Here is a 144,179-nt window from a genome sequence, read left to right on the forward strand (position 1 = left end):
AAAGGTGAATCCTATTGTGAATCTCCATTGATTTAGAGTAAAGCACAGGGAAGCTTACCATATAATTCTGTTGTAAAATGCTATTGATTTACTGTACGGTATATAGAAGCTCATGGTGTGGCTTTATTGAGAGACTCTTATTCACTGTGCAGTAGCATGAAACCAACTGAGTCACTTGGTAGTGAAACCCTCTGGTTTGATATGGATCTCAGAGGATTTTATTGTGTCACTCTCTGGTAACAGAACTTGAAATTTCATTAATTCATTGTGAATTTCTCAGTAGAAGCCCTTCGTAGGCTGCAATGTGGCTCTAACCAACCATGAAGAGTAGCAAGCACAGTGTTCTGTGTGGAAGTCATGAAAAAACAACCTCAGGAGAACAGTCTCTGGCATAAGATGAGTGTCGCTAATCTTCCTTTTAGTAAGAAGGATGAAAGATTTTATCCTCACCAAAAAATTGTTAATACCAAAGTTCATAGTATAAATTTGAAAGGAGAAAGAACAATGTGATAATTCATCATAAGATTAGTTATATTTTATAAATACTATATGAAATAGCCTGTGATTATCTTCACTTGCTCATATTTTATTTCCTATTTAGAAAAGTGTATTAACTATTTGAACTATGTAGAACTAGATGAGGTAGCACAAAATAAAGTAGATTATTATCTGGGGATAATTTTTTAAAGTCTTCAGGAAAAAAATCTTACAAGATTTTCAAGTTTGAAAATAATGTAAAAAAATTAAAGTGTGCAAAATTGTGTGTTTCTTGGTCTAAATACTGTTACCAATTCGTAATATTTAATTTCTAAGTTTAATGTCCTCATTGAGGACAATTCTTTGTTTAAAAGGTTATAAATCTGTTACTCTTTAGAATAAGTTTACTTTCCTTGAAATTTAATAAAGCGAGCTCTTTTCAGAAGAAATCCCAGTGTCAAACATTATTTTTTGTATATGTGAGGTTTTTGTCCTTTACATAAATTACTCAAATTTGTCTTTCTCTTAACCCTGCATATTTCTTTTTTGACTTAACATGAAAATTGTACTTGGTAGTAAGCAAATGAATGAACAGGCTTGCATTTCAGTCCTTTGTATTGTTCAAGAAACACACTGTGATTTAGTATGTTAGAAAGATTCCTTTCAACTTCACAGGCAGTTGAAAATCTATGCTACATGGGATTTCTTCTAGAAAGTTCCATCTGCAAAAGTCATCTTCTTCTTACATGTGTATAAAATATAACTGTGAAGAATAATGTTCGAAGGACTGCTTGAATTTGATATACTATTATATTTTCTGTCAGTCAAAGACTACCTCTGAAGTGTATTACAAGTAAAAAAGTAATTTTTTTAAATTATACATATTGAAATAAAGAGAAAGAGAAAGAGAGAAAGAAAGAAGGAAGGGAGGAAGGGAGGGAGAGAGATGAAAGAAAGAAAGAAAAAGAAAGAAAGAGAAAGAAGAAAGAAAGAAAGGGGAGGAAAGAAGAGAAAAGCAGGGCAGTTGGGTTGCTCAGTTGGTTAAGCATCTGACTAGATTTCAGCTCAGGTCATGATCTCAGTTTGTGAGTTTGAGCCCCATGTCAAGCTCTGCACTGACATGATAAAGTAGTGCTTATCTTGCCCAGGAATTACTTGGATTGGGAAGGAGGAAAACAAACATTGAGGCCTGAAGACATCAAGGTTAAGTCTAAAACTGGTCCCTATCCTTGCTTCCTTTATACAACTCCACCATAAATATCTCCAAGAGAACTCCTTTTTCAAACTACAACCCCCAGCTGGGAAGGTCTCAAACCATATGGACAGGGTAAAAGGAAATTCATGTTTTCTCTTGTCACAAAAAATAAACAATACTATAATTTGTTTGCAAATATTTACTGCGTGTTTAACAGATGTCATGCACTAATTCAGGGGCTCTCCATGCATTAACTAATTTAATACTCACATTGACTTTTGAAGTTTTATTTTGAGCCTCCTTTTCCAGATCAGAAACTGAGCATGGAAAGTTCACAAAACCTTCACAAGGATACAGAGATAGTGAGAGATAGAGCTGGGACTCAAACCCAGAGTCTAATTCCAGAACCTTCACCATTGAAAACTCTACACTAGACCTCCCCAATAGGCATAATGGCTGTCCTTCAAATCACACATTTGTGTGTGTCTTTATGTAGGGGTTTAAATCTATTGTGGATAAATACACTTCTTTCTCTTTCATTCCTGTGTATGCATGTGTTTGTGTATGTATGTGTATGTGTGTGTGTGTGTGTGTGTGAATCTGATGTGCATAATGCATTTTAGAAATATCAGAATCTTTTACAGGAATGTGGACAAATGCAGTGTGTACACTGTGTTTCCTATTGTGAGTGTATATCCTAAAAATTGCTTCTGCCTTATGAAAAAAAATGGGCTTATTATTAGAATTAAGAGGCATTAAGAGAATTAAGAGGCATTGCATAACCCCAACTAGTACCAAATAAATACCATGTGACTTCTTGATCATGCAGGAATTTTGCCTCCACAGAGTACAGATAGCTCAATAAGGTTAAATGTCCTGCCAAAATCGCATTCTTAAAAATATCCCAAACCCAATAAGTTGGAAGTCATTCAATGAAAGACTATTCTTTATAGAGCCTCTCTCCTTCCTTAAAGGAGTAAGTGATGAACTGAAGTGAGATCATTCACATGTCAAGAAGCTTTTAACTGCCTTAGCTGCAAACTTGATGAATAGTCATCACATTGGCCCTAATAGCACAGCAGATAACATACTTTTTTTGAAGCACGCAAAAGCCTTTCTTGAGTACTAGGCAGATATCCTAGGTGTGAGAACAGCTGTTTGGCTCTGTGGCAGTTTAGAATAGCAAATGTTAGCCCCAGGGGCACGAGAAACTAGAAGCATGGAAGTAGCTTCTCGAAGGCAGTGGAGGCTTTGTGTGTTTTCCCCTTAGATTCAGGGCTTATGGAAATCTCTGTGAACTACTGGACAGGTCTTGATCTTGAAGGTCAGTGCTTCTCAACCCTAAGCATGCAGAGGAATCGCCTAGAGCACTTGTGAAAACACATATTCCTGGGCTTGAGAGTTTGCATTTCTAAAAATCTCAGAGGTGATGCTTCTGCTGTTGCAAGGTTCCCTTTGAGCAGCGCTGAGCAGCACTGTTTTAGGGCATCCTTGTAACCACTGTGATTCTCAAAGCTGCCTCAGTTTCTCACTATTTTTTTTTTCTCTTCCTTCATATCAGTGAGACGGAGAAACAGCTCTGGGAAACCAGGACATGCGAAAACAATTACTGTGCCCTGACCAAAATACCAAAACAACCTGCAAGGCCGCCATACAGCATGAGGCTTCTTTGACTGGGTACATGCGTATGAAAAATGAGTGTCCCTGAAGAGAATCATTCTATTGTACCATGAGCTCCAAGGATGGCAAGTGACCTTAGGGTGCTGTTTCATACTATAAAGAGAAGCCAAGAAGATTTGAAGGTGAGTGCATGTGGGGTCCAATTCAGATGCTTTCTGCAGATCTCAGTCAAGACATTTCTTTATTTTCCACTCAGTTTTAGGTTTCTGTTCATCTAACTCATAACAAAGTTTTCAGTAACTGTTGGATGGTTAAGTCAAATGATCCCTCATTTCATGTCACATTTTTAAAGGAATATCCAAAGAAGCTTAGCACAATACATTTTGAGCTAAAAAGGGGGAGTTATTGCAACAGGCCTGCTGCTGTGGATAAGGAGGATATCTTTATTTATCAATGATACAAACGTGGCTTAAAGAAATTAGCTTACTTGCCCAAAATCACATGCCAAAAGCATAGAGGGAAATAGTTGACCTGAGGCAAACTGGTGTGCAGGATGAGGTAAAGCCATAGCTGAAGCTGCCCAGTGGACTGTGTAGATCCTTCAGTGGGTAGAGGATATGACTGAGACTCAGTGAGCCCTTCAAACAGGAAAAAGCTGAAGACAGACTAACGTGGGTAGGTGAGAGGGATCAGGGGGGAAGTCCCGACCATGTGAAGAGAAGAGAACACATGTCTCACCAGACCTCCAGTGCTTAAACAATGAATGGCAGCAGATTTTCAGTAACCTGGTGAAGGGACTTCTCCTAGTAGGACACCAGTCAAGACTGAAAGAATAGCAGAGGACAGATATGGAGATTTTTAGGCCAAAGGTCAAACACTGGACACTTAATTTGAGATGCCTGGGGGATATGCAAGTGGAAGTGTATTTTGAGCCATTAATTTGGAAGTCATCTACTTGTAGATGGAAACTGAAGGGATGGAATTTGCCATGAACACTCACTGGGTTTTCATGTCATCCCACACAGGTTCCCCCTTCTCTGTCCTACCCACATTGTGATAGAGGAAACAGCCACGGTTGTACACTATGTCTTGCCCTTGCAGGCCACAGTTAACTGTATGAAGAGTGGGTACATTGCCCAAACCGAACCAGGCAATTTAGAATTGGAAGTAGAAAGTCCAGCTCCAGGCAGGTGCTTGTTGAACATAAAAGATATAAATCTGGTCCGCTGTATCAGCAGCCATTTTCCATTGTATAGGGAAAGATATAGAGAAATCCAGGCGATGGCAAGAGAGAAGGCATAATGCTAGCATAAAGAGAGACCCAGAGATAAGAACAGAGATGTTCTGGTTCATCTACAGTGCCTTGGTCCCTGATTAGATCCATTTCTGGGACCTACCCACATGCAGGTTCTTATGGCCCATGAGGCACACCTTCTACCTCTACCAGAGAAAAACTCCAAGACTTCCCTTTTGTTTAATCAAGTTCAATTTGATTTCCATTACTTCAAACCAAGAGTTTTAATCAATAAAAAGTAATACTAATAATAGATAAGAGGTTATGGGGACACTTTTTAGAATGAGGAGAGGACTCTTTAGAGAGATGACAAGGATCGTAAATAATAACAAACAAAAAGTATCAGACAGAAGAGAGAAGTTCACAGGAGATTGAGAAGTGGCCATAAAGAAGAAAACCTAGAACCTGTGTTGTCTTACAAGTCAAGAGGAGACCATTTCAACAAAAAGGCAGAGTCCAGCTGTGTCAAATTCTACCTGTCTAGCAGTCCTGAAACATAAAGAAGGAGACATGGCCAGTGGATTTAACAAGAGGGGAGGACATGGCTGTCAACCTTGATGAGAGAAGTATGGAGTAGATTGCTATGGAGCTGTCAGGAGTAAATAGTAACAGGAGGTAGAAAGAGCAAGGATGTGTAACATAATCAATAAATTTGATTTAAAAGAGAGTATGAAGGGTATTTGAGATGGATACAGTTTTTTTCCCCTTCCTGGGATGTATGTACATGTATTATACACATTGGAAACATGTCAACATGTTTAAATTCTGATGGAAAGAAACATCAGGAATGGTCCGCACAGGAGATAAGTAGAAGTAGCATAATGGTAGCATTAGGGCTGAGAAGGCCAGAAGATTGGGGTCCTGAGAACACCTGAGAGACGCCTCTTGCATTAGATGAGAAGCTCAAGTAAGATGCCCGTTCACTGTCGGGGAATGAAGGCAGGGGTACAGCCTGACCCAGCCTCTGTTTCTTCTCTCCTTCCTAGCCACACCTCTTTTCCTTCTTCAAGTCCTGGAGACAGGGATCCTGATAACCCCTGCCCCTGCGGGGAATGAGTTCGGAGTCAAGGACATATAGACAAGATACAGACTTTAGTATTACTCGATCAATGACATTCTCCACTCTGCTGTTTTGTTGTCTTCTCCAACATGTATCTGTCCTCAATCCGTAGACATTACGTCTTACTCTCTCAATTAAGTTAAAAATTCTTTGTGAGAGACAAACATGTATTGTCCAGTTTTGCAGCTTCCTCTTCAGAATTTACATGCAAAATTCTCTCAAAAACAATTATTTAATAAGTTGATTAGAAATGTTGCTTAGTATCTAAGTCAATAACCACCTAAAATCTCACCATATTTTTTCACTCCTGACGCTAAAGTATCCTAATTTCTGATTACCTTGTGAAAGGTGATTTAGCCTATGTGTTTTCTAGTGATGTGAGAAAGAAAACTATCATTTGGAGGAATTTTTTTAATTTGTAGAGGTTTGAGAGGCTTTTATAATCTGATTTATTTAAATGGACCTCCGAATAAGTAACAAATTATAGCCAGGTTTTTTATCATTCTTTTTATAGCTTATTAAATATTAAACATTTCTTCTTTAGTCCTTTTCAGAACTATTTATTCCAAATCCATTGCAGAGTCATCCAGAATTTTAAACACCTGGATTAATTTCAGGCATCACATAATGAAGCTAATGTTTCCATGGTTTCATATTTCTAATGGCTCCTGAATGTACCCTTCAGTGTCAGTAATACTATAACCTTCCTCTCTCCTTTCCCCCTACCCTGATATTGAGCCTCTACTTAATATCTGTTAACCTAAAGATACTCAAATGCGAGTCATGTGATTGGAGATGCATTTATGCTGTTAGTATTTCTAATACGTTTTTTTTCCAATTTCTATTCATTTAAGATCTGGTTACTTTCATGTTTAATATCAGGTTCTGTGATGAATTCCAAGCCACAAGTTCTGTGTTTGATGGTCCGCTGCTGCCCTCTAGCTTACATTTGCAAACTTCCCCACAATGTAACAATTTATTCAGCAAATCCCTTGTATGAGTCCAGTAAACAGATACCCATTCGTTTTCAATGAATCATACATTGGAGGCCCTTTATTTGTACAGCTGTTAATTAAAGTTATACATTTCTTTCCTTTCCAGATAAGATTTACGCGGATTTATAAGTTGATTAACTGATCATATTACAATAGAAGAAAAATCTTAAAAAGGAAAAAATTTAAACCTCCCTCGTTGTGTGCCAGATTCCCAGCTGATTCTCTTTTCACCTTAATTTACACCTTCTCCTTTCAGGTAAGCTGACTGTTTTAAAAATCAATGTGCTTTCTTATCTTTTATTCCTTAAGCAGCCAGAGAGAAGTATCAAATCTTTTATGCTCTCAGTGAATGCTGAACACTTGTCAAAGGATATTTCTGAAGACAGAACAAAATAATTTCAGTTCACATTCCGAGGACTGTCAGTAACTTCAAAAACAGCTGTTTTTGTATTCAAAAAAATTATAAAACTCTTTAAGGCTTGGGTTGCTATTCTTCTCTGAGAAAAGTTCTGAAATAGATGCTGTTCTGACATGAAACTCCTTTGTGATGAGATTTTCTGGCCTTGGACAGAGTTATCAGCTATTTGTTACCTGAACAATTCCGTATCTGCTTGGCTGAGGTTTATTTGTAGTCAAACATATTGGCTAAAACCCAGTGAAACGACATTAAATTGAACATGTCGACACATTAACAGAAAAGGAAGATATGTTTATTTAAGTATCTACTTGCATTTTGGTACCCAAAAGCCTTAAAAGTGAAATATAATGTGCAGCTTAAGTTTCAGTGTTGTTCCCAGCTGGAACTGTGTAGGGAATGACATTTGCATATAGCACAGACACCATGATGCCCCAAGGGTGGATACCTGGATTTGATTCTCAGTTCTGTCAGCACTTAAGTACTGAGTCTTACCTCTCTTACATTTAAAATAATGAGTATACCATGCTCATGCAATTGTAGAAACCATCAAACGAGGCAATGAATGAGAAAGCACGAGCATGATGTATGCTCCAAACAAGGAATTTAATAAGCCTTTGTTTACTCTAATATAAACATTAAATTGTTCCTATTCTTCTGATAAAGGGCACTCTCTATCTTGTATCTTCTTTTCCCCTTATCAAAGTTTCGTGCTCTTTGTGTATCCTTACGTACTGTTTTTCGATCTTTGCAAATTCGAGCTTGTTTAAGCAGAAGTGAATTTATTAAGAGATATTAAGTAATTCACAGAATCAGGGATGGTCAGAAAACCAGGTTTGGAAGCTACACTGACTGTTCCACACAGACCATAAGCCACTCCCACTGAGCAACTAGTACTACCAATGCCAACCCAGGATGCTACCCTTGGGACTCTTGTCACTGCTGCCTCCTCAGGTTTACCCAGAGTGAAGTCCACAAGGGTTGAATTATTGCATCTGATCGGCAGAGCCTGCACCAAGGCTGCAAGAAAAACTGGAAAGGTGAGATTCTAACTTCTACTTTGGACAACAGGAGACAAAAAGTGAGGAATTCTACAAACATAAGTTACTTAAGGGTTCAATGTGGCCAAAAAGCATGATCACTCCACCTTGCTCTCTGTTTTTTGTTTTTTGTTTGTTTGTTGTTTTTTTTCTAAGATCCCCATCAAGCTGATCAAATTGTTTACCCAAGAGTTCCTAGAAACAGAGAAGCTGAAGAAGTACATCTAATGGCAGAACGTTTAGGGCTAATAACAAAGCACAAATCATGGATTCTCTCAGCTGTCCCCATTTCTACTTTTCACTCTCTCTGGGTATATGAATATGTGTAAGAGTATGATACTGGACAAGCATAGAACTCCATTATGCTTACACTATATACATTGATTGATTGATTGATTGATTGATGGATGGATGGATTGATTAAACATTTATTGAATTCCTTGTAGAACATCTACAAGGAATAGGAAATATAAACACAAATATGAATAAGATCTGTGTCCTTCATTCTTGAAACTCACATCCATAGGAAATCCACCATATGAACTGATAACTAAAGGTAACATGTGGAGCATGTTAACAGAGAAGATGTAGGGCACTCTACATATATGTAGTGTTTAGAGACACTAGTTCTAACTCTTGTAGTGGGAAACCCAAGATGAAAGGTATTGCCCCGTAAGACTTATATCACAAACATATTGGTAAGTCTATTTTGTTAAACAGAAACCGGAGATATGTCAATAGACTGTTGCACGTTGCTGATAAGTTCAGGTCTTACTGTGTGTGCACTTTCAATTTTTATTCATATTAAAGTTTTTGGATCTTTTATTGCCTTCAAATCATCATTTCAAGCTTCGTTATGATTCAGACACTGTAAAATGAAATTTTAGATCATAAAATGTCCTTGAAAATAGAAACTTCTTACTATGATACTAATGTTTTAGTTTCTGGTCTTAAAACATTATAGTTTTTAATTTACATTTCTTATGTATACTCATTTAATAACCAACTTTAAATTCAGGAATCACATTTTCCCCTAAGCTTTGATTAGAACAATTATAGTTAATGAAAATAAGAAAGTAATTTCTGTAAAGAGATTCATAAAGCATCCTTTTCAAGCCATAAAGCAGCTTTCCAAATAGTTTCTTCAGCATTAGGTCTATCAAAAAAAAATTATTCTGTTCTGCTCAAGATACACGGATCCAAAACACTTTCACTGTCTTCTCATCTTTTTTTCTGGATCTACTCTGGTACTGCGGCTCCCAGCAGAAGAGTTAGCACACAAAATGTGCCCAATAAATGCTACTGAGTGAGTATCTGGCCCTTTTGCCTAGACCTGAAAGCTAGAAGCATTAGCAGAAAGTCCCCTCAAAAATAGAAAGCATGTAAACAGGTGAAGAAATAGAAAAGAAACAGATCATTCCATTTTTACATCTATCACAATTTTTCTTTAACCCTCAACTTTACTCTTGGCCAATGTTACTTTGGTTTTACCTTTAAAAACAAGAATATACATCAGCCCACACCTAAAGGAAATCTCTGTGAAGATTACCACACCAAATTATGTTGTAAGATCAGCCGAACATTTTTTGTCAACTCACTATGGTACAATTAACATCAAAGGTATTATTCCTGGTTACATAATTTCCTCACATTGCCATCCTGAATTTTGTAGTTTTTTTTTTTAGGTTATGCTGATATAACATATATATATGTGTGTGTGTGTGTGTGTGTGTATACACTGATATAACAACTCGATTAGCAGAATTTTTATAGCACCTTCTATATGTTGTGGAAAAAACTAGCCAAAACACTAGCCATGTTTCATGAAGGCCCATGGATGACAGAAGTGTCTATACAGTTCTGTTAGGGTGGGAGATAGTACAGTTTTTTTTACACGTGTGGATCCTTCTGATTCAGATTCTCAAGAAGTGGAAAGATTGAGGAAGTAGTCTTTCACTGTTTCTTATATCTTTATTCTTTCATTCTCAAATTCCCCAAATGTCCCCCACACACGTATATATACACATACAACTCAGGCACATGCACTCGTGCACACACACACACACACACACACACAAGTAGGAAGATAAGTTTTGTCACAGAAACAAAGACCCAAAATCACTGCACCTTAGAGGAGAGTTTCCTTCTCTCCCAAGTAAAAATCTCAGTGTAGGCCATTGAGCAGTTTCCACCTTGTAATTCCATCTCGTGTGGGTTCCATTCTGGAGGGCATTACTCTAGCTGCAAGACCTGCAGGTTAACCAACAGGAATGGCAAAGGCAGAAGGATAGAGAAAGGGCGGGAAACAGAGAGTGTGCCCTTTAAAGAAGTTTCCCAGAGTTTCCATGCAGCACTTGTACTTACATCTCTTTGGCCTGAATCTAATCACATGACCACACTCAGCCACAGTGGAACTCAGAAATGTCATTTTTATTTTCCATCATGCGTTCCAACTGACACATTTAGGTGTTACTATGGGGAACAGAGACAGAATGAATATTGGCAAATAACTAGCGAGCTTCCATGGGGTTCCTCCCTGCCATCCTTCCCATGATGTAATGTGTGGGATTCCATTCTCAGAAGTTTCTGGGCTGATTCCTTTCCTTCTCCACTCACCCAGCACCACCTTGCCCTCTACCTCTTAATCCACCAAGAACGTTATTCTCCTGCTCAACAGAGAAAAGAGGGAAGCAATTAGTGATGGACAGGCGACTTTGTTTAAGCTACTGGGTGCTATGAATTTGAATAGGAGGATCTGAGCCAAGTCTAATCCTCTGCTCTTGTGTTTGCTATCTAAACTGAGGCCACTGTCAGTTTTAATTGAACATAAAATCTCTTGTTTGATCCTAAGCAGTAGAATAGGGTTTTCACTTGCTAGTCAGTGGATTTTGGATTTCCTCCCAATGAAGCTAAACTTTAGGGATAGTTAGCAAAATTATCTCATTCAAATGAAGATCTGGAACATTTAATATACTCTGGGACATACCAACCTCTGTGGACAGTAGAATCAGTCATTTAAAGATAAACTTAAGCTGCAAGCATAGCCTTCTTATATAGGCAGTTGCTCTGACACTTCACAAAGCACTACAGACATCTTCAAAGAACAGAGCGAAGCATGAAGAGCCCAGCCATCCCCCCCCCACCCCGCCACACATACCCATTCCACCTGTGTTTTATGCATGGGATTCTATACGAGATATTGCTTAAAGAAAAATTTTCATGACTTTCAAATATTTGACCTCATTGTTCTCAGCCAAATTTTATTTCTTATGGATTTGTTTCTCATGGACATTATAGTCCTGAACTTCCCAGGCCTTTCAGAAACTAGTAAAAAAACAGTGAAAAGAAGGGATATAGGTGAAAACTTCTGCTAACTTGTCATCATGACATATTTTTGAAAACTCATTTAACTTATTTAGAAAGATCACAATGATGCTTGCAAAATTTGCTTCGCAACACAGCTTCCACGTTGTTACTCCATCTTGTGCGGGCTCCATTCCCAGGAGTGTCACCCTCGCCACATCACCTGCAGGTTGGCCAACAGGAAGGGTAATGGCAGAAGGGTGGGGAAAGGGCAGGAAACAGAGCACCTGTCCTCCAGAGGTCTTGATTAGTGAGATTGTATTAGTAAGCATTTTTGTCTTTCTGGCAGTCACAACCTATGTGTATAATTGAAATTAATTGAAATCCTTTGGGTTTTTTAGTCATTTAAATTCTGTTTTGTAATTCTTAAGACTTCTTTTATTGTGTGAATGTATCTGTTGCCCAAAATGACTGCATATTTCTATGTAGGTCAACATACACAGAGGAAATGATGACTGACTGACAAGACCTGGTAAATTTGCATAATACAGCCGCACCACAACTTTATTGTTTGTTTCTACTGTCAGAATCTCTCAGCAGTCCCACTTCATATCTGTCAAATACTCCATGGGGACAAAAAAGAGCGAAAGCATTTGTAGTCTTTTTGTTGTTAATTATGAAAATCCAATCTTTTCTTTCTGGGAGATCAACTACTTAAGTAAAAATCACATCTCTGAAAGAAGAGTTAAGGGTGCTATTCTAAATAAAATATTCTAAGAATTTATTTCTCTCTGCATCTGTTTCTTCATTTTCCAACTCATATTTTTTCATGGCAACAAAATAGCGAATAAAAGTTTCCCCGAGAGCCTGTCTCAGGCATTGATCTTCCTCCAGTGCCACAAGAGCATCTTCCAGTTTCAAAGGAATCTCGGAAGGTTTTGACTGATAGAGGTCCGTGCTGTCATCTGGACCAACCAGGACACCATCGCTGCTTTGAAGTCCATCCAAGCCTGCAGCAACAGTAGCAGCCAACACCAGGTAAGGATTCGCAGTGGCTGAGCCCAGTTTGTTCTCTATCCGGGTGCCTTTCTCACCATGACACTTGATATTAAAAGCACAGCTGTTATCATTGTATCCCCACGTTGTAGGCACACTGTCCTTGAGGTCTTTACTCTCCTTAGAATAACGCTTTCGGCAGCTAACAGCGGGAGCCATCAAGCAGCTGAGAGCAGCGGAATGCTTCAAGAGTCCTGCCAGCCATTTTTTCCCAGTGATCGTGAGCTCCTCAATCCCAGAACTGCTGCAGAACATGTTTTCCTTCCCATCGACATCCCAGAGACTGTGAGACAAAATTCCTGAATTGCAGAATCCAGTCTCAATGAAAAAGCTGGCGATGTAGTTATATTTCCTTGCCACTTCTTTGACCCCTGTTCTGAGGGTAAATGCATTATCAGCTGCACTGATGCCAAATTCGGGCAAAAAACAGATTTCCATCTGACCAGGCCTGGTAGAGGAGGAAAAGCTCTCAACATTGGCTCCTGTGTGATACAAACCATCAACGAGTTCCTGTATGAAAGGCTGGTCATGATTATTTAGCAACGTTGAAGCAGGAAAAGATATGGTCTTTGAATTGATAATTTCAGGCACGGCAAAAATGCAAAAATCATAGATGAAGGCAGAGAGCAAGGAAAAGCCAGAATCTTGTAGCTGGCTCAGTTGCCTCTTGGCAATGTACCTTGGGGAAGTCAGAAGAGGTTCACCGGTCACAGTGAATGTGTCACATATCACTCTTGCCGTTCTCTCAGCCCATGGCAACACTCGAAAGGTTGAGAGCTCTGGCATCAGAACTATGTCACTATTAAAACATGTTGCTCTTATGTGATCCACTTCATCGTCCTTAGGATTCGGTATCAATTCAAGATAACCTCGAGGCATGCAAACGCCATGGATCACTTTTTCCTAAAGAAAGTAGACACAGCAATCAGGTTTTGAAACTTGAAAACAAACAAAAGGGTGGAGGTGGGGGTGAGACACTGCTGATGAGGAAAAAAAAAATGTGTCTAATGTCTGCTAGGTAACATTAGCTTAGTATCAAGTAAATTTCAAATATTTTAAAAATAACCCCCCAAAGTTACTTTTATAAGCAACTGTTAACCTTTTTAGCCTTCAAGGCTTTATATGTTCTTGGATCTGAAAGTAGCAGTCCTAAATAAAAGGTACAATGATAAAATGTCTATCACAAACAACAAAGGTAAAGCCTTATGAAATTATTTGAAATGATTATAACCTAGCCCTTTTCAAAGCACTTTTTATTTTATGGCATAGTTGCTAATACTTCAGATAAGATTTTATTTTGGCTTATTCTATTGTAATCCACACAGTTAACTGAGAATCCTCAGTTCTTCCCAGAGAGACTAGTATGGGTCAATCCTAGGACACACATGACAATTATCCTATTCTAGGACACACATGACAGACATCCTAACACCAGAGGAACCGGGTCTACTGAAAGCTGCACTTCTGTCTTCAGTCATTTTTATAGCCCACTAAGAATGACTGCCTCGCAGCCTCACAGTCCCAGAAACTTTGCCTGTGAGCTAGAGTTCCAAAATGTTATAGCCTTCAAGTCAGCCATGAACTGGATGCTACCAAATCTGACTTCTAGCCCGAGGTCTTTCACCAATTACCTATGCGAAGTTAGGCAAATCACTGGACTATGTGCCATCAGCTTCCATGTCTGTGAAACAAAAGTGTTAGACTAGATGATTGCTAAGACACTTTCTAGCTATATACCTCTTGGGGTCAATAGATTTGGTCATTTATTTAACTTTTGCTATGTGCCAGACAACAGGGACATGATGAGGTTATAAAGTTGAGCAGACACATAAAACAATTTCTAGAAATAGTGTCATAGCAGTACAACAAGGCTTCGTGTGTTGAAGGTTACACTGATGGTAGAGAAAGCTAAATATAAAGTCTGGTTCCCATAATGTCAGTGTGCATCATGAGGTTAATAAAACATACTAACATTCTGTGAGCCAAATTGTTTCTTATATTACCTCCAATCCCAAAGAGCATGGGTAGCAAAAAGGGGCCAAAGCTAGTAGAGGCAATCTACTGGTCCCTCTTCTGCCTTTGACCTTAAGCCACTGTCTTCTTCACTTTCCACCATCTATACACATGTTTTCAAATGCCATTTGGCTTAGCTGATCCAAATCTGCTTTTGCCAGTAATAAAGTAGAGAAAGTCAAGCACTATTCAGTTATTCAGTGCCTGCTTAATTTTTCAACTCCCTCAAGGACCTGTATACACACATACATATTGTGGAATTTTAGAGTACTTTAATATAAAATCCTTTCATTTGAATTTTTACTGTAAGAAATAATATTATTTCCCTAGTTTTCAATTTCTTCGTTTGAAAATCTGTCATTTTGTATGTATCTAACATGAGGGGTAATATTATTTTACTCATGAGACTTCCGAGAGTTCCTGCAATTTAAATCTGTTTGTACTCACTTGATTGTGAACAATAAAGAACGGCTTGTTACCATTTCATTCCACTAGGCCTTCACAAATTTAAAGAATAGTAAAAAGTCACACTGTATTCTTCAAACGATTTAATCTGTATTTTTCCGAGCAATCTTTGTTAACACTATCATTTTCTTTTTTCGTTTTTGGACATTCTGATTCAAACTACTCTATTAGTAGGGGGAAATATATAAATATATACAAACATGTCATGTTCATGACCACAAATTAAGTTACCTTGTATATATATAAGGCACTAGAACAACTTCACACCCCAATATAGATCACCAGGAATTCAATACTAATTCTTGCAAAATAGCTTAAATCTCTATAATAACTGAAATTTGGATCACAACAAAGTCCACCAAAGTCCACCATCTGTCACCGTACAACGTTATCACAATATTATTGACTATATTCCCTTTGCTGCACTTTTCATCCGCATGGCGTATTTATAACTGGAAGTTTTGTACTTTGTCATTGCCTTCACCTATTTCACCCATCCCCTACCCCATACTCCCTGGCAACTATCAGTTTGTTCTCAATGAATCCGTTTCAGCTTGTTTGTTTGTTTGCTCCTTTGTTTTCTTTTTTTGAGATTCCACATGTAGATGGAATCATATGGTATTTCTTTCTTTATCTGACTTATTTCACTTAGCATAATACCCTCTAGATCCATCTATGTTGTCACAAGTGGCAAGATCTCATCCTTTTGGTGGCTGAGAAATATTCCACTGTATATGTGTTCCACATCTTTATTCATTTATCAATGGACACTTAGATTGTTTCTGTATCTTAGCTATTGTAAATAATGCTACAATAAACGTAGCGGTAATATGTCTTTCCAAATTTGTATTTTCATTTTTGGAGGGTAAATAGCCAGTAGTGGAATTACTGAATGCTATGGCATTTCTACTTTTAATATTTTAAGGAATCTCTATACTGTGGTTTTCCACAGTGGTTGCACCAATTTACATTCACGTCAACTGTGCACAAGGGCTCCCTTTTCTCCACATTCTTGCCAACACTTGTTATTTCTTTTTTTTTTTTTAACACTTGTTATTTACTGTCTTTTGGGTACCAGCCATTCTGACAGGTGTGAGATTATATCTCATTGTGGTTTTGACTTGCATTGCCCTGATGATGAGTGATGTTGAAAATTTTTAAGAAACAAATTTGAACCTGTTGGAATTCTTGTAAAAAAAAAAAGTGTTTTTGGGATGCTCAGTTTTTCCCAAAATAAAACAAATGATAAAATTACAATTTAATATTAAAGTGATGAAAGTAAGATATCTCTTAAAAATAAACTTCAAGGATGCTTAACTTTTACACTTTCATATGTAATACTGACTAACATCCCTTCCTTCTAAGAAATGTTTCAGTGATGCAATAAATCAGTCATTAAAAAAATACATGACATAAACTGGAAAAAAAACCTCAAAAAGTCTCAAAACATATCCAAAACTACAATATTTCTTAATATCACTATTTTCAAGAATTTAATCATATTCATTAAGTCATCCAACAACAATTAGGTATTTTCTTATCAGAATTAGAAGCTGAAAGGGATGTTCTTTTTATCTAGCAAATTCTTACTTTTTAATCTTTTTTTTTCATTTGATATTTGCTCTTGGGTCTTCTGTTGCAATTTTCTCATGTCAAACAAAATATAATCTTCATAATTGCAGCAAGAGAGAAAAGATAATTCTATAGAGGGAAACTATTCAAAGCAGAAAAACTAAAATTACCAGTCTTAATTAGTTTTGTATTTCTATCGGGTAAAGGAATTGCTGCTTGGGCCTTGAAAGTATATGTTCAGCTCCTTAGGGAGCAATAATGTGTTTGGGGAGGGACAAGCAAGAAAGAAAATAAATTATTGGTTTTCAGCTTTAATTACTGTATAGATTACAAGAAAATAAGAAAGATTAGTTAGGACCATTTGCTTGCTCATGGTCATGAAATTACATTTAATCTTAACTCCACCTGTAAAACTCACTTGGAAAAAGTGTGCAGGAATACTCTTAGATCTGGACACACCATGGAGGTCTGTTGCTTCAAATCGCACAAACTGTAGGTGATTTTTGACCATTTCTTGCTTAATGTGCTTCATTCTAGAGGAGATATGGGGTGTGGTCGGAAGCTGAGTGCCATCTCTGGTGTTATCTGTAAAATAGAGAATGGCCCTAAGTAGTTAGATCACGATGAACTGAAAAGCAAAAGGGAGCTACACAGTAGTGGCTTCGTCACCATGATTGTTAACAAAAGCATCATATACTCATATACTCATATACTGTTATTGGCTTAGAATTGGGGATCTTACCTTTCTTTCCCTGCCTTTACCATATTCCCAAGAACATGGTCTCTAAACAGCCTTAGAGACTGTTTAGCACTTGGGGGTAGGTGAAAGATAACCTTATGTGAATAAGGCACCACACAAGTCTTCATATAGATGACTATCACTGAAAAGACTGAACTTCTTGAACTAACTAGTAATGCCTTCATTAGAAGTTCCTGTATGATTAAAGGCAAAAGTGTTTGGTTTTTGTGTATTTTCTGCGGGTTTCCATTTTGTGTTTCTTGTTTTGTTTGCCAAAAGGATTTTATAATGGCATCTAAATCTAAGACATCTACATGTCACTGTCAGATTTAAATTTTAAAATCAGTGTGAGTGAGCAAACAAAAGGGTTCTTCAAGGATGAGTGTGTGAGAGAGGAAAAATCTAGAGTATTCAATTTTAAAACCAGAAACCTAACCCCAAATGTGCGTGTGTGTGTGTCTATGTGTGTGTGCGTGTGAAGGTAGGTATGTATATATTTTCAAGGCATTTAAGGTAGACTGCAAATTCTAAAACTTCAGAGCTAGAAGAGAGTTTGGAGATAAATCACCTAATTCAACTAACTGTCTAGCTTGAGTCCCAGAGAGGTACAGTAAGGTAGTCCAAATCATGCTCTCAGTCCAGTGCTGAAATTGAAACTAGAAACCAGACCTCTTAACTCCCAGTTGGTGACTTGTTACCATAAACTGAATGAATATATATAAAGCACATAGATTTAAAGGATCTGGCACATAATACACATCATACATGTCAGCTACTGTCCAAACTTTGAGGAGAGGTAGCGGACCGTGATGATTCAACACACACACTGAAGCCTATCTGCCTCCCTCGGAATCCTGCCTGTGCCCTAGACACTTTTTTTATCCTCTCTGTTCCTGGGCTCTCTCACTGATGCAATATTACCCTCTTCATAGGCTTGCTGTGACGATTAAACAAGTTATTTAACAATCCCTGGCAGACATTAAGCATCATATAAGTGCTTCTGAAACGCATAAAGTGAACACAATTACTCTAACCCTAGTAATGGTACCATGATCATGTCTGAATCTGAATACTCATCAATCTGTCACATCACTGATGTTGAGCAGCTATAATTTTAACGTGATACCTGAATATCGTTTTTTGATATATAATTGGCTTTAAAAATAGGCATAAAGATTGACAGTTTAAAAACACAGATTAAGCAGATTTTAAGTATGTGAAGCATGAAAACAAATTACTGGTTCCACCTCTACAAATATATTAGAGATAATGTCCTGTCACTGATACATTTGGCTACTCTGAGACTCCTGAGGCTTTATAACTACCTTCCATTTAACACAAACAATTAAGCTGTAGCAATTACAATGTTTCATGCTAAATTAGCAGTTGCTGTCTTCCCAACCTATCCTGAAGTATTGGGTGTTCTGCCCAGGTTGAACAATTCTCTTTACAGAAAATAAAACTGATAAGCATTTTAAAATATGGAAAACTTCTGGGGCCAGTTAAGGGCTGACCTCAGCTTAGGTCATGATGTCACAGTTTGTGAGTTGGAGGCCTGCATTGGGCTCTGTGCTGACACCTGGAGCCTGCTTCAGATTCTGTCTCCCTCTCCCTCTGCCCCTCCCCTGCTCTCTCTCTCTCTCTCTCTCTCTCTGAAAAATGAATAAACATTAAAAAATTATAAAATATGGAAAATTTCAGACAAGCAGTATTCTAAAAATAATAAGCAATTAATATATAAGCTATAAATATTTTAACAACATAAAAAAATCAGTATTCATCTCCTATCAAAGGAGGAAGGTCATTTTATTGGTTCATCCGTAATATAATCACAGGCAATCTTATTAGTTCCTTGTCTTACCTGTAGCTTCTAACATTTCTACAATAAATATGCATTCTTTTAAAATAAGAAAAGTATGTATCCACTCAAAATATGTTGTTTAGTTACCATGTATTATTTATTTATTATTATTATTCATTGGACATATATCTAGGAAGAAGCCAGAAAAAGCCCTGCCCTCATACAGCTTTATATTATTGAATGGGGGAACGATAGACAATACATATGCCATTGAGTGCAAAGGTGGTATACTTTACCATGGTTAAAAGTGCTGAAAATAAACAAAATATAATCACCTGGAGTAATAATTCTATGAGATCTGATCACAGTGCGGACAGGTCTAACCCCTGATTCATTCAAAGATTGCCAAGTTGACCTGTGGCTGGACAATAAGTAGATGTATTCATTTGCTAGGGGTGCCAAGACAAATTCCACAGACCAGGCGACTTACGTACAAATTTATTTTCTTACACTTCCAGAGGGTAGAAGTCTAAGTTCGAAGTGTCACCAGAGTTGGTCTCTTCTGAGAGCCCTCCCTCGTTGGCTCGTAAATGGCTGTCTTCACATGATCTTCCCTCTGTGGGTGTCCTAATCTTCTCTTCTCATAAGAAGAGTAACATTCATTACTCCTTTTAAAAACCTATCTCCAAATACAGTTACAATGTGAGGTATGAGGGGATAGGATTCCAACCACCCACGAATTTGGGGCAGACACAATTCAACCCCTAACAATATATCATCTCATTTCCATTTTCTTGAGTCCCTATCACTACCCACCATATTGTATAATCACATGTTTACTTTCTGTCTTTCCCCACTTGCATGTCAGTTCCAGGAGAACACTTTACTTGCTGCTGTATCCCCGGTACCTGCAGCAGTACGAGCATATCAGAGATGCTCAATGACCACTCCTTTAATCCTTTCATAAAGGGGTGTGTGAATAAATTAATTAATTAATAAACCCTGCATAATTTGACCTCATCTAATTAAGAAGTAGAAATTGGCATCACATGTTTTGGTAATTTGATATCTTTTTTTTTTAATTTAAAAGTTTAATTCTTCCATCAAATATGAGAATTCTATGCAATCTAATTTCATTTTCAAGGAATCAACTAATCTTACTGTATCGTTGTCTGAATTTCTCTTCTTCAAATAGATCATACTTGTTAGTTACAATTAAACCTTTTGGTCAGGACTTCCCAGATGTACATGATGAATAGCAGGCAGATAATTGCTAGTTCGGGGACTCATTTGTTTTTCTTGCAGTATGGTTCCTGGGAGATGTTCTCCTTTCCTATCCCCTCAGAGGACTAATAAATTAAATCAATCTGCTTTTACAGAGGAAGTTTTCCTGCTGTGAGTGTTTGGCGGGGGGGGGGGGGGGGGGGTGCGGGGGGAGAGATAAGACAACACTACAAAAAAAATTAAAATTAAAATAAAACCTCAAAGCTCTATGGCAACTAAAATGCCTTGGAGAAATGTTGTCTGTGTTCAGTGACGATGAGGACATATTTCAGCTATAGAGAACAAGCTGTGGTCACTTATAAAAGGCAGATTGAATAGGTGTTTGAGCTTTCAGAAATGTCAATTTAAAAAGGGAAAAGTGCACCAAAGAGTACTGTGCAACACATTTAGCTTATGGAATATGCCTTGGATGATGTGCCACACTCCGTTCCCAGGGCCTGCCCTCCTTCCTCCACATGGCTTCTCTGACAGACACCCTCTTAGAGCAAATGTGACCCCACTCTCCAGAAGTGTCATGTCAGCCCAGGTGGCAGAATAACCAAGTACAAAGCAGCAACAAAAACAAAAACAATAAAAAAAAAAAAGTCCGGAGGGGGGGCCTTCTTTGAAAAAAATATATTTTTTTAAGTCAGAGTGGTGGGGCACATGGGTGACTCAGTCGGTTAAGCAGTTAAGTGTTGGCCTCTTGATCTCAGCTCAGGTTATGATCTCATAGGCTCATGAGTTCGAGCCCCAGGCATCAGGCTATATGCACTGTCAGTACAGTCTGCTTGGGATTTCTCTCTCTCCCTCTCTCTCTCTCTCTCTCTGCCCCTCCCACTGCTTGTGTGTGCCCTCTCTCTCTCTCAGAATAAATAAATAAACTTAAAAAAAAAAAACTTTTTTTAGAGTCAGGGTGGTATCACAGAGAAGAAAACACCATGTTAAAATTTCTAGCATTTATTGGGGGATGGATTTTTCATACATATCTTTAAATTCTGTAATGGTGGTTTGTTGCAAGCTATAAACTTTTTGGTGCTCTGGGCCTATAAAAAAATTAATCTAGCCTGGGGCCAAAGAGGGAACTTCTGAATGAACCAAACTGAGTTAATAATGATACCCATAATCCTAGTCATAGTCGGTTGGTGCAAAGAGAGCTCATGACACAAATTCCTTCCACAGATTTTTTTGATGTAAGACTAAGAAATGGTAAATTTCATCTCAATTTTATGGCTGAGACTATATGAAACAAGGGTCACAAACTGTTCATGGAAGAGCCAATGTGGCTAGCAGATGTTTTCTCACTGGTTGTCTCACAGTGTTTGGAAACATTTAAAATAGTTGACACTTGAAAATCTGAAAATTGCATAGAAAAATCTTCAGTTCAAGCTTCTTTTGAAGAAATTAAATTTGGTACCACTGGGTAATTATTTCTCCATAGCAACCACTGGCTGGAGCTCTGAGGTGGCCTGAAATGGGGCACAGATCCTCTAATCCATGGGTTGGCAAATGCTTTCTGTAAAGGGCCAAAGAGTAAATATTTGCAGCTTGGCAGACCGTATGGTATCTGCTCTCGTAACCACTCAACTATGCCGCTGTAACACAAAAGCAGCCATAGACAATACATAAACCTTACTTACAAAACATGGCCAGCAGGCTGAATTTGTCCTGTGGGCCACAGTGTGTCAACCTCTGCTCTAGTTCCTCACAGCCATCATCACTGTTTCTTTATACAAGCCCACCTTACTCATTTGTATTATTTACCTGGCCCCTATGGCATTAGCATCAATAGTTCCTGAGGCTAGACTGTCAGCGCTCACCTGCATTTCATGGAGAAACTCACAAAGCCAACGCACAAAGAAATGCAGAGATGAGAAATGCCACGGTGGGCAGAGCTGCCTCACAAATATGTTCACATCCTAAGTCCTGAAACCTAAAGAATATGTTAAACTGCAGGCAATTAAGGCTATAAACCTTAAAATTGGGATATTGTCTTGGATTATCCAAGTGAGTTCTTAAAAGCAGAGAACTTTCTCCATCTGTAAGGAGAAAAGAGATGTAGAAGAAGGAGAATTTGGAGAGGTTCCAAACGTGAGAAGGATTTGACTGATTGTCTTAGTCCTGAGACACAGGACCACACAGAGGCTTCCAGAAGGCAAGGGCCACTCCAGGTGACAGCCAGCAAGGAAACATAAACCTCAATCCTACAACCCCAAGGAAATGGATTCTCCCAACCATCTGAATGAACTCCCTAGAATCGCTGGATAAGAATCCAGATGGACAACACCTTGACTTCAACCTTGCAAAATCTGAATCAGAGAAACCAGCTGAGACAACCCTGACTTCTGGCATACAGAACTATAAGGTAATGAATTGTATTCTTTTAAGTTACTAAATGTGTGGTAATCCGTTATGGTGGCAATGGAAAACTAATACATATGGAGTCCTGATAGCATTCACTTCTCAGGCTCTAGTTCCTCCTTAGGACCTGTGTGTAGTAAAGAATTTAACCTTACCAAAGGAGACCTCCTTACCCTTGGCTCCTGGAAGATAATCTCTAAGACTTTGGAACACCCTGCCTAACGAGAGTGTCTTTGTTTGTGATCTCTGGGCCACACTAGAAAATCTAATAATGTCATTTTTCATGGGAGCTTTGAGTCATGTTGTATCAGCTTGACCCCCCCAGAGAAGCTGGAGACTGAGGTCTGCCACATGGAACCCCGCTATGGAGCTCCAGTAAAGACTCTGGAGACCAAGACTCAGGTAAGCTTCCCTGGTTGGCAATACTCCATGCATATTGTCACACATCATTGTCAGAAGAGTGGTTCTGTCCATGACTCCACTGGGAGAAGACAAGTGGAGGCACCATGCTTCGAACTTTCCTGGACTCCCCCTGCTGGGTCTCTTCCCTTGGCTGATTTTAATCTGTATTCTTTCACTGTATTCTTGAGTATAATAGTTTTCAATGAGTTCTGTGAGTCCTTATAGCAAATTATCAAAACTAGGATTAGTCTTGGGGAATTCTCAAACTTGCAATTGGTGTCAGTAACGACGGTGGAAATCTAACTTCACACCCTGTCATATTTCTGTCTTTTCAAACCTTGTTTGTTCAACCCTCTTATCAGGGATTCCCTTATGGAATAAATATTTCACTTTTTTAAATTTGTTTAAGGATTATTCATTTTTCAGAGACAGAGAGAGACGAAGCATGAGGTAGGGGGAAGGACAGAGAGAGAAGGAGACACAGAATCTGAAGCAGGCTCCAGGCTCTAAGCTGTCAGCACAGAGTCCAACGCGGGCTCGAACTCACAGACCGTGAGATCATGACCTGAGCCAAAGTCGGACACTCAACCGACTGAGCCACCCAGGCGCCCCAATATTTCATTTTAACTAGTTTCTGTCACTTGGATCCCAGAGATTTTTAACCTACACACAGATAGACCAAAATACTTCTATAGCTATTAATAAGCCAGAAACTTAAAATAAAAGAATTTCACTTTAAAAAAAAGACTAGAAAGATCATCCATTGCAACCCCGCCATTTTCCTGATGAGCAGCCTAGTGGTTAAAGAAAACTATAAGGTCTTTTATAAATGATAGGCATATAAATTCTTCGATGACTCCGAGACTAGCGTTCCTCAATCAAGGCCACATTATCTCTATTTCAAATACAAATTTGGGGGCAGTGGCTAGAATGACACGTGAGTTTGTTTCCCAGTCCTTACCAGAATGGCTGGAGTTTGTGTTAAATTCGCTACAAGGAGCACTGGCTGATGTTTTGAGGCGGGAGGGTTTTATCACTGTTGTCTGATTCTCAGAGTCCTTGTCATCTTGTGGCAGATGAGAGTCTGCAGAGCCAGGTCCCACAACTGGTTTGCTCATATCCCCCAACTTGTGGCACACCATTTGGTATCTGATCCTTTCTTTAATAATAAAGAAAAAATGTTAAGACACACACTGCCTTGGTTTTCAACCGTCTTTTAACATGATATGGAGAGGAATCTTTGAGAAAATAATTTATTCCTGGGCAGTGACATACCAAATGAGGGGCAAGGGGAAAGGTCTGCACCGGTTGCAGGCCATAAGGGGGCACATGGTCTGCAGAAAATTTTAAAGCAATAATAAAATCGATGAGCACCCTGCTTGCTTTTTATTGTTACCATGTTCCAGCCATCCCTGTGCCCCTGCCTTGGAACACTCTTCCTGGATTGCATCTCTTGCCCAGATTAACTCCTAGTTTCAGCACTGTTTCCGATCTATTGAGTTTGGTTGAAATTCCAGCATGTGGTATGAAAACTTGTTCCACATCTTTATCGTGGCCTCCCAAATCCTTGGCAATGATCTTTGCAATCAATCTCAGAGCAGAAATGTGCTTCCCTGCTTATGCATATGTTCTCTCTGTTGTCTTCTTTTTGCCCCACTATCAACCTAGTTCTGCTCCCTTTACATTCTAAATATTTTGATTGGTTATTTTTATATAGTTTCGTTATACCCTTATATTTGCTATCTTTTGTGTTGCCTATGTAGAACTAAATTTCATTTCTTTGTTTTTGTTTCTCCCTTCGATGAAAAGAAAAGGTTTTGTAAAAAGGAGAACTAAATAGAGATTGCAATTGACATCATATTCCTGAGGGATAAGAGTAACTAAGTTACCTTTTGAGTTGGATATATCCATTTCTCCTACTTCAGTTGAAAATAGATGTTGTTTAGTAACTTTCTTTCTTGTTCTTCTTAATTTACTCATCCTGTTGGCTTCAGTCTCATTACCTTCATCTCTCGTGTCCTGTAATAATTAATAAACAAAAACCAGATAACAGATTGTGCACACAACTAAATCTGGATGTCAGGAAAGCATGGTGACTGGATACTTAAGTTTTAAAGTGAATGTAAGAGACTTTTCTAATGAGGTAAATTTTGTCACTTCTGTCACTTGAATAATTCAAAATTAACAAGCCCAATATTCTGTTTACAGGCTGGATATTCTGTACTCCTTTTATACCTGGTACAGAAATATAATTAAATAAATTGGGATCTTGTCCAACTAGTCAAGATTTTAATCTTTATTTTTTACTCTGGGATATTTTATATTATCCATGCCTAAACCCATTTAAGCTTAAAATCCTCTTTTTATGATTTCTATCTTTTTTTGGATCTCTAACCTTTTGACCAAAAGCACAAGTACCCGAGGAATTAGATTCTATTCTTTCTTTTCTCTTACCCTCAGCCTTACTGCATCAATATTTACTTTACTTCAAAAGTAAATTAAAATATAAAAAATAAAATAAAAAATGCAGTTGCATTTGTACATATTAGTTTCTATGGGTAGAACAAATGTTATACTCAAAACAGTTTTATAGCTTGGGAAAATGTAAAGAAAAATATTTTAAAACAAAATAACTTCACTTTTACAATCAAGTTCTAATCCTTGACAGAATTCTTCAATAGACCTGTCAAGGGCTATTCCCAGCAAGGAGCTGGGCAGTGAAGCAGGGGCTGAAGGGGGAAGAGCTCGGGCATCTCTGCGCCAACAGTGGGCAGAATCACCCCTGCAGTCCCAGGACATGAAAGCTAACATTAAAAAAAAAATAAGAAAAAAAAGCAGACATTAGTATTTTTTATTTATTTATTTTTTTTACAAACTCCTCATTGTAGTGTGAAGGGAGAAATAAGTGGCAGGGTCAGGGTCAAAAACTATAGTCTAAAATCTTTTGAGCTATTGTCTTTTTGAAGAGCAGATTCTGAAAGATTCTGTATCTGGGAGCAAGTTATCTGGGGAACAGCTGTACACATTTGTCAATAAGACCAGTTCAGCCTCCAAAAGCTAAAAGAAGAAAACAGAATTCAACCTGTTGGTGTTTATATGTAACCAGGACACATTGTTATTATTGTTACTACGTTTTAAAAGGTATATTTCATAGGATACAATCTTTTTTGCCATTTTAAAATTTCACATCTTAGGGGCGCCTGGGTGGATCAGTTGGTTGAGCATCATCCGACTTCAGCTCATGTCCTGATCTCGGTTCATGAGTTCCCCCACATGGGGCTCCCTGCTGTCGGCGGGGAGCCTGCTTCGGATCCTCTGTCCCTCCTCCACTTGCGCTCTCTCAAAAATAAATAAACATTTTTAAAAAAATAAATAAAATAAAATAAAATAAAGTAAAATTTCACATCTTAGAAAATTGTGGTCCCCTCTACTCCAGACAATTTTATATTTGAATGATGTGATACTTATTGTGAGATATACAAGTTTAATTTTTCCTAGCAGTTTATCATTTTATTTACATATTTTCCAATACACTTGTGAAAGAATTTTTTTTTTTTTAATTTTTTTTTTCAACGTTTATTTATTTTTGGGACAGCGAGAGACAGAGCATGAACGGGGGAGGGGCAGAGAGAGAGGGAGACACAGAATCGGAAACAGGCTCCAGGCTCTGAGCCATCAGCCCAGAGCCCGACGCGGGGCTCGAACTCACGGACCGCGAGATCGTGACCTGGCTGAAGTCGGACGCTTAACCGACTGCGCCACCCAGGCGCCCCATACACTTGTGAAAGAATTCTGACAGTGATATCCTGACTTTATTGTACGTATTCAACATTTCTAAAATTGCATTGCCAGAAATATACATCATATAATTGTACTTTTGGTAAATGTTTCTATAAATACATGACTAGCTTTACTAAGAAGTCTTGTTTAGACAAGGAAATACTTGGTCAGGTATGTAAATATGAAAGAAAATTGAGCAGACTAACATTTGTGTTAGTTGACCCATTAGGTATCCCTTATATACAGATAGAAGAAATCAAATGAGATAGACTTTAAGATTTCCTTCAGCTTTAAACTGTAACCTGCAATTGAATAGCAGTGTGCTAAAATCGAGCCCTTTGTCAGGCACATTTCTCAGCATAACCCTCACAGTAATAGAATCTCCATTTTACAAATGAGAAAAGTGAGACCCAGAATAATTTGCCAAGGCCTCAAGAGGGAGTGAGAGATGTAGTTTACAAACACATCTTCCGATTGCCAAAATGCCATTCTGCTTCCCAAATGCCAGAGACGCCCATTTAGAGAAAGTTCATTTTAATAAGAGTCACCTGTGAAATTTTATGCTTTTTAAATGTTGGCAATTAATTCAAAGTATAAGGTAGGAAGTAAAGAAGAAAAGAAAGTTTCTCAACTACTACACAGCCAGGTCTCAAAAAGACTGGAATGCTGCTCAGAATATGCCGTTCTGGAGGCCCCCAGCACAATGAGAGCAGCGGTGACCGCGTATCTCTTCCTTAACGTTGGTATTTAATGTGGTCCTGAGACATGACGGTCAAAACATCTAACTGTTATTACAGCTAATAAAAAATAAAAAATACTTCTATTGTACCTACTATATGTCACATCTCTTCTAAATGCTTTGCATGTATTAATTCATTTAGTCTCAAAACAACCCCTTGCAATAAATATATTATCAACTGAGTCAAAGGAATACTAATTAACTAGCTCAAAATCACATTTCTCATAATTGGTAAAGCTAAGGTTTGAACCCAGACATTGACTCCAGATTACAAATACTTAATGCATCCTTAATGAACACCTCCAGAATACCCCTGCATCATTGCTGGGATGCTGGGAAGCGTCATTGCTGGTTCTAGAGGGCCCCTGCAGGGTAAGATGTTAACTCTTTAGCTGATGGATCATGAAAGTTCCAAAAGCCCAAGAGGAATAGTAGGCTAGCTACAGAAGTTAGGAGGGTTGAGGGTGCCTTAAGTGACTCTTATCAGCACCTGTTTACCAACTTGTTTAGAAAATTTTCTTGATCTGTCAGACATTCAGCAATATAGTTCCAATTTACAGATCTCCTGGTTGCACCATTATGTTGGACAAGCAGTGCCTGATGTATGTAGTAAGCACTGAAACAGACATTAATCCTTATTATTATTCCCTAGGCACTCTGCATTACTGGGGTTGTCAGTGGGAAAGATACCTCCTGGGTATCCTGGGCCCCTGGCTCTTGGGAGATGGCTCTCACTGAGTCAGGCCCTAATCCTTTATCTGAACAGCTCTAGATTCTGAACAATAAACTGGGGGAACTTCTCAGAGAGGTGAGGGTATGCCAAGCAGTCGGAGAATTCTCGGGGAGGGTTCCGAGAATATACTCATGCCTGGACTCTATAGTACTACTACTATTAAATAGGCAGAATATTTTATAAACAGTCTCCACACAGCCAGGGAAACTAGGCCAAGCTGAAAAAGAAGAAGGGATACATACGCTGAAGATAGAGAGAGGTGAGGTAAGGCAGGTTGGAAGAACCGGGAGCACAAGCACAGATACACAATTTAATTTTGGTCACATGACATAAATATGCAAATCCAATTCATGCTTAGCTTAGACAGTCTCAAAATTCCACTACAGTAGGTTGATCCTGACTTGATTTGACATTCCCAACAGAGAGGCTTTTCCCACTTCAGAAATGTTTCTGCTGTCATTCCATTAGAGGACTCCTTTGTCTCATACATGGGACTGGCCTCAAAGTTTTCATATTACAAGAATTTTCATAATTCATGTTTCTCTCATCACAATTGTTGCTTTTGAAAGTTGTTTTATGGCTTAATAAAAGTTTGTCATTTTGCATTTCAACCCAGTGGCTTGATCAAATTAACTAAAAGAGGCTTAACCTAAAGGGATTGTGCCAAGCATTAAATTTAGACCCTAATTTGACCTAATAAGTTTCCCTTCAATGTATTAACCAGTGTTATTTAGATTCTAAATATCACTGATTTTATTCATTTACTTTCAATTTTCTCTAACAGCTACTTTTTTAATATCAATACTTTAAAAATCATTGTTTTGTCTCCTGTATACTGGCTAGAGTCTGAGGTATAATCACGAATGCATTTACCAAACACTCTGACTTCATTAATGATGCGGTGCAAGAAAAAGAAAGCAAACCAAAAACAAATCTCATCAAGTTTTAACCTCTGTGAGAAATAATGGGAGAGGCACCTGAGTGGCTCAGTCAGTTAAGCGTCTGATTCTTGGTTTCCGCTCAGGTTGTGATCTTACAGTTGGTGGGTTCAAGCCCCAGGGCCAACTCTGCACTGACAATGCAGAGCCTGTTTGGGATTCTGTCTCCCTCTTTCTCTCTGCCCCTCCCCTCCTTGCTCTCTCTCTCTCTCAAAAATAAATAAACATTTTTTTTTTAATAAATAATGAGGGGTGCCGGGTGGCTCAGTCAGTTAAGCATCTGACTTCAGCTCAGGTCATGATCTCGCAGTTTGTGAGTTCGAGCCCCACATAGGTCTCTGGACTGACAGCTTTGAAGACTGGAGCCTGCTTCAGATTCTGTGTGTGTGTCTCTCTCTGCCCCTCCCCCACTCACACTCTTTCTCTCTCTCTCTCTTTCAAAAATAATTAAACGTTAAAATAATTTAGAAGAAAAGAAAAAAGGAGAAAAAAGTATCAATGATCATCAAATTTAAAAGAATATGTCAGGGAGAAAAGAGTATGTCTTCAGTTTCCTTAAAGTGTGCTCTTCAAAGAAAAAGGGAGGAAAATGTATTCAAAATATTTACAGAAGAGATACTTCAAAGACACATCACAAACTTACATCAATGAATCTAAAACCATCCATACCCATTAACTACTAGTTTTACTTCTAACAATTTGTTCTAAGAAAATAATACAAAATATAAAGTCATGCATGTCCAGGTTCACTTTTTTTATAATAGCAAACACTTGAAAGCAGAGCACAGTGAAGTAGGAAGAGTGGAACAGATTGTGGTCATTCTGTTCAGTGAGTTCACCATTTAAAATGAGTGCTTCCATTTCCTATCTTTGTCACCTGGATTACTACAAGAGTTACCAAAATGTCCTCCCTGCATTCTCCATTTTTACCCATCCTCCACACTATGGCCCATGGTCCTTCTTTAAATCACAATGTTGGTATTACTATTTCTCTGCTTAGGTTGCAGCCAGTTTCCCCCCACCTTTAAGAAAAATTCAGATTAGTATTCTCTGAGGCCCTGCAGAGGCCAGTCTCACCAATGCCTCCAGACTCCATAGCTGGCCATTTGTACACACAAACCTTATCTCCACCCATTCAAAACTAATTTTATCATTCCTCTGTCCCACACTGATTTCTTTTTTCCTACGCTCATTGGTTTTCTAGCCTGTCCTAAGGAAATGTAATCTACTCTTCTGGTCACAGCTCAAAATTAACCCCCTGGACAATTTGCTGTAGCCACTCCATTCAAAGATGGCTGATTTTTTTTTAAATCCTCAGTGAAAGCAGATCCCTTATCAAATTTTGTAATCAATTATTGTCTTCTTCATCACAATTGGTAAAATATTCAGCCTTCTCTTAAAAATCTCTGCTTTGTAAAATAATTCTCAGTATCATTAGAGTAGCTTCCTTCCATTTGTATACTTTTCTCTCCAAGCCACAAGGCAACAATTAGTTTTTGGGGTTCCTTAAGTGCCAAGGATATATTTAGGCATCCCTTCTAGAATTAAGAACCACTGCCACTATAAACCAAGGAAGTACTTACAGCCTCAATATCCACTTGGGCAAACTAGGGTAGAGATTATGTTGATCTGATTATGGCAATGGCTGTAGGGATGGGGAAAATGAACATACTACAGATATATTTGGGAGGTAGACTTAACAATTTGGTGATTGACTTGATATAGGAGGTGCAAGAGACAGAGGGTCAAAGGTGATAGGTTTCTGACTAGAGATCCCAGGATGAGGAGGAGACCTGAGACAGGAGTTGCTGGGTTGTTTTGTGAACATATGGATCCTATGATGACTGTGTCTTCTGAAGGCCTACAGCAAGCAGGGGTCAGAATCCAAGAGATAAAATGGAAGTAAAGAGCATAGCCTTGAAAGTGGCTAAACCATTAAGAGAAAGAGCAGAGACTGAGAAAATAAGAGGACTAACCTAGAGCTGAAAAAGGACAACACTTAATAAGTAAACAAAGAAATGGAATCCCAAAAAGTAATCAGAGAAAAAAAAATGACAAGAAGGTGAAAGAAAAAGTTGGGACAGAGTGGTTTCATTGATAGCAAGAAATAAAAGCTGTATTAAAAGAAGGGAGTACCAGTAGGCCTACTACTGAAATGATAAATAAGGTTGATATTAAGACTAGTCCATTGTTGAGAAAGAATAAAATCATGCCATTTGAAACAATGTGGATGGAACTGGAAGGTATTATGCTGAGTGAAATAAGTCAGTCAGAGGACAGATATCATATATTTTTACTCATATGTGGATCTTGAGAAACTTAACAGAAGTCCATGGGGGAAGGGTAGGTTGGAAAAAAAGTTTCAAACAGAGAGGGAGGCAAACCACAAGAGACTTAAATACAGAGAACAAACTGAGGGTGGATGGGGAGGTAGGGGAGAGGGGAAAAGTGTGATGGGCATTGAGGAGGGCACTTGTTGGGATGAGCGCTGGGTGTTGTATGTAAGACGATTTGACAATAAATTATATTAAAAAAAACATACGTTGTATAAATGTACATCTTCCATATTATCAAAAACAAGAAAAAAAGAAAAAAGGCTAGTCCATTGTGTTTTACAACTCGAGTCACTGGTATTGGTAAAGGCAGGTTCAGTGGAAGAAGGTGGACACCAAAGAGTTGAGGAGGGAATGAGAGATGCTTAGTCCAAGGTCCACATACTACAAACACAACAGAAATATTCTCTACTGTCAAGCAGAGACAGTCAGAAAATACACCTCAAAAATAACAAGAGAAAGAGACAGAGACTTTGACCACTGGAGAAGTGCTGAAGGGTCTAAGAAAAGCGTATGTTGCTTTTAGGAAGAATGGCTTACACATATTTAAATGCTTAATGAAAGGAGTTAATAAAGAAGATGTTGAAGGGAGAAGAAGAAGGATAAAGCAAGGTCCCTGAAGGGGCAGAAAAGATGGAAACTAGAGTTGAAATGAAAGGTTTAACTTTAATATATCTTCCTCTATAAGAGGAAGAAAGGAAGATAGAATGTTAGAAGGAAGAGAGAAGAAAAAAAAATTAAGGAGGAAAGGGAAATTAAGAGGAGGAGGGGAAGAAGGGAATTGTCAACATCTAATGAGGGCTATTCAGGTGACATAATTGTGCCTCATGACAATTAAGTTCACCCAGGAAGTGGCAGAATCTGGATGCAAAACTAATTTTAAACAATTGTTCTTTCTTGTCTATTTTGGATAAGAAAGGTAGCCAGTTATGAAGCTTCCAATTTTCTTCTCTGGGTGGGAGATGCACAGTATTAGATGCACAGATGACAGTATTAGAATGCAAGACTAGAGGTTTAAGAAAAATGGAAATGGTTGACATTGCCATAGCAGAGAATTCAAAAAAGCCAACTCAGGAAACAAAAGTGCCGAGTGCCCCACAGAAATGGGAGATTTTTTAAGTTATAGTGGCATCAATCTGTACAGGTAAATTATTTTTCCTCCAGCAAATTCTTCCAGGATTGAGGTTTTGTGAAGATACAAACTTAGGAAGACAATAACAAAAATAAGTTAAGGATACTGGCAAGAAAGATGAGATATGGAATCCAAGAGAGATGAAATGGGAAATGAAACCAGGAAAGACCGACAAGGGGAACCTAGTCCAAGGACTGGAGAGTCTTAGAAGGTGGCATTTTATATGTATCCTTGTGCCGAATATATTGACTAGAATAAAATAGGAATTGAGTAAATATTTTCTAATCAGTGAATGGCAACCAAGGCCTACTTTGTTGGAATATAAGGCAGAAGGGAACTTCAACTCAGATCTCTCCTTCATAAGTGATTTAAAATGAAATCTTTGGATATCCAATAGAATGAATGGGTTGATGTAATCAAAACACTTTTCCTAGATAAAATGTTACTGGATTCCCTCAGTTTTCTCAAGGTGAGCTAAGAGAAAGGAATCCCTGCTGGGGAGCTGCTCTGCAGTGACTCTGTCCCTTCACCCCATTAATTCCACCTTTCCTTTAGGGTTTTCCTCACTGTATTTATCCTCAAAGCCACACCTTATCTTCAAGGTTATGATTATGTCCTTTAAGACATACACAAAATCATGGGGCGCCTGGGTGGCGCAGTCGGTTAGGCGTCCGACTTCAGCCAGGTCACGATCTCGCGGTCCACGAGTTCGAGCCCCGCGTCAGGCTGATGGCTCAGAGCCTGGAACCTGTTTCTGATTCTGTGTCTCCCTCTCTCTCTGCCCCTCCCCCATTCATGCTCTGTCTCTCCCTGTCCCAAAAATAAATAAACGTTGAAAAAAAATAAAAAATAAAAAAAAAAGACATACACAAAATCTTATTTCCTATTTTTCCTCATAGCATAACTAAAACATGCTGATATTTCAAAAGAATTTTCTAAACATTAAGGAACAATAAAAAAGAAAATAAAAAAAGAAAGAAAATTATAAAACACATGCTTTCTATTGTCTTGGTCATTAGATATATTTTCTTCAGTTCTGATCTGTTCCCTGTCTTACTCAAGACCTGTCCAAAGTATTTGCCTTTTTAGTTCTCTGACTCACCAACCAGATAAATAACCATCCTTTGGAAACTTATTTGGAAACCTAGAACACTTCTTTATGGTCTACTAAGTGATTCACTCCTTCAACCAAGCTGTTTCTGCAAAGTCACTGTATTCTTACCCTAAATTAGAGTCCCTGATATCATTAAGGACAAAGACCCAAATGACCATCATTTCCCAACTTAAAGAAAATAAGACATTCTTAAGGAGACATTACCCACAGATCTATTTATTTCCAACTCTAATTCTTCATCTATATATTTTTTAAATAATTTTAATCCTTAAGCTATATTGCATTTTAGGAGGTTCCATCTGAATACATGGATCTCTGGAGACTTTTGTTACAATGTTCTTTATTACAAATGCAATAATCCTCATTGCAAAAACTCAAAGGTCAGAAGCTCATGAAATAAAATGGAAAATTTTAAAAACAGTAAGAGTCCTCTGTTCTCCTCTAAACTTTAGATTTTTTGACAAGCAAATATTTTCGGAAAGTCATTTCTTACCACTCCAAATAACTCTTATAACGGCTCATCTTCTAATATAAGTTCTTTAATAATTGTTTCTAGTAATGATTTAATGTGTCAGTACTGATTGGGACTATACACATTTTGAAATATATCAAAAATAGAAACTGAAAAGAATAGATATAGTACATTTATACACCTTGTTGACAGGAGACTTACTGGAGCCACCCTCTTTGTATGAAATTCATTCATTTACTCAGCAAGTACTTAGTGAATATCTAGAAGAGGCCAGTCACTGGTTTGGATGCCATAGGAGAAATAAAGATGAGCTACTTGTTCCATGGAACATAAATATAATACGTGATAGAAAGTGGTGTAAGTATATTATATGAATGAGGAAGGTGCCCCTAGAACCATCTTGCTGATGCAACAGCTGAGTCTTTGAAAGTTATAGTAACTACCCCCCCTGACTTCACACCTAGAAAATAGCAGAATCCAAGTGTGTGGTTTGAAATTCTTCTTTCATTTTTTCCTCTTATTTACAAACTTTACAGACAACAAAATAATGAGTTGTTGTTGTTGTTGTTTTGAGAGAGTGAGATAGAGAGTAAGCAAGGGGGTGAGAAGTGGGGGTGGTGGGCAAAGATAGAGGGAGACAGAATCCCAAGCAGGCTCTGTGCTATCAACACAGAGTCAATTGTGGGGCTCAAACCCACGAACCAGGAGATCATGACCTGAGCTAAATCAAGAGTCAGGGGCTGGATGGGGCACCTGGGTGGCTCAGTTGGTTAAGCATCTGACTTCAGCTCAGGTCATGATCTTAGCATTCCTGAGTCTGAGCCCTGCACTGGGCTCTGGGCTGACAGCTTGGAGCCTGGAGCATGCTTCAGATTCTGTATCTCCTGCTCTCTGCCCCTCCCCCCACTCGTTCACTCTCTCTCTCTCTCTCTCTCTCTCTCAAAAATAAATAAACATTAAAAAAATTTTTTTTAAAGAGATGCTCAACCAAATGAGCAACCCAGGTGCCCTCAAGCAACAAAATATTGAAAACTAAAAATGTTGCCTTTAAGAATGCGAAACACTGAGCAGTTTTATATAAAAGGCAGCAGGAAATTCAAGTTGATTTTTTTTAACTTCACATTTTAACACAGAGTTCAGTAGCATCCCTGTCTTTTGAGGTAAACAGGTAAAGGTAACTACAGATACATTCCTTGGAAGTTACAGAGAATCAGAATTTTACTTAACTATAATGGGCTAAAAATAGGATGCGTTATTTGGAAACATGTCAGGTTTGTCATCCTCAAGCACATTTGTGGTGGGGTTGGATAGTCAATTGTCAGGGATGACCCAGATAGTTTCCAGTTCTCACCACTTTTGCAGTAAAATAACCTAGATCCAAGTTGGTAGGTTAGATGGAACCCTGTTCCACCTATATATCCATCTCCGCCCAAAAATTTAGAGAAACTATCATTGTAAAGAGCCTCTATGTGAAAGAAGGGCCACAATGTTAATTATTGGCTGCCCCTACGCTGTAAATGATGTGAAGTTCTCGGCATCTCACTTCCATTCCCAACAAGATGGCAAAATATGCAACAGCAGAACCAAGCCTACAGCCAATCTCTCCTCTGCAGGTAAGATCTTGAACACAACATTCTATATGAGAAAAGTGTGGAGAGTCAATAGTTTCAGAGAGGGGAAAAATGATTTTATAAACATCTAACACCATGTTATTTTCACAATATGAAGCTAAAAAACAAATGAAGCTAAAATAATAAAGGACAAAAAGTTTGGTCAATTTCCTGAGCTTGATGCTAGTACTGGCCTTCTTTTTTTACTGAAAAATAAATTTCCATATTTACCTGAGAAATGAAGATTTTGTCTCTAAAAATATCCGTGTAAATAGGATCAAAGTAATTTTTGCAGTCTCTGTGATGGGCATAAAAACAAATATGTTTCAAAGGTGAGAGAAGATTTGTAGAAAAATTTAAATATACATGTAGTATATAATATATATTTATGGTAATGAGTTCTATAATATAGAGTGAAATAAGATCCAAGAACATTATAGAACTGTCAGCAAAGATATCAGCTAATTGGCCGCTGCAGATAAAAATATTGGGCCTCATCAAAAAAGAATATTTTCAATGTGACAGGAGGAGTTCCATCTTTTAAAAACAATGTGATGTGTTTATGGCTAGAATACTAAATATAGTTCTGGTCACTGCCCCTGGAAAAACATTAATGGGCTAGAAGTGGATCAATATGTGTTTATTTATATAAATGTATGCCACATGTAATTGTTATCATTATCACATAGAAAGGCAAATAGGGGCACCTGGGTGGCTCACCCGGTTAAGTGTCCAACTCTTGATTTCAGTTCAGGTCATGGTCTCACGGTTCATGAGATGGAGCCCCAGGTTGGGCTCTGTGCTGATAGTGTGGAGCCTGCTTGGGATTCTCTTTCTCCCTCTCTCTGCCCCTCCCCCACTCTCTCTCATAAATAAACAAACAAACAAACGTTTACCAAAAAGGGTAAATAAAGTTCTACCATGTAAAAGAAAAAGTGCAAAACTCCTCAAGGCTATAAAAATGAAAACTTAAGGGAAACACTGCCGGTCATCTACAACATAGTAAAGTGCATATGATGAATAACTCCTGTTATTCAGTAGTTCTGAGCACTATTCTAAGCCCTGGACTTGTATTAACTCATTTAATCTCTCACAAAATCTCTTCCAGTCAGTACTATTAATGTCCAAATGAAGCACAGAAAAATCCAATACTTTGTCCCAGCTCACCCAGCTAGTAGGTAGTACAGCCAAGATGAAAACACAGGCATTCCGGTTTCGGGGAGTGTATTAGGTATGTGAAACACAAGCCTAATTTTTAACATCAAGAGAGGTACTTAAAGGGAGGTAGACTCAAGGTAAATAAAAATAAACATAAAATGAACTAAAAACTTTGAAATCTAAAAACAAAACTGAATGTTTAAGAGACAAAACATATTTAAAATATAAAAATAGAATCAGAAAGTCTATACAGAGTTGCCCAAACAAGCATAAAGCAGGGAAAAGAGGGTAAGTTGGAGTAGGGAAATCTCTAGTCTTGAGTCCTACTTCTAGAAAGTCAGTCATAGCTTCCCACAGAGCTGCACTTAATGCCCCAACACACACACACACACACACACACACACACACACACACGATACAGGCTGCAGAGTAGGATGAACCTCTGGTCTCACCCAGATGGGGTCCATTCGTCCTGCAATCTGGAAGCATCACCCCTTTGTGTCTACCTGTGCAGGTGTTTTCCTCTGTGTCTACCTCACAGATGCATAATTTACAGGGCAGAGAACAGATCTTACCCAACTCGCTTGGCATATCACCCAGCTCAGGACCACACGAAAGGTTGTGATAAATAGCTTTTAATTATTATGATGTCCTGCCATTTCCATCAATTTGCAACTTCACACACCCATAGGGTCTACTTTCAGGAATAAGAATGTGTTTTTGATCTATTGTCTGTTCACTGCTGCTGAGAATTTGGCTGAACACACGACTTTATGACATTGTTTTGAATAGAGAATCTCAGTAAAATATTCTTTAGGGAAATACCAGATCTAAGATTAATAACTGTTCATTTTCACTGAAGATTCTACCAAAAAATTTGTTCAGGCTGGGGAAGTAACCACCTGGGAGAGTTTCTTCACATGCACAATCTGCCCTTTTGATTCATCGAGTCTTTGTTCAGCTGCTGTGTTTTTTGCAGTTAACCTCATGCTGCTGCAGCTCACGCTACCAAAACATCTGGTATGGAACAAAATCATTGTCCTTTTCTAGATATTAGTTAAGTAGAAACGGAATGTCACACACCATCTCCCTCCCATCTTCCATAGTCTTTCTCTTCCTGAGAATATGACCCTACACAGGGTAACCACAGGGGTTATTCAGAGGAGAGTTGGGTCAAGTGGACACCAACACTCACTTTTATTACATCTAGTAAATATAATGTTCTATCCCAGTTATCAAAGAACGTTTTCCCAAGACACAGGGTTTGTCTCTTGCCATGAAAATTGTGTACTTCAAAATCATATTGCTAGTTTTTCTATTCTCCTAAGAGTGAATGAATACTCAACATTTGGTCTAGACTGGTCTTGGGAGACTATGACACTTAAAGATTTTCACAAAAGCTGGGCCACCTGGGAATACAGCTGGGGGTGGGAAATACAGTTTTGTCATAGGCTCAGGTGTAATAAAACCTAGACCAAGAAGAAGTTGAATAGTTAGATGCCAATATTTGAAAAGGTGAGTGAGTTACCTGTGTGGCTCAGTTGGTTAAGCATCTGACTCCTGATTTCTGCTCAGGTCATGATCTCACGGTTCTTGGGTTTGAGCCCTGAATTGGGCTCCACACTGACAGTGCAGAACCTGTTTGGGATTCTCTCCCTCCTTGTCTCTCTCCCCCTTCCCCTGCTCATGCTCTCTTTCTCTCTCAAAATAAATAAAACTTAAAAGAAATTTTTTAAAAAGGTAATGATGTGCATTCTAATTACTTTCCCGAAGTCATCATTTATTTTCAGCTCCAAATTTACTTTCAGATAAAATCATTCTATTAAATGTGTCCATCATTTGACACCTCTGACAATGACAGGACACTGTGTGATGAGCCACAGCTACTCTTCAGTGAATCCCCTCTTCACATACTGTTACCCACTTTCCTTGTGGAAAGTGCATTTGTTGTCTCCATCCCAAAGCACACAGCTCACACTCATTCTACGTAGCAGTGACCCCACTCTTCCTTAGCCTTCAAGCTGTCTTCTCCACTAGATGGAGGAGGGGGGATCAGGTCTATTTTCTCTATGCCTCTATTTCAAACACAGTGCACTGTCCTACCACTATGCTTTGCACTTAGTAGATGTGCTTCTTGTATTTTATTTTCTTAAATCCATCTAAAGAAAACCCACATTCTCCAAGATTCGACCACAATGCACCTCCCAGTCTACCTTTCAGTCTTCCAGAATGGCCTGTCAGAAATACAAGAGTAAAAGTTGGGTACCTACCCATTAAAAACTAGTGAGAAGAGCTACATGTTGACAACTGAGTATTTTAATATATTGTAGAGCAGATGAGAGGCTATCACTATTTAAATGCCATGCATTTCAATTATAATTTGAAAATGGGTTCTCACCTTTAGCCACTTAACCTCAAAGCATTTTTATTATGAGACAAAAGCTTTGAGAAAAACAAAGATTGTGCTCTTAAAAACAACCAAAATATGCATAAAAGAATTCTACACCATCCTTATGCTTCCTAAATGCAGTGCCTAGTGAAGTTATTTTCAATGATTATTCAAACTAAGTGAGCTTTTCTAATGCAAATTCTGAATTTAGTTTTGATTATATTTATAAACTCAACGTGTAGTAGAGGAGAGAGTGTCTTCACCAACTTCTCTGAAGCAGACATAAAACAAGTATAATCATGCTGCCCTTATTCATACTGGCACTCAAATAGTTCACATAGAATAATAAAAAGCTTTGCTGTCAGTATTTTGGTAAATAACATTTTAACCATTAACTTCATACCTCCTGTAGAAGGTCCCCTTCATCATCCATCTCACACTTTTTTATTTAAGTCCACTTTGGAAACCACAATCCCCAACAAATGCGTTCAACACGTATTTATATGTATACCTGAAACAAACACGGCAGATGATGAATTCCATTGAGGCTCTTTTCCAGAGGGGTCTGGCAGGTAATAAAAGATAAACACCAGACTCTGATGTGTCATGCCCAAGGCACAGTATGCTGGAAATGCACTAGAAGAGTCGAATGACAAATGCTCATTTATGCCTGACTCCCTACAAACAAAGGACATTGCAGAGCTTAAAACTGTGTTGATTGACTTTTTCTCCAACATACTGAATTTTGTTATATAACAATTGTATTCTAGAATGAACTCTATTGTTAGACTCAGATGATGAAACATTTATTAGACAACTATGCAATCACAGTCCACAGACAAAACACAAATGGAAAAATACAGTTGTAAGTGACCCAGATTTATACCAATGGCAAAGATCCACTCATTTGTAATTCCCATTTTTTTCTTCTCTTCTCTTCTCTTCTCTTCTCTTCTCTTCTCTTCTCTTCTCTTCTTCCCTTCCCTTCCCTTCCCTTCCCTTCCCTTCCCTTTCTTTTCCTTTCCTCTCCTTTTGTTTTCTAGGGTCCTTTCTAGCTTCTAAATTAATTCTGGTCCTTTGCTATATAGCCACAACCATTTTTCTTTATTTACCCTTTCTAATTTTACAAATGTCACTCTCTGACAAACCCCCGCCCTTCCAAGCTGGCCACAAGGAACATAGAATGATCTACAGGTTGCCCCCACATGGTCCAGAAACAATCCTAACTCACTCAGAGGAATAGGGAATGCTTTCTCAAAGAGAGTTTGAAATTATGCTTCTGTTGCCTTCAATTGTGACTTCGTGTTGGTGGGGGAGAGGAGGGAAGTGTTATGAATCAAATCAAATCCTCTCTAAGCATTTTCCATGTATGAGTGTACAGTCTCCATAGCTGATCACTTCTGTTCTGGACTCTGGACTGAGGAAGCCCAAGCCAACACTCCAGCCCATCAGCCAGGCCTGACTCTTTTGTTCTATTTCCATAACTGCATATTGTTTTATGTTTGTTGTAATCAACTCTATTTTTTCCTTTGCTTCTTTCCACCTGTCTCCCTTGTGTCCCTTGTCTACCGTATAAACTTCAAGGTCTTCTCGGTTTACCCTCTGTGTCTACTTCTAATCAAACCATAATATAAAATTCAAACACATTCTTTATAATAGTTTCTATATTGCTGACAAATTTTGTTCTCTGTTCTTAAGTACAAAACTTAATATCTAAAAAGTTTTTCATTTCTCTCTTAAAACTTAAAAAAATCAAACTGGACCTATTTGCCTAATTACTTTTGGTTGATTTTTCATAATTTAATCCAAAGCCAAATGCTGATTTTCTTTGGAAACTTTAATAAATCATGGGGTGCCTGAGTGGCTCAGTTGGTTGAGCATCTAACTCTTGTTTAAGCTCAGGTCATGATCTCACAGTTCTCGAGATCAAGCCCCATGTCAGTCTCCACATTCACAGCACAGAGCCTGCTTGCGATTCTCCCTCTCCTTCTTTCTCTGCCCGATCCCTGCTTGCTCTTTCTCAAAATTAATCAATAAACTTTAAAAAATTTTAAAAATAAAGGCAGAGTAAAAAAATTATAGCTGAAGTTTTCATCCTCTTTCTTTAACCCTCCAAATTAACAATTAATTCTAATTCTAATAAGCAAAATAAAATGAAAATATTGTTGTATTATGAAACAGGGAGTTGATACATTTCTGAAGAGTAAATAAGATAAACAATGAAATCTTACCAGGCTGTTAAAACATCTTCATTATTCATATATAAGAGTTTTTCTGTCACATGCAGAGAAGTATTACCTGCAATAGTGACACAAGCCATACATTGTAAGTCAGAGAGATCTTAATTCAGAGATTCCAATTTCCAGTAACAACCTATCCACTGAGCATCTTTCCAATTCTGTTGTACTCACTAGCCTGTACCCCATCATCTCTCACCTCCCAATCAAATTATCTTTGACCCTCCTCACTCTAACCCTCGAGATCAGCTACTTTAACAAGTCCCGTCCACCACTTCTTCCACCATTCTAGTTGTATACTTACTAAAAATTAATTGTAGTTCTTTCCAAAATTGCTTATCCTAACTGCACTGGTTCTTGCAAATATGCAGTTTAATTAAATATTGTGTAAACTAATAAAAAGAAAGATATTTAACATTGCTTCAAAGCTAAGGTGAATGTTTTAGAAAGATTTAAAAATGATACAAGTCTTAGTCTGCTATGCTTAACAAAATACCATTGACTAGGTAGTATAAAAATATTAAAAATGTATTTCTTACAATTCTGGAGGCTAGGAAGTTCAAGACCAAGACACCAGCAGATTCGATGCCTTGTGAGGACCCCCTTCCTGGTTCATAAATGGCAGTCTCCTCACTGTGTCCTCACATAGACCTTTCTGGAGTCCCTTTTATAAGGGTACTAATCTCATTCACAAGGGACTCAGTAAATAGCAGTATATGTCTAATAATACTTGTTGCTAAATACTGTTCAGGTAATATGCCTGTAGAAAATAAAGATAATTTGGGGCGGCTGGGTGGCGCAGTCGGTTAAGCGTCCGACTTCAGCCAGGTCACGATCTCGCGGTCCACGAGTTCGAGCCCCGCGTCAGGCTCTGGGCTGATGGCTCAGAGCCTGGAGCCTGTTTCTGATTCTGTGTCTCCCTCTCTCTCTGCCCCTCCCCCGTTCATGCTCTGTCTCTCTCTGTCCCAAAAATAAATAAATGTTGAAAAAAAAAATTTAAAAAAAAAAAAAAAAAAAAAGAAAATAAAGATAATTTATTAGAGTATAGAATTTTCTTTTGGATTGCCTTGTGATCATCTTTAAGATCTTACAACACTAACTAAAATAATTTTATATTATTCTTACATGAAGCACTATGATAATGGTTTATGCAAGAGAGCCAATATAAGATTCAAATCAATGGATGTATACTCAAAACAAGGCATTGATCCAAAATCAATATATTGGCTAATAAGTGTATAATTAGATGACTTAAGTTAATATATATATATATATATATATAGAGAGAGAGAGAGAGAGAGAGAGAGATAAGTATGCCTTATGGTACTTTATTTTAGCTGATTTCCTTGATTAACCAAATATTTTTTTACTTGATCGTTTAAGATGAAAGACCTCCTTTATTTTTATAAACTTGTCTTTAAAAAAAGTGGATGAGGCTTTTTGGAGAGAGATGTCAGATATAATACACACATTTACTTTTGCTGGTTTCAAAAAAAATGAACTAAAAGGCATAAGTGAAAAAGGAAAAAGAAAATGGAAATGAGGACAACAGAAAAAAGATTTGGATGGTAGAAAGCATGTTGAAAAATTGTAGCAAACTTTTAACAAACCACAGTAAGCTAATCCTAAGTAATCAGTGAGAAAAGTCAAGAAACAATGCAGCGTGCACAGTAGAACTTTCCAGAAATAAGAGAAAAAAGCAAAAAGTAAAAAAAATAAGGTCAAAGAGACTAAAAAAGAAAAAGATGACCAATCTAGGAGGTTTGATATATGAATAATCAGAGCCTCAGAAAAATATAATAGAGAAAAATAAAGGGGAAGGTATCTTCAAAAATAGTCATTTCCCAGAATTGAAGGCCGTGAGTTTTCAGAATGAAAGGTTACACTGAATAACTAGCTAAATGGAATAAAATTTATACATATCTAGTCTCACTATTATAAAATTTCAGAACACTAACATATACAATGTATGAAGAATCCAAAAGAACCCAAACTTCTTAATAGAAAACAATGGAGAAAAGGTTTCAAAGTTCTGTGGAAAAATACCTAACCCATTATTCTATACTGAGTCAAAACTAACAATCAAATGAACAAACTAATGACATGTTTCACATACCACTCATGTACCCTTTCTCAGAAAGCTAATGAAGGATATTGTTTTCCAGTGTAGGAAACCAAAATAGAAGAAAACCACAGGCCCAAGTAACAGGAGATCCACATGGGGGAGAGTAAAGAGAATCACCAGGAAACTGATAAGGTGAAATCTCAGAATGACGGCTGAATATCAAAAGTAAAGTATTGCCAGATATTTTCAGAGCAAAGTCTCAAGAAATAACTTTCAAAAAGAATAAATTAATAAAACATCTCTTGTGTCTAAATTTTGGGGGAATAACTGAGACTGAATTTCTAATTTTACATAGGATACTTATACATAAGCAACTGGGAAAAAAAGACAATTGCTAACATCATGGAAAAGAAAAAAATGATGTGGGTCAGGAAAAAGAATCATGTAATAATACTACACAGCTCAACTGTGAATAGCTTTACATAATAATGTAAATACTAAGTTTTGATCCTAATAACATTATAATGCTTTATTAGAACAACTGTGGGAATTGAAAGTGTACATGTATATTCAGCAAGGAAAGACAGCTAAATCCTCATTTATCCAATGTGAGAAGTCAATAGTTAATGCCAAAAACTTAAAGATGAATAAATAGTAATGTAAGTACAACTTTTAGAGATAACTGAGTCAAAACAAAAAGATCCAGCTAAAGAAATTGAGACTAGATGTCTTGGGAGAGGAAACAGAAGTGGAGTGAGGAACTGTTTGCCTCTTTAAACCATGGGCATATATATCTTTAATAAACACAAAAGTTAGTGGGGGTGGGGATGGTTGAAATGTTGATTTCTCTCTTCAAAAAGCAGTTCATTCAATTGTGTTTACTTGATCTCTGTTTCTTTCTTTCTTTTTTTGGTAAGTGGTCTTATGTAATTTCTTTATGTACAGTTAGCCACTTAATCCTTTTACATAACTTAATATAGTGTTTACCATATCATAGAGTATTTTATCTGTCTCTATATCTCCCACCAAAGCTGTGAATTCCTAGAGATTTTGGACTCTATTTTGTAACTCAAGTACCTGGAATACTGCCTATCTCATAAGAGATCAATATACTTTTGTTAAATGAATGAATGATGTATGAGAAAAACTGAGTTTATTATCTAGGAAAAATATGGCACACTTCTATTATGAGAATTAAGTATATATTGCCAAAAAACAAATAGTCTCTTATGCCATTCTAAATCAAATTTTTATGATGACTTAGTTTCAAGTGATATAGCCTCTATGCTGCAGTCACTCACCATAGCCACTGAAGTTATCATGAGTGCTTTCTTTCTATTAGACAAAGGACTGAAAACATCTACTGTCAGACATCTTCACCCAGAAGTGACAATTTGTATTCATGATTACTTTTTAGGTAAAGTCAGAGCCCTTCATATAATTTATATACCAAACATTTGAGTGTTCTCTGACCAGGTTGCTGCTTTAGAAAATACTGTATATTATTTACTTCTATTTCAGGTTTCTTGAAAATCGTTCTAAGATTGTTCAATTAAGAATGATTCTTGGGGCACTTGGTTCACTCAGTCAGTTAAGCCTCCAACTCTGGCTCAGGTAATGATCTCGCAGTTCGTGAGTTCGAGCCCTGCATTGGACTCTGTGCTGACAGCTCAGAGGCTGGAGCCTGCTTTGGATTCTGTGTCTCCCTCTCTCTCTCTGCCCCTCCCCCACTTGCACTCTGTCTGTCTCTCTCAAAAATAAATAAACATTTAAAAAAAATAAAAATAAAAATAAAATTTTTAAAAAAGAATGATTCAGGGGTGCTTGAGTGGCTCAGTCAGTTAAGCATCCGACTTTGGCTCAGGTCATGATGTCACGGTTGGTAAGTTCGAGCTCCCCATTTGGCTCTGTGCTGACGGCTCAGAGCCTGGAGCCTGCTTCAGATTCTGTGTCTCCCTCTCTCTCTGCCCCTCTCCAGCTCATGCTCGCTCACGCATTCTCTTTCTCTCTCTCGCTCTCTCTCAAAAATAAATAAATATTTTCAAAAAATTTTTAAAAAGAATGATTCACAAACTGAACACAATATTCTTACCACCTAGAAAGATAAGCTGTATCTTCTGCTTGAATTTAAATGATTAATGAACAATGTTTTCTAAAAAATAGAATTGTCATCTGTACACAAAATATTTTAAAAACAAAGATATTAGACTCAAACAATAGGGCCCACGCTCATTTGAAAAATTTGATTTCCATTGTATGCTGGCCGCTATAAAAGATGGTAGGTAATAAACTAATGGTATATGTTTCATGTCTGTTTGGTATACTTTACATCAGACTACAAATAAATACGTTTCTGATAGCATCATAAGTTTTAAAGTAATGGGTCTTTTTTTTTTTTTTCAACGTTTATTCATTTTTGGGACAGAGAGAGACAGAGCATGAACGGGGGAGGGGCAGAGAGAGGGAGACACAGAATCAGAAACAGGCTCCAGGCTCTGAGCCATCAGCCCAGAGCCCGACGCGGGGCTCAAACTCCCGGACCGCGAGATCGTGACCCAGCTGAAGTCGGACGCTTAACCGACTGCGCCACCCAGGCGCCCCATGTAGTTTTGTACCCAATGGGTGTGACAGCCATGGAACCTCTGGTCGGGCTGGGAGCTGAAGGTTAGAAATTTGGTTCCTCCTGGGTTGGATGAGGAATTTTGCTTCTTCCTACAGATTATTCTTTATTCAACTCCTTCTCCCAAGAACCCTTCCTAGGGTACTGAGAACTGAGCTCTCTGTTAGAGCCTTGGTAACATCTAGCTGCTGGTACATGACTTTAGGAAGATAACTCTGCCTCTGTGATCCCTATCTCATTATTAAAAAAAAAAGTAAGTTATCGGAATCTGATCCAAACTTTCAGGGGCATGTCTCCACTCCTTCCTGTGCCAATGGCAGACTCAGCTAATCAATCTTGCTATTTTTGGTTGCTGAACACAAATCTTATTTGAAAGTTTTTTCAACGTTTATTTATTTTTGGGACAGAGAGAGACAGAGTATGAACGGGGGAGGGGCAGAGAGAGAGGGAGACACAGAATCAGAAACAGGCTCCAGGCTCTGAGCCATCAGCCCAGAGCCCGACGCGGGGCTCGAACTCGTGGACCGCGAGATCGTGACCTGGCTGAAGTCAGACGCTTAACCGACTGCGCCACCCAGGCGCCCCATAAAGTAATGGGTCTTTAATTAAGCAAACATGCTTTAGAAAAGGAAGCAAATGAGAAAAAAAAAGTCCAAGAGGATCTCTTTCTTTGGCTCACTGATTGAGCTTCTTCACTGAACGCCCTTGTGCCTATATCGTGTGCTGCAATCTCTACTTTGGAACTGTGACCGAGATGAAGCTGGAGTGTTGACACTGCTTCCTCCACTCCATTTGAGAAGTTTGTAATTATGACAAAAGCTTTAGCAATTTTGCAAATATTTAACACTGCTACATTATTGTAATAGATAAAATAAGATACACGTACCTAGTTCTTAGTGTGTACAGATGAATGTCTAAGTGCTTTACAGATACGAACTCATTTAACCTCCCCCAAAATTAATGAGGTACTGCTATTATTACCACCATTTTACAGATGGAGTAACTGAGGCACAGAAACTTTATGTATCTTTTGGAAGCCCCACAGCTTAAGTGGCACAACCAGGATCTGAACTCTAATAGCCTCGCCCAGACTCCACAATCTCAGCCATGAAGGCAACACAGGAGAGGACTCAGGCTTAAAAGAACACAGCACCTAAGAAAGCATAAACATATGCATAAATCTAAAGTCAGGAAACTCAATAACCCTTGCCCCTTCACATTTATAAGAGCCTATCAGGACCCATACAGGTTAAAGGAAACTCTGCTGGTGTCATTTTTTAAATTTTTTTCTAATGTTTTATTTTATATTTGAGAGAGAGAGTGAGAGAGACAGAGCATGAGCAGAGAGATGGAGACAGAATCTGAAGCAGGCTCCAGTCTCTGAACTGTCAGCACAGAGCCCAATGTGGGGCTCAAAACCATGAGCAGTGAGATCATGACCTGAGCTGAAGTCAGACGCTCAAGCGACCGTGCCACACAGGCACCTCTGGCGTCATTTTTTGATCTCTAAAACTGATGTGAGTAGGAACTCATTGGACTACTTGCAGCAAAAATTAAATTGTCAATCTATTTTAGGAGGGCACAGGTACTTTTTACTTTGTGGGAGTGAGGTTTAATATCATATATTTAACATTCCTAAATACTGAAGACTTCAGATGGAAATCTGCATAGGTAGAAGTAGGCCATTCCATCTGTAGAAAGTATGATAGTTGAAGGCTGAGGAAAGAGGCAAAATTTTAGAATAGCATTTGCACAGAATTTGAGACCAACATTTGGTCTTTCACATTATTTTTGTCTCTCCTTTCTGCTAATTTGATTTTTTTTTCCCTCAATTTTTCAGAGAAAGGAAAATCCTTGTAGGGAAAGGAATGTTTAAAAGAAACTGTTGAAAGATAATTAACATGCACAGATGACTTTAAAGGATAAATCAGGGCGGGGGCACCTGGGTGGCTCAATGAGTTAAATGTTGGACTCTTGCTTTCTGCTCAGGTCATGATCTCACAGTTCGTGAGTTCCAGCCCCGCATCCATGTGGAGCCTACTTGGGATTCTTTGTCTCTCCCTCTCTCTCTGCCCCTCCCACATCTCTCTCTCTCAAACTAAATAAACTTTAAGGAATAAATCTGGGTATTTAACCATGAATGGGGATCAACAAACTTTTTTTCCATAATCCAAATAATAAATATTTTAAGCTTTGTAGGTCATTGTTGTGCCTCTGTAGGATGACAACAGCCATAGACAATATATGGCCAGTTTGCCAACCCCTGACAGAGAATTTGATCAACAAATGTACACATTTATACTTTGTGATCTCTCAAGAGACTTTCTGTTTTCATTCTTTTAAATAAAAATATGTAATAATATATTCTATATATCACATATCATTTTGAAAGTAAACTTAAAACATTCAATAAGACACAGGAACAAACATATTTTTGCTTTTAAAAACTCCTTTCATCAATGTCCGATTTTCTGGAAGAATTCTTATTTAGCGCATTGCCTCATATTCTGTTTAGGGTCAGCAAAAGTAAATATAAGCACTATTTGCTTACTATAATTTCCTTTCTTCTTATATGCTTTGCATCTTTTTATGAGGTATACACGTTTTTTTCCTCAGTGTGATTTTTTTGTGTGTGTGCTTATTTTTTATTTTTGAGAGAGAGAGAGTGAACAGGGAAAGGGCAGAGAAAGAGGGGGACAGAAGATCCAAAGTGGGCTCTACACTGACAGCAGTGAGCCCAATGCAGGGCTCAAACTTATGAACCACAAGATCATGACCTGAGCCAAAGTTGGATGCTCAACTGACTAAGCCACCTAGGCACCCCTCCTTAGTATGATTTATGATTTGTTCCTTAAAATGTTGATTGAAAAATATGTTATTTAAAGTCCAAGACATCAAGTCAATTTTCAAGACCAATTGTAATTTTACCCAGGGAATTTTATTATATGAAGAATTTATAGGCGTGCCTGGGTGGCTCAGTCAGTTAAGTGACCAACTTTTAATTCAGCTCAGGTCACGATCACAGGGTTTATGAGACTGAGCCCTGCATTGGGCTCAATCAGCACAGTGCCTGCTTGGGATTCTCTCCCCTGCTCTCTCTCTCTCTGCCCCTACCCTCTTGTGCATTCACACTCTTTCTCAAAATAAATAAACATTAAAAAAAAAAACAAAAAGAATTTATAGGGGCATCTGGGTGGTTTAGTTGGTTAAGCATCTGACTCTTGATTTTGACTCAGGTCACAATCCCAGAGTCCTGAGATCAAGCCCCACCTCAGACTCCTTGATGAGCGTGGAGCCTAAGATTCTCTCTCCCTCTGCTCCTCTCCCCTGCTTATGCTCACTCTCTCTCTCTCTAAAATAAAAATAAAATAAAATAAAATAAAATAAAATAAAATAAAATCTATGAAGAAAAGAATTTATAAAATGTTAAACTTCACTCTTGAACTAAAAACTATTAAAGGAAAAACAAATTGGATGCATGATAAAGTCAATTATTTCACTTATACATATTTATGTGTATATATTTAACGTCCTTTTGGAAAATTCTCGGTTATTTGCCATTCCACTTATTCATCTTTTCATTGATACTGCTGCAGTCCAGCAATGGATGGCAAATAGGCTAACCATGCATGCAGCTACCATAATCATTTGTGTGCGTGGATACATGGAAATAACCAAATCTGTGATAGTAGCACAAGGTACATTAAAAGTCTTACTGTTATAAAATCAGTTTTCAGGAAACCGAATGTTAGTAAAATGTTTAAGAGATAGATGGGAAAAAACAGTGAATTGTCATAAGTCCATAGTCAATATTGCTCATTCACAAGCATTTGTTCAATACCTACTATATTCAGGGACTCTATCAGCCAAATGATTAGAGTCATTGAGCCATGAACATAAGATTCAAGTCTTTCCCCTACCACTCTTCTGAGACAACATATGGGAAAACTGTTCAACTCGAGTACTTCTCTTGCCAAAAAGATGTACTCTAATTGAGTGGATCCAGAGAGGAATGACTAAAATGATTAACGGAATGATGGGATTCATTCTCTGAGAACAGATTGCAGGAGCTAAAGTTTACTAAGTACCAACCAGGGGAAACAGTGTGTTGTTTACCACTAAGTTACTGCCTTCTGTTGAATTATTTAACAGGACTAGAAGAGCAAAGGATGCAAATTAAGTACAAGATTAAACCTATTCTTTCATTGTACAAGAAACAGTGGAAGAAAATGAAACCACAATAATTCTGGTTTTACTTCACACTTATGTATGCATGTTACAAAACAATGTATAAGACACAAAGCTCTTGCCTTCCCAACACTAACTGCTGAAGAAATAGGATAGAACATGCCCAATGGAGCTAAGGGCCTAACTGATTTGTGAAAATAATAGATAAGTGCAAAGGAGAGAATAGTCTTTCTTACCACTTCCATCAATCACAAAACCATAGTTTAGGGTCAGTGCAAGGCCATGACAACAGTGACAGGATACTTGTACTTTATCTTTCTCCAGATTTGTGTTCTAGAAGCTGCATGGGTTTGCTCCTCTTTCATATGTGTCTAGCTGTGACAGACAACCAGAAAACTGCCATCGACACCCTTAACTGAAGAGAATATGGCCAAGCATTGTGAAGAGTAATATTTGGGCTCTCTCAGGAGTTCTGGAACTCCTGATTATAACAGCTTCCAGTAGTCCCCTCCACCTACCCAGCCCCCGCCTCTCCCCAGTTCTGCCTAGAAACATTTCATTTCCTAAGGAAACAGTAGATCTGTTTACAGGATTGAGATTTTAAACCCATCACTAAAAAAAGTAGTTTGGGTGGGGCTGTGTAGAGGCTTAGTGATTTCATGAATGAGAAGAAACACACATTGGCAGGGAATGTGAGGATTTTGCTGTTGTTGTTGCCCTCTTCACTTGCTCTGGAAAGGGAATTTCTCTTGTCATCTTCCCCTTCTGTAAATTCAATGAGGCAAGAAGTACAAAATAATGCAACTCCCTGAAAAAAGTAGGTGACAATTATGCAGATTTGATAAAATGAAAAACTAGTTCAAAACCATTTTAATACAATATTTTCAATCATTATTCATATATTTAGCCAAACTCCATAAAGTTAAATAAAGTCAATCATGAATGTTGGAGCATGAAATCTTAGTTCCAAGGAGCTTGCTATCACATATAATGAGTAAAAAAATTACTCCCAAACAGCCAGAGCCCTATTTAGAGAAAGAAGGGGAGTGTCACAGAAAACATTTTTATAGCACCATTAATTTAACAAATTTGATAGTGAATGTTGTCCAGTCCATGTTTTCTTCTCTTACTAAGGACATCCTTCCAAACACTGGGACAGTGCTTAAAAATTATTGAGAATTCCAAAACCTTTCATTTATGTAGATTATGTCAATCAATATTGACCGTATTTCAAAACAAAATAGTAATGAACAGAGTACACGTTAACACAAATAATATATTTCAAAGAAAAATAACCACATTCTCCAAAACGCAAAAAAGTAATAGAGGCTTGACGCCATTTCATATTTTTGCAACTCTTGTTAGTGTCTAGAAATTGAAAATCACTAGAACCTCACATCTGCTTCTGCATTCTACTGCATCACCACATGCCAGGCAGCCCCTGGACAATTCCACTGTATACTCGTGAGAGAATAAGAGTGAAAAAGGCAAATAGCATCTTATTATGGAAATAATTTTGATGTCATAATCTCCTCACAGGGTGTGGGGATCCCTGGGTCCCTGGACCACACCTAGAACTGCTACTGCAGTGGGGAAGAGCCAGCAGATTAAAGACCCGAGTTCCAGATGAAGCCTTGAAGGCACATCACTTAATTTTCTAGATCTTGGTTCCTTTGCAAAATGAGGATTGGGGTAAGATGATCTCTCAGGTTCTTCCCAACTCTAATATTCTGTAATTCTGTAAAATATTAAAGAACAGGAGACACACTCATGGTCCCCTACACTTATTTATGCTCCTTGTGGCGTATTCCAAGTTTAATGTAACCTCTTCACGTCCATGCTGTAATTGTCATAATAGGAAACTGATCTTAGAAATTAACTCCAACTGGAGTTGAAGCCTGCGTGGCTCAGTCAGTTAAGCATCCCAGTTTGGCTCAGGTCATGATCTCGCGGATCATAGGTTCGAGCCCAGTGTCAGCCTCTGTACTGACGGCTCAGGGCCTGAAGCCTGCTTCAGATTCTGTGTCCCCCTCTCTCTGTCCCTTCCCCACTCACACTCTGTCTCTCTCAAAATTAAATAAACGTTAAAAAAATTAAAATAAAACAAGGAAATTAATTCCAACTAAGCACCTAGCATGACTAGGCCAGGGAAGAACTGTAAAATTTCTATGTGTAGAGTTATCTGACATAATAAATTAAATAAAATAAAAATAAAGCTATGGCGTTTCTAAGGGCAAAATGGGATTTGAAATAAATAAAGGACATTTTTGGAAAAACTGGTGAAATACAAATACATTCTCTAATTAGTAGTACTGTGCCAAGATTAATTTCTTAGTTTTCTTAGTTTTGGTAAATGTTCTGTGGTTATGTAAGATGCAAACATAAGAGGAAGCTTGAAAAAGAGCATACTAGGACTCTGTACTATTTTTGGAACTCTTCTGTAAGTTTAAATCATCTCAAAACATAAGGTGGCATCGAGGGCACTGTTATATCACTGTGACAGAGCTGATGGGGAGAGGGGCAGAGCCGCCCTTCAGATCCCTCCATAGCAACTCTGCTCCTCAGGCCCTCGCTGTCTCCTAATCATTTTTTAAGAACCCAAAAGATTTTGAAGGGAAATAGCCCAGATATCTCAGAACATGATTCAAGATCCCATATAGGAATTTAATTTTTAGAAAACTGATTAAAACTGGGAAATTTATTTTTATAATGTTTATTTATTTTGAGAGGGGGGAGGGGTAGAGGGAGAGGGAGAAAGAGAATCCACACTCAGTGTGGAGCCTGCCGAGGGGCTGATTTCGGGACCCTGAGGTCATGACCTGAGCTGAAATCAAGAGTCAGATACTTAACACACTGAGCCACAGAGGCACCTGAAAACTGGGACATTTAAATGTTATTATCAGTGAATGTTGAAAGTACAGCTATTCAATTTGCTACTTGCTTTATCAGTTCAATTAGATGAATAGTGAACATTGTTTACTCATAGCCCTTATGGATACTGGTGCTATTTTGTGTTGTTTACTGCCTAAAATCTAAAACCCTTCCTGCGTTTGGGGGAGAAAAGTACCTATGTTGAGAGTCTTGGTGGAAGCAATAGTCAGCTCTCACTACAGAGGGTGAAAATATCAGATTCTCACATTTCTACCCCTACAATTAACATGTATGCACCTCATCTAAGAAAAGATATTTGTCCTCTGCCCAGCCAGTCAGGCAGAGCTACCAGGATTCTCAATCCAAAGCTCAGAGTCCAAGGCTCTAAGGGAAACTCTTCCAGATGGAATCACATCTGAAGAGCCATAAGAATACCTGGTGGGTCTGAATGTATTAAGAAGAGGTTTAGACCATTGATTGAGAGTTTAGGGTCAAACTGATAGTTCATAGAGACATAAGCAAATGAAGAAAATAAACTGTAATTAATCCCTAGGAAAACAAAGAGTTGAAGTAAAGGAAGAATGATCATAGTATAATATTTGGCTGAGCCATCCACAACATTTATATTCATGATAATATAAACACACAAAATACTGTAAACTTAACAATGTGATTAGATTAGAAAGACAGAAGACTGGAAATACGTACTACTATCAATATTGATTCAAGTCCTTGTGTCTTTATCAGAACCCGCTATTGTCCTCTGTGGCACTGGTTCGTAGGGAACCCAACCATCATCCATAACTTGACTTCTATGAGAAAATATATTCCAAATCCTAATCAAGAAACTTACAAATGAACTTTTGGAACAGACACCATTATCCCACAAAAATAAAGACACCCCTTTAAAGAATCATTACATTAGCAGTAGAGAGATAAAACCTAGGCTCAGAAATATATGTCTTGGGCTTGAGGATTCTTTCTTTTCTCTTTAACATGTTTTAGTAAGGTGGTTTCTTTTTTATTTCTTCTTTTTTTCACTTTTTTGTAAACTTTAAATTTATTTCTTAAATGTGTAATCAATAGTCTTCTATCTGTGACAGATAGAATAGGGTTCATCTAGAGATAACAGGAAACCCAAAATAAGAGAGGCACAAACAAAATAGAATTGTATATTCCTCCAAAAATAAGATTTAAAGATAGGCAAGCCGGCACTTGTAGTGTCATGGATCCCTGTCCCCTGTATCTTATTTCTCTGCCAACTACAGGCATGGCTTTTTCCACATGGGCCAAGACTGTTTTTTTTTTTTTAATTTTTTTTCAACGTTTTTTTTTTTTTTAATTTATTTTTGGGACAGAGAGAGACAGAGCATGAACAGGGGAGGGGCAGAGAGAGAGGGAGGCACAGAATCGGAAACAGGCTCCAGGCTCCGAGCCATCAGCCCAGAGCCTGTCGCGGGGCTCGAACTCACAGACCGCGAGATCGTGACCTGGCTGAAGTCAGACGCTTAACCGACTGCGCCACCCAGGCGCCCCAAGACTGTTTTAAGATAGCAGATAGGTGAGCCTGGGTGGCTCAGTCCATCAAGGGTCTGACTTCAGCTCAGGTCATGATTTCAGGGTTGGCTAGTTCGAGCCCGGTGCCGGGCTCTGTACTGACAGCTCAGAGCCTGGAGCCTGCTTCGGATTCCGTCTCCCTCTCTCTCTGCCCCTCCCCTGCTCTCTCTCTCTCTCTCTCTCTCTTAAAAATAAATAACCATAAAAAAAAAAAGATATCAGATATTGTGCTTGTTTCAACCAGCAGGAAGGGTGAAAGGCAAAGGTGCCTATGCCTTTTACTTTGAGATCACAGTACAACCTTCATGCTTCCAGCCCATTGCCCATCAATCTGGAATTAATCACATAGCCACCCTACTGGAAGGGACACCGGAAAGTATGGTCTTTACTGTGGGCAGCCATATTCTGAGCTGGAAATCATGGGTTCTATAACGAAAGTAGCAGAGAAGAATGGACCAACTTGCAATCTCTGGCCCCACTTCAATTTCCAGAACTAAATGGTATGTTTCTGAATTCCATATTACAGTATGTGACCTATTTGTTGATTCTTACACTAATTCTGCACTGTTTTACTTACAACAAATTTAAAGTATACTTTAGATATGCAGTGGGGCTACAGAGAGGGAGGGAGGCAAACCATAAGAGACTCTTAAATACAGAGAACAAACTAAGGGTGGATGGGGGCATGGGGGAAAGGGAAAATGGGTGATGGGCTTTGAGGAGGGCACTTATTGGGATGAGAACTGGGTGTTGCATGGAAGCCAATGTGACAATAAATTATATTAAATAAAACATATGCAGCAGGGAAAATCTTCCTTCATTGTTCCCTTTTCAAAATTTTAATAGTTGTGTGCATTTTCCATTACAGATGAATTACAAGACCAAAACAAACAAGAAAAAAAATCCATTTGATACTTTGGATTCACATCAATTGTAGAATATTTGGGGAAAATTGACATATTTATTCACAGTGTTGTTATTACAATGACATGATTATTTATTTAGGTCTTTTTTGTGTTCTTTAGTTAAGTTGTAAGGTTTTGATTATTTTCTCAAATGTGCAACTTAAAGTCCATTTTTCTCTGCTTCCATTTATTTTGTAATCTGTCATTTTTCCATAAGTTCATTCACTTCATCCATTCATAAGTTAATTCATTTTTTTTTCCAAATCACTTATTTCAGTATGTTCTAAAAGGGATCTCTAAGGTAAGGTACTATTTTTCACAGCTGATGATGACATACATGCTTTATGAAATAAAATTAAATAATTAATGCCAAAGTCCTTTGAAAATTCAGAAAAGTTGCCAAGTAAATATCTGTTCTGTTCTTATTTTTAATTAATCATAACTGGAACTGTGCAAGCTGAATCGCAGAATGACTAATCATGTTTGTGAAGCCTGCTTAAATAAATGGTAACTCATTTAAAATCCAAAATAGGGGCGCCTGGGTGGCGCCGTCGGTTAAGCGTCGGACTTCAGCCAGGTCACGATCTCGCGGTCCGTGAGTTCCAGCCCCGCGTCGGGCTCTGGGCTGATGGCTCAGAGCCTGGAGCCTGTTTCCGATTCTGTGTCTCCCTCTCTCTCTTCCCCTCCCCCGTTCATGCTCTGTCTCTCTCTGTCCCAAAAATAAAAATAAACGTTGAAAAAAAAAATTTTTTTTAAATAAATAAATACAATCCAAAATAATCGCTGAGTCATGCATGACTCATATAACAGAGTCCACTAGTCAAGGAATGACTTGTAAAGAAATATTACTAATATTAAAAAACAGTAAATTCTGTGAATGAGATAATAAGGTAGAAGACTAAGTCTCTCTCTAGCTCTTGTAAGTTTTCTTAAATTTCAACAGAAAAACATTTTTATCCAGTATATCAAAAACATTTATTTATAATAATTGAAAACACAAATGAGTTGAACATTCAATATTAGGTAGGCATTTGAAGAATATAGTCTAACTGAGAAACCACAGCTCTGGAGTCAATGACATTGAAAAATAGTTGCCACAAAAGAACAGACTATCACCCTGAACTGCCAAACATGTGGAAATGTAATTAAGCACTCACAATGAAGATCTATGAATTCTCTTTTTTTTTTTAAGTTTATTTTTATTTATTTTAAGAGAGAGCACAATCAGGGGAGGGGTAAAAAGAGAAGGAGACAGAATCCCAAGCAGGCTCCATGCTGTTAGTGCAGAGCCTGATGTGGAGCTGGAACTCAAGAACTATGAGATCATGATCTGTGCTGGAAGTCAAGAATCCGACACTTAACCAACTGAGCCAGCCAGGCGTCCCAGAAGATCTATGAATTCTTGACCCACTCTGGTTTCTATTTTTATTTTGAGTTAATGACTCAACAACCATTAGGCAACATAAAATCTCTACAAGGTACTGCCACGTGTTTTAGAGAGACAAAGATGAACCAAATCCAGATCTGGCCTGGAAGAATTCTCCATTCAGTAGGAGCAATTATTCCTTACAGTTTGTTACTTACCCTAACCCAAGTTGGAGCCCTCGCCACACTAGAGATATAAACTTCAAAAAAATAAAACAAAAGCATTCAAAGGAGAAAAGGTTAATGCAAAGCTCTTTGAAGGAGTTAGCATTGGAATGCTGCCTTGAAACAACATTTAAGATTTGTAAAGATTAGGGCAAGGAAAAGAGGGAGAAGTCAAAGCACTGAGCTTGCCGTATACTGGACACACAGGGTGAATTCTCGATTTAATGATGCGTGAAGGAAAGTAGAGAGAAACAGGTGACACAGATCTTGATTTTCAGTGCCCTTACTTACAATGAGGGACCTTCAAAGTGTGGGTTGTTTTATTATCAATTTAAGCAAGATTCACTGAGGGTCCTATTTTGTAATGTGAATTTATGGGAGTATTACAAGCCAAATTAGAAAATGTTTGTAGCTGCACAGATGACAAGCATGGTCAGTAAAATTCTAAAAAGACCCTCAAAATTCCCAGCCCTTGATATATGCACACCTTCTCCCAGTTATTCAGCAAAATATTAATCGAGGTGTTGCTGTGAATGGATTTGGGGATGTAATTAAGGTCCCAAATCAACTGACCTTAACAGACAAAGAAATCAGGGGTGCCTGGGTGGCTCAGTCAGTTGAGGGACCGACTTTGGCTCAGGTCATGATCTCGTGGTTTGTGGTTTCAGGCCCCGCGTCAGGCTCTGTGCTGAGAGCTCGGAGCCTGGAGCCTGCTTCCGATTCTGTGTCTCCCTCTCTCTACGCTCCTCCCCTGCTCACACTCTGTCACCCTCTCAAGAATAAATAAAGATTAAAAAAATTAAAAATTTTAAAAATTTAAAAAGACAAATCATCCAGGAATACCTGACCTAATCACAAGTCCCTTCAATATATGTGTGTCTCGAGGCCAGAGACAGGGAAGTTAGAAAGAGCCAAAGCATGAGAGGAGCTCAACAAGGGAAAATGTTTCCATTACTGGCTTTGAAGACGGAGGAGGCTCTTTATGGCAAGGAAGGTCAGTGACCTCTTGGAGCTAAAATTGGCTCCTGGTCAACAGCCGGCAAGAAAATGGGGACTTCAGTCTCACAACAAAAGGAACTGAATTCTGTCCACAATTTGAATAAGTTCGGAAGTGGCTCATTCCCTAGAGTCTCCACACAAAAACTCAGCCTGGCCAATACCTTGCTTTCAGCCTTGTGATACCTTCAGCCTAAAATTCACTCACCTCATGCCAAGACGTCTGACCTACAGAAGTGGTGATATCACATATTTGTGTTATTTTAAGCCTCTAAGTTTGTGGTAATTTGCTAGCAGCAATAGAAATAGCACAAGTAATGAAATATAGTAATTTCTACCATTTTAAAAGATCTGCTCTTTAACCAAACCAAGTATTCAGCACATACTTAGGGAAGGCAGTGTTTACGGACCTGCTTGTCCAGGTCAGCTTCATAGGACAAGAATACATTTCAGTAAATTTCAGTTGTTAGTTACAGACTTGCCCAAAGATTTGGAGGTGAATTACGTGATTTTTGCAAATACTTTAAAATTAAGTACTCAACAAGCAAAAGTTGAAAAGGTGTTGAGTACCTATCTTGTAAATTAATTAAACCTACTTATAACAAATAATAAGTGAATAAGCTCAGGAGTTAAGAGAATTGGATTTGTAGTTATTTGGGCCATGCAGTATTCAACGGGTACCTTGATTTTTTCCAGTCTTACTTCCTTTATCTGTAATATGGAAACAATTACTGTACTAATTACTCTACAGTATTGTTACTAGGACCAAATTTACTAAAATATACAAAAAAAATACATACTGTAAAACAGTTCACAGATTTTAATTAAGATTATTACTAGGTCTAGAATAGTTATTTGTCTATAAGCCACAGATTATCTTAGTGCATTTAAATTAGCCTGAAATAGGGTTGAGAAGATTTAAAATTTTTCACTTTATTTCCAGTTTGAATCAACATCCTACTTAAAATAGTGCTACACGCACCTACTACAAAGTAGTAGGAACTACAAAGTAGACATTGGTTAGTAGAAGAATTGGTATTTTATCCTAATAAAAAGAATGGACAATCACTGACATCTAAATATATTTACAGGAGGGGGAAAGCAGATATTTGCCTTATAAATATCTTCGATTTGAATCTTAAAACTAACAGCAATCCAGTAATCTTAACTCCTTTGAATTCTATGTCTCCCAATCTCTCTCTCTCTCTGCCCCTGCCCTACTCATGCTCCCTGTCTCTCTCTCTCTCTCTCTCTCTCTCTCTCTCTCTCTCTCTCAAAAATAAATAAACATTTAAAAGATCAAAAAATAATAATAAATAAATAAATAAAATGGGGTTTCAATTACACATACTATATATCTTTTCGAACCTAAAAATTATTTCAATATATTGCGGAAGATTTAAGGAAAATTAGGCCACTTCCTCCAGATTTCCTAGTATATCAGTGGAAGAATTTCTTGTGATAACTTTGTAGAGTACTTAACAGTAAGTGATTAAATAAACAATTTTAAAAGAAGAAGGAATTGAGATAAAAATGGTCTTTGCAGAAAGAGAAATGCAGTTAGAGGAAAGAGTATGGTTATATAAAGTGAATTATACTAGTATATTTCCAGGCAAACAGTAGGTGGCAACATCACCACAGTCTTGTTTTGGAAATGATTGTATAACACGGAGATAAAACAGGCTAATGATTCATGAAATATGGGACTTTCCAAAACTCATGTATTAAGAGGGATGTTTATGCATGAACATATTCTTTGTTTTTATTCTTTCTATTTTAGAATATCATGCTGCTGCCTTATCAGAAGGACTTCACTGAGATCATTAATCTTAATGTTTTCTTTGTGAGGCATATTAGATTGTTCATCTAAATAAAGGGATAGAATATTTTTTTCCTCCCATGAGTTGGCCAGATGAGATGGTAGAATTAGATAAGAGTGAGGATTAATGGAAGCATGGACTCTTTATTTTATGTTTTAAAAAAAAAAAAGCCATAGCGTCACCTCAGTAACTAGAGTTTGCAGCAAGTTGCTGCAGGAGGCACATCTAGTGGTCAAGGGAAGGCGGAAGCTGCATCAAGTTTCCTTTTCTCTTTACTCTCTGGGTAACACTGAAGGTTGAAGACCTGTGACCCTGTGTGCGGTTCTCACAGACAAGTTTCCAAACCTCAGAAGCCATTTTAGGAGATAAATGGTGGAAGTCACTGTGGCCTTTGACGCCTGGGGTTATTTTTATTTTCCAGAATGATGAGATTTGTTACTGAATGTTTTCCTGGTGGACAATGAAAATGCAGCTCTTGAAGGTGAGCAGAAGGCGCTGCTTTGCATCAGCAGAGGTCAGTGACAGCAAAGGGGAAGGGAAATGGAGCAATCCTGCCAGAACTTGCTGTCACTTTCTTTGAGTTGCACAACAGGCAAGAGGCTGACAACACATAGGATATCCTAATCCTAAGTACCCTACAGAGTCTCCTGGGCAGACGGTGTCTCCATCTTGGTCATAGCCCCTTCCTGGACATCCTCAGAGATATTTAAGACTCTCCCTACCAGAGAATCAATTCCTACAACAGAGTATTTTTTAGGGAACCATAATAGAATATGAAGTAAAGTTTTTTCCTCTATACTCCTCTACAGTTATTGACATTTTTTCCTACCTCTCCAATCCTGGACCTGGATTTATAAGATAAGAAAGACTAAATAGTAGCAAAGAAAAGAATAGGAAAAAATAAAATTTCTTATCCCTACACTTGGCAAATATTTATTGAGTGCCAGGGACTGTTCTAAGTATGTGGGGTACGTAATAAACAAAATACACCATGCCTCTTTCCTCATGGAACTTGGAATCTGCCAGGGGCAGACAGAAGTTAAATAAATGGTAAATGTTGAGTGGTATATTCATTTCCTAGAGCTGCTACAACAACATGCTACAAGTAATATGAGTTAAAACAACAGAAATCTATTGTCTCACAGTTCTGGAGAATAGAAATCCAAAATCAAGTTATCTGTAGGGCCATGTCTCTCTGCAATCTTCTTTGCCGTTTCCCTAGCTTTTGGTGGTTGTCCATTGATCTTTGTCGTTCCTTGGCTTGTAGATACATCACTTCCATTCTCTGTGTTCACATGGTACTCTCCTCATGTCTCTTCATACACCCTTCTTCCCATATATGTCTATGTCTATGCCCAAATGTCCCCTTTTTATAAGGACACTAGTCATATTGGACTAAGACCCACCTAAACAACCTCATTTTAACTTGGCTACATCTACAAAGACCCCATATATAAATAAGGTCACAGTGTGAGGTGTTGGGAGTTAGTGCCTCAGCACACCTGTTGGTGGGGACACAATTCAACTCATAACCTATACAGTGAAAAAAAAAAAAAAAAAGAAACAGAACAAAATAAATTGAAGGTGGCAAAGGTGGGGGGAAGGCATGTTTAGATAAGGTGGTCACAGAAAATGACATTTGAATAAAATGAGATTTGAACAAAGAATTGAGAAATCGGAGCATGCAGGTAAATGAAAGAAGAGATATCTGCTCCTGAAAATAAGAACTTTAAGTGACCCTCGTCTTCGTTCTTTAAAAGATTTTCACGATTGTAAAAGAAATATTAAAACCACAAATCATTCTTTTTAACTCTGAACAAGTTGATGTTTTTCAGTTAACTTATCTTTAGCAAGAATAGTGGGGATACTGATTGATTGTAAACTTAAATTATTATTCTTTAAACAGATATTTATTTTACCCTAAATATTCATTTTACACATTTCTTGTGCCTGGGGACAAAGCAGTAAATAAAATTGTACAACTCTTTGCCTTCAATGAGTTTACATTTCAATAAAAGCAAAACTGAATTTGACTTTTCACCCTCCCTCCACCACTGGTTTGGAATTTGAAGAAAACTGCCCTATGAGAATAAAGTGCATCTTTGTGGAAATCAACAGTCGTAAGAGCTCATTGGAACCCATAAAAGTTATCTGGTCCAAGTATTCATCTGATAGTGAATCTTTTATAAGACTGTCCTTAATTTAGGCACTAACTTGTGTGTCAACACCTTTAACAACATTCACAAAACCTCCAACTTCACCATCTACTAGAATTTCTCTGGCCCTCACTCCCTCTACTCCAACGATGCAGTATTGCTGCTTTTCCTGGAAAACACCAGGCACTACACTTGCTGTTCTCCAGATACATTCTTGGCTGGCTGCTTCAGCTCCTTCAAATATTTATGAAAATGTCACCTTCTCATGGGCACCATGTTCCCACCTCAGTGTCCTTATTCCCTTTCTTTGCATTATTTTTCTCCAAATCTCATAGCGTCACCTCTTTTTTTTTTAACTCATTTATTTTGTTTATTGTCTGTTTCCTACTGTTGGAATGTAAAATTCATAAAAGCAGAAATTTGTATCTTTTTTATTTACTGCAGTGTCCTCTAGAGTGAGAAGCATGCCTTGCACAGAATAACTGCAAAATGAATGTTTGAAGAATGATCATTTAAACTCACAATTAGCAGCCCCTCTATTTGTGCTAAGGGAGTGTTGACAGCTTGTCCCAGGTGGGCCACATCTGAATTAACACAGAGCACTATCTTTAATTATAGTTGTGGGAAATTCAAATACATTCCCTCAATTTGGTGTTGCTCATATTTGTCTTCATAAAAGGCAAGGATGTGTCTTTAAATCTCAATAAGGAATGGAAGCTCAGCTCAAGTACACTATTTTATACTGAACGAATTCATACACGGATAAAACTTGGAGAGGTTGGCTCAGGGAGTTCCACCAGTAATTTCACCAAACATCCAGCATGATCTGTAGATGGAATAAGTCGTGTGACTTGCACACATACGTGCTGCTTCTTAAAATGTAAATAGAGGTCCATTACGATTAGTAAGTACATATGGGAGAAACAATTTGGCATTAGCTTGGCCATATTCATATGTAGATATATGTTACATAAGAAGTGGAAATGATGCTAGGTGACTTAAAATTTATTCTGATAAGGAAAAGACTCCCAGAGTAAAAGAATGTAGTTCACATCAGGCTGCTTAGGGTTATAAGCAGAGCAGTGGATTCTTGACCCTATTTGCAAACTAGAATCACCTGGGAAGATTTGCAAGCACGGATGCCTAATCCTCACCCCTAGACATTCTGTTTTAAATAGTGAAGGGTAGGACCAAGTGTTTTCTTACGCTTCCAAGGTGATTCTAATGTGCAGGTAGAGTCAATGCAGTAAAGAACTATTCTCTGGGAGATGACCAAGGAAATTGTTAGACTTGTATATCGAGTTTACAGAATTGTTCCCAGAAGCACACTGTACTAATAGGAATAGCGTCTTCAAAAAGGGTCAAGAAAAAGAGGCAAAGGCCACATTTCTCTTCGAGGTATTTACAACAAGGAGATTTATAGGCATTATCATTTATGATAGTGGAAATACAATAATTTCAGTTTATGATAAACATATTTGAACTGTTTGTGACATTCCCTCAAGTAAGAAATCGCATTGCAAAGTTGGATCAAACTGCTGTGAGTGCCCTAAGGTAGATCCCAGAAGAGAGTAACAAGGTTTACTTGCATGGTGTCCCAGGCACAGGCATAGAAGTCAAACCAACCTGGGTTTAATGCCCAATTCTGTCGTTTAGCAGGTGTGAACATTCAGAGTTTAACTTCTTTGTCTACCAAATAAAGATAACAAAACCTGCCTCAGAAAGACTTGTGAATAGGCCATGTGACCAGTAGAGTCTCCAAGGGTCCCACACTCAGATGGGCCTTTTGTTTGCAATTTTATTGCTTTGTGGTCACTGTCTTGAACCTTTTGATAATTTTGTCTTTGATTTTGACTTTGGTAAACGAAGTCTTATGGAACAACAGAGTAGCCACTAGAGCCCTGGCGGTGGGATCACATAGGGCCCTACCTACCCATCTCTCCAGGAAGAGTTCTCAAGGATGCTCTCCTCACCCACGAGCAACCACTGTGGCCTCCCACCCGCACCTGAGCCTGGGAATGGCTTGGATTCAGATGTAAATGCCTTGCCTGCCAAGTCACAGGGCAGGGCCCTGAGCTCCTCTGAGGGTCTACACTTGCCCTGCAAGTAACTCCATGCCAGGGGGAGCAAGTTTCCAAATAGCTTTGACAGGTAGAGAAAGAAACCTTGGAAAAGAAGAAAAAGTGTTTTCCTTGCTTTTTTTTTTTTAACTTTTTTTAATGTTCATTTATTTTTTAAGAGAGAAAAAGTGCAACAGGGGAGGGCAGAGAGAGAGGAAGACACAGAATCCAAAGCAGGTTCCAGGTTCCAAGCTGTCAGCACAGAGCCCGACGTGGGGCTTGGACTCACAAACCATGAGATCATGACCTGAGCTGAAGTCGGATGCTTAACCGACTGAGCCACCCAGGTGCCCCTGTTTTTCTTGCTTTTTGAACAAGAAGCCCACGTTTCCATTTCGCATTGGGCCCTACAAATAATATAGCTGCCCCTACTTGTGAGACATAGATTTTTATCATACATAGCTCTTGTGCATACATCAGAAAGAAAACATGAGGCAAATATACTGGCTCTGTCAGAGTGGAAAGCCTAGCAAACTTCTCCTTGTTGGTTGTCCTCATCCTTGTCAACGTGTTGTTCCCTTTCTACGATGCACGTTGTTAACTATTGGTGGGCATGTCTCTAAGATTTTTCTAAGAGCTTAGAGCATAATCTAGAACATATTTTGGATGTTTTTCTCCTAATAATTTCTATTTTCTAGGTGCTTTGCAACAGGACTAAGGTGGGTCCCTGCCACAGCAATTAAACTCATAGGACTTCATCATGCAAGAACTAAACATCTCTAAACCACTGGACCACAAGATTTGCTTTGTAAATCAATGAAAATGACATTTTCCTCTAGGGAGACTTACATCAGAATAATAAGAAGTTTCTGCTCTGCAAATAATTTGAGACTTTGAGCTACCTTAACTTCTTTTTTAGAAATAGGACATAGATGAAAAATCAATACAATCTTCTTTAGAGCCATCTGGTGTTGATTTTGCTGCTGTACCTCCTGAGAACTCAAAAGAGCCAAGAAGAGAAGGAAGTAATTGTTCTCTGTTCACTGCAGCTGCCAAAGTAGTCACCAACATTTTTTTTTCCTACATGCACCTATAAATGAGAACCAGCACCCAAAACAATACATGTTTTATGAGTCTAAAGACATATTAGCCAAATGTGGAATTATTTGGATTGCTGAGACAATGCTAATGACACTTAGTCTTATTAAGCCTTATAATTGGGCAAGGTAATTTCTCGTGTCCAGGGTGGTAGGGGTAGGAGAAAAGTAGAGGCCCTGAGAGTAGTGTGGTTAAAGTACTGCTTATTCCTAGTTCATATTTTTACAGCACCAAACACATCTTCCCCTTAGTCTTTCCTTTGCCGAATAAATACAGTATTCCCAAATGTCTTCATTTTCAGGATGAAGCCCTTTAATCTATGCTTACGGTCATTGATGTCTGGAGGATCCTCTCCAACCTGCATCTTCCTTGAGTTGTTGACTTTAGGAATTATGTGTACATAACTCATACAGATGATGAGGCAATTTTGTGACTGAAAGTCTCTGATTATGCTACTACTCCTGTTACATTTATCATGCAAAAGAGATACTGTGAATAAGAGTCCTCTGTTATGTCTCACTTCATCTTGAGAACCAAATGAGGTGAATATTGTATCCTTATTTTGCCCAGAGGTTAAGTGACTTCCCTAAAGTCACACATTAAATATAAATAGCGCTGAAGGGATTTGAACCCAAGCAGTCCAGATCCCATGGTCTCTCCCCACAATGTATGATTCCTTATTCCACAGACTCTACTTTGTACCAGTTTATCTGGCCCATATTCCCTTGCTGCTTTCTAATTATGCTTGAATTTTCTGTGTATTGTCTTTCTGACCATTGATATACTTCTCAAAGGCAGGGAAGAAGCTTTCTCTTTCTGTTTTACTTACCCAAAGGGCTTACTACTAAAGGCAGACCACAGAGCATTTCTGAGAAACACCCTTGGGGTTCTCAGCAGACAGCAATGCAAATAACAAACACCCAAGAGTACTATTTGAGACCGAAGAAACATCAAAAATATTCCCCACCCTCACTTCTCTTAATCAATACTTTCTATTTATTCAGGCCCAAGTTTATGAAGGGTGAAGATTGTCTTGATGAAGAGCAAGCCCTCTGGCTACTAATGCCGACATCTAGAAAAATCACAATGCTTGGATTCAATATTCTGCACTATAACTCCCTAATAGACCCAAGCAAATGGCAAAGGATACACTCAGCCTTTTCTGAGCTTCTAAAAAACATTCATCCATCGCATTTCTCTTTAATTTCTTTTCTAATTATCTGACTGCCTTTTACTTGAGCCCAGTAGAATTGTAAATATGAGAAAGGAAAATTAGCAAATAGGCTTAAAATGAAGAGGAAAGTGGGAGATTGGTATTTTATTTGCATCAGGTCATCCACTCTCCACGTCTGAATCAGTTTGCTAGCTGGAATAAGATTTCTCAGTGAATAACTTTCATTAAAACATACAGGGTGCATATTAACAATGGTATACATTCACAAATGGCCATTATTTTTACCCTAACATCACGCAGCAGAAAGAAGTGTTCCTGTTGCCAAACCCAGAAGAAAACAGAAACAAAAGAAAAACATACTATGTAGGGTGCCTGCCTTCAGCTTTTCTAATCTGGGATAGACTGCTTCCATTTTAACAAAATCACTGGGATTGCAAGGGCTACTTCAAAACGAAGCAGACACATATGCACTGATCCTCTTTGACATTACAGCAATCAAATTTTAGACTAATTTTCCTCTCACATAGAAGCTAAATACTGCTAAGGGAACAGCCTGTCTTCATCTGGCTTATAGTAAACATTTGCCACTTGGTATTCAGGAGCCAGTTGGATTTTTTTAATCTTTGGCAATAGACACTAGCAGATCTTTGATAAACTATGGCAAGCCAACAGGGAGAGAGCAGCGTCAGGACGGATGCAATAGTCCCAGCAATCGAGCAGGCAGTAGGGCAGAGATGGATAACCATCATCTGTGTGCCCCGAAGGCAAGTGTTCAGCAGTCTTACGATTGCTGCTAAGCTGCCTCCCTCACTCTGCTTTTTGCCCTAGCTCTCTGAACTCAGCCTGGGTGCGTTTGTTCATGCAATCATTCATTCAACAAATATTTATTGAGAACTCACCATGTGGCCAGAACTATTCTTCCTGTTGGGAATATAATAATGGTCAAGAAATATACGGTTAGATATGGAACATAAGAATAACTAAGCAATGGCTGCCTGTGTGGCCCAGTCATTAAACACCTGACTTTGGCCCAGGTCATGATCTCATGGTTCATGAATTTGAGCCCCACATCAGGCGAGCTCCAGGCCCACTTGATGTGAGCTTGAGCCCCACTTTAGGTAAAACACAAGCCCTGATTTGGGTGAGCCCCACTTCTCTCTCTCCCTCTCTGTTTCACTCTCTCTGCCCGTCATGGGATTCTCTCTTTCTCTCTGCACATTGCTCACTTGAGGCCTCTCTCTCAAAGAAAAGAAAAAAAAAAGAATAAGCAAGGAATTACTTCATTGTGTGATAAGCAGAAAGGAAATTTAAGTTGCTATAGAAAGGGCATCTACTGCAGACTTGAAAGATCAAAAAAAGTTTCCTGCAGGAGGTGATGTCCTGATTGAGAAAAAGAGGATGAAAATTTAGACAAATGAGGAAGAACTGGAAAAGCAACCTAGAAATGGAACATTTCAGAGGTAGGCAGGTTCAGGGAACTTGAAATTCAGTCTGGCTGCAGCTATGAGTGTAAGAAAGATAGCAAAAAATGAAATGAGAAGGGTAGGCAAGATATGTGTATTAGCCTGAATTATCCAGGTTACACTCAAGTAACAAATAAATACCAAAATATCAGTGATTTGACACAATGATAGTCAGGCCTCATGAGAGATATGTATGCAGTGTAAGTTGGAGGCAGGCTGGGAGTGCTGTGGTCCAGTGCACACAGTCACTTAGGGATGGATCTAGGATGATGGACAGGTCATCATGTGGCTGCAGTACTAGGAATATCTGTCTTTCTTCGTCACCCCAACAGGGAAGGAGACATATGAGTGTCTTTTATATATTTCAGCCTAGAAGAGACACACATCACATACACCCATGGCTCATTGGCTAGCACTGGTTACATGTCTCCTGCCCCAGTGACTGCAAGGAAATAGAGATGTAGGGGAGCAGGTGGAATATTTAATGTGTATTGCTGTCTCTCCGTGTAGACATGGTATGGATGGCTTTGTAAGCCATGTTAAAGTAGTTTGTGCTTCATTCTGAGGGAAAGGAGGAGCCAGTGGACAATTTTAAGATAATTAAAGGATCAGATTCTTATCTCTTTTTGTAACACTGCTGGGGGTTTGCCCCATTGGCCTGCTCACCTCCAATGGGATAGGTGTTGTTCAGAGGAGAAGCCATGGAAGTAATGAGAATGAGAAATGGTGAAGATAAACAGGAGAAAGATTGATTGCCCCCTCCATCCCTCAATTAAAACCACGTGCTTCGGGGCACCTGGGTGGCTCAGTCAGTTGAGCATCCGACTTTGGCTCAGGTCATGATCTCATGGTTCATGGGTTTGAGCCCTGCACTGGGCTCTGTGCTGACAGCTGGAAGCCTGGAGCCTGCTTCCGATTCTATGTTTCCCTCTCTCACTACCCCTCCCCCACTCTCTCTCTCTCTTTCAAAAATAAATAAACATTTAACATTTTTTTAAAAATTAAAAAAACAAAACAAGACATGTGCTTCTTCGAGTGCTGCATACAATGAATGCCTCAATAAAAACTGAGCCCCTACTTACAATGCAGCAGTCCTGGGGAAGATGGACCGATCACACACGGATATGCTTTGGTAAATAGAAGTAAATAAAGGAAGCACCATGAGTCCTGAGCTCTGAACATGAGGAGCAACTACCGTGATTGAAAAGTCCATTCCTTCCCTCTAGACACAAGCCTCAGTAGACATCCAGTGCCATCAGATCACAATGAAAGAAGGGCTTTTAGAAAGCATTCAGAGTTGGTCACAGCCCCTTTGGGGGTGAATATTTGCATATGGGAGGAAAAATAGGAGAGAAAACCCATGGGTAGTTGATGTCATTTCTTTCTTTATCTATATTACCAATAAAATTGCCTCTGTAGTTTTTCTCAATGACTGATATTAAGAGATTTGTGTGATGCAGGTGTGTCAAAGCAGATGACATCAGGTCTCATTTGCGTCCTGTTGTCCAGTGGTCAATATCTAGATGATTAGCAAAACTCCACAAAAGCTTTTTAAAAATACAAACTCCTTAGTCACATACTCATTTTACTGAATCAGATTCTCAGAGTAAGACTCGCGGAGCTGTATTTTTTTTTTTTTTTTTTAATTTGCCAGGCTTGGAAGATGAAATGAAAATGAAGGAGCAATCCGCCATGAAATTATTTTCTATCTAAAGACCAACTATAAATTTTAGTATTTTGCAGTTTTTCACATTATTTAAATGTGGGTATCTCAACTCATTGTTCTAAAAAAAAAAGTTTTCCAAGAACCAGAGACCCGAATCCTACTGTTGAATTTCTGTGTCACATTGCACATTGGTTGGCACCCAGCAGACATCTCAAAAATACAGAATAGAAGGCAATAAAATAAAAAAGAATTGGTATTCTGGATATAGATGAGTCTGCAGATGCATATCACAAGGAAAGAAATAACATTCCTCCCTAGAGCACAAAACTATTTATATGTTCAAGCTGGTCTCTCTTGGTAGAGACGCCACAAGCATTTCCAACCTAAATCTGCCCTGTTTGACAGGCAGAATCTTACATGATTGACTCGAAAGGATTCACTTCCTAGATACATTTTTTTTTAGTCTTCATAGGAAAGTTATGAGGAAGAATTTTTATTTGTCATGTTGTAAGTTGGCCAACAAGGTAGAATTGTGTCACTGTTGCATCAAGATGAAAAACAGTCGTTTGCTTTTTTCCCCTAAATACATGTATGCACTTTATCCTCATTCTACATGTCACAAGTTTTTGTCTTCTATGAGTCTGTTTTTTGCTTTGCATTTCATACAGGTTTGAATACTTTCAGTAACTTTATGTCAACACAGAAACTATTTAGAACTGGACCTCACTCTGCAGAAGGAAAGCATGGGAATTTCTTTTTTCAGTTGAGAACCAAGCAAGTAGCTATTAAAAGTGATTGTTATTGGGGGACACCTGGGTGGCTCAGTCGGTTAAGCATCCGACTTCGGCTCAGGTCATGATCTCATAGTTCGTGAGTTTGAGCCCCACATCGGGCTCTGTGCTAACAGCTCAGAGCCTGGAGTCTGCTTCGAATTCTGTGTCTCCCCCTCTCTCTGCCCTCTCCTGCTCACAACTCTGTCTCTCTGTCTCTCAAAAATAAATAAACATTGAAAAAAAATTTTTGAAGTGATAGTTACTGGGGTGTGTTGGGTGGCTCAGTTGGTTAAGTGTCTGATGTGATCTCAGCTCAGGTCTTTATCTCAGGTCTGTGAGTTCAGGCCCTGGATTGGGCTTGGCACTGGGGGTGAAACCTACCTAAAACAAACAAACAAACAAAAATGTGATGGGTATTAAAACTGCACTAACAGCGAAACTTCCTAACATAAAATTTTATTATTTATTTCCAATCACAAATATATGCCCAATGCTGAAAACCTTAGAAAACATCAAATCAGAAAGGATGAAGTTGAAATCAGTTTTTAGGTCTACTATGGTATATTGGTTCACAATTTGATTCCAATCCCCTGTGGCAATTGGTATGATGAAGAGCTGAAGACTAATATTCATGGAGCTTGGTGTCCCTGTATGCCCTACCTTCCACCAAGCAGATATACCCACACAGCTTGGGAAGACGGAAAAAGGTTGTGTCTACACTTCCACATCTTGCTGTCAAGCACAGTCCTGCTGGCAATATTTTTCTGCCACAGTGGTAAGAGAGATAGCAGTGTCTGTTCCCTGGCTTAGTGGCTACACCATTTTGCTGGTGCAGCTCTCAGCTGAGTTTACCTAGTCCTGGAGCCAATGATCATGGCAGCAGCTTCCAGATCACAACAGAGAAAGTGGCCAACTTGGCAAGTCTAGGACTCATTTCTGGAAGCTCAGTCAAGAACCTGCTTCTCTAGCTCTTCCAATGATTTTGTAAGCACATAATTTTCTGATTAATTTCCTTTCTAGAAAATCTTTTGTCACCTGCAACTGAACCCAAATTGTTTTAATGATAATCTCATCAACCAGAGGCAATCACTATTAACTTTTCATTGTCTCTCTTTATAGTTATATCTGTGTGTGTGCATATATATTTATGTGTGTGTGTATGTGTGTATACATATATATGCATATTTATATTTTTTAATGGAATGGTACAGAATATACTGGGTTTTTAGCCTGAATCTTCCCTTAGCTATAGAACATAAACATTTTCCCTAATCAATATACTCACTTCAACAGCATAATTTTAATAGGTAAAAGTCATCTCTCAATTTATTTAACAAATCTTGTATTTTTGGACCACTATGTTAATGCTCAAATGTCAGTATTATAAGACACTGGCAAATATTCTTGTATGAAGATGATAACATCTTTGGGCTCCTTCAAAATTTTTCTAGGCATGGTAGTGCTAAACCAAAAAGTATGAACATATTAAGTCTTCTGTTACATGTTATCAATATTCTCTTTAGAAAATAACATGTTTCACTCACACCAGCAGAGCAGGTACACATTTCATTAGGTGGAAAAGAGAAGAGTTAACAAATATGTGAACAATATGCTTTCAATCACTCCATGTAAACTGTATATCGGGAAAATTTCTGGAAGGAAACACCCAAAAGGGTGACAGGGATTTTATCAGTGTTGGCACGTTGATAGATGATTAAGTCTTTTTTCTATTTCCTAAAGTTTCTGTAAGATCACTTCTATCATTTAAAATGCATGTACTCAGGATCCACATAAGAGTGAAAACATATGGTATCTGTCTTTCTCTGTATGGTTTATTTCACTTAGCATCACACTCTCCAGTTCCATCCACGTTGCTACAAAGGGCCATATTTCGTTCTTTCTCATTACCATGTAGTACTCCATTGTGTATATAAACCACAATTTCTTTATCCATTCATCAGTTGATGGACATTTAGGCTCTTTCCATAATTTGGCTATTGTTGAGAGTGCTGCTATAAACATTGGGGTACAAGTTTTCACTCTTATGTGGATGCTGAGAAACTTCACAGAAACCCATGGGGGAGGGGAAGGAAAAAAAAAAAAGAGGTTAGAGTGGGAGAGAGCCAAAGCATAAGAGACTCTTAAAAACTGAGAAAAAACTGAGGGTTGATTGGGGGTGGGAGGGAGGGGAGGGTGGGTGATGGGTATTGAGGAGGGCACCTTTTGGGATGAGCACTGGGTGTTGTATGAAAACCAATTTGACAATAAATTTCATATATTGAAAAAAAATAAAACCAAAAAAAATAAAAATAAAAATAAAAAAAATAAAAAAATAAAAAAATAAAATGCATGTACTAACTATAATAAAGCAAGTAAGTTGGCCTTCTTTAAATGTGTGCCCTTTAGTAACTGCAGCAGATGGAAATATGCCATACAGTTGTATGAGAGGGTAAAATAGATGGAGATTATTTGCAACTTAAGAAAAAAAGTTTCTAATGGAAAACAAACAGGTAGATGTGCATCAGTTTAAACTCACTGGTAATCTGTGTGCCAGTGTCCTAGGGAAATAGTTTGGATCAGAGTTTCTGGTAGTAAGTAGGTGGTCACAACACACTATACTGTTCTGGCTAGGAAAATACTCTCCTCTGTTCAAAATGTAACCACTACCCTTAAATTACACTGTTAGGTATTTGACCTTGGCACTGGAAGAAGACATTTATACAAAGACAAACTTTGCTTTCTTCTCTAGACCCCACTCATCTGGGAAATAACTTCTCCAGATAAGTAATATCAAACAAACCAGCTTTTTCTCAGGAAATTCACCCAATGGGAAGGTTTTTCAGTACAACTTTTGATGATATTTGAAATTGTTGTGCCTAAAAAACAAAGGTTACTACAGCTTATCCCATCACCATGGATTTGCGAAGCAACCCATTCACCTGGAAAAATTTTACGTTATGTCAATATATAGCCATGATAACTTTAATTACAGTAAGAAATCATATTAAAATGTAGGTGACTGCATTTTAGTCCATCTTGTCCAAACCTAGACAAGCAAGCAGTGGACCTCAGACATTGCCCCCAGAACACGTCATTATACCTGAAAGCATAAGTGTCATCTAGGGAAACAGAAATATAGCTCTCTGCCATTAATCGAATGTTAACAAAGAGTCACTAAGGGATAATATTGCCTCTTCAATTCCAAAAAAGACGTTTTTCTCTCACTACATGACAGCTTTTAAATATTACATCATATTTTTGCTCTCATGGTGGACCTACCAGCACATATGTTAAATTGTCTGATAACTTAAAAATAAGGGCAATTCCCCAAATGCCACTCTTTTTTTCAATTATTACTATTTCTCTTAATTTTCAAGAAGAAATGGAAAGCATAAAATGAGACCCATGAGTATTTTATTTCCTCTGCAAAATATATTAAATTAGATAGATAAGCACTTTAAAATACATAGAAGGCCATCCACATTGTGGAGAGCTTCATATTTCTAAATACATGCATGTACGATATCTCTTCACTCTAAATACTCACCAGAAATAATAAAACTTTAGTTATCCAAGGGAAATCTGGCTGGCTCAGTCAGAAGAGCATGTAACTTTTGATATTAAAAAAAAACTTTAGTTATCCAAAATTATTTGCACGTATGCACACACGCACACACACACATACACAGTGTATTGGATATGTCTTATACACCCTTTCAGATTCTTCTCAAGTCACCTCTCTTTTATTCCGTCCATGGGTGAAGCAATCAGTGCACATGCCTTCAAACACTTCAGGGCATGTGCCCTTTGAGAGTGCCTTGCCTCAGTCCAGTCCCAGAAACTTCTTGCCTTCTGCCCAGGTGTTCTCCACTGATGCCACTGTGTGGGATGCAACAGAAGCATGCTTTGCATCTATGCATGTGCTATCCAGAAAGGCAAGGCCAATTATTTGACCGACAGCAGGTCAAATAGGACATATTTCACATGACTGAAATAATTGAGCAGCTAGTTGTCTGTGGAGACATCTACTTGACAATAGATTCTCATTTTACAACCCTCTCATTTCCTGCTTTTCTCCGTCTATCATTCATCTTTGGTCCTTGGGTTCATATTCCTCAATGAAGTGTTTGAAAACAAGTCTTTGTCTCAAGTTCTGCTTCCTGGGACCCAAACTAAGATATAACTCTAGAGCATACAATTATATATAGGAATTACAATAGTCATATACTGTTAGGTTTGTACAGTGCCAGGGTGGGCAAAAATCAACATCATTACCGTCATTAGCCTTGAACAAACAGAAGAGATTGTTTGAGTCAATGATCTTCATGCGTTAGTGTAAGACCCACATTCTAATCAATGAAAGTTACAAGCATATGTATTTCAAGTTTGAACGACTGCTTAACTTTCCCCGCTTTTGTTTGCTTTAGAATTAAAATTTTAAGTATCTTTAAAAAGATGGATTTCTTTGCAGAATCAGACTTACAAATACAGAGAATAAACTGATGGTTGCCAGAAAGGTGGAGGTAAGGAATGGGCAACATGGGTAAAAGGGAACAGGAGATAAATGCTTCCAGTTATGGAATGAATAAGTCATGGACATAAAAGACACATCATTGGAAACATAGTCAATGATATTGCAATAGTGCTGTATGGGGACAGGTGGTACCTACACTTGTAGTGAGCATAAGACCATATAGAAAACTTGAATCATTGGTGTATACCTGAAACTAATGTAACACTGTGTCAGCTATACTCAAATTTTTAAAAAATTTTTAATTAAAAAAAGGAGAGATTTTTTTTTAAACTCCTTCTCCAGAACGCAGGAGAGGAATCAACCAACTCCTAGGTTCATACCCAGAAAAAAAGGAACATATACCTTGCTTAACACACACACACGCACACGTGCATGTACCCAGAGTGACAAGTACATATTCACCAGGGATACGTACCCACCAGAAGAGATTAGACTAAAACTTAGAGATAAACATTTGAACAAGGCTTTTTTTTTAATCCAGATATCCCACACTATCTGATGATTGCAGTGCAAATTATGTCCTCATGAATAAAAATGAGGCATATCACAGATTATATTAATTCTGCTAAATCTCTACTGAACTAAGCTCTTCTCTCAAACTGTGCTGGGCCCAGACAAGTCAAAAGAACTGAATAAGCATTGTGATTATGCATTAACATAACTTCTAATACCTGTATGGTACTTCATGGTTTATAATTCCTCTCACCTAAATTGCCTTATTTAATCCTCCAAATCTCTGAAATAGTTGACTTTACCGTCCCCACTTTACAAATAAATAAAGTTCTAAGAGGGTAAATAACTCACTTGGGCACAATATCCTACCTGTCCTAAAAGTCAAGATTTGCATAAACTATGTCTTGAGTCACTCTTTCAAACTCTCTTTACCTCATTTCTATCACTGGTTTTCCATGAAGATCTTATTCCATACACCAGCTTCTCTCTTAACTACTAAATACTTTATTATCTCCATTATTCTATGAATGAGTGAATGAATGAATGAATGAATGAATAAGATGTTCATATGTTGTGACCAGATAGCATTCACTCAACACTTGTGAAAGAATGAAAAGGTGAAATTATAGAGATACATAAAATTTCTAATCAATTTTACAAATAGCCAGAGGTTTAAGGAATTATTAAAAGACATGTTGGAATTATAGACTCCTACTTCCTTAGTTGGCAGTTTGACAGAATCTTAAAAAGCCTCTATGACAGATTCCTTGTAAATATGGGAAGATTGGACACATGCAGCTTAATCTATAAGCCAAAATTAAGTGGGCAAAGATATATCATAGGTAAACGTTTTCCTTTATGTAGCTTAGGTGGCAAACAAATTTACTCTAAGCTAGCCATTGGGAATGAAAACCAGTGACTTCCAGAAGGTTTTGTATTTTGCTTTTATTTGTATGTTTTGACTAACTCTCCTCATCTTCTTTCTTGACTCTACTTTGGCAACATCTTTACATATTTCCAAACCCATTTTCTGATTTTTGCATCCACTTTCCACAAGATATTGATTCCTCTGTTTCTAATCATAACCAGTTAGCCTAAATGTCATTCTTAAAAATTCTGTATACCTGGGGTGCCTGGGTGTCTCAGTAGATTGAATGTCCGACTCTTGATCTCATCTCAGGTCATGATCTCACAGTTGGTAAGTTCGAGCCCCATGTCAGGCTCTGCACTGACAGTATGGAGCCTGCTTGGAATTCTGCTCTTCCTCTCTCTGTCCCGCCCCCATGCTCTTTCTCTTTCTCAAAATAAATAAATAAAGTTAAAAAAAAAAAAAACATAAGGAGCTTCTATTAAAAAAAATTCTGTACACCTAATAATTCAATTTTAAGGGTTTTGATGCTGTATGATACCTTGACTATAAACACAGCCCTGAAGTTCAGAAAAAGAATCCCAATTCCTTTCCATGACTCAAAAAGTATTTAAAGAGAGTACAGTTGAAAAAAAAAAAAAAGAAAGAAAGAAAGAGAGAGAGTACAGTTGACCCTTGAATAACATGAGGTTTAGGAGTGCCAACCCCCAATGCAATCAAAAATGCACGTATAGCTTTCGACTCCCCCAAAACTTAACTACTAATGGCCTATTGTTGACAGAAAGCTTTATCGATAATATAGTCAATTGACACATATTTTGCAAGGAATATGTATTATATACTGTATTACATAAAGTAAGCTAGAAAAAATGTTATTAAGAAAATCACAAGGGAAAAAAAAGAAAATCACAAAGAAGAGAAAACACATTCACAGTATTGTACTGCATTTATTGAAAAACATTCATGTATCAGTGGACCCATCTTGTTCAAACCCATCTTCTTCAAGGGTCAGTTATAATCTATTGAAAGAAAGGTAATGTGATTTCTGTAAGGGCTCTCATATTTCTCTACTAGGATTCTTTTTTTTTTTTTAATTTTTTTTTTCAATGTTTATTTATTTTTGGGACAGAGAGAGACAGAGCATGAACGGGGGAGGGGCAGAGAGAGAGGGAGACACAGAATCGGAAGCAGGCTCCAGGCTCCGAGCCATCAGCCCAGAGCCCGACGCGGGGCTCGAACTCACGGACCGCGAGATCGTGACCTGGCTGAAGTCGGACGCTTAACCGACTGCGCCACCCAGGCGCCCCACTACTAGGATTCTTTAAAAGGGTAAATTAAGGAGCACCTGGGTGGATCAGTCAGTTGGGTGTCTGACTCTGGATTTTGGCTCAGATCATGATGTCACTGCATAGGATTCTCTCTCTCTCTCTCTCTCTCTCTCTCTCCCCCCCCCCTCCCTGCTTGCATGGGTGTGCTCTCTCTCTCTCTTTCTCTGAAAATAAATAAATAAACTTTAATAAATAAATAAATAACATGGTAAATTAATAGATGAATAGGGACGCTGAGTCCTTTCAATCAGAGGTGATCTTAAAGGTCATCTACACTACTGGAATATATTCACAGAGAATACTTTATCACAGATAAAGAAAAAAATTAGATAGTATCAAAAATTAGAGCATAAAAATAGAGAAATACAACTAATGGGGGATATGCCGCAAACATCAGCATTGTTATTAATTTTAATCAATCATTTTAGAAATAGGAGTGCAAAGTATAATTTGAAAATGACTCTTCTGGGGCTTGAGTTATAAAGGCAAGGGGAAAGTTTAAGATATTTCACAAGCTGGAAAGTTGGTCAGAAAATTAAGCTATGAGCTTCTTAGTAAGTAAGGTAAGGTTCTGTTATGAGCTAAATTACATCCTCCCAAAATTCATATGGTGAAACCCTAGCCTCACGACCTCAGAATGTGACTGTATCTGGAGATGGGGTCTTTAAAGTGGTAAGTAACTTAAAATGAAGCCATACAGGGTGCCTAGTGTCCTCCTTATAAGAATAGGAAATTAGGACACAGACATGGACAAGAGGAAGACCACGTGAACACACAGGGAGCAGACAGCCACCTACAAGCCGAGGACAGGGATATCAGAAGAAACCAAGCCTGCTGACTGGACCCTCCCAAATGCGAGAAATTGCATTTCGGATGCAAGCTATCCAGTCTGTGGCATTTGTTATGGCAGCCCCTGCAAACTAACACAGGTCTAGAGTTACACATACATAGTATAAATAATGGTCCAGGAATAACGGGTTCAGGAAAACGAGAGAGAACATATGGTCAGTCTAATGTGGTCCTAACAGACAAAAAAAGCTATTAAATCATTGACTAGCATATGGCAATGAGTTGAAAGCAGAATAGAAGATGTTCTTATCTTGTATATTCACTCAGAAGTCATCTTGGGAAGCACATATTTAAGCACAATGCTCAGGAAGTAGTAACTCTTGCTTAGTCTGCAAGGATGAAATACAAATAGAATGAAAAAGAAAGAGGAGGAGGCAGCAGGGATGGCAAAGGGTTAAACCTTATCTAACTCAATTTCTAGAACCACCTTTAGGAGTAACTACATTTAACATTATTGTCCCCACTTTGCAAAGGGGGAAACTGAATCACAGAGATTAAGTAAATTGCCTGGAGTCACACAGTAATTAGAAGAGCTGGAATAAATAATAGATCCATAAGAAAAAAAAATCACAAAAAAATAAAAATAAAATTTAAAAAACCCCTCTATTTTCTACTACTACTCTTACAATTTGTTACTAACAGAATACAAAGGAACTTTATCTTATTTTACATTTTCAGATAGAAAGGGAAGGATATTGGTTGATTCATTGCTTATCTTTTTGTATCTCTCTGTGTTCATTTTTAAATAAGCAAACGTAACACAGGTTCAGTTTAGAAAATACCAGGCTTATTCCAGCAAAACAACCCATTGTCTTCTTTTGCTTCTACCCTTGACCCCATTGCAAAATAAATACAATTTGATATAATAGAGGAAGAGAAAGGAATAGGAAAATTTGAATGAACTGTGTGGTTTAACTTCCATGAAAGCATGGCTTATGTTTTGAACAATGATTCTTTGTGATTCCCTCCAATCTTATTTGTGTACAGAACTCTTGCTTGCTACTATGTTCTGTGAAACTGCTACATGGTTGCATTTCAATAGTAAGTATGTAAACCAGTTAATAAACAACACTATTTTGTGAATCTACCTTTATTATTGGAAAAGATTGTGTCAGTACTATCATTTCAATACAGGACTATTTCAAAGGTGGTGCATACAGAAATAAATTGTCATGATCACAAAGTGCAATTATTTTAAAATTATTTTTGGCAATAAAAAAAAATTTGGTCAGGGCTCTCAGGAAATAAAGTGCATTAGTGATACATACATGCTTCAAAGTTTAACTCCTTTTTCCATCTCCCCACCAGGCCAAAAAAAAAAAAAAAGAGAGAGAAATTTTTTTATGTTGAAATTAATCTTGCCTGAAGGATAGGTACCTTCAATGAATGCTAAGTAGGGAGACTGTGGGAAAAGGAAGGGAAAAGACCCTAAGGGTCTCAGAAACTGCATAAAGATAAAGAACAATTCTAAAGCTGAGGGATTTGGGCCCCTTCTTTGTGAATAAGCATCTTTAGAATTTGCTACATGTTATTTATTGAGCTCCAGAGTGTGTTTGCTGCAGGTGGGTTCTTTTAAAAGAGAAGCAGAAAAATCTAAAATTAAAAGCAAAACAAAATACCTTTATTTAGAATAGTTGAAAAAAGGAAGAAAAAAAATTCCATAAATTTGATTTAACTGTTACCTCCTTAGGATACATGATTCACTGCCAAATTTGCCACATCAATGTCACATACTTTTTTGTTACGTAAGGAACATATTACAGACAAATTGAAAATCAGAATTGAATGAGTTCAGATAATATCCCTTAACTTTCTTAATTCGCTTTCAGTTATTTGAATTATAACAATGTGAGTTGGAGAATATGCACTACTTTTCCTTTTTTTTTTTTTTTTTTGGATTGGAGATCATTTGAAATAATTTGATAGCCTCAGTTTAAACAAATAGCATTACTAAATATTGTCAGACTTAATTGCTTTACATGATATATTTGCAACATATAGATGCTCTGAGTGGTCAATCCTATTTGGGTTTCAAAAACCATGGCATTTTCAAGTTATCTTAGTTGGTGTAGGTTTAAAGATTCACAAGGGAAGAAGGACCAAGAAGTTGTATCTCAGCAACCAGGCAGCTGGGACTGTAGTTCACTCAGGACATACAATATCCTTGGAGGACTGAGAGCAGCTCTTGTAAGAGCAACAGGAATACCTGCAGAAGTCTGTTCAGCAGTAAGCTTCTGTTGCTTCCTCTGACGAGGACCCTCTCCCAACTTGAGAGTGGGCTGATCTTAATCTCTGATTCTACTATTTCTGTCTGCCCATAGTCTCTCCACTTGTCCTCTCTCACCTCAGGGTACCTGTCATAAGGCTTTTACCACCCTCTGACTTCTTGAAGACTCAGTGGGTCTCTTGGCTTCTGCTCTATGAGTTTTTCCTCCAAGAAGAACTAGTCACCACCCAATATTGACCACCCTTATTGAGTACAGCTTAGTAACAGGCTACTCCATGGGCTAATGGCCAGGGCTTTAGTTCTCCATATTGTTTCAAAGGTTAATCCTTTCAACTAAGTCAACTGACCCATAATAGCAGGAGTTAAGTGACAAAAAAGCATGATGGTCTGATGAGTTGGCTGTTTTTTTGTTTTTTTTGTTTTTTTTCACAAAATGAGGCTTATGAACATGGAGACCTTGCAGAAGTGGACCTTGGGTTGTTGACACACAGGACAGCATGGTCTCCTCTCCAGTTTTCTATAATATTAAAGATAATATTAAAGTTGATAATATTAAATAATATTATTTAAAGTTTAATAATAGTAAAGATAATATTTTGATAATATTAAAGTTCAAAAATTTTTAAAAACAACAATGCTGGTTTTATTCCCTAACACAAAAGTTGTGATTACTTAATTATTTTCAGGATTTCCTGCTGTCAACATATTCCTAATTCTCTGTTAATATATTCCTACATAATTTTGATATAGATCTCATATTCATTCCAAAAATTACCCTTGTTTTGTTTACTTCCTAATACACAGCATCTTGCAGAGTGCCTGGCAAATGAAAAATGTTAAATAAAAGTCATTCAAATTAAATCTCTGAAACAAATCAATAATGACAAAAATGCTTGGGTTGATTTTCTAAGGAGGGCTTAGCTTCAAGCCTGAAAAGTGAGAAAACCTGCTCGGCAGAGGCAGGAGTCCTGGGCATCAAGTCCATTGGCAGGGGCACTGTTAAAAGAGACACAAGAACATTTCCTTATAAGCTGTTAACTTCTTCAAGATTCTAAGAATGGGGGAGGAGCGGAAAGAGCGGGAGTATATCAGAGGCTACACCAAAAGGTGAATAAAATGGACATCCAGGACATTTAATAACCAAGATACCTGGTTAAGCAAGAAAAGACATCCTTCTATCTTAATGTAAGATGAAATACAGTCAGCTGTCCTACATGAACATATTCATGTTCTTACAAATGTAGTTTCTGTAAATGTTATAATGCAAATGCATATTTTTCCAGTAACCTTTTAGAGAATGACATTGTATCCTGGGGAATTTCATATGGAGATTCCATTACACTGGCATTATTGGTCTTCCAATCCTGAAAAATTATCAGTATGTGAAATAAAACACAAATTCAATATTAATAAATATTTGCCAATGCCGTAATTAAAATGCACACAGTGAGTATGTGACCATGCAAATTGAATGTTTATACCAACCTGGTCACAGGTAAGTTCAATAAACTGTCCTATAACAATGTCCTGATCATACACTCAGAGTTGTTTGCATTCTCTAGCTATAGGATTTTTAGGATTTATAGGATCTTACACATTTTTTACACAAAAACATCCTATTAGTTCTATTAGGATTTATTATTAGTTCTACTATTAGGATTTATACATATATTCATTCTATTAATTCTATGTGTATGTGTGTATGTGTCTCTACAAGTCCTATTTGTTTTGTTTCTTTAGAGAATGCTGACTAATACAGGTAATCAAAATGGAGTTAACCAAGGGTGGCTGAGTGGTTCAGTCAGTTAAGAGTTCAACTTTGGCTCGGGTCATGATCTCATGGTTTGTGAGTTCAAGCCCCACATTGGGCTCTGTGCTCATGGCCCAGAGCCTAGAGCCTGCTTTGGATTCTGTGTCTCCCTCTCTCTCTCTCTCTCTCTGCTCCTCCCCCATTTGCACTCTGTCTCTCTCTCTCTCCTAAAATCAAATAAACACTAAAAAAAAATCTTTTTAAATGGATGTTAACCTTAAAAAACTGTTTGCCTTTGTGGGCTGACAGTCATGAAGTACCTGGGAATGTAGGGCTGAGGTCAGGTGGATGCAATACTAAGGATGCAATACAGGCTACTTCTGAAACAGAAAGTGTTATGAGGATATATACTATATATCAAATCTGTGAGATGACATAGAAGAATTTAGGGGGAAACTTAGGCACTAAATGCCTAAATTAAAAAATAATAAAGGTCTCAAAATAATGGTGTCAGCTTTCACCAGAAAAATACGGGGCGCCTGGGTGGCTTAGTCAGTTAAAGTGTTGGACTCTTGATTTTGATTCAGGTCATGATCTCACAGTTGTGAGACTGAGCCCTGCATCAGGCTCTGTGCTGACAGCATGGAGCTTGCTTGGGATTTTCTCTTTCTCTCTCTCTGCCCCTCCTCCACTTGCATCTTCTCTCTCTCAAAATAAATAAATAAATAAATAAACATGAAAAAAAATTTTAAGAAGTTAGAAAAATAAAAGATCTAATGAAATCCAAAGTAAGAATAAAAAGAAAATAATAAAATCAAAGCATCAATTGATTACATAGAAAACGAAAACAATAAGGAAGGTTTATAACACCACACCAAAGCTGATTGGGAAGATCAATAAAATTGATAAAACTGTAGCCAGACCGATTGGAGGAAAAGAAAGAAAGCCATATCTGGAATGAGGGAGTTGACATTGTAACAGGGAGAAACTTAGTGTGGCTACTATATATCACTCCTATTTCCCTTGATGTTGTGATCTATAGCTTAGAAACTTCTGCTTAGCCTTGCACGTAGACAGGTTACAGCTAAGATTTGCAAAAAATACTTTTCACCTAAAATCTACCTCACCCAAGGAGATAAGGAAATGTTTACACAAATGATTATGCTATGTTTAAGATTTACAGGAACAACATGACCAAACTCCTGGACACAAAGATCAACTGACCAAAGACAAGGAACTTATACAACCTTTAGATGTAGACCCTCAGATGTCTACAGATGTCAGTCACCTTTTGACTCCAACCCCTTCTTGCTTCCCCCTTTTGCTAACATAAAAGAAGTTTATGTGATTTGCTTTTAACCAAAGGAATGTAGAGAAGGCAATGGGATGTGCATGATTATATAGATATGATTACAGAAGAGGATCGCGACTATCTTGCTGGAGTGTCTCTTTCTTCATTGCTGGCTTTTAAGAAACAAGCTGCCATGGATTCTACAACCACAAGGAAGTAAATTCTGCCAACAACCTGATAAAGCTTGGATGCAAAGCATTCCCTGGCCAAGCCTCTGATGAGAACCCAGCCCAGGTCTGCAACTTGACTACAGCCTCATAGACCCTAAGCAGAGAACCCTGCAAAAGGTCCAGGCTCCCAGTCTTGAGAAACTGTGAGATATTAAATGTGTCTTTTAAGTCACTAAGTTTGTGGTAATTTGTTACATAGCAATAGATAATGAATATAACTATGAGTGAATTTATACTCATGCATTTGATAACTTAGACAAAATTGACAATTTCTTTGAAAAATACAACTTACCCAATCTCTCCCAAGAAGAAATAGATAATATATGGAATCTACAAAGAAGATTCTAGAACTAATATGTAAGCTTAGCAAGATTTCAGGATATATGATCAGTATACAAAGAATCTATTGCATTTCTATATACTTGCAACAAATAATCAGGAACTGGAATTCTTAAAGGCATCTTTTATAATATGAAAAATATTAAATACTTAGGATAGGTATATCTGACAAAAAGATATTAAATGTCTCTCTATACTGATAAAATCTTTCATTAGAGAACATTAATGGCCATCCAATGTTATCTGCTCAGTCTTCTCAAGCTTTTTAAGATTGTTTTATATGCGTCTAAACTTCATGATCATGTATTCATTTTACATCACTGTCGGAAACAAACAACTTATCTTTTGCTAAGTTTGAACTATTTCCAAATATTATGGTAGTTCTTATCCACCGACTTTGAGGTCAAATGACCTTATTTTAAATTCTAGCATGACAGTTAATAGTTGTATAACCTAAGACAAAAATTCTAATATTTTGTACCTTAATTTCCTGACTTATAAAATGGGGATAATAGTACTTAATGGTTCTGGCAAACAGAGTATTTCTGTGTGAGTTCCGCCACTCTCTTACTATATGAGTTGGGGCATGTTAAATAATATTTCTGGTCTTCAGTATTACCTCATCTGTAAAATAGGATAATAAAAATACCTACCTCATAATGTGGCTATGAAGATTGAATGCCTTAATTGCACACCTGAAACTAAAATAACACTGTGTGTCAACTATACTTCAATAACAAATTTTCCAAAAAAGATTAAGTGACATAAAATGTATAAAATGATTTATATTAGTACTCAGCATGCAATAAATGTCAGCCTCTGTAATGTTGGAAAAGGCTCATATACACGTACAAGGTTTCATAATGTTGCTGGCTATAACTATTTTTTACTATTATCTATAATTGGACCATTTCAAAACTCAGTAAATAATACATATTTGTCACATGTTTTTATTTTTTCTAGGCAGCCATTTAATCAAAAGTAGGATTTATACTATAAAATTGAGTAGCTTTGTTGGAATGAATATGTGAATATTTAATATGACCTTGAAATATGAGATACCTGAGACCATTAGGGTTTGTTTTTTTTTTTTTTTTTTTAATGTTTACTTTTGAGAAAGCACAAGCAGGGGTAGGGGCAGAGATTTGAAGCAAGCTCTGTGCCGACAGGCAGACAACAGCAATCCCAATGTGGGGGCTTGAACTCACTAACCACAAGATCATGACCTGAGCTGAAGTTGGACGCTCAACCAATTGAGCCACCCAGGCACCCTGACCATTAGTTTTTTAAACTGTATTCAGCGGTAGACCTTTTTTTTCCAAACAAAATTCTTCTTAGAAGACTAGATAGATAGATAGATAGATAATCTCAAGTATATAAAGCAAATAAAAGGGAAGTTCCTTCATAGAATGATAAGCCCACAAGGCTGAATTTAGTGGGCATCTAGTATGTGCCAGGTACACTTCTAAAATTGTATCAACCCCATAGTGAACCATAAAGTGCAATAAACACAGCTTAAAAAGTCCCTCCTGGGGCGCCTGGGTGGCGCAGTCGGTTAAGCGTCCGACTTCAGCCAGGTCACGATCTCGCGGTCCGTGAGTTCGAGCCCCGCGTCGGGCTCTGGGCTGATGGCTCAGAGCCTGGAGCCTGTTTCCGATTCTGTGTCTCCCTCTGTCTCTGCCCCTCCCCCGTTCATGCTCTGTCTCTCTCTGTCCCAAAAATAAAAATAAACGTTGAAAAAAAAAAAAAAGTCCCTCCTTTGAAACTGTAAGCCACTCGAGGACAAGAACTTTATGATATATATCTTAACCAAATATTTAGTTCAGTATTGGCCACTTAAGTGAGCATTGAGTAAATATTGTTAGGATTGGGTGCACAAAAGGATCTAAGGAAATCTTAGAGTGGCCCCATATACTAGCAAGCAGCTATTACCTCGTGCATTCCTCAGTGTTTCTCAGGATGCACAATGATAGTCCATCTCTGAATGGCCTCAAGACACCAAGGACTCCTTCCTGAAATTTACCAAAAAATCTGACTAGCTCTCTAAGGAATAATATTGACTGCCCCAAAGATCTCCAAAATTATCTTGGTTAAAGTCTGTGATTGAGAATTTCCCCAAGCACGAGGAATTACGATCTGTGCTAACACCTGGACACAGCACTCTCCCCATTGTTTTCAAGTTAGGTATCAAGTAAGGGGATAGAAAGTAAAGGGAAAGTAGGCAAGGGCCTCCGAGATAAGACACACCAGGACATAGCTTGTCTTGTGTGTTACCTGCTTTCTAAATGCTGTATCTCTCTCCTTCATTACTGAATTTCAGGATCTGTTCTTGAGTACAGAACCTTTGATCTACAGTTCTATTGCACTGCTTTTGTACTACTAATGGTTCTAAGAATAATAAAATGATCTTTTATTGAGGCTTTATGAGGTCCCCAATATTGGATTAAAATTCTTTTCAGGCATTATTAAATGATCTAGCACTCAATGAATATTTGGCAATTAAAAACTCCAAAAAAAAAATATTTTATGTGGAAACACAGGTAAGATAAACAAACAAAACAAATAAGAATAAAATGAGTTTTTATTATAACCTAACAGTAAGGGCAAAGAGAAAAACTAAAAATAGTGATTTTTAAGGATAGTTTTTAGGTACTTAATAAATGAGAGCAAATTAGGAGCAAAAGGTATTGATTAGAAAGTTATTTCCTGCTTTAAGTATACTGGGTGAGAATAGAAAATTTTAGAGGGCATTATAATCCCCATAAATCGTTACATAAATTTTGAAAAAGACAATTTCTGAATTAAAGTACCAATGTTGAACACCCCAATTAATAAAATATAAAGTAGAAACATATATTACAGAGGTTATTCATTAGCAGAACCATCTGTAATTTAATACTAATCTTTAATTATTTGGCATCTAATCCTGCAAGACATCCTTGAGTCTCTACAAAATGAACCCTGAATACAACTTCTGCATCTCAAGAAGGGCAAATGATAATAAGAATAGTTATATACTTCTCTTAAATCTATAAAACCTTTTTTCTAAGAAATGGATAGATGATATTATAAAATTAGTTCAATAAAAGATTGGTTGGCATTTATTACATAAATGATTGTTTATCCTAACATCTAATTTTTACTCTCTTCTTACTTAACCGATTTATCTGTGACAAATAACATTGCTTTATGAACAGCCTGAGCCCTGTTTTAACTAAGTGGATCACTGGACTAGAAATAGAGATTCCTGTGCTATATTTCTAGCTCTTAGTAGTTCTGTGACCTTAGGCAACCTTCTCAGCAAGAATCTCAAATCATCATAATCAAAACTAAAATGTCATTTTCCATCTACAAGATGTATTGCATAAGAGCTGTTAAATTATTATCTTTCTTTATATAAATATGAGTTATTCCAAATAAAAGTAAAATATCATAAAATTATTTCTACATTAATGCCATATCTAATAACTTGTAATGATTTGGCTTTCATAAGATAAGATCATAAGCTCAAAAAGAATAGAGTTTTGATTATTATTTAAAGTTAGTAATTCTTATAAAAATATATAGTAGCTTTCACGCATGTGTATACAATCCATTTATATTTGGCTAAATGATCACAATTATCTTAAATGTTAGAGGTAAGGGGATTCACTAGTCTTATGGCTATTATTAGTCTTGGTGGCTGTAATAAGTATAAGGGGGGCAATCAAGACCAGTGGCACTGGAATCATAAAGCCTGCACTGCTTTTGCAGCATGCTCTTTGGTGGCCATGGTCAAGTTACAACATCCCTAGCCTAGAGGAAATGAGGAAAATAATACTATCTTGGTTTTGTTTTGTTTTAGAAAGATTAAGTGAGTTCGTGGATATAAACTGGCACCTGATGCACATGAGGTGTTCAAAAACATCCAGTTTTATAGTCTTTCAAGAAATTCTATGAGAACTTGATCCTTTTATTGCCATGAAACTATCCATATACCATGCCATATACCATGAAACTATCTCCCAGTTTCTTGAGATAGCTAGAGTGACTCCTGCACCTAGAAGTCAAAAGAGCCTTCCTAATATACCATTACTTCATGAAGTTCTAAATTGCTGATGGATTTTTTTAACTTTTAGCTTTTTGAATGTTTTTTTTTTAATTTATGTTTGAGAGAGAGAGAACGAGAAAGTGGGGGAGGGACAGAGGGAGGCGGACAGAAGATCCAAAGTGGGCTCTGCATTGACAGCAGCGAGTCCGATGTGGGACTTGAACTCACGAACTGCTAGCCCATGACCTGAGCCAAAGTCCGACACTCAACTGACTGAGCCACCCAGGTGCCCCTGTTGAAGGGTTTTATTTTCCACATGGATTTTACTTTCTACCACAGATGTTGGATAAGTGGTGTTGTATGAACTTTCTTTAGGTTCACATGGGCATTTATTATTTTTTCATCTAATTTCATCAGATACATGGAGAATGCATATGCTGGGGTGAGGCCATTTATTTGATCTAAAAGGTGAGATAAAAATTTTCCTCATTTCCTATTTTCTTGGCCACTGAGGGAAGAAGAAAGCTTATGTACCTAGGTCCTTTTATTTTTATCTCACATTTCATCTTCCTCTTCCATTTCCAAAGATGATGCAATTTAAAAAAGAAGAAAAAGGGCTCTAAGTGGCTCGGTCGGTCGAGCACCCAAGTCTTGATTTGGGCTCTAGTCATGATCTCACGGTTTGTGGGTTCAAGCCCTGTGTCGGGCTCTGCACTGACAGTGTGGAGCCTGGTTGGGATTCTCTGTCTCCCTGTCTCTCTGCCCCTTCCCTGATCATGCTCTCTCTCTCTGCGTCTCTCTTAAAAATAAATAAATAAATAAATAAATAAATAAACAAACAAACAAACATGAAGAAGGAGGAGGAGGAGGAGAAAAGGGGCACCTGGATGCCACAGTTGATTGAGCAACTGACTTTTGGTTTTGACTCCGGTCATGATCTCTTGATTCATGGGATCAAGCCGTCTTGAGGCTCCGTACTGACAGTAAGGAGCCTGCTTAGGATTCTATTTCCCTCTCTCTCTGCCCCTCCCTCGTCATACTACCAATAAACAAACAAACAAACAAACTTTTAAAAAAGAAGAAGAAAACAGAGTAGGGTTTAGTTAGTTGTCTTCCATGCCTCCTCTCTAAAAAAAAATTACTGAGAGGTAGCATGATTCATTACCACTGTCTCAAGGGCTCCCAAGGTAGAGAACTTCTGCCAACACTGGAATACATGTTTATATTAGAAGAATTTAGCATTCCCTAGAGAACAGGTGAACAGTCAATGGCCCAAGGAAACCTACAAGATGACATTGAGGGCCAAAATGAGAAATGATGAATACATATTTTTGATGTACCAAATCCTGTCCTCTCTCAAGTCACTCAGTCCTGCTTTATATCTCTCCTTACTCCCTTCAGGCTGCCACTAACAAATGAATTTTTTTTCAAAAAAACTTCTAATAGCTGAATATGGTTTCAAGTGAACTAAGTCTGCTTGTAAATTAGTGGTTTCAGTATTTTGTACCCATAGCAAATGAAGTGAATATATACTTTACACTTGATCTTAACCAAAAGGCCAAGAAGCGATGAAATGAATACATACGTTAAAGGAATGTTGAACGCAAAGAAGAACAATAAAGAACAGAGTCTTTGTCAAAAACTTACATCAAACAACACTAAAAGGATTACCAAGCACAGCTAGTGCCAGTTATTAAGTTCCTGTCTGTTGGCTCCAAACCACCCTCTGGATGCTGCTTTGCAATGCTGAATCTGGGACTTTGAAGACCATGCATCTGCTTTTTAACTGATTCTTGGAGGCAGTAGAGAGAGCCTACAAGGCAGGAGGAAGAAGAGAGATGTGCTTCTTCCTGTTTGTTTCCCATTCCTGTGAGCATCACCCCTTTCATGCTTCTTCACCTTGGGAACTGCAGTCCCTTCCCATGGCTGTCACTGAATCTGGTTTGCAGTTTTACCAACATTCACAGAACCAGCCCAGCACACCCACACCTTCCGCCTCAAGGCATCTGCACCAGCTGAGCAGCAGAAGTCTGAGTTTCAGCTCTGCAGGACCTGTCCTCTGAATTTCTGAGTTATTCTAATTCTAGAGCCTTCTTTGTTCTCTCAGTCCTATGAGTAGTTGCCACCTGATAGCTGTCACCTACTTGATAACTAGAACTCACCTTTTACCCTTTCAGCTACCTGGTTAACAAATTTATATTTAGTTAACAACTCTTCAAATTCTCTCTATTGAGATGGCAGGAATGATTTCTGTCCCCTGTCTGGACCGTGACTGATACACAACACATACAGAGTGGTAGCATATAAACTGACTACACTGAGTTTGTTTTAAAATAAAATGTATGTTCAAATGGGCCAGGAAAAAGGTAAAATAAATGTGTAATTGTCAGAGTTTGTAAGATGGAGTGGAGGAGAAAAATGATAAAGAAAAGGAAGAGAGGGCTAATATTTCTTCTTACAAAGAGGTAAGACAAGAAATACTGTCCATCTAGCTGCAGTAACAGAAGTCTGAATATAATTTGAAGTGCATAGGTGACCTGTAGAAGTAGGAAAAATGACATAGGACAACAAAATGAAGACAGGACATAAGGAAGATAGAGTGTAAGCAAATTACATTATAACATAACAGGATGATGTTTAGAGTAGGATGATGTTTAGAGATGATATATTTTTTAAATTTTTTAATGTTTATTTATTTTTTTTCTAATTGTTTTAATGTTTATTTACTTTTGAGAGAGAGAGACAGACAGACAGAGTGTGAGAGGAGGAGGGGCAGATGGAGAGGGAGACCCAGAATCCGAAGCAGGCTCCAGGCTCCAGGCTCCAAACCATTAGCACAGAGCCCCACGAGGGCTTGAACTCATGAACCAGGAGATCATACCCTGAGCCGAAGTCTGATGCTTAACTGACTGAGCCATTCAGGCGCCCTTAATGTTTATTTATTTTTGAAAAAGAGAGACAGAGCATGAGTGGGGGAGGGACAGAGAGAGCAGGAGACACAGAATCTGAAGCAGGCTCCAGGTTCCAAGTTGTCAGTTCTATTACTTTTTAATTTATCATCTCTAGGCTTTAATTTATCATCTGAGTGGCTCAGTCAGTTAAGCGTCCAACTTGGCTCAGGTCATGATCTCATGATTCATGGATTGGAGCCCCACATCAGGCTCTGTGCTGACAACTTGGAGCCTGGAGCCTCCCTCGGATTCTATGTCTCCCTCTCTCTCTCTGTCCCTGCCCTGCTCATGCTCTGTCACTCTCAAAAATAAATAAACATTAAAAAAAAAGGAATAGAATAAGCACATCATTTACCTATATAAAGATGAACCTCAAAAAATTAGAAACAAATGATTAAAGTGTTTATCTATGAGGGTCCTTAGTGGAGACATGCAGTAGCAGGACAAAGGATACTCATCTTTCCCGTAAGTGTTTCCATTCAATTTTTAGTATTGTATTAATTTGTTCAAATTTACATTTTAAAAATGCAAGGAAAGGGACTTTCACTTTTGCAATAGCGGAGAAAACTACTCTTCCCGAGTCCTCCCACTAACTACAATTAAAAACCCTGAAGATATTTAAAATAAACATTAAAAAAAGCTCTAGAAGATGGAGGGAAGAAGGTAGACTGGCTAGGAAAGTTAGGAACCAAGGAATAGCACACTGATGAGATCCCTGGGTTTTCTTTCCACCTCCTATATTCCAGACATAGAAGTGAAGAAGCCAGCAACTAGGAAAACATCAATGAGCACGGACTAAAAAGCCCCAGCAAGCTCTTTCTACCCAGAGAATCAGGAAAGCGTCAACCTACCAAGACAGAGAAGTTATAGACAATAGCTGCTCTTCTCCAGCCAAACACAACAGAAAACCCTATGCCCTACCCCCCACCCATGCCAGCAACAGAAGCTCAACCTCCATGCTCACAGTGTGAGTGGAGACCGCCTGGGGGATCTGTACTTTCACCACAGCCCAGCAGAAATGAAGCACCCTTCCTCTTCCCCACTGGGGTGGTACCAGAGGATGTCTAGTGAAGAATTCGGATTTTCACCACCAGGCAGAGATAATGAGAACTCCCCCCACCCACCCACCTTAGGATATCTGTGGAAGCTACATAGAGAACATTAGAAAGGCACTGAGGATGCTGGCTCCAGGAGAAAATCTGTGATTTTTCAGACCTGATCACAGGAAACTACAATGCTTTACCTAGCAAGCCTCAGCAGGGAAAGCTTCCCTCCCCACACCAGACTTGGTACACAGTCAATGCACTGCAGACTTCTAAAGGGACTCAAGAATTCAGGCCCACCTGGCTGGTCTTGCTCTTACGCATAGCTGCATCCTTAGCCCAGGTGCATCCATTTGGACGTCTTCTTACTTTGGAAACCTGAAGACAATTCTCTACTCAGACTCAGGACTGAGTACTTTTCTATTCCTAGTCCTTTGCCCTCTCCTTCCTCCTGACCCTTGGATCCTTAAAACAGTAGTAGCCTTTTCTTCAGCGATCCTCAACAGTAAGATTATATCCAGACCCCCCACATCTGTGTTGATCTATCTGACCCTCAACTGGCTCCCCATTCCATGGGGTAAAACAGAAAATGGAGGACCCAACACTTTCTCCAGCTTAGCCTTTTGTTTACATTATCACACGAAATGACTAAAAGCTTGACTGTTAATTTTGTCATGTTGTTGTTTATTTTATGTTTTATTTATTTTTGAGAGAGAGAGAAAGAGAGAGAAAGAGTGAGAGACAGTGAGTGGGGGCAGGGCAGAAAGAGAGGGAGACACAGAATCCCAAGCAGGCTCCAGGCTCCGAGCTGTCAGCACAGAGCCCGATGTGGGGCTCAAACTCACAAACCACAAGATCATGACCTGAGCCGAAGACGGACGTTTAACCAACTGAGCCACCCAGGCACCCTGAAAGAAAAATTTTTAATAAATAAATAAATAAATAAATAAATAAATAAATTTCTACAGATTTAAAAGAAGTAAAATTATATTTGGTGTGTTTCCAACTACAATGGAATCAGACTAGAAATCAATAACAATTCTAAGAAAATCTCTGTGCATTTGGACACTGAATAGTACACTTCTAAGTAATCCATGGGTCAGAGAGGATGTCTCAAAGGGAATTTTTTAAATGCTTTGAACAGAATGAAAATGAATATACAACATACCAAATATATGTGGTCTACAGTAAGAGCGGTGCAGAGCAGGAAATTTATAGCACGAAATGCATATATTTAAAAAGAGGAAAAGTCTTAAATCAATCATCTAATTTCCCATTTCAAGAGACTAGAAAAAGAAGAACAAGATAAACGCAAAGAAAGCAGAAAGAAGTAAATGACAAAAATAAAAGCAAATATTAAGGAAATTGAAAAGAGAAAAACAATAGAAAAAAATCAATGAAACAAAAAGCTTGCTCTTTGAAAAATTGAATAAAATTGACAAACCTCTAGCAAGACTGACAAAAAAACAAAACAAAACAAAACAAAAAACAGAGACAGAGAGAGAGAAAGAAATACAAATTACCAATATTACCAATATCAGGAATAAAATAGGAATGCAAAAGAACTTCAATCTAAAATGAAACTGGAGGATACAAAATAGAAAATTTCACGCATGTGCTCTCTGAAAAACAAAACTTAAGGACTGAGAGAATGATTTTCCACAAATGCCTGATTTATACAAAACTGATAATGTTGAAATTTTCTTAAATGTCAGGGAGTTGGCTGGGGGCTACCTCATATCAACTTTTGGGAAATTTTTACTTACGGTTTCTAGAGACATGAACAAGAAATGACCCAGGTCAAGTTGATCTCACAAAATAAGCTAAATTAAGCTTAATTGTATGACTGGACTAGTTTTGCTTACTTGGGAAATTTTCAAAGCTGGTCTCCGTTTGTTTTTGATTTTCACAGATTCTCACTGAACTTTCTCCTCTTTACATTCCCTGCCCATAAATACAACCTACCCCAAACCCTCAATGGGCTCACCTGTAACTTACTACAGTTTTTGTTTGCCGAATTACAATTTTTCTGTTATTCCCAAATAAACTCATCTTCTTCACAATTTTGAGCTTTCCTTGGTTTAATTCTTTTTAGGTCAACAAGGGTATATCACTATAGACCCTGAAGACATCAAAAGGGTAATAGAGATTACTAGAACAGGTCTGTACACATAAATTTGAAAACCTAGATAAAGTGGATCAATTCCCAAACAAAACAAAACCACAAACTACCATAACTCACCCAGTATGAAATGGATCACCTGAATATCCTTATAACAATCAAGGAAATTGAATTCATAATTTTAAAAGTCTCAAAAAAAGAAATCTCCAGGCCAGATGGCCTCACTGTAGAATTTTACCAAACATTTAAAGAATTAACACTAATTCTATCAAACACCTTCCAGAAAGGAGCAGAGCAAGGAACACTTCCCAATTCATTTTATAAAGCTAGTTTTGCCCAGATACCAACACCAGACCTATTGTATAAAAAAAGAAAGCTAAAAGAAAAAAAAAAAAAAAAACTATTTGCAGACCACATATGCAACAAAGGACTTGTATCTATTTTTTTTTAATTTATTTAATTTTGAGGGACAGAAAGCACACGAGCAGGAGAGAGGCAGAGAGAGAGAGGAAGAGAGAATTCCAAGCAGGCTCCATGTTGTCAGTGCAGAGCCTGACATGGGATCAATCCCACAAACTGTGAGATTACAACCTGAGCCAAAATCAAGAGTCAGACACTTAACCAACTGAGCCCCAGGTGCCCCCAAGGACTAGTATCTAAAGGACTAGTATCTAAAACATAAAAATAACTCTTAAAACTCACTAGTAAAAAAACTAATAAACGATCCAAGAAGAAAATTGGCAAAAGATATGAAGAGACCTTTTACTGATGGCAATAAGCACATAAAAAGATGTTCAACATGATTAGCAATCAGGGACTTGCAAATGAAAACCACAGCGAGGTACCACTACATACCTACCAGAATGGCTAAATGAAATATAGTGACAAAAAATAAATGTTAGCAAGGATGTGGAGAAACTTGACTGCTGGTAGAAATATAAAATGGTACAGCCACTCTGGGAAGCAGATTGGCAGTTTCTTGAAAAGCTAAGCGTGCAATTACTACACAACCCAGCAATTGCACTCCTAGGCATTTATCCCAGAGAAATGAAGACTATATTCTCGCAAAAACCTACATATGAATGTTTATAGCAACTTTATTCATAATAGCCAAAAACTGGAAACAGCTCAGCTATCTATCAGTGAGTAAACGATAAGACAAACTGTGGCATATCTGTATCATGGAATACAGCTCCATAATAAAAATACATGGACCTTTGATACATGCCACAATTTGGATAAATATCCAGATAATAATACTTAGTGGGGAAAAAAGCCAATCCTAAAATGTTACATACTGATTCCATTTATATAACATTCTTAAAATGATAAAATTATAGAGACAGAGAACAGATTAGTAGTTATCAGAAGTTAAAGAGGAGATAGAGTGTAGGAGGGAATCAGATGTAGCTATAAAAGGCAACATGAGGGATCCTGGTGGTGACAGAAATGTTCTGTGACTCTCTCTATGTCAATATCTTGACTGTGATGTGTACTATAGTTTTGCATGATGTTACCATGGGAGAAAACTGGGTAAAGGGTAAGAAAGATCTCTCTATTATTCCTTACAACTACATGTAAATCTACAATTACCCAAAATCAAACATTTTAAACATTTTAATTTTTTTTTTTTAATGCAAGGAAAAAGACCACAGTTCTCAGCCAGTTGACATGACAAGAAAATTCTCGGAAAGAAGGTACAGTTCCTTCAGGTCATGGACCATGATACCCCACTTTTTCTCAAAATACAGAGTGGTCATTTCACATTGTATTTTATAAGACATATTACCTCCCTAGCATCCAATTTTTTACGATCCACAGGGATTTGGTTTCCCTTACCAAATTATGGAATTCTAATACAAATTAAATTTAAGCTGATCCAGGTGGGAGTTGATAAACCCCATAAAAGCAATTATAGTCATAAGGAGATGTTGTAAAATTGATATTAGAGCTAACTATTCAACCCACAACCCCTTCCCACCCTCCACCTCCTTCACACACACACACACATACACACACAAGCACACACACGGTGCTTTTCTTGTATGCATGTGCCAGGAGTGTATTCCGGGTCACCATCAGCTGCATAAAGGTATTGGTTTTAAATTTCCCTCCATTAAGTATAAGTCAAGAAAAACCATTACCTTGACTTTCTAAATAACTACAGCATAGAACAGCTCATGAAACGAACATGCTATGTTTTTCCATCTTTCATAGTTTTTAGACACCATCCTTTTGTATTCAGATGAGAAGCCCAAAGCTCCTAACAGTTACCTAAAAAAGACTGGCACTTGGGACTTTACAGACCTTCCCTTTTTATTGCAGTTACTTCTTTTCCTTCCCCCCCCCCAAGATAACAAATACTAATGCCATTGTTCTGTTGCAAATTTGTATTTTTTTTACTCACCCCAGGTGTAGAAAACTAAAACTATAAGTAGAGAAAGAGTATAGGAAGGAAAATAAGCTATTTTTGATGTGCCCTCACAATGTAAAGTGCCTCAACACAGATTCTCAATTCTTTAATGTGCTAATCTGAAATGTCTGGAAAATAAACACCCAGAGCATGAAAACAGTTCATAGTAGTTTGCCAGTCAAATTGGTTCCCTTCAATTATATACTCTCTAACCCTTTTCCTAGCAACTCAGAGTTTTTTTAGTTACTAAATTATTATAAATTTGTTTTTCTCTTTGTGGATAGCTCGGTTAAAATAAGATTATGAAAAGGGACACTGTCTTCTTGTGACCAGATGATGGAGAACTGTTAACCAATAATCAAATTACCTAAATGTTAAAAATACTCTTGCTCCCTCAAAATTCTGCTCCCACCTAAAATCAACCTGAGATATAATGAGCAGATAAAATTTATACCAGTCAGTTCAAATAAATTGTAGCCTACAATGGAGACCCATTTTCTTCAAGTTATTGATTTGAAAAGCTATAACATGTACCTAATTATCTCTATATCTCTAGTATTTCACAAGACAGCACAATAAATGCTAGTGTAATCATTTCTAACTCCACATGTAATTGCATCCATATGACAGAACATAAATTATAGCATTTAGATTATGTTGTTTTCATAACAAAGTAAGCCATTAAAAAAATAAAAGTTATTTATGCAACTCTTCCCCATGCTTAGACCAACATTCCTGTTGCACTAGGTGTTTTTTCTTTCTGTAACCAAACTCTACTATTAATAACACCTCAATATAAAAATAAAATGTTTTCACAATGAAGCAGGTCACCCACCCACCTTCTTCTCCAGTAAAATGTTGCTTGTGTTCAAGTTTTCATCCTCCTCCTTAAGTAAATCTGCATTTAGTTTTGTGGCTGGGATATGAGATATTTGTCCACAGGCTTGGACAAACAAACTAAGAGGGGCATAATTCCTTTAAATAAGCAGGACATTCCAACACAGCCAGCACAAACTCTAGACGCTCGATCTTGTGACCCAGAACTATCTGTACATTTCTGTTCCTATTCAGTCACTCACAGTCAAAGGAAGATCCTCAAATATTAATGACCGGTAGAAATATCAGAGTCTCTGATGTTTCAGCTCTTACAAGATAAAATTTTGCCTGAGAAGCTGTGACTCAGAAAATTTTTAGTCCGAGAAAATTATAGCAAGTTCTTGACCTCAGCAAAGGTCAAGGGAAGCAGAGAAAAGTCAATGTTTGACTTTAATGGCTCTGACACTTTGGGTTTAAGTCAATAGCTAGCTATGGGAAACATACACTTTGTTAGGCAAACTGCATGAGGCTCCAGGAATAGGTAGACAGGCATGGTTCCAACAGCACAGAGCCTGCAGTCCAATCAAAGGCAATTATCAAGCAGGTATTACAAGTGGGAAAAGTGTGACCAAAACGTTGTAGTGGGAAAAATGTGCTTTTGAACACAAGCTTCACTTTTTATGTTTTGGGACTGTACGAACCCAGATGCCATATTTTTACTTCCTAAATCACGAGCATCCTTTATCCTCACTACTTTGGGCTGTTTTTTAATAGGACAGATTTTATTGTATCTCCTCAGACCGACTATGAAAATTATACACTATATCGTGTAGGACTCAGACCAGATAAAAGTAAAGAGACTCAAAAATTATTTACAAAAGAAGCCTGAAGGCAGTGATTACAGAAGCTTATTCAACTGCCTAACAATGCTACCAGAGACCCAGTCCCCTCCTATCATTCCGCTCCTACCCTGAGCCTATTGTCCTTCACCATCATGCCTGTTGCCTCATGACTGACTGCAAGATGATTGCTGCCCTCTGGCCATCATGTCTTCATTCAAGGAAAGAAAGGAAGAATAAGGGAAAACTGTCATCCATGCCTGACCCTTTTTATCAGGAAGGCCAAATTTTCCCAGAAATGACTACAACAGACTTCCTCTTACATCTTACTGAACAGAATGAAGTCACACGATGAGCTTCTTTGCTTTCTGGTTCCTGATGAGGTTTGGGCAAGTAAGTGATATGAGCAAAGATTGGAGGGTGAAGTTTGAGAGAGGTCAGGGAATTCCTTCCCTGTTCCTCCCCCTGTCCCTTTTCAGCACTGCAGTTCTGTCAGTGGCCATATCTTCCCATAACTACAGTGCCTTCTGGGCACACGCCTCCATGGCTCCAGCTGTCTCTGCACTCTGGCAACACACTTCACTTCTTGACTTTTCAGGCCTTGGAGTCGTAACAGCCTTTCACCGTAGCTGATATCTGGGTGCGTTACTAATAGCTTCAACCCCACCTACAGCTCTGTAAATGGACTTGTTATTAAAATAGTTTTAATCGGCCATCTGAGTAAAATTCTGTTCCAAACCAGGACTCCAAGTGAGGTTCATTGACCTTTACCTGCAAAGGAGGCTGGAAAAGCAGCTGGGATCAGGCACATGCCTCTCCAGACAAATGTTTAAGTAAGTTAACCAAAAAAAAAAAGTAGGGATACGGCAATTTAATAGGTGCCTAACATTGCCTGCAATACATGATTTACGATTAGAGATACTTTAAAAAGCAACTCGAGTAATAGTATCTTTTTCAATTTTGTATTGCCTTCAACTAACTCAGTATGTGACAAAATACAGGTCTGCTAGTGAGTAAATAATAATATTTTATTCTTCCAGAAAGCTTTGCAGTCTACAGTGTGCCTTCATGTATATTATCCCATTTGATCCACATAAATAATCCTGTGAGTAAAGCAAGACAGGCATTTTTATCCCCATTTTATATATGAAGTATCAGAAGTTCAGAGAGAAGAACCATTTTGCCTTGGGTCGCACAATTAGTAAGTGGCGGAATTCGAAAGCAAAGTCAGCTTTCTTTTAATTCCAAAATCAGGGTGCCAAAGCTAAGCCCTAGTCAGTATGTATGGCTGCGGGTTTAGGGCACATCACCTAAATCCAGATGTTGGGTGAGGCAGTGCAGAAGAGAAAGAGCAATGTCTTCCACAGCTTCTCTGATTCTCAGATGTGGGCCAGCAGAGAAAACGGAGGACTCAGTTTACCTTGAAAAACACAGATGCTGCTTCCAACGGAATCAGTAAAGAGCATGAGTTCTGAAGTCATATAAACGTGCGTTGGGAACAGCTCTGCCACTTTATATGTTATATGACTTTGGGGCGAGTTTACCCTTCATGAGCTTTATACTCCATAAAATGCAAGTATTAAGTACGAATCTTACAATATTGCCATCAGGCCTAAGTGAGATCATTTTTTAGCGTGATTAGCTTTAACTCAATAAATGTGACATCTTACATTCATAACTATTATGATTAAAAATGATCTTGGATTTTATACATTTTTTTTGCCTTTCATTTCTGCTTTCTCTATACTTCTACATTAATGCTGATAAGCTTATCAAACAACTCTCAGTAGGAGTAAATCTCTCAAGTTACCACACAACTTCCATGGCTTCTAACCATTCACACGATCCTGAAAGCTGACATTGACATAAGTGTGCTATGTGCCAGGTGTCAGGAAGTAAATTTTTAATGTTTCTAACAGTTAGGACTTTCTGGAAAAATTTTACTGGGACTTAGGTTAAAGGAAAAGCCTTGAAATCTAAAAGATTATTGAATAGATAACAATTTGCGTCCCCAGAGATATGTGTTTGCACTTCTAGGGACAGATGAGACCCCAAGCCATAGAGACATTCCAAGGGTCGTAAACCTAAAAACACTTGTCTTATCTTCCGCAGGAGACATTTACTTACATTCCAGAGAGTAAAAACCCAGGGTCCTTCCCTCTCTCTTTCCAAGGAGAATTTGTTTACAGTAGGAAGGAAAGTGTCTTGGCCATCCCTCTCCTATATAAGCTCCAAGCTCTTTTTGTGGGGGGGTTCCTGTCCTAAGTACAACATAAACTTCCATGTATAGGCCTGTCCATTGGGTGTCACTGCATCATCCCATAAGGGGGGATAATTAGGGGGAAACGCAATAAATAAAGGTTATTTTTTTTTAAAAAGTAATAATCTGTCCTCATCCCAGCAACTCACGTCTACTTTCAAGATAATACAAATAAACAGAATTATTAAATATTGCTCACCAGGCAGTATCGTAAGTGCTTTACATAAATTAACTCATTTATTCCTCATAACAATACTATGTTAGGTTCTCTTATTTTTCCTGCATTAACATGGGACACTGAGACACAGAGATATTAAGTAACTTGTCCAAAGCCTCCCAACTAGTAAATAGCAGAGGCAGGATTTGAACTGAGAAAGGATAGTTCCAGGAGCTTTGCTCTAAAATACCATGCCACGCTACTTCTAACCAACAATCTTTCTCACTGAATATTCATGATTCACACTGAACCAGTATTCACTCTGTCTCACAGCTAGAAATCTCCTACTCATTCATATCCAACTACTTTCTTTGCCAGTTGAAAAAATTTTTATAAAGAAATTGTCCTTCTGCCTAGTCTTTGTGGGTCTTGAAAGTATACAAGTAGCTATTTAATGCTTAATATAAAATATTCAGTCCTCAAAATAATTCTGCCAACTCTTCTTTGTTTTGCTTTGTTTTTAGTAAGCTCTGTGTGGAGCTAGAACTTATGACCCCTAGATCAAGACTTGCACACTCCACTCAGTGAGCCAACCAGGCACCCCCATGCCAATTCTTCTTCGAATGGACTACATACAAGCCAAAGTATACGTATGTTGATGACCATAGGCTAAACTGATAGGTTAATTTGAAAAGTCCCCTTTTTTTCTATTGCTTTAAGATAAAATTGTCTCTGATACTTGAATAGTTTTAAGTATTTCCCTGTACAGAGGTTTATACTTTCCCACTCAGCTACTCCTGCAGAGAAACCTTTGTGTTTCCATCTGGGACTAGCAGGAAACAGGACAACTGAAGAGTTAAATAAACCATCTATTTACGAAGGAGTAGACAGTGGTAAGAGAAACCCGCAAAGGCTGGTGAAGCTCCCCAGTAGCAGACCCTATGAGGAGCCATTACCACCCCTTGGTCTTAAGGGTTAGAGAGAGCTACTAGAATACAGAAAGAGAAGCTATACAGACCTACTTCTTTTTATTTCTCCTCCCTTTAATGTGCTTTGCAGATATTGTGGTTTTTTACAAGGTGAAGGTTTGTGGCAGCCCTGTGTGGAACAAGTCTATCAGAACCATTTGGTGCCATTCTTCCAATAACATCTGCTCACTTCATATCTCTGTGCCACATTTTGATAATTCTCGCAACAGTTCAAACTTTTTCATTATTACTATATTTGTTATGGGGATCTGTGATTAGAAAATTTAGATGATGGCTAACATTGATTAGCAATAAAATGTGTTTTTTTAAGTTTATTTATTTATTTAGAGAGAGAGAGAGAGAGAGAGAGCACGGGCGCACATGAGCAGGAGAGGGGCAGAGAGAGAAGGAAAGAGAGAATCCCAAGCAGTTTCTGCACCATCAGTGTGGAGCCTGATGTGGGGCTTGAACTCATGGACCGTGAGATCATGACCTGAGCCAAAACTAACAGCCAGATGCTTAACCGACTGAGCCACCCAGGCGTCCCAGCAATAATGACTTTTTTTAACTAAGGTATATACGTGGCTTTTTTAGACATAATGAACTCTTCATAGGCTAAAATATAGTGTAAATGTAACTTTTATATGCACTGGGAAACCAAAAACTTCATTGGACTCACTTTATTGGAATGGTCTGGAACAAAACCCACAATATCTCTGAAGTACGCTTGTAGTTGTAACAAAGGGGCTGTCCTCAGGAATTGTGACATTTAGTAGAGGGACAAACCCAACCAGTGGCAGCCCAGCATAAAGGAAGCAGGAAGAATAAATACTCCAAACCCATTTCCCTCCCATTTTCAGATCTCACTGATGTTTCCAGTTTGCCAGACCTAACCTGTAATCAGAGAGGGACGGAGCCTTTGGTGTAGTCCATAAAGGTCAGCCTCCCAGGACACAAAGCAGAGTGACAAAGGAGGGAAAACCAATAAGGAGAAGGAAACAAGAAATAACAAGCATAGTCTGGGATAAAAGAGCTTCCACTATCTGTTCTTTGCAAAGGAAATTTCTCCTTAAAAAAAGCAGTTTCCTGTTCATTAGCTACTTGTGTTAAAGGGAAAGATGTACACAATTAAGAGCTTCTCTGCAAATCAGCAGCAACAGCAAAGTTATCATGTGCCTTGAGCCATTTACGAAGGACAGAAAGCTCTGATCTACCATGGAGATGCCAGCTGAGTCAGAAGACATTGGCTGTGCAGGTGGAGATCCCAGAAGATAAGTGTGGCATCAAAGGAAGACTGCCTGAGGCCAACCAAGATGGGACAACTAAATGAGATTTGTAGAGAAACTAGACTCTGTTCCAGATAAACCTTGTTCAGCCAAGGAGAAGATTCAATTAAGACTGAAGGATAAATAGGAAATTGAAGTTTACTGAGCACCAATTCTGTCAGGTTTTACCTGTGTTGTTTCATTTGAAAACACGCATTTTGAAACTTCTACTTAAAGCTGGCTATTACTTGCCTATTTTTAGCATATCTGATAAAAGAAATTTGATGAATTATAATGGTGATAAGTAAATAAAGTTACAGCAAGGACTGAATGGACAAGTCTCCCAGCGTCCACATTCCCCCAACCTACCCACCCACCAAGTCTATTTATTATCCAGAGAACATCAATTCTTTTGAAATGTAAGTCAGATCATGTTATTTTTCTGCTTGAAATCCTCTAATGCTTCCCTGCTTCATTTACAATAAATTCAAACCTTGCCAAGTTAACAAAGTCTTATCAGAATTTTCCAGACCATGCATCATGGCTCATTAATGTGTCATAAAATAAGTTTCTCCAGAAACCTACAACTAAGGCCACCCCGTCTTGTTTTCAAATTCAAATGTTACATATCCAGAGGGAACTTTCCTGAACACCCTATATAAAGTGGCCCTACCAACATTTTTAGTTTCTTTTTCCTTACCCTACTTTATTTTTCTCCAAGACTTTTACTATCAAATGAAATAATTATGAATTTGCTTGTCTGTTTCATCTGCCTTTTTTTTATTTTTATTTTTTTGAGAGAGAGAGAAAAAGAGACAACATGAGCAGGAGAGAGGGGCAGGAGAGAGAGAGAGAGAATCTTTTTTTTTTTTTTTTTTTTTTTACATTTATTCATTTTCGATAGAGACAGAGCACAAGTGGGGGAGAGGCAGAGAGAGAAGGAGACACAGAATCCAAAGCAGGCTCCAGGCTCCGGGCTATTAGCACAGAGCCCGAAGTGGGGCTCGAACTCACAAACCATGAGATCATGACCTGAGCCTAAGTCGGACGCTTAACCAACTGAGCCACCCAGGTGCCCCGAGAGAGAGAGAGAGAGAGAGAGAGAGACAGAGAGAGAGAATCTTAAGTAGACTCCATGCTCAGTATGGAGCCCGACATAGGGCTCAATCCCACAACCTGAGTTTTCAAAATAAATTGTTTTCAAAATAAATGAATTGGTCCACTCCATTTGCAAGTATGCTGGCCCTTATGACCAAGGACCCTCTACCCCTAGATTTCCCTGCCCTTTTACCCCAGATTGGCCTTCTTGGCCAATTGTGCCTGTTCTTAAAAGGAAGGAAACAATGACCACCATTCCCCACACAGAAAGGCAGAAGGAGGATTGGCCCAGAGCATGCTGAATAAGAAGTTTAGAAGAATAAGGAAACATTCTAAAAAAAAAAAAAAAAAAAAAAAAAAAAAAAAAAAAAAGGCCTTATTAATTCATTCATTCAACAAATCTTTATTTGCTAAATATTAGTGGCCTAACATGCCTCTCACAGCTCTAAGCATTAGGGATAAAATTATGAGCAAAATAGAGAAGGTATCTACCTTCATAAACTTATATTCTAGTGAAAAAATAAAGGAAATAAACAAGTAAGCCATGAATAAAATAGAATCCTATTAGATAGCAATAAGCCCATGGAAAAAATAAAATTAAATACCTGGGTACAGGAATGGGTTGGGTGGGAGTTACTTTAGCCAAGGAGGTCATGGAAGGCCTGTGTGTCTAGTGACATCTCATCTGAGTAATGAAAAGGAATCAAAACCATGCAAAGATCGAGAAAAGTAATCTCTTGGCAACAGGAACAGCAGATGCAAAGGCCCTTAAAATAGAAACAAGCTTGCGGGGCACCTGGGTGGCTCAGTCAGTTAAGCGTCTGACTTCAGATCAAGTCATGATCTCACAGCTCGTGGGTTCAAGCCCTGCATCAGGCTTTGTGCTGACCGCTCAGAGCCTGGAGCATGCTTCAGATTCTGCATCTCCCCCTACCCTGCTCATGCTCTCTTTCTCTCAAAAATAAAATAAAATAAACCTTTAAAAAAAGTTAAGGAAATATAAACAAGCTTGTAGGATGGCTAGAGCCGGGTGAACAAGGAGGAGAATTGAAGAAAAGATCAGAGAAATCACACACTCCAGATCAAATATGCACTCAGTCCAAAATACATGCTGTTAATGTTGTGAAACAATGCAAATGCCAAAATGATTCTTAAAAGAGAGGAACTATGACGTAAAAAAATTAATAATCATCAAGGGAAAAAAATCGCAGTTGATACTAATAAAAGCAGGGAAAAATTGGAGGATTAAATTGGAAGTAAGAGGTAAAGAGGGAGAAATTTTCATTAAAATTTATATTACAAATAGCATAAATTAAAAACTATTAGAATTATACAGTAATGCAGGGATCAAATTAAACCAAGCCAAAGATGGAATTTCAGATCAGTACAGGAAAGATAGATTATAGATTATTTGATAAACAGTGTTGCGATAACTGGGTCACCACTGGGGGAAAAAAAATACAAGGTAAACCAAAATAAACTCTAAATGGGTTAATGAAATTATAAAAATACCAAAACACAGATGCATTTTTATAACTGTGAAATGTCACTCAAAATAAGATACCAAACTCAGAAGCCATAAAAGGAAAAAATGGGTATATCTGAGTATATTTAAAGATTCTGAATAAGAAAACTACAAACAAAGGCAAATGAGAGAGTGGGGGAAATGTTACAATTCATAACATGAGCAACTCCTCTCCCTAATGTATAACCAAGAGAAAAGATCAACAATCCAAATGGACAAAATGAACAAAGCCTAGAACACAGTTCTTAGACAACAGCCCTTAGAAATATGAAATGACATCCACCCTCTTAAAAAGAGAAAAGAAGTTAAAACTGCACTGAAATCTCTTTTTTTTTTAACCAATCAGATTATCAAAGATCTGAACATTTGATAACTCACTCCTTAAGGCTGAGGCTAAAATCAGTCTTCCCTTAGACGGGGAACTTCTTCTTCTGTCCTGCTCTGCCTACCCCAAAGTACACAATGCCTAATAGGACCACAGCATGTATTTCTTGAGTTGACTCTCTAATGAAGAAAAGGAGTCCAGAAGCACTATTAATTATAGAAGCTGTGGCAGAATTTGAAAATGATTAATGGAGTTAACATTATTTGTTGAAATTCTGGAAATCCTAAAACCGTTTTTCTCTCGTAAGATTTAGGGCAGTAACCAACTGTCCCTCCAAATCTAGTCTCTTCCTACTCTATTCTCTGTCCACAGTATCATGAGAATTACCTTTCAAAATTTCAGAGAATGAGGCCTCTGATTGGCTCAATTGGTTAAGCATCTGACTTCGGCTCAGGTCATGATCTCACAGTTCATGGGTTTGAGCCCCACATCAGGCTGCGTGCTGATGGTGTGGAGCCTGCTTGGAATTTTCCTTCTCTCTCTCTCTCTCTCACTCTCTCTCTCTCTCTCTCTCTCTCTGAAAAATAAATAAATAAATAAACTTTAAAAAAAATGCCAGATTATTAGGTCTATGTTGTACTAATAAATATTTGGTATTATTTAAATATTGTGAACTGTATGTATATAATTCAATATAAATTATGTTTGTTTTAATCTCATGCCTATATGATAAAATCCAAACTATGAGACAGGAGGTCGTTTTACATTCTGGTTCCAAACAACCTTTTCATCTAACGTCTTGTCATACCCTTTGAACTGCTCTTGTCCTCCACCAGTTTCCCTTAGTTCCAACCACCCCAGACCACTTTCTGTTCTCCAGATTGAATATTCACTTGCACATCTCTGATCCTTTGATCCCTCTGGTAAGAACAGTCTCCCTCTGAGCTCCAACCCATTGGACCGTTTATCAAAACTCTGGTTATCAAGGTCCAATCCAGATGTCAAATCTTCCATCCCTATACACATGGTCCAACAACCTGGTCAGAATTTATTACCTTTCCTTTGTGTTTTTATAGCCCTTTATTTATAACTCTCTCCTGACTTTGAAATGCCTTCGTTGTGATTACTTTTCATTTATTCAACACTCATTCATTCATTCATTCAAAAAGTACTGGCTGAGTGCTACTTTATTTCAGATGCTGGTACCAATCAAAGAAAAAAAAAAAAGGCAAAGTCCTCTAAATTCTCATAGACTCTAGTCATGAGTAAGTTTTAAGTTCCTTGAGAGTCAGTTTCACTTTCCCCAGCACCAAACACAAGTTCCTTCCTGCACAGAGCAGGTATCAAAAGTTCTGCCTGCCTGTTCCCCCTTTCCCATAGAGAACTGTCCCTCTGCATTTGACACAGGTTTGTTAACTGAAACATGTCAAAAGACTGTAGAGACTGTCTATTTGGAAGCATCTAAGTAATAGTCAATACCACTGTCTTGGCAAATACCAGTTAACTCACCCACGATAGCAGTCACCTGGAGTACTTTTTTATCACCTAGGTGTAATGGTTTATTTAATCATCAGGACATGATGTCTACGGAGTCTTTTCTACATACCAGGTATTGTCTGAGGTTTCCATATTCACACAGTTAATTGTCTCAACAACTCCAAGAGATATTGTTATCTCTTTTTTATAGACGTGGAAACTGATGAAGGCTGGTTAAATGGCTTGCCCAAAATCACATAGGTGGTAAGGGAAGGAGCTGGCCTTGGAATTCAGGCAGTCTGGCTCCTAAGTCTGTGTTCTTCACCACTACATCTAAGGATATAGAACGTGAACATCTTTTTCAAGATTTGATAGCCTAAAATGATTTAAAGATGACCATGAATGCAGAAGACTGTTACTACATAAGTGGTTATAATTCGTTAGACTCATTCATTTGTAAGAAATAGAGATTTTTTTTTCAATTTACCTGAAACAGTGTAAGATGAGGAGGGATGGTAATAAAAGTTCAAACATGTGGGAATCCCCCAAAAAAGGCAGGAACCATCTAGAATCAACCTCATAGAGTCAGAAACTATAAGGTCTTTGCAGTTCCTAATCTTCTCTGTGGGTCTGAGGAACAGGACTTCACAAGTAGTCTTTACTCTACCATTCCACTGTTAACCCACCTGCTCCTGGGTCCCTTTCTCTTTATGTTGTCAACTAGTTTTCTTTGCATCGTTCTCAGCCAAAATCCTGAGAAGGATCTGGTTGAATGAGCTCAAAAGTGAGAGAGCCTTTTGTCCCAGGCCCACTTCTGGAGAACTAGCAGGCTATGGATGGCTGCCCTTAGGCCAATTCCCTCTCCAGTCAACTCAGAACAGGCTAGAGGAAGGGAGTGGACAGAGTCACTCCATCCAAAACACTTGAGCTAAAGCAAACCCTGGGTGTAGGTAGCTTCTCTGGAAAAGCACTTTGTGCATCACAAACACTCGTATTATGTCGTGCTTCATATAAGAATTAAGAACATGCGTGATTACCTTTAATATAAGGATAGATGTAGGCAATTATGTTTTAATAAAATACTTAATGTATGTGGCAGTTGTATAAACTCTCACCTGAATTATTGCAGCTGTTTGCCTACCATGTTCTTCTCTCTACCCTAAGCTCCCCTACTATCTATTCTTCACACAGCAGTCATAAGGATTTTTCCTAAAGCATGTCATATTATCTCAAAACCCACCATGGCTCCCTCATCTCTCTCCAAGTAAAAGCAAGAGTTCTAAAGATGGTCTAAAAATGCACACAATGGGCACTCCCCTTCTCATCTCACTGACTAGATTTCCTCCCCCTCACTCTGCCCAGCAAACTGGCTTTTTTACTGTTTCTGGAATACACCAAGCACAGTCCCACCGGCCTTCTCTGCAGCCCTCACCTCCTCCAGTCTTTGTGCAAATCACACCATTTCAGTAAGGCTTACCTTGGCCACCCTAATTAAAACGGCAATCGCCCTCCATGGCTCCAGCCTCCCTATCACCCTCTACCCTGCTTTATTTTTTTTCCATAATACTTAACAGCTTCTGACACACTTTATCAGTCATGAATGTATTATGTTTGTCATCTGTCTCCTTCTGGTAGAACATAAGTTCCACAAGGTCAGGGATTTTGTCTCATTTGTTCACTAATGTATTTTTCTCACTAGAGCAGTATCTAGCACTTAGAGTATGCGCCCAGTAAAATATTTCTTGAATGCATGAATGAAATCACCCTAAACAGTGTAAAGTATAACCCATCTTATTTCCTATACCTAAGAGTTTTGATGCATTTCTAACATAACCTTGAGCTTTTCAGCTAATACTGATTTCAAATTGATGTGGGTCAGGGATTTTATTTGATGCAAGAAAATTCCAACATGGTTGGAGAAAGCGATGTCCAACAAGAATCATTTCTCTGCTTAATATTAGTTAGCAAAACAGACTTGTTTGTTCATTTTTGGAGATCTTTCTAAAATAGTGTAGACTGCTGTCAGTGTGCCTACCAATAGCAGCCTTTCCTTTTTTATAAACAGTTGTGGAATGGAATATCTGCTAAATGGAGGGTTGGCATGTCTCTACCACAAATAAAGTGCTAGCTTTTTTGACATCTATTGTGACCACTCAGATGTTTTCTATGTTTATGTGCAGGTTCCCAGCTGCAGGTTTGGTTTGGGGTTGCCAGAAGTCTGACTACTAAGTAAGCAGTGTCACTATAGAATTTAAATAGTAGTCTACAAAATAGAATATCTGGTTTTGCTACCTTATGCAGCTCCATGTTCTTAGGACTCATTTGGGATTTAAAAAAATTGAGACATATATATGAATATTTTTGTTATTCTTAGGGTTAGTATTACTTTGGAAACTATAAATATTATAAAATAATACTTTTCATGTCTAAACTTTTTACTTATTTTTTAAAATGCTTTAATGTTTATTTACTTTTGAGAGAGAGAGAGCACACAAGCAGGGGAGGGGCAGAGAGAGACGGAGACACAGAAGCCCAAGCAGGCTCCAGGCTCTGAGCTGTCAGCACAGAGCTCAGTGTGGGACTTGAAGTCACAAACCATTAGATCATGACCTGAGCCGAAGTCAGATTCTTAATCAACTGAGCCACCCAGGCACATCCTCTCCCCCACCTTTTTTTAATATATATTTATTTATTTTAAGGGAGACAGATAGACCAGAAGTGGGAGAGGGGCAGAGAGAGAGGAAGACAGAGGATCTGAAGCAGACTTCGTGCTGACAGCAGAGAGCCTGATGTGGCTCAAACTCACGAACAGTGAGACCATGACCTGAGTGGAAGTCAGACACTTAACCAACTGAGCCACCCACGTGTCCCACGCTTTTATTATTTATTTATACCTATAACCTATGGGCAGTCTTCATAGAACTCCCTTTTAGAGTTAGTTTGTATATGCTGACTTCAGGTATTATAATGCTTTAAGGCATATTATCGATAATTAAATGATGGATGGTATTTATCCCTAACTCAAGGTAAGAGATCCAACTAGAGTTCAGATGCCATCATACAAGAAACTGAGAGCCTAGTGAGCTATGACCATTGAAAATTTTTGTCAGCAAAGGTTGTCTGATTCTTGTTGCTACCCCAAAGTTGTATTTCTTTCATTAAAATATTATTTCGTACAGCTGTACCTCATAACATAATAATATTTCAGTACATAACAATATTTCATCACAGAATGAGGTGCTTTTAAGTTAGGAACAAAACAATCTCATCTTCAAGTTGTAAAGTACTTGGCAAAACTTCAGAATAAAAGGCACCTTGCAGATATAGAACATTACTATCTCACTATGCTATTTCACAATGTCCTAAATACTTTTTTGTTGTACTAGGAAAAAAATAAATAAACTTAGAAAAGACTCTCCAAATATAAAGAGGAGATCTGGACACCTTACATTCCTTTATCAAAGAATCAAAAATTCAGATTTGTTTGAAAAACTAAAAACTAGCTTATACCTAAATCTCCCATGACTTCACCCTCATTTACTGAATGTTCTATGGAAGATTAAATATCTTTATGCGTGAGTCAAAGGAACAACTTTTTGAGGTATTTCAAGCCAAATCTATGAAAAGTTAAAAGCTTTGATCCAGTTACATGATGCATTGAACCCATATTTTTATCTCCAGCTGTGCCCCAAGTATCTATACAACGACAGCTACAAATTTTTAAATGGATAAACCGGCAGGGACAGCAGTGAACAGGAGATCTAATGTAAGACAAATGGGAAGAGGGGAAATAGAAGGAAAAAAAGGAAAAAGAGAGAAAAAGGGGGAAGAAACATCTAGGATAATAGTGAATAGAAATCCAAAGATTATAGTTGTTCAGATTCCTAGAAAGCAACCAGTCCAAATTGGATCAAGAACAAAAGAAAGGGTATCATCTTGGAAAAAATTAATACATGATGTATGGGCTATTCAGAAGAGATTTTTTTTAAGTGCATAGGTAGAATTTGGAGATGAATTAGTGATTGAATCCTAGAAAGCAACAGAAACAAAGCACTGACTGAACAACACCAACTCCAAGAAATATAAGAAGTTGAACAAGAGGTGTGAGCATAGTACACTATGTAGCTTAGCTGTAAATCATAATCACATAAGAATATAAACACAGATTATTGATTGAATTAAAAATAAGCAATACTGCAATTTTTAAGAAGTATGTGTGTGTGAAAGAGACAGAAAACAAAATGATCATCTTCCTTGTTAGAAAAGGCCTGGGTGACTCAATCAGTGAAGCGTCTAGTTTTGGCTCATGTTGTGATCTCGCGGTTCGTGAGTTCAAGCCCCCTGTCAGGCTCTGTGCTGACAGCTCAGAGCCTGGATCCTGCTTCGGATTCTGTGTCTTCCTCTCTCTCTCTGTTCCTCCCCCAATCGCACTCTGTCTTTCTGTTTCTCTCTCAAAAATACAGAATAAAAAATTTTTTTTAATAAAAGAAAAGCAATAGATAATGTCTAAAAGTAAAAAATAAAAACATTAAGAAGTATGTTATCTACAAACATGAAAGTAAATACCAAAATAAATAGCTGAACTATTTGAAAGTTATTGTTTCAAGGAAGCAAAAAACAAAAGTGAAAAAGTTTAAAAGGGACAGAGGGCTGCCTTTTTATATGGGTTTGATAATACCACTGGAAAAGTATTCATTAATTAAAATAGATTGAAAATGTAAAAAATCAAAACACAAAGCTAAGTGAAAAGAGCAACATACGGAGAAATATATACTTCATTGCATTCAATGGATCCATTAAAATGATCGTCTGATTTTTAGTCTGTTGATAAGGTGTATCATATTGATTGATTATCAAATTTTAAGCTGAACTTGAATTCCAGGGATAAACTCATTTGGTCATGATGTATCACTGAATTCAATTTTCTAATACTTTGCCAAGGATTTTTGTATTGCATCTATGTTCATGAGGGATATTGGAATTTGGTTTTCTTTTCTCTTAATGTCATTGAAGTAATTTGGGCTCATAAAATGAGTTGTGTTCTCTCCGTTTTTATCTTCTGGAAGAGCTTGTGTGTGTGTAGAATTAGTATTGTTCCATCCTTCAAATCAATTAATTGGTAGAATTCACCAATGAAGTCATCTGAGCCTGGGTTTCCTTCATAGAAGTTTTTCACTGTAACTTCTATGACTTTTAATAGATATAGAACTGTTTGAGTTTTCGATTTCTTACACGAACTTTGGTAGTTTCTTACATCAAGAGAATTGGCCTAGTTCATCTAACTTTCCAAATTTATTGTCACAGAATTATTCATAATATTTCTTTATTATTCTTTTTAAAGCATCTGAAGGAACTGTTACAGTGTCTCTTATTTCATTCCTAATATTAGTAAGTAATCTTTTCTCTCTCTTGCTTTTTTTCCCCTCTGTTAGTCTGGCTACAGAATTATAAGTTTATTGACCTTTGTAAATAAGTGTTACATTCCATTGATTTTTTTCTTTATATTTTTCTGCTCTCTATTTCACTAATTCTTTCTCTTATTTTTATTATTTCCTTAGGCTTACTTTGTACTTAATTTGCTTTATTTATTTATTTATTTATTTATTTTAGTTTTTAAATATTGAAGCTTCTATCATTGATTTGACATCTTTCTTCTTTTTGAATATAAGAATTTAATGATAAAATTTTCTGACCAAGTACGGTATAGGTGTGTACCCACAAATCTTGATATGTTATATTTTCGTTTAATTCAGTCCAAATATTTCATAAACTCAATTGTGATATTTGCTTTCTTTAGAGTATATTGCTTAATTTTCAAATATTTAAAGATTTTCCACATATTTCTGTTACTGAGTTCTATTTTAATTTCCTTATAGCCAGAGAACACAATTTGTATTATTCTATTTCAATCCAGTTAAACTAATCAAGATCCGTGTTATGGCCTAGAATATGGTCTACCTTGGTGAATGTTACATGTGCACTTGAAAAGAATATGTATTCTGATGCTGTTGCATAAAGTTTCCCATAAACAGTGAATACTTCAAATTGGTTGACTGTGTTGGTGAAATCTTCTATATCTTTACTGATTTTCTATTTTGTTCTATTAATTACTAAGACAGAGGATTGAAATCTCCAATTAGGATTGTGAATTTACAGATTTCTCACTTCAGTTCCATCAATGTTTTTGTGTCAGGTATTTAAAAACTCCGTTTTTAGTGGCACCTGGGTGGCTTAGTTGGTTAAGCTTTGGACTTCAGCTCAGGTCATCTCACGGTTTGTGGGTTTGAGCCCTGAGTCGAGCTCTGTGCTGACAGCTCAGAGCCTGGAGCTTGCTTCAGATTCTGTGTCTCCCTCTCTCTCTCTGCCCCCCCTCCTTCTCATGCTCTCTCTGTCTCTCAAAAATAAACATTAAAAGAAATTTTTTTTAGTAAAAACTGTTTTTAGGCTCAGGTACATTAAGGATTGTTAGATCTTCTTAATGATTTAACCCCTTTATCATTATAGAATACCTTTCTTTGTCCCTGATAATATGCTTTATCATAACATCTACTTTACCTGTTATTAATATAACCACCCCAGCTTTTTTGCTTTGTTTTGATTGTTTTGTTAGTGTTTGCATTGTATATTGTTTTCTGTCTTTTTATTTTTAACCAACATGTTATTATATTTAATGTCCAAAACAACTCTATGAATTAGGTACTATTATCATTCCCATGTGAGAAAATTAAGATAGCACATTCAACCCTACCTTGCACTGCCTCTCCACTCAGCCTGTTTCCAAAGCACCTGGTTGTCTTCTCCTGATGCAACTTCTCAAATATGTCTAGATCATAATATTTTCATTTACATTTCAATATAAATAAAATATGAAAATAATGTAGACATTTTTGTATAATCACCATGGAACCCAGTAAGGTTATTACTATCTTGCATGAGGAAAATAAAAACATGGTTTAAAACATTTTTGTTCTCCTGAATCGGCTCTGGGGGAAAAATCGTGGTAAGTTTTCCTCACTGCAACTAATTTCTGTTTAAATTAACTAATTATGTATTGGCAGATAATAAACTTAAGGCCAAGATCTAAACTAGAAGTTTCCACGGTTATTTTATTTAAGGAACTAAGCCAAAGCATCCCACGAATAACACCATCTGGATCTCAGTTACTAGTTTATGCCTCAGAAGAGAGTGATACTGTGAGCAGTGGCCCTCTGGAATATGCCACATTGCCCGACAAACTCAGTGGAACCTCCTCATCTGGCAGGAGCTCCTTAGAGCTTGGGCTCCAATCTGTCATGCCACATTGCCTCTGCCCCTAAGAAACTGAAAGTATGATGGTGGGCCATTAGCTCTGGCACTAGCCAGGGAATAGGGGTTTGGAAATTGATATGTAGAGGCCCTTTTATCAAGCAGAGAAGGGAAGAAAAAGTTATTTTGCCATAAGATCAGGCCCTAGCCCATTGTTGTCCAATAAGATTTAACTAACACTTTTACATGCTGACCATAAACTAGGCAGTAGGTTGGAAACTTTTATTTATGTTAGAGTAGTAAAATGCCAAACTGATATTCTCACACTTCTTCCTACAGAGGCTATTAGTTAATTTTATCAAGTGACCAACTATAATAGCATTCGAAATAAAGGATAGCACCTATAATTTTCTAAATTTCTTCACTTTAGTTTCCATAACTATGACAGTGTTGTTGTATTTCTATACACCTTCATTCAGATACTTCTTAGTCTCTTAAGAAGAACGCTGAGTTGGGATCCTAAAGACCTTGGTCTTAGGAGGAGCTAAGGTTGGGTAGAGGACTCTGTGAAAGTCATTTAAGCATTCTTGGTCTCATTTTCACCACCCATGACATTAAAAATTAGACTGGGTGTTCACCAGGGACCTCTCTGAGAGTCTAAAAATCCTTCAGAGAAAGAATGTACTTTGGAAACAACCAACCAGGTATATGTTTTTTGAAGTGTTAATGATTGATAGGTTGTGACACTGAAATCAGTAAAACACGAATCAAATATTTACACATACCTCCCATGCAGTGTATTTTCCATTATGGGAAGGTATTGGGCAATGGAAAATTTCTCAAATACTTTTACTGGAAGAGACTAATTAGGCTCAGGTTCTTTGTTACTATTATGTAAAGTTCATACCAGAGCAATAATTATATGTGATGCCCTCTGTTTATTCACAGACTAAAATATTTTATTAAGAATTATTTAGCAAGTTGCTCTCAGACTAAGAGGCTTATGATTTGCCAAAGAATGAAGTGCTTTACATAAGATGGTGATTTTACCTAAAAAATATATATCTCTTGTTGTTAATATTGTTAACAATTATAATTCAAAATATCAATAGTGTTCTCATGAATTATAGGTGCTATTCCCTAAGTCATCCTAAAATGGAAGTCAGATAACAGGGTTTATATTCTTAAGTGTCAAACCACTTTAATTTTCTCAAAAGATGGAAACAATGCCATTCAACCAAGTACCCCAATTCTGTCTGTAGACAGATAGAGACCATATTAATTGTTCCCCGTGTGTTAATATAGAAAGATTTGAAAAACACCAAGCTGCCTAAATGTTCACTAAAGTTTATTACAAATTGATTTTCATGCTCTTCTAAATTTTAAATTTGATATTTAAGTTTTCAACCTGTTCAGGATAAATTTTATATATATAGTACTCACTTTTTAAAATAGATTTTCCCTTTATTTGTCCTAAATTAAATTTTGTGAAACTTTAGTGATTATCTAATAATGCTGGAATTTTAGGGATTTGATGACCAAGTCCGCACTCTCCCCATCCACACCCTTTATTGTGCAATAGACTTTGATTCTATCTCCTGGGTCTTTGGGTCTTTTCCACATTAGACTCCAGTCTTTCAAATCTGCTTCTACGTGGAAGGTTTCCATTCTCTAATTTTCATTTCCTTCTCCCACCGACCTTTATTTATTTTTAGCTCTATTGTCTTCCTTGAGTATGTTGCCAAAAAAACACACCATGGTTTTTTGAATAAAAGAAAACTATGCTTTATTTTCTCATTATAATAACTTCCCTAACTTCCCAATATTTCACTTGCCTTGTATTAAATGAACACATTGAGTGATTACTTGAAAATTTACCCTTGAATTCAAATTGATATCTCAGAATCCTTTACCTTGAAATCATACTTTGTATTATTCATTACTGGATGCTAACCATTACCCTTGCCTATACTGAATATTATTTGCCACTTTCTTGTTCGTTTCTATTATTAGGAGAAATCTTCTTACTTCCTTCCCTTCCACTATTACTTAGGTGGAAACTATGTTTCCCGGAACACACCAGCCCAAGGGAAAAAAATAATCACAATGGTAATCAAGCATCAGGATTTTTCTGGTTCTGTCCTAGCATGCTCTGGGGAAAACTGAGCCACCAAAAAAATTAAGAATGTGTTCTTCTGAATATTGTATTGGCTGTACTCTTCTGTTCTAGCTTACTGAAGTGATGTCTCCTGTCGCCCTTGACATCCAATGCAGTAGCCAGAATGGGGTTTACTGAGGGGGTCTCTACTGTCCCACACAAAAGCATGCACACTATTGCAGCCCACTGAAGTTTACACTGAATGCCTGGTATTGAAGGGGCCAAGTGTTCCCCAATGGAGCTTGAACTTCTATAGCTACTGGCACCACTGCCACTGCCATCAGGAAGTATAGATACCTCTGCTTTTTTGACTTCCACTTGTCCTCCATTTGTACTCCCTCATCCTGGAATTTAAACCTGAATTCCAAGAACCTAAACTAGAGGATAATTCCTCCCTCAAAACATTGGCTGGCCATTCCCAACCCACACGTAATCTAACCAACAGTGGTAACTTTTCCCACATAACAAGTTATTTTCCATGAAGTTCTTTTGTTGCCAGAATGTGTTCTACATATACATGATCTAATTTAATCTTTATGACCACCCCCCAAGTTGGTGGTGCCACCAGTTTTACAAATGAAAACACAAAGGCATCAAGAAATTAAATTAAATTAATTACCCACATGTCACAGTTGGCAAGAGATAGAGCCCAGAATTAAATCTGGTCTCCAGACCCCAAAACCCCAAAGATTAATATGCAGACTTCTCTACTTTCTAGTGATTCATATTCCAAATATGTTATTTCCTAAACATGACATTATACTGTCTCAATGTCAGGCAGTCTTGCACATCACTTCTTCATAAGACAAGCCCAAACATGATAGGCTCTTGAAGCAAACACAATTCTAGCTCCACCTCCAATTCTTAAGTGTAAAAGTCAAGGGAGTTTGAGCTGTGGAGACAAAAGATTCAACATGGACACATGTTCTGCATGTATTGGCATAGATCCCTTAGCTGCAATTTTTTTTTTCCTCCGTGCGATTGACTAATGGCACTGTTAGGCTTTTCCCTTCTTACCCTTCTGCAAGATTCAAAGTCTTTCTCTTTCTTCCACCTTTTCTCTAAAAGTCATAAATAAGCCACTTCTTATTCTCCCAGACAGAACACGAACACTTCTTACCCTACAAACTTACTATCTTTGCAAACCCCTCTCGAACTCCATATCACGTTGCTCTAAAATATCTACAGATCTGTCTTGCCCAGTAGTCTCTGAGGTACTTGAGAACAAGGACTGTTATTCAGGGTGTTATCCCTAGTGTCAGGAAATAAGAACTCCTGAGAAACCCCATGACCAATATCCACTGTTTACAGATATGTATCCCTAGATTTTGTCTTTCGTTTTTTTTTTTTTTTTTAATATTTATTCATTTTGAGAGACAGAGAGACAGAGCGGGAGTGGGGGGAGGGGTGGAGAGAGAGAGAGAGAGAGAGAGAGAGAGAGAGAGAGAAAGACACAGAATCTGAAACAGGCTCCAGGCTCTGAGCTGTCAGCACAGAGCCCGACGTGGGGCTAGAACTCACAAACCATGAGATCATGACCTGAGCCAAAATCAGACACTTAATTGACTGAGAAACCCAGGTACCCCTGTTTTTTGTTTTCTAAGCCTCAGTCCCTAAGCAGCTTATTTCACACTTCTTACACACATTTCTGACAGCAGAATAATGTGCCCAGAAGGCCCAACTCTACACAACACACTTGCCATGAATTCAAATTTTGCCACCTTAATTACCGATTTGTTTCAGTTTTGCTGCAGTCCATTCCATAATCCAATGCGTCCAAGATCATGATAAATGAGATCATCTGGAATGAAGTACATGTAAATATACAGGTGGCCCTTGAACAACACAGGTTTGAACTGCATGGGCTCACTTATATGCATATTTTTTACAGTACTGTAAATGTATTTTCTCTTCCTTATGATTTTTTCAATAACATTTTATTTTCTGTAGCTTATTTTATTGTTAAGAATACAGTATGTTGGGCACCTGGGTGGCTCAGTCAGTTAAGCATCCAACTTCAGCTCAGGTCATGATCTCATGGTTCATGGGTTTGAGCCCCATGTCAGGCTCTGTGCTGACAGCTCAGAGCCTGGAGCCTGCTTTGGATTCTGTGTTTCCCTCTCTCTGTGTCCCTCCTCTGTTCACGCTCTGTCTCTCTATCTCTCTCCAAAATGAAAAATAAACATTGAAAAATACATATTTTAAAAAAGGAACACAGTATGTCATATACAGACCAAACAAAATATGTGTTAATCTGGTTATATTATCAGTAAGGTGTCCAGTCAACAGCAGATTATTAGTAGTTAAGTTTTGGGGAGTCCAAAGTAATACACAGATTTTCAACTGCATGGAGCCTGGTGCCCCTAACCTTCATCTTGTTCAAGGGTCACCTGTATTTCTTTTTATTTTAGTAAATATGAATTTATTTTCAAGTGTGTCTTAGAAGAAAATATAAGCAACTGACCAGTGTGTTGATTTCCTGAATATTTTTTATGAATAAGAATTGCAAAGGGAGTACTTGAATACCTAGATGTTTGAAAGCCATTGCTTTATTGGTTCCTTTTTCTTTTCTCTTTCTTCTGCTTCATCTTCTTTTTTTTTTTTATTTTTTATTTACCCAAAGTCATTTATTTAGTAAACCATGATATATGACCTCTCACCCAAATATTCTAACTTAACAGCGGAGCATGACTACCACAAATACCCTGAACTTGGCATCAATCCAGAAAAATACGGAATGCTTCATGAATTTGCGTGTGATCCTTGCACAGGGCCCATGCTAATCTTCTGTGTAGTTCCAATTTTAGTATAGGTGCTGCTGAAGTGAGCCCTCCTTTTTCTTTTGATAGGAGAAATAGCACAGCAGCAGAAGCTGCTCTAAAGCAGACACCTGAATTTAAATGATGGCTTCCCCACTACTTGCTCTCTGACACTGACAAATTTCTTAACCTCATTGTACCTCTGTTTCCCCAACCGCCAGATGGAGATAATTGCATCTACCTCATAGAGTTGTGAGTGTTAAATGAGCTAATATTTAAAAACATTTACAACAGTGCTGGACACATATTAAGAACTCTAAAAGTGCATGTTGATATGATTATTATTATTTAAAAGAATGTTTTATGTTATTTATGATGGAATACAGTTGAGGCTCCATGAAGGTGTGCCTCTCATTTTGTTCTGTCTCTCACCCTTATACAATGTTACATACATTTAGACTCTTATTTGGGAAGCAAGTTGTGATAGATTCTTGTAAATATTTATGATGCTCAGCAGCTTTTCTTTATTATAATATAAAAGTAATACTTTATTGTTTTCTCTTAAGGCTTTGCAGTCTTGTAAGGACTGATACATTCCATGTAACTGCTGACTCTCTGTAAGAACTCTGGCGTATTTATGAGGCATGATGTTATTTGAGAAACCACATTGCTGGGAAAAAGCAGGTCATGCTTGTCTGTACTCAGCCAACCTAGGCTTTGATGTAGAGCCTTTAAGTGTGTGAATAGCACAATGTGGGTAATGACATAGGAGTTGAAAACCCAACCTTTATATAATGTTTTGTAGTTGAACAAAGTGTTTTGAATATATTGCTTTAATCAATATTCAAAAAAAATCTGAGAAAAAAATAGTGTATCCATTTTGCAGATGAGGAAACTTTGTTTCAGAAAAAATTAAATAGCACCCACAAACACTAGGCCAAAAATGGATAGTACAAAATTTTCAACCAGAATGTGGATTAGTATTTATTTTTTAGAGATAAACATGGAAATATTAATAAAATGATTATTTGGATTACTTTCAAAATAATCTAGTCAGGAAAAGGAGTATAGATGAAAAGAAATTGGCCATGAGTTGATAAATATTAAAGTTGGATGATGGATATTTGAATTTCATTATTCTATTCCATCTACTTCTGTACATTTTAAAATTTTTCAACAATTAAAAAAAAAAAACCCTTTTTATTTATTGTGTTGTTTCTGGAACCAAAATGTCAGAGTGTGAATCCTGGCTGTGTTATCTGCTATTTGTCATTGGGCAAAGCTGTGCCCTGTTGCCTCATCTGTAAAATGGTAATAATAATAATACTTCCCTCATAGGGAAGTTGTGAGAGTAACTGTTGCATGCAGCGACTGCACAGAATAGTATTCTGATTCCCAGTTCTTTGCTTTTTTCCATAACAAGCTAATATCCATTTTGAACAAAATATTAATAAACTCATCCATTCTTTCAATACATAAGCACCTAAGGGCTGTGCAAGACCTGTTCTAAGCACTGGGGATACAGAAGTGAACAAAATAAACAAATTTTACATCCCTCAAGTTTCAGTGCCAAGAAAAAAAAAAATGGGTGTGTATGAGTGTGTGTGTGTGTGTGTGTGTGTTAAATACTAATGGAGAAAAATATAGCAGGATAAGGAGGATAAAGAGTGATTGGAAGGGGATAGCCATTTGATATAGGATGATAAGCAAAATTGCCAGTATTGTACCAGAGCCCACTCTTGCCAGCTCACAAAAGCAATTATTTAAGTTTCCAGGAATTTTGCAAGCCAGTTGTAAAACAGTCATCACTAAAAATTAAATTCTATCAATCTAAAATTAAATTAATTTTATAAAAACAAAGGTAATAAATATTTAAAACTAATCACTTCCTAACTATTTGGCTACATTTTATTATTACCCATGCTTTTGAGGTTATGCATGCCTCCTGAATCTGAATGGTAGAAATGCTATGTAAGGGAGTGCTACTGCTGTAGTGTCTTCCCAACTCCGTCTTAAATAACAGCACTGTAGGGGTGTCTGGATGGCTCCCTTGGGTGAGCCTCAGACTCAGGCTCAGGTCACGATCTCACTTCATGAGTTGGAGCCCCACATTAGGTTCACTGCTGTCTGTGCAGAGGGACAGAAGATCTGTGTCCCTCTCTCTCACAAAAATAAATAAAACATTTTTTAAAATTAAAAAATAATAAATAAATAAATAAATAAATAACAGCACTCTAGAAGTCTGAAATTGGTTGGCCATGGTGGGAATATTTACACCAGGAAATTTGATAAATGCATCAAATCAGGACTTGATTTATTGTTTGTTGATGGACATCCTAAACTTCAGATGATGATGAGTCAAATGTCAACAGTTCAGATGAAACTTAAAACTGGAGATGAAAGTAAGGAAAGTCAAAGTTGACTCCAAGGTTTTAGGTTTAGACAACTGGAAGGATGAGTCGCTGTTGACTGGGAGGGACAAGACCAAGATGGCGTTTATCAAAACCCTAGGGAGGGATGAGAAGAATTAGGAGCTTGGCTTTGGACAGATTAAATATGAGATGCCTGTTAGACATCCAGGTGAAGATATTGAATAAACAGTTGGATATTTGTGTGAGGAGTTCAGGGGAACAGTTTAGGCTGAATGTATATATAGCTGGTACTTAAAGGTTCCAGAGACTGACCGAGATCCTGCAGGGAGCCAGTTTACACAGGACAAAGTTAAGTTTGAGCCCTGCAGAACTCCAATATTAAAGGGTCTAGAAAATGAAAAGGGACCAGCACAGGACACTGAGAAGGTAAGCCTGTAAAGGAGGAGAAGAACTCATAAGGACAAAGAATTCATTTAAAGTGCTATTTATTTCTTTGTCCTGGTTCTGTCCTGCAAGGCTTTCAGGCAGTAAACAATGAAAACAAATAATAAGCTAATAAAATTTAAATAGAAAAAATCTGTGTCACAAAAGAAAGGCCAAAAACATGTGAACAATGAGAAACAACAGTATGGTTTATATGAAATTCATGTTTGGTTCTGAGTTTTGTAGAACACACAGCAAAAAGGAAACACAATCAATGTATTAGTTTGCAAGAGTTGCCATAAACACACACACACACACACACACACACATATATTGAGTACCTTCAACAAGAGGAATAAATTTTCTCACATTTCTGGAGGCTGGAAGTCCAAGATCAAGGTGTCAGCGGGTTTGATTTTTCCTCTGACCTCTCTCTCCTTGGCTGGCAGACCGCCACCCTCTTCCAGTGTCCTCAAATGGCTTCTTCTCTGTGCATGAACCACCCTAGTGTCTCTCCCTCTTCTTCTAAGGACAGCAGTCCTCTTGGATTAAGGCCCCACACTTATGACCTCATTAACCTTAATTACCTTTTTTTTGAGTCCCTATCTCCAAATAAAGTCACATTGGAGGTTAGGAATTCAACACATGAATTTGGGATGGGGGTGGGGCCAGGAGACACACAAATATTATATTACTCCTTTTAAGTCAATATTATTATAGAATTCTTGGTTTGCCCTACTATCACTTTTCAATGATTTTATTGAATGTACATGTGAGAAAGTGTCCAGAAGGAATGTTCCTGAGCTGAGCAGAGGAACTCGGGACTTGGTATGCACCAGTGTGCTGTCTTCAGAAGTGCAAATGTCCTAAGAAATAAAGGCTGCTGTTTTTCTGATTTGATTGCATCTTTAGGCTTTGATACTGAGAAGAGGGGTAATCAGGAAGGAAAAACTCTACATAATCCTTACTAAAAGCCAAGCCAGATGCTGGGAGGTAATGCTGCAAATATCACTGTCAGAAATAAAAGTAAAAATCAAAGACCTAGAAAAAGTCTGTGGAGCAGGAACACTAAGATTTAAGATATGATGGGGAGTCATAAAATGTATTAAGAAAATTATCTGTTGAAAACATGACTCCTTTATTCTTTAGGAGATGTTTAAACACATGTATTTATTTTAACCCCCAAAAATAAATGTGTAAAGATGCTAGAGACCTGTGACATCTTGTGCTGTACTAGGGCATTTTTATTTCCACTGGTTTCCTTGCTCTGATAAGCCATAAACCTTAAAAAAAAAAAAAAATGACCTTGATGTTTCTAATTTGCATTAGCATATTTATCGTTCAAAAAAATACTTGAGGGGCTCCTGGGTGGCTCAATTGGTTAAATGTCTGACTTTGGCTCAGGTCATGATTTCACAGTTCATGGATTCGAGCCCTGCATCAGGCTCTGTGCTGAAGCTTGGAGCCTGAAGCCTGCTTCAGATTCTGTGTCTCCCTCTCTCTCTGTCCTTCCCCTGCTCACGCTGTCTCTCTCTATCTCTCAGGAATAAATAAATATTAAAAATTTTTTTTTTAATTTAAAAAAAGAAAAAATACTTGTTAAAATTGTTAAAAGACTTTAAATTTGTTTACAGGGTCAAATTTACTTAACCAAGGAACAGTTTTACTTAAACTAAAAAAAATTTTAGAATAGTGACTTAATTTTTTAGCACAACCCACAGTAAATATGTTATACATTACAACCCATTGCAGTCACCTCATATAACAAAATCTTCACAAAAAATGCTAAAAATGTGAATTTTTTAATTTGTTTCTCTTTTTTTCCCAACACGAGTAACAATGCCCTTAAATGGTTTCATGTACTGTTTAACCATTATAACTCACTGTTTAAAAAGTACCACTTTTGGTGATGATGCTCACTCATTGATGTAGGCACAGACTGATGCAATGACACAATGATATTAATGGATATACAAAACGTTTCATTCCTTGGGGTGCCTGCGTGGCCCGGTCGGTTAAGCGTCCAGCTTCAGCTCAGGTCATGATCTCACGGTCCGTGTGTTCGAGCCCCCTGTCGGGCTTTGTGCTGACAGCTCAGAGCATGGAGCCTGCTTCAGATTCTGTGTCTCCCTCTCTCTCTGACCCTCCCCCGTTCATGCTCTGTCTCTCTCTGTCTCAAAAATAAATAAATGTTAAAAAAAATTTTTTTAATTAAAAATAAAAAAACAAAAACGTTTCATTCCTTGGCCTTTAAAATCATCTGATCCATCCACATGACCATGCACCTACTGCCCATTAGAGCAAGCCTAGACCACTCTTTGATGTTCCTCCCTTGACTCTCAGACTTTCCCACTGAAATATCCTTCATAATAACAAAGGAGAGAGACTGGGCATGCCACCCTGATGGCTTTAGCACAACCCAAAGCAGCCTAGGCAAGGGTAAATTGTCCTTGAAGTCCTACGTTTTGTCTTAAAAATTCATGCAAAATTTGCATTTGACGCTGTAATGTGGGAAGTAATGTAATGTAAACTACCATTAAACAACTGACATTCTAAAAAAGTGCTCCAGGAAGGTTTTTCTAGCAGATTTTCTTGCAGTGCCCACCGACAGGTTTTGTCACACTCTTCTAAGCAATTGATCAGAATCATTCTTACTCTTCCACTCAATCACACCCCAATTTGATCCAGGATTTTTTTCTGTTTCTCCATCTCTAATCCTCAAATTCCAACTTATTTCCTGTCTCTGCAGCCACAGATTTAGCAATCTTCCTAATTCACCTCCTCTTTGTAATTTTTTACAGCTTCAATGGTGCACAATCTTATCAATTCTTGTGTCCAGTGAGAAACCTTATTCTAGTTCCCTAAGAAACCTATTCCAAACACCAGCCCATTAGTTCACACTTGACTCAATCAGGCTTGACCCCTTCTTGGTTGAGAATTTATTAAAAACTAGAGTTGGAGGCAGCACCCAGTTAAGCAACTGACTCTTGATTTCAATTCAGGTCATGATTCAACCAACAGTCAGTGAGATCAAGTCCCTCATTGAGATAGAGCCCCTCATAGAGTTCCCTGGTGAGCGTCAAGCCTGCTTAAGACTCTCTCTCTCCTTCTGCCCCTTCCCCGCTTATGCACATGCATGTGCATGTGCCTTCTCTCTTTCTCTCTCTCAAAAAAAAAAAAAAAAAAAATAGAGATGGGTGTGGGGACAGCTGGTAGAGAAATGTATCAAGATTCTAAAGTTCCTCAGGAGAAAATAGACTGGATTTTAGTGATGCCTGAAGTACTTCAACATTAGGTGCTTAATAGAGGCACTCAAAACTACCAATTTCATGAATCAATGGAATCTCTTACCTCTGTTAGGTTCCCAGAGAGATTCAAGGATAAATTTATGGAACACCCATAGATACTAGTGCAAGACCACATATATATCTACAACCCACTATTGTAGGAGAATCCTCTTATTCCACCAACCAGTAAAGGCAAAAAGGCAGCTCTCTCCTTGAAAATTATGTTCAATTACAGACTATCTTTTCAAAGTGTTGGTATTTCTACCAGTCAGGATGGGGTAAAGGATAGGACCTCCCAGTTTAGCCAAGTCCACCAATTAGCTGTGCTCCGGGAAAGAAAGTTTGACACATTGTCCTGGACTCAATTTAGGGGAGGCCACATTAGACCTTCCATCACAAGATCTCTTACTGAGACTCCCAACTCCAGCTCATGCTTAAGTTTAGTCCTTGACCAACATCTCATCTGCAGTAGCTCTGCTCTCCTGCCCCAACCACATACCCCCTACATACATAATTTTCTGAGAGAAATGTATCACAACAGATTTCATATCAATTTTTAATTTCTCATCACCATGTAACAAATGAAAAGACCCTTGGCCAATGTGGTTGAATGGAGTCTCTTATTGTCTTTCAGACTGGGGTCCAGGTCCTTCTCATTCCATTTATTCCTCTGCATATGCCACATGGATTTCTTTCACACAAGTCCTTAGGATGTCACTTCCCTATTTGAGTCTCATTCTGTCTCTGGAAAATTTTCCTTGGTTATAATTGCTCAGTGTTAGCTGAAAATAACAATATGCATCATAATTATGTAGAAAAGCTAAGAACTAAAATTCTGTCTCATAACCTTCCATATTCAGATATAGATACATGCTCTAAGCCAAGATCCCCAATAGGCAGCCCTCATCCATATATTGCCTGCACTGTGCTTCGTTTGACCCATACATTTGTTTATAAGTTGACTTGGTAGCCCATATTTGGATCAGAAGATTTTTATCCAAATATCTAACCTTTTATGAAAAATCAGAAGATCTGGCAAAGCTTGGCCCATATTCTGACATTCCCACATGACACATCCAGAGCTAAGTGGCAATGTCTCCTTTAGATGCTGCTTCCTTTCTCCAATTCAATCCAATAATAACCACTTTCCATTTTCTCTCTAACTCACAAACCCAGTGTGAACTGCCATTTATCATTTATACTTGTGCTGCTGATTTTCTTAGAATACAGAAATATGTCTTTGCATTCATGCCTACATCAAAGGTAGAAAAATGAAACATAGGATTCCTCATAGATTTTGTAAAAAATGAGATAAAAGTATATACTTTGGTGGAAGTAAAAAATCATCCCTACGGGTTAATTCTCTCTCTCTCTCCCTCTCTCTCTCTCTCTTTTAATGTTTATTTATTTTTGAGAGAAAGAGAGAGAGAGAGAGAGAGCAAGTGGGGGAGGGGTAGAGAGAACACAGAATCCGAAGCAGGCTCCAGGCTCTGAGCTGTCAGCACAGAGCCCAATGTGGGGCTCGACTCCATAAACTGGGAGATCATGACTTGAGCTGAAGTTGGACGCTTAACCAACTGAGCCACCCAGGCATCCCTATCTCTATAGGTTTAATATAAAGCATGTTTTAAGTTGAAGGCATTCAACTTAGGACATTATTAGAAACCACTATAAGAACTATGACATCTACAAGGAAAAATCAAGTGTGATGAAATAGAAATAAATAATAATAAAAGGAACTGAGGTTTCAGGGTTTGTTTGGGGTTATAATAATGCTGCTATGATATACATTTACAAAGCGGGCTGTCTTCATTCATATACCTCATCATACAGCTCCCTACACCCTAAACTCCCACCTTTATTCCCATCCTACCACACTGACTTTTCAGTTTGCAACTTCTGCTCTAAAAGAATAAACCTAGAGGCACCTGGGTGGCTCAGTCAGTTAAGCATCCAACTCTTGATTTCATCTCAGGTCATGATCTCACAGTCCTGAGTTCTGTGCTCTGCTCAGAGTTGGGCTCTATACTGACAGTGTGGATCCTGCTTGGGATTCTTCCCCTCTCTCTGCCCCTCCCCCACTTGCAGTCTCTCTCTCTCTCTCTCTCTCTCTCTCTCTCTCTTTCAAAATAAATAAATAAAATCTTTAAATTAATTAATCAACTGATCTATAAAATGAAGTGATACCCAACTACCTCCTATCAACCCCATGGACCCACCATACTTCTCATCTAAAGATACCATAACAATGTGGTATTTTTCAGGTTACTAATGATTACAAATCATGGAGAAGTCACATGTGTATACTTTCAGATGCCTGGAAAAGCTCAGTGACTTAATGGTGAAACAAAACCTGAGGCATTTATACAACTGGATGCTTCAAATAGGTTGGTGGTGAATTTTATCTCCTGTCCTAGACAAGTGAAGAAGCATATGGAAATAAGGACTGAAATATGCTTCAAACTTGGTATAGAGTATTTCAGACTTGATACAGAGTATAGACAAAGGCTGGTTGATATGGCAGCAACACATTTCTAACATTTGGGCTAATGATAGTGAAATAAATCCTTTAAGCACTGATTAGGCAATAAGGAGGAGGAGGAAGAGGCAGTGGCAGTGTAGGCGGCCTGGGAGAAAGTCAAAAAATGTTTTGGGCAGATCAGCATGTAGTCACACACACTGTTGGGATGCCAGCAGGTCATGCTCAGAACAGTCTGCCCTGGAATCAACTATGAGCCGAGGCTGCCGAAATCCTGGCAGGCCCAAGGAGTGCTGTAATCAAAAGCAGCCCTTCCCAGGACGGAGAGAACAGGTGGTCTGGAGCAAAGTTCAGGCAGGTAGAGTACTAACTCCTTCTGGCTAGCATCATTCAGATAAAGAACATAGTGAAGATCATGGACATTGTTATGTAGATTTATTTATTTATTTATTTATTTATGCTGCTAGATGTAATGAAGACATAAGAGATAGAGGCTTAAGGAGAGATACTTCACCTAGCAACAAAATCATTCAAAGTTCACTTTGGTGTTATAGTACCACCTCATAATTATATGACTTGTCTGTTGCAAGTTTCCAAACCCGGTTTCTCCTATTCTTGGAAACCCGAGAAGCTCATCATCAAGCCGATGTGACAGAAGTCGCTAGAGCAGTCTGACAAAACCAGGACAGCTCTGGTTAAATCTTAGGGCATAATAAATCACCCCAAAATGTAGCAGCTTAAAACAACCATTTATTGGTTACAATGTGAGGTGTCAGTAATTCAAGCAGGGCTCAGTTGGGTAGTTCTCCTTAAAGACCCTCATATAGTTGAGGTCCAGATATTGGCTGGACTACAATTATTTGAAGGTTCGGCTGGACAGGATGTCCAAGACAGCCAGCAGTTTGCTCTGGCCATCCGCTGAGAGTTCAGCTGTAGCTGTCGACTCAAGCACCTCCATCTTGTCTCTCAGTGTGGTTGGGTCTTCTCACCACATAGCCTCTGGTGTTGAAGAGTCAGTACCTGAAGAGGAAGAGTCCGAAGGGTGCGAAGAGCAAACAGTCCAACAGACCAAGGAAGAAGCTATGAGGCTTCTGACTTCTGAACCCTGAAAGTCATTCAGTGTCATTGGCACTGAACTCTGTTGGTCAAGGAAATCACTAAGACTAGTCTGGACTCAATGAATCCCATCATTCTATGAAAGGAGAATCAAAGACTTTGGCACCATCTTTAAACCACCGTAAATGCCTTCCCATCATGCTTCTGTAAATCTTCCATAATTGCTTTTTCTACCTTTCTTGTGCTATCCATTCCCATTTAAATTTGGAAACGGATATCCTTTACATTAAAGCCATGGCCTTTAATTGAAACCCTTCCTACTAGTCAAGCCTGAAGATACAGAAAACATGTTCTAGATATGTTTTGTTTGTTCCCAACATTCAATTTGCTGTGTTAAAATACCAAAATTTTTAGAAGCAACATTTCCCATCCACAGTTTGTGACAGGAATGTTATTTTTGAGTTAAATTTAATGTATAGAATTTCAGTTAATCTCCCTTGAAGAAATAATACAAACCGAAGTTTCTTAAGCTTGGGAATCAGGAAAGACAGGCAGTAGACTTGTCTTTGTTACATGTTGTTCTAGTACACTTGGTGTTATGTAGTCTGTTCCTCGTTCATCTCAAATTACCTTTATACAATAAAAGCTTATCGTATCACTTTTAATCAAATTCTTTGTCTTTTGTTCTCATGTAAAAAGATGTTTCTGATCTCCAAAACCTTAAAAGAGGAAAAGGATGTTCTTATTTTCCCCCAAATGATGAAACTGCTGTATCTTCTTTCCTCGTGGCTAATAAAGCACTCAAAATCCACACCACAAATCAGATGCCTTATTGAAAGGAATTAGAGCTTAACATGGAAATGAAGACTTCCTTTCAAATATGCCTTGGGGGCCCCTGACCTAGACTGTGAAACAAAAAATGTTTTTCATCATGTATGATCTGGTTGTCTTTTTTCATCCTTTTTTGTTTGTTTTTGGTCTTGGGGTGGTAAAAGATTTTTTTTTTTTTTTTAAGAATCAGTCAGCAGCTGTTTCTTAAGTTTCTTCAGTATAATTTCTTTTCTACGTTACTGTCATATCCCTCCACCTCCTCCCCCTTCCTCCTCCTCCTCCTCTTCCTCCTCCTCCTCCATATGCTTCTCACATTTTCTTTTCCCTTTTTTTCGTATCCTGTATCCTTGAATTGGATTTCTATTAAAGGTAAATCAAAATAAAAGAGGAAAAACAAAACGTGAAGCTTTGTATATCTTTCACTGTAAGGATTTGTGGAATCAAATGTATGGTTCTTCACTAAACCTTAAATTCGGAGAGTTTCAGCTTAGTAGACAGTCATTTAAATTAAACTAAAAAGACTATTTAGAGCAAAGAGAGAGGATTTTAAAAGGTTAGCAGAGTATTAAGCCAAAAGAGATTTAAAATATGTAGTAGGCAATAGGCAAAGCTATAGTGACAGAAAATAGATCAGTGGTTGTCAGGGACTGGGGGAGGGACAATGGGGAATGACTGTTAATGGGTCAGCATTTCTTTTTTGGGTGATGAAAATGTTCTGGTAACAAAGTTCAACTCTTCATCTATTGTTTTTCCTAATACTCCCATGGACCGTAGGACTTGTTCTAATTTGACAAAATCCTAAATTTCTATCATCAGTCTTAAATAGGTTGTGTTACACCATCCTGGTGGGTTTTTGAAAGGCAAGTAGGAAAGAAGTGTCTGAGGAACAAAGAGCCAAAAATAATCCCAAACTGAAAGTGTTCATTTTGTCTAGTCATATAAAATTCAAACTGTGTGTAATTTTCATGCAAACCTTTTCCCTGTGTCCTATGTAAATAAAAAGAAGACACTGTTGGAATTATTTCCCTTTGTAAAGAAAATTTGGTTCTTTAACCATCTTCTCTTTGAGCTTGTTTCAAGACATCGTGCTTTATTTTGTTCTGAGGGCAGGGGGATGAGGTTCAGGGAGTGTTGCTTGTTTTCTACGGTTAACTTCTATAACCTCTCTATAACTATAGCATTTCTGAAGCTCTAACAGATTGATTAGTGTCCTAGTCTAGACAAAGCTATTTCCTTCCTCAGAGTCCTCAGAGGACTCTGGTCCTCCTCAGAGTCCCAGAAGTCTCAAAGAAGCCTGCCTGTTGGATTTACATCAATTCAAAGTCAAAACCATCTCCATTTCTGTCTCCTTTTTACTTTCTCCTCCCTAGGAAGTTTTTGACTACCCCCTGCAAGACATTTGCTACCTAACACCTTTCTTGGCCATCTGTGTCCCATCTTGGTCCCTCTGGGATGGCCTCACAAAGCCAAGCAGATTTGTTCTGTCCTTCCTTGTGTAGCCATGTCATTACCATATGAGTGATAGTTTGGTGAACTTTGCACTTACTATTTCTTTTGCAGGGAAATGTCCTTTCTCAGATTTCCACATGGATGCCTCCACGTAACAGACTGGGTTCTCCAAGAAGCTTACTCTGAAACAGCCTTCTGCACACAGGGTGCTTAGGAGGGAATATGTTTGGAATCAACTGTGGAAAGGAGGGAAAGGAAGCTATGTAAGCTTAAACTGCCCCAGGGGGAGACTCTGAAACTAAAATAGCCCATCAGGTAGGTCTTGTTTGGGTTTTTATTTTGAGGCTTTTATACCCCCACACCTTGATCAGTCATTAAACATGGGCCATCCTGGGGCGCCTGGGTGGCGCAGTCGGTTAAGCGTCCAACTTCAGCCAGGTCACGATCTCGCGGTCCGTGAGTTCGAGCCCCGCGTCGGGCTCTGGGCTGATGGCTCAGAGCCTGGAGCCTGTTTCCGATTCTGTGTCTCCCTCTCTCTCTGCCCCTCGCCCGTTCATGCTCTGTCTCTCTCTGTCCCAAAAATAAATAAACGTTGAAAAAAAAAATTAAAAAAAAAACAACAAAAAAAAAAACATGGGCCATCCACAGGAAGGATGTGCCCTTGAAAAAGTGGCTTTTTGCAGCTGAAGCAATCCCTGAAAGTTCTGATATTAAAGGCTGTCTGGTGAAAGCTCACTAACAACGGAGGTAGAAATCCTTCCTTGAAGGGGAATCTGGGTGACACATCTCCGCATCCACACATCCCCCGCTTCATGTAGACTCTGCGTGCACCTTAACCTTACCTCCTCCTAGAGGCTTTTCTGCCCATCCTTTGTAAAATATCCCCATTCCTAGCCCCTAAACACAACCCCAGACTTCTTTTCCCCTTGCCCTGCTTTATTTCCAGTTAACATATTATACATTTAAGTATATATTATCTACACATCACACACACACACACACACACACACACACACACACACACCATATGCAAGCCTGAACTTCGTTTAATTCAAATTGTTAGGATCCCAGTACCTATAACATGCAACAATTCTTGGCACAGAGTAGGCAGCCAAGAAATATTTATTGAGCAAGTAAATCAAATCTGGCTGCCACCTAGATCCATTATTTGAGGGAAATACCCACTGAGACAATATAGCAATTTAGTTGTTTAAGGCTAGGATTCTTAGGTACTATCCAAAAAGACTTAGTGACCAGAGTAAAACAAGAACATTAATGTAACTTCAGTATTGTCTAAAGTTTGACTTCATGAAGATGCCCTCTCCTGCTGGTAGAAGAAATGCAAGCAAACTTACTCTAATGTAGGAGGGACCTGCCCTGAGAGACCTTTAAAGAAAACACAATGTATTCAGTTTCCAGGGCTTTTGCAACAAAGTACCACAGACTGGTGGCTTAAACAACAGAAACTTCTTTGCTCACAGTTCTGAAGGCTAGAAGGGTGTATGGTGTGGATTTCTTCTGAGGCCTTTCCTTGGCTTGTAGATGCTTGTCTTCTCCCTGTCTTCACATGGTCTTCTGATATGTCTGTGCCCAAATTTCCTCTTATAAGGGCACCAGTCCTATTGGCTGAGGGCCCACCCTAATGACCTCATTTTAACTTAATTACCCCTTGAAAGACTTTATATCCAAATACAGTCACATTCTGAGGTACTAGGGGTTCCAGCTTCAACATGAACTTGGGAGGAGCACAGGAAACAATTCAATCCTTAACATACAACCAAGTTTCTACAAATCAAGTAGGATAAATAACAAAATAGATGTTAAATTAATTCATATACCATACACCGACCCTAAAATAAATGAGCATCAACCACATAGAAAATCCCAGAGGACTGCCCACATATGAAAGCTAATTGACAGCATATAAATAAAGGAACTAGAGAGCCAAAGGGCCCCTGAGTGGCTCAATCGGTTAAGTGCGACTTCAGCTCATGTCATGATCTCACGGTTCACGGGTTCAAGTTCCGTGTCAAGCTCTGTGCTGACAGCTCAGAGCCAGGAGGCTGCCTCAGATTCTGCATCTCCCTCTCTGCCCCTCCCTGCTCACACTGTCTCTCTCTAAAAAATAAACATTAAAAAAAAGTTTTTAGGGGGGCCTGGGTGGCTCAGTCTGTTAAGCATCTGACTTTGGCTCATGTCATGATCTCACAGTTCATGAGTTCAAGTCCTGCATTGGGTTCTGTGCTGACAGCTCAGAGCCTGGACACTGCTTCGGATTCTGTGTCTCCCTCTCTCTCTCTGCCCCTCCTCCACTTGCACTCTGTCTCTCTCTCTCTCAAAAAAAATAAACATTAAACATTTTTTTTAATTTTTTTAAAGTATTTCAAAGGAACTAGAGAGCCTTTCTGGACTGCTTTCAGTTATTTGGCAAATGGACAAGCTTAATTTAGCTTCAAATTAATACTGCAAACCTGAATTCTACACCAAGGCATATACTAAAGGATGATTTACTAATACATCATACTGTAGAAGGACTTGGCCAAAGGTGAATAACTTTTGGACCAGTTGTGTCAGTAATACCTGCTATTATTGTTGAAAAAAAAAAAAAATAGCAGGCTCCTTACAAAAGAAATGCTGAAGTGGTTTCAGTATGTTAGAGCTAAAGTAGAAGTAAAGTGCTAAGTTAATGCACAAGAATATGTGAGCACCCTGCTTCTCCTTATCTGCCTTGCCAATCAGGCCTTCAGGATTTGAAGGAAATTGTGAATTTCATCCACTTCTTTTTACTTATAAAAAGATACTATTGGTATTTTAAAATCTTGTTTCTTAAAATGTAACCTTCTTCGGCAAAATCAGAATCACTTGGGGTCTTATTATTAGCAGACAGTGTGGCTCTCCAGACCCGTAGAAGGTGATTCCCTAGGGATAGGACCCAGTAATCTGCTTTCGTAATAAGTTCTCAAGATTCTTATGTATAATAAAACTTCAGGAACATTGCTTTTAGAAGGTGACCAAGATCTCATACCCAAAATACTTACTTTTTATTACAGGGTCGTTTGGTTTTTGTCCCAGATGGACCAAAGAATTGGAGACCCGAGACCAGAATGGAGAGAGAGAATTTACCGAATAGAAAAGTATAGAACACTTCCAAGAGAGAAAACAGGCCACTGCCAGAGCACGAGTGGCAATGATGCCCAGAAGTTCCAGCTGCGTCCTTTTAAGCTTGCTTTCTATGCATGCAAATTTAGATTTGATTGACATTTTTGATTGACTTTGGCTCCTGCGCATGCGCCTACGTGATTATAACACTTTGGCTCCTGCGCATGCGCCTAGGTGATGCATTCTGTTACAATTGTATGTATTTATGTATGGTATATTTACGAGTTTTCAATGGGCTTTTGCTGTGACCTTAAAGGCAACTTGCACCTTTTGTGCTCATGCTCAACTCTTCCAAGTCCCCTTGTGGCTTTTGAGCCAGAGCCTTTCTATGGCTAGGCCTTTCTTGTTCTGTTAGCCCTTAGAGGTGGCTCTGAACGTGTGATTGTTAACCCTGGGTGGGGTGGGGTGGGGGGCTGGGGCTCTGAGGGTGTGGCCAGCTTCTGCTTTATCCCTCCTCCCTCATGGCTAATTAACTGCCTAACATTCCCCCTTCAAGTGATTGGACGCCAAATCCAGACCGCTCTGGCTTCTTCAAGGTGTTAGGGGGCGTTGTGAAGATTCTGGGAGTCCATCATTTGATGACTATCAAGGAGGGTGGTGGTTGGCAGTATCCGTTCAAGGGACTTCCAAAAGGGAAAAAGTTGTAGGTATCTAAAGGTTGATATCCTTCGCTGAGGATCAATTGGAAATTGATGGCCTGTACCCAGGAGAAGCCAAAGGATACCAACATATTGATTAGTTGTAGTCCAAGAAGTACCATTAAAAGAGTCCCTAGAACAAGGGGAATAAAGGGAGTAAGGGTGTAATTGTAAGTAGTTACAAACAGATTACCCAGGAAGATAGGTGTTACCTGGTATTAAAATTTTTTAAGACACAGAGGGAAGTGAAGGGTTTGTAGGAGAAATGATTCCATAGTGGGGGAAGGAGACCACTGAGTTGTAAAAAAGGAAAAAAATGGCTATAGCAAGCCTTATTCCTAATGGACTGTTTCAGAAAAAGATGGGAGGCCTATCTGTAATGAGGGATATTTCTGAAGAGTAGGCTTTTGAGGGGTTCACAGGAGTAGGCATCTGTGGTGTCTGCCGGGGTTGATTCTTGGGTTTGGGTCTGGAGTGATGGATCCAGCCAGGGATATCTGGTACCTAGATGGCTGTAGAAGGAGACAAAAGAACCAGGAAAGGCACTTTCCAAATCCATTCTAGTTAGGACTTAAGGGAGCTGTCTTTCCAGACTTTGATTAGAACCTGGTCATCAGGTTCACATAGACGAGGTGACTCCTGTGTGGTAGTGCAAACCGTTAGGCCGTATTTCTTTAAAGCCCGTTGAAATTTGGATAGAGAGATAATATGAGTTTGTATTCCTAGAGTCTCTAAATCTAGCAAGAAGTCTGTAGTTAGGAGGGGTCACCCATGGGGGACCTCGAAAGGATTTAAACCCAGGGCTTCCTTAGGAGCAGCATAACTACGGAGAAGGGCAACTGGCAAGGCTTTTTTCCAGTTTAATGATGTTTCTTATGTGAGTTTTTTAAATACCTTTTAGGTATCAGTTGGCCCTTTCCACCTTCCTGGAGGACTGTGGCCTCCAAGCACAATGGAGGTGGTATTTGACATCCAGTGCTTAGGGGACAGTTTGAACTATAGTGGCCACCAAGGGTGGGGGGTGGGGGGGGTCTGCTGTCAGTCTGAAGTGAGTTTGGAAGGCCAAATTGGGAGATGACTTCATATAGAAGTTTGATGACTATTGCAATTGCCCTTTCAGTCTCTGTGGGGTATGCCTCTATCCATCCTGTAAGGGTGTCAACAAGCTCGAGGAGGTATTTGTATCCTCCTCAGGGTGTCCTCTGAGTAAAATCCATCTGCCAGTCTTTCCCAGGGTAGGATCCGTGCCTCGGTTTTGGTTGGATTAATTGAGGCCAACAGATGCCCTGGGGGTTGTTATATGTGCAGGTGGGGCAAGAGTTGAACCACTTGAGAAAGCCTTTTACTTTTGAATGTTCTGGAAATGAGAGTTTGTAAGGCATCTCATCTTAAATGAGTGGAGTTATAAAGGGCCTTGCCTAGTTTCCATAGAAGATTTTAAGGAATGGCCAACTCTTGAGTAGGGGAGCAAATGAGCAAATTGCCCACATATTGGAGGATAGTCCCCCCCTCAATTAGTAAGTTTTGCAGATCCTTAGAGAGTGCTTGGCCAAACAGATGGAGGTTATTCTGAATCCCTGTGGGAGTACTGTCCAGGTAAGCTGTTGGGAACTGTCGAATATAAACAGAACACAAACAGAAATTGGGATTGTTGAGCCAATGGAATGCAGAAGAAAGTATCTTTAAGGTCCAGGACCATAAAGCAGAGGCTCTTTGGAGATATGGTACCCAGTATGACATATGGATTTGGTACAGTTGGGTGTAGAGGTATAACAGCCTCATTAACAGCTCATTGGTCTTGTACTAGGTGATAGCTGTTGTCCTTTTTCTTAACTGCTAGGATGGGAGTGCTGTAGGGTGGAGTTGTGGGAACAAGAAGCCCATGTTTTAAAACTTGGTGATTATTGGGGCGCCTGGGTGGCGCAGTCGGTTAAGCGTCCGACTTCAGCCAGGTCACGATCTCGCGGTCCGTGAGTTCGAGCCCCGCGTCAGGCTCTGGGCTGATGGCTCGGAGCCTGGAGCCTGTTTCCGATTCTGTGTCTCCCTCTCTCTCTGCCCCTCCCCTGTTCATGCTCTGTCTCTCTCTGTCCCAAAAATAAATAAACGTTAAAAAAAAAAAAAAAAAAAAAAAAAACTTGGTGATTATGGGCTATAGTCCCTGTCTAGCTTCAGGTCTGAGAGGGTATTTTTGTGAAGGTAGTAATAGGGGTCCTTAAGTTGAATTATAATGGGTGTGGTTTATTGCCCTTCCAAGGATTTCCTGATCCCAGACACCTGGGATGACTAGGGAATCCCAGTCTTTTAGTACTTTTGTGGATAGATGGGGGTGGAGGAGGGATGCTCCATAGGATAGCAGGAAAAGAAATATTAACAGCAATAGTTTTGTTTTGAACACAGTTGTACATAGGGAACACATTAACTCAAATGTCATCAGGAAGGCTGTTACTAAAGTCTATCACATGACTAAGGGCTCTCATACAAAGTGAAAATCACGGGAAAGAGTGGGAACTTATCTTTCAGGTAAGGTACTCCTGGTCAAGATTCTAAGATAAGGGCGAAAGTCCTACCTGTCAAGCCACAAGCAGATCCCGAACAGCTGCCACAACTGCAACTGCTAAGTCAATTTGCCAAACTTCCTTAGATTCATCCAGTAGGGAGGCAATGAGACCAAATGGATCTGTACAGTTTAGTACACGTGGCACAGAAGACTGCATGAGCTCCATGTTCACTTTGGTTGCTCTTGCACCCCAAATTCCATGGCAGCCATGCAGAGATAGGCCCAGGTAGACACTGCACACGCAATGGGTTTGTGTCATAGTAAGGAAACTTGAGCTTAGAAAAACCCCCGTCTATTCAAGGAACTACTGATAAACCTGTCCATCCATCCCTGCAAAGAGAGACATTATCTTTATTATTCTGATCAGGAAACAAATCTGCCTACTGACTCAGAGGGAGATATTATCCTTATCACCCTGGACTATCTCCAGGGAGGGTGGGAAACGAGCTTCATTATCCTGGAGAATAAGCAAACCTGCTCCCTGCCTGGAGCAACTTTGCAAATATCCTTGAACAAAGTTGTCAGTGCTCTTTGTTCTGAAAGCCATCCAGAAGTGCCAGAATTATCTCTCAACACTACCTTTTAATATGTCTTGCCTTGATGACTCAAATTTAGCCTGAATGTCAGAACAACTCAAGCCAGTCTTCGTCCGTTGACTTCAGAAGATAGATCTTTCTGTTTAATACTTCACACAGTCATGAACTCAGGCTTCAAACTTTTTTAGTGGTGTATCCTAATCTCAAGCAGGTTCTTTCATACAGCTTCAATATATAAAACAGATCAAAACAGAACTGCTCCCTCCGAGGGAATGAGGTGATGCTGTCATGAGCTGGGACTTCTCCAAAGCCCCCTTGCCTTCACCTTCCCTGCATTAGATTCTGTCCCCCTCCCCCTTGGCCTCTAAGCATCCTCAAAACCTCATCCTCCATTTAAAAAAAGAAAACAAAAACAAAAAAAAAACACAGGTGAAAACCATCACTGTACTGTACATCACAGTGATTGATGTTTTATAATTACCAGCCCTCCCCCCTTATCAGGCAATGATAGAAGGGATCATACAGGTATGAATAAGTAAAAAATAGTTCTTCCTGGCATTAGTGGAGACAGAGGAAAACTGGTATTTTTAATTAGTCACTAAGGTGTGGAGGCAAATTGCATTGTTTCTGTTAATAGGAAATATGTCTAAGGGTGGCCTTAGAGGATAGTATTCACCTCTGTACCCATTTACCTACTTACTCATTTATTTAATTCAGCAGGAATAATTTTTAAAATTTTTTTCAATGTTTATTTATTTTTGAGAGACAGAGTGTGAGTAGGGAAGGGGCAGGAAGACAGGGAGACACAGAATTCAAAGCAGGCTCAAGGCTCTGAGCTGTCAGCACAGAGCCCAATGCAGGGCTCGAACCCACGAACATGAGATCCTGACCTGGGCCAAAGTTGGACACCCAACTGACTGAGCCACCCAGGCGCCCCTCAGCAAGAATATTAATATTGATAATCATTATTAGTACACAAAAGTTAATAAAACATGATCCCAAAGAAGGGATAAATGGAAGCAAGTATTACCTAAGTAAAAATATTTTATTATTTTTATAATTACAAAACTTACACACATGTGCCCTAAGACGGTATGATGTGTTTCTATGATGCTTTCTGCTAGTTGACTTTTTCTGCCTAAGATGGTCACCAAGAATATGCACAATTCTTCATGTTGGAGAAAATAGAAAGGCATGAGGGATACTTTTTTTTTAATCTACCGGCTTTGAACGCACCAAATCTTATGAACTCTAAATACTCTTATTATCCTTAAATTTTCCAGCAGATAACCAAACTGTGCTATAGGAAGGATTATCCATATTAATAATATCCAGCTGCTTTTCTAACAAGATAAACTGATAATTATAAATAACCTAAGCAGAAAATAATTTCTTCTTAGGGGAGGGTCTAGAAGCTTGCTTTTGATTATATTCACCTATTGTCAAAAATGATAAGATCTACTAAGTTCTCTAGATATAGTATATCATTTAGCTTAATTTTCAGAACTACTTGATGAGTTAAGTACTATCCTACTACTGCAAGTAAAAAAAGGGAGGGTCAGGGGTGCTGGGTACTTGCCCAACATGCTACAGGAAGTAGGAAGCAGAACTGAAGTCTGTCCAGTTCCATTCCTGGGCTACTCAAAACTGTTCCATGCTTGATGAGCAAGAGGCCATTGCCAGCACCTCTTTACTCAATCATCCTTTGAGCGTTCACCATAAAAGGAAATTCATCTGTTTCCAGCTTCTCTGAACAATAAGCTCCTTGCATCTTTCTTTTCTCAATAATGTCAAAAGCAATATGAGAATATAAGTGAATTGAGACATGAATTTCCCTTTTTCTTATTCAAAAAGACTCTTGTGCAATAAAGAAAGCAAATAAATTGATAGAAATTTGGAGTATTAAATCTTGACAAAACTTTGAACAGATGAAATCATTTTTGTTTTTATTAATGACAAAAACCTTTTAAGAAGTCTCTTGGAGATGAATTCTCTTTCAATTTTGAACTAAAAGAAGATAGCAAATAAATGTAACAGATACTAGAGTAGGTAATATTATTTTTAATTTTTTGCTAAGAGTCATTAAAATAATGTTGACATACTACTCAACAAAAATGCGTGTCTTTGAATCATTTTTAAAATACAGGTTTTACAGGGGTGCCTGGGTGGCTCAGTCGATTAAGCGTCCGACTTCGGCTCAGGTCATGATCTCACGGTTCTTGAGTTGGAGCCCGGCATCGAGCTCTGTGTTGACAGCTGGGAGCCTGGAGCCTGCTTCAGATTCTGTGTCTCCCACTCTCTCTGCCCTTCCCCCGCTCATACTCTGTCTCTGTACCTCTCAAAAAATAAATAAACGTTAAAAAAATAAAATAAAATACAGGTTTCCCCCAGTATTTGAAAACAGAGCATGCCTAATAACACTTTTGTAGGCTGAAATGGCATAAACTGAAGAAGCGATTACCATTAATTTATATGGAAATTTTTCCAAGTATTCCCAGACACAAAAAAATAATCTCTGAGGCTTTTCTGAAACCTTGGGACACGTCTTGCTAGTAGATACACACAGTAAGTCGAGATAGAGTGTGGATGCTCACAGACAGAGTTCAGAGCTATGGTGGCTTGATGCAAAGATGCTGGGTGTCGTTCCAGGGAAAGAGCTTAGCAAGGCCACTCTCGCTGTTGGGGTTCGCGCTGCCTCTATAACCATTCACCGCAAAACAAACGCTGAAAGCAATTTTTGCTTTGCACCCTTTTTTTTGGAAAAGTGAAAATCCTCTTTAGATTTCTTTCAGTTAGCAAAAACAGGTACCAATGTAGATCTTTCGTGAAAGTGAAGCGGCATAAGGCAAACTTTAAAAAAGCAGAGGGTGGACACCTGAATAACAAAGTCAGGAATGAAAATGGATTATAAAAACAATTCATAGAATAGTTTAATCCAAATGAGTATCTTGTGCTACAAAATTAATTTTTCATAGAAGTATTCAACAGTTACATTCTGCTTGAAGGGGTGAGAGCTTTGGAGCGCCTGGCTGGCTCAGCCAGTGGAGCGTGAGATTCTTGCGTAGTGAGTTCAAGCCCCATGTTAGGTATACAGATTCCTTAAAAATAAAAAAAAAATCTTTAAAAAAAAGACAAGAACTTTATTTACCATATTTACACAATTTAAGATCCTGCTACAAGTATGTCTAACTAGCCAGGAATTAACATTTCTCTTTAATTCAAAAACTAAGCCTATATTTTACTTTTAAAATATAAAAATAATCAAGAAAATACCACCTGACCTACAGTGCCTTTTACTGTTGCACTAGCCACTGGGTTTCACCTCAGTGGAAAACCTTGATATGACCCTTTGTTGCATATGCTCTGTTACATAGGAAAATACTCCAACACATGTGCAGAAGTTTCGACCAAAAGTAAAATACATGATGTGAAGTCTTCACACAGCTGCCTGAAGAGTATACGGCCTGTCTCACTTGCGGTTAGACAGCAAGTCGTACCTTTTCCCCATCTGCTTTCACTAGTAATCTGTGTAAGGTTGACAGTGGGCAGTCAGAGGAAAGTTAAGTAGGGGCAATTTCTAAATAAAAATGTAGGATACCCACCTCCACGACAGACCATTTCCTAGAGAGAGGTTGCTGGCAGATGTTGAGATAAGGTATATAATCATAGGATTTCCAGTCAAGAAGCGATATAGGGAAAGAAAATTCTTCCATCCAGTTATTAAGCATAACCTTTAACTATACCCCAACCAGAGTCAGGAACTTTGTCACATGGCAGAGGGCCCCTTCCTCCTCTCTGACATTAACATGCCAGCAGAGTGCCCCTGGCTGGAAGCTGAGAGAGCTCAGAATTCTAGGCCTGGACATTTCAGGGCTGAGCACTGCAAAGTCAGCCGTCCGGTTCCAGCAATTCCTACCAAAAGTGGGAGACACTAGATCTTTTCCTGAAAACACATCAACACTGAATTCTAAAAGAGGCCCAAAAGTGACCAATAAATTCCTTCAGAACCCTCTCAAACCCTCCACTGAAAAATGAATTTGAGGACTATCTCCTCTTTTTCAACCAAATCTAGGCCAATTATTATTCAATCTGAATGGGCAGAAGACATAAAAGAGGAGCTAACCTGCTTTTTACCTCATTGTGAATAATCCTAAACCTCCTGAGCACGGTACGAGAACGCCTTTCCAATTGCAATAGATGTGTCCCTGATAAATGGCCTTTAACATGCGTTTCTGAATTTACTCACAGTATAGGTCCTGTTCCATGTCAACTCCAAGTTAGTGTCTAACGCTTTAACATCATTTCGCTACATTTTCCTCCCTCTTCATTCCAACCTCACCTTCTCTCCCCTGACCAAGTGTGTTCAAACTTCCCAAAATAGCTGTTGAGTGGATGTGGGCCTGTGTCTAACTTCCCTAAAGCAGGACACACCTATCTCTGCATTGAATACAGAGGCGAGTGAGTTCAAAGTGATCTCAATAAACGCATCGCCAGCCAGTCCCTCCTTTCAAGAAGCTGTTATATGGGCTTATGCTACACTTAATTTATTAGCCTAAGACAAGTTAATTGCATAGTTTCCACAAAATAGAACATGTTGTTCATAGTAACTACATGCTAATTCCTTTGAAAACGTCAGTAATTATACAGTGACTTTGCATCTCCCAACAATTGTGTGATTAACTGGTGTTACATGTTTGAAGCTATTAGCAAGCTCAGCACCAAGGCAGACAGAGTTCTGACAGGGTTTGTGCGTTAAAAGGACATTTTACTATCCTAGCTTTGTTCCCCAAGAACTTTGCCTTTTTATTAACGCTAGTGGGTTTGCACACAGCCCTGCTGAGGCAGGAGGGCTCTTGCAGCACCAACAGCCTTGACATTTAAGGCAACCACACAGAGGCAGCACACCTTTTCCAGGCACAGAACAGCATGTACTCACAGAAGACAATATCAATGGTTGCCCAGTAAATACACATCTATAAAAAGTTCAGTAAACACACAGGTTTAGTGACTTGAGTTTTATGTCTAAATACAGCCTGAAGATCACACTTCAGGCCGACTACTTGTGAGAAATGATTGTGGTTTTAAAGGTGTTTGAAGGTATGTGGCCTTAGGATTCTGTCTCGTAAAGCCAAGAAAGAAGTGTCATTTTTGCCTGACGTGCTGATTTGGCTTTGAACCTCACGTTTTACCGAATATTCTGCTTTGGGTTACGTTTATGATGCACTCTTACTTTCTCCAGTGTCTTCTGGGCTTCTCTTTCTTCTCCCAAACTCCTTTTCAACCTCTCCAGGTTTGATGAGAAAACTTTTGTCATCACATTATTTTTTTTTTCCCAAATATCCACTTTGGTTGGTGGCTTCAACAG

At 38.2% G+C, this 144,179-nt stretch overlaps 1 protein-coding gene and 1 non-coding gene across 2 annotated transcripts; both read right to left on the minus strand.

The window, feature by feature from the left end:
- Positions 1-12,158: 12,158 nt before the first annotated feature.
- On the minus strand, positions 12,159-65,996 carry LGSN (lengsin, lens protein with glutamine synthetase domain). The gene is made up of 6 exons (XM_030317085.1): positions 65,960-65,996; positions 62,533-62,708; positions 24,961-25,090; positions 24,033-24,230; positions 16,924-17,090; positions 12,159-13,358 (listed from the first exon to the last, which is right to left on the minus strand). Exons 1-6 carry the CDS (start codon positions 65,994-65,996, stop codon positions 12,159-12,161), a joined length of 1,908 nt encoding a protein of 635 aa, XP_030172945.1.
- Positions 65,997-119,994: 53,998 nt separating this feature from the next.
- Positions 119,995-120,099, minus strand: LOC115515092. Its single transcript, XR_003969158.1, has one exon. It is a non-coding gene; the product is annotated as a U6 spliceosomal RNA (small nuclear RNA).
- Between the last annotated feature and the right edge of the window lie 24,080 nt (positions 120,100-144,179).

Source organism: Lynx canadensis, chromosome B2 (assembly GCF_007474595.2).
Source record: "Lynx canadensis isolate LIC74 chromosome B2, mLynCan4.pri.v2, whole genome shotgun sequence".
Lineage (NCBI taxonomy): Eukaryota > Metazoa > Chordata > Mammalia > Carnivora > Felidae > Lynx > Lynx canadensis.

What these genes read in the sequence shown, in the direction of transcription:
- LGSN (XM_030317085.1), bottom strand. Translation starts at nt 65,996, where the DNA reads ATGCAGGTTGGAGAGGATCCTCCAGACATCAATGACC. An exon ending in TTAAAGGTGTTGACACACAA is followed by an intron (nt 25,091 to 62,532) that starts GTTAGTGCCTAA and finishes TAATTATTACAG; the next exon opens with GACACGAGAGATGAAGGTAA. An exon ending in TTCCTGCACACTTTTTCCAA is followed by an intron (nt 13,359 to 16,923) that starts GTGAGTTTTACA and finishes TACTTTCTTTAG; the next exon opens with GAAAAAGTGATCCATGGCGT.